General features: G+C 43.6%; 2 protein-coding genes and 1 non-coding gene across 3 annotated transcripts; 1 reads left to right on the top strand and 2 right to left on the bottom strand.

Moving 5' to 3' along the window:
- Positions 1–5,778: 5,778 nt before the first annotated feature.
- On the bottom strand, positions 5,779–25,169 carry LOC127586311 (proteasome subunit alpha type-6-like). The gene is made up of 7 exons (XM_052044157.1): positions 25,053–25,169; positions 16,402–16,496; positions 13,633–13,714; positions 13,358–13,513; positions 10,318–10,496; positions 8,977–9,071; positions 5,779–6,157 (listed from the first exon to the last, which is right to left on the bottom strand). Exons 1-7 carry the CDS (start codon positions 25,126–25,128, stop codon positions 6,100–6,102), a joined length of 741 nt encoding a protein of 246 aa, XP_051900117.1. The 5' UTR covers positions 25,129–25,169; the 3' UTR covers positions 5,779–6,099.
- A 38,030-nt stretch (positions 25,170–63,199) lies between these two features.
- LOC127586463 (U1 spliceosomal RNA) lies at positions 63,200–63,361 on the bottom strand. The gene has a single exon (XR_007958692.1). It is a non-coding gene; the product is annotated as a U1 spliceosomal RNA (small nuclear RNA).
- A 7,106-nt stretch (positions 63,362–70,467) lies between these two features.
- LOC127586294 (BTB/POZ domain-containing protein 7-like) lies at positions 70,468–127,713 on the top strand. Its single transcript, XM_052044111.1, is given in 12 exon segments — positions 70,468–70,647; positions 80,334–80,522; positions 85,646–86,710; positions 91,229–91,437; positions 99,696–99,771; positions 103,472–103,530; positions 103,532–103,633; positions 115,180–115,323; positions 119,219–119,405; positions 120,555–120,733; positions 122,847–123,215; positions 126,405–127,713. Coding segments are annotated over 11 exon segments (3,573 nt in total). The 5' UTR covers positions 70,468–70,647; positions 80,334–80,440; the 3' UTR covers positions 127,506–127,713.
- The last annotated feature ends 8,669 nt before the right edge of the window (positions 127,714–136,382 follow it).

Below are 136,382 nucleotides of genomic sequence, written 5' to 3'. Positions count from 1 at the left end.
TACCCGTACATCTTTAGAATGTGGGAGGAAACCAGAGCACCTGGAGGAAACCCACGCAGACACGGGAGAACACACAAACTCCTTACAGACAGCGACGGGAATCGAACCCCGATCACTGGTGCTGTAATAGCGTTGTGCTAACCGCTATGCTACCATGCCCTAAAAGGGGAAACAGATTGCTGTACTGTTGGCTAGCATGAACTCACAGGATTGAATGACACATTGATTCTAGTTTCATTCATTTCTCTTATTATAGTTTTTTTTTGGTTTTGTTTTCTGAATTTGCCATTTTCTTGCATGCTATGTACTTTTCTTCCTGATATGTGGATGAGTGGCTGGGTGGGATTTGGAGGAGTCGGAGAAGAGGCTGAGTGAATCAGGATTGGGTTTATTATTACTAATGTGTTGTGAAATTTGTTTTTGCAGCAGCAGTACAGTGCAAAGACATTAACAATTACTAAAAGTTACCAAAAAAAAAAGTGAAAGAGGAATAAAGAGGTTGTGTTCATGGGGTTCAGGGACTGTTCAGAAATCTGATGGTGGAGGGGAAGAAGCTGTTCCTAAAAGGTTGAGTGTGGGTCTTCAGGCTCCTGTACCATCTCCCTGATGGTAGTAATGAGTAGATGCAAAATTGACCCATTTAATCATCTCTCCCTCCCCCACCCATTCTGGTTGAGTGGTGCCACAGTAACAATCTCACATTACACCAACAAAATCAAGGAGCTAGTCATTGACTTTGGAAAGGGGAAGTTGGGAGACCATGTGTCAGTTCACATTGGTGAACCAGAGGTGAAGAAGGTCAGTAGCTACAAATTCCTGGGTGTTAACATCTAGGATGATCTGTCCTGGGCCCAACACATGGATGCAATCGTGAAGAAAGCATGCCAGCACCTCTTGAGAAGTTTAAGGAGATTTGGCATGTCACCAAGTACTCTAACAAACTTCTACAGATGCTCTGTTGAAAGGATCCTGAATGGTTGCATTGCAGCGTAGTACAGAAATTCCAACGCATAGGAACACGAGGCTGCAGAGAATAGTGGACACAGCCCGGTCCATCACGGGTACAGCCCTCCCCACCACTGACAGCATCTGTAGGAGGTGCTGCCCAAGAAGGCAGCATCTGTCATCAACGATTCCCACCATCTAGGTCATGCTCTCTTCTCGTTGCTATTGTTGGATAGGAGGTACGAAGGCCTGAAGTCCCACACCCAGGTTCAGGAACAGCTATTTTCCTACAACCATCAGGTTCTTGAACTGACCTCCACAACCCTAACCCTACCTCAGCAACGGAATGCTACAGACAAGTGCACTACTGTAGACTTGTCTTTGATTGTGTACTTTTCTTGCACAAGTTTTTGCACACTTTTTTCTCTCTCTCTTCACTGTCTTGTATAATTTATGTCCTGTGTGTTGTCTGAACCTACGTGCCTATGATGCTGCTGCAAGTTTTTCATTGTACCTGTACCTCACTGTACTTGTGCACATGACAATAAACTCGACTCATTCCCCAGACCACATGCACAGCAATAATTCACAGCACCTCCATCAACAGGAAGAATACCACCACCTCCAAGTGCTGCCTTGCCCACTATTAGGCTCTATCAGCATTCCTTCATCATCTATGGGCTGTTGCTCTGGGACCTAATCTAGTCACTGTAGTAGCACCTTCATCGCATGGAGTGTGGGGCTTCAAGAAAGCAGCCCACCCAGCATTGAGGAAGGCAAATGCTGCATAGACCCATCATTGTAAACAGGTTTGTGCAAGAGTAACGACAAATTACTCTGTAGGGCACTGCTGAGACAGCATCTGGAATATTGTTCATAGGTTTCCTACCTGAGGAAACTACTAGCAACAGAGGGGGTGCAGAAACTTTTGACCAGATTGATTCCTGAGATGGTACATTTGTTGCATGGGGGAGAAGTTAAGCAAGTTGGATGTCTGCACCCTGGAGCTGTGAGGAATAAAAGGTGACCTCATTGAATCACACAAAATTCATTCAGATTTTCAGAGGGTGGAGGTGGGGATGATGTTTTCCTTGGCTGAGGAGGGCAGAATCAAAAGTCAGTTTCATCATCGGTGTATAAAATCATGAGGGGCATAGATAGGGTGAATGTATTTTTTCCCCCAAGGATGGAGAATCAAGAACTAGAGGACATAGGTTTAAGGTGAGAGGGGAAAGATTTAATAGGAACCTGAGGGACAACTTTTTCACCCAGAACTTGACTGGTAACTGTTTTACACAAAGGGTGGTGTGTATATGGAATGAGCTGGCAGAGGAAGTGGTTGAGGCAGGTACAATCACAACTTCTAAAAGGCACTTGGACAGGAACATGGATAGGAAAGGTTTAGGTTATGAGCCAAATGCTGGCAAATGGGAGTAGCTTGGATGGGGCATGTTGGTCAGCATGGACCAGTTGGGCTGAAGGGCCTGTTACCTTACTGTATGACTCTAGAGGGTTGGCCATTCACAAGTGAGAGAAGATGTCTTCACTGGGAATGTATGAATCCTTGGAATTCTCCACCCATGAGGGCTGTGGAGGCTCAGTATATTCAAGGTGGATTATTAGATATTATGTCTATTTGGGGATCTGGGCTAGTGCAGGAAAGTGGCACTAATGTAAATGATCTTTTGGAATGGCAGAGTAGGAACAAGGGACTGAATTGTCCACCCTGAATGTGGTTTGTTTGTTCCTCAGCATCTGCGTTGATGGATGAGTGATGAATCTAGAGTCTGGCAGGTAGCCCATACCAGTGAATGAATAATAAGCAATGTTTCCTAACCGACTGGATGTGGCTCGTGTTTGAGGAGGGTACTCTGGCAACAGCCAGTACTCGACTCTGAACACTGAGAATGCAGGACTGGAAAGAATTACAGGAGCCCAAGACTATCCTCATTGCTCCACCCCTAGGCAGTGATCCTACCAGCAGTCACACTCAGCAAAGGTACTGAGGCTAATGTTAACAGCAGCACCCCCCCCCCCCCCCCCCTCTGCCAGAGAGGTACTAACTCAAGTGTGTGTTTGTGCAGTGACTGGCCTGTTGTGTGTGCCTGCTGGCATGCTGGACTAATTCATGCATGAAGCTAGAAGAGGAAGTTTCAGACCATTACATTGCTTCAGTGTTACAAGAGGCATTTCCTGAAGTATAATGTGTCCTTTCACCTCTGGGACTTTCTGCATTGGGCTGGTGGATAGTTGTCAAAACTGAGCCAGTGTTCCTGAATTCAACAATTTCAGACAATGACTCTTCTCGCCGATTACATCATCTCAGAACCCAGCTTTTGTTTCTATACTTCTGTTACTTTTCTCTTGTGCTTTGCGTCATCATCTCTTATTAGAGTCATAGAACAATACAGCACAGATACAGGCCCTTCAGTCCAAGCAGACCACAGTGCCCACCCAGCTAGTCCCAGTTTCCTGCGTTCAGCCCATATCCCTCCAAGCCCCGCCCCTCCATGTACCTATCCAAGTGCCTCTTAAGTGACACTATTGTTCCTGCCTCACCCACTTCCTTTGGCAGCTCATTCCATATATACTCACCACCCTCTGCGTGGAAAAAGTTGCCCCTCAGGTCCCTTTTTAAATCTTTCCCCTCCCACCCTAAACCCAAGCCCTTTTGTTTTGGACTCCTCTACCTTATCTATGCCTCTCATAATTTTAAACATTTTTATAAGGTTGCCCCTCATTCTCCTATGTTCCAAGCAGCAAAGACCTAGCCTGCCCTCTAGTCCTGGCAACATTCTCATCTCTTCCCAGTTAACCTCTCTCTGCCTTTTCACAGATTTTCCATCCCCTCTGCCCTTACCCTATCTCTGTTCCTCTGTAAACCCTTAGACTTCATGTGTAAACCCTTAGATGGTCAGTGTGGACTCGGTGGGCCCAAGGGCCTGTTTCCATGCTGTATGACTTTGTCATCGACCCAGGAAATTTCTCCCTCCACGAGAGCTGCCTGACCTGCTGAGTATTTCCAGCATTTCTTCGTCTTAACTGCTGAGATGGTAGCTTGCGTGCCTCTGGATCACTAGTTTCCCGGTTCGTCTGGAATTGAGGGAGAATCTCAGGATGGGGGCTGCCCACTTAATGGGGAATTTCTCAAAGGGTTATGAACCTTTGGAATTCCCTGCACCAAGGAGTTGCGGAGATAGGTCATTGACTATTCAAGACTGAGGCAGATATTTGCACTGTGGAGGAATCGATGGGAAACAGGCAAGAATGCAGGGCTGAGATCAAAGGCTTGAATCATCCATGGTTAGTGAATGGTGCAGCGGGTGTGAGGTATCATACTGCAGATGCTGGTATCTGGAGCAACACACAAAGCGTTGGAGGAACTCAGTGGGTCAGGCAGCATCTGTGGAGGGAGATGGACAGTTGAAACCTCGGGTTGAGACCCTATGGAGGGAGAAGCAATCAGTGGAATGTAAATTCCTTGGATCCTTGCTGGGATGTCAATCATCGACTCTATTTCCCTCCACAGATGCTGCCTTGACCTCCTGAGTTTCTCCAGCGTTTTGTGTGTTGCGGGAGGAATCATACTCTGTTTCCATTAAAGGGGCATTGATTCAGACATTAAACTCATCAGCTTTCTCAGCTGATGTTAAAGATACAATGTCCACTGTGAGGATTTCTGACCCTAACCCCAGTCACAGCCTTCCAAGGTGGCCCCCAGATTACTAAGCATGTCTGCAACATCTTTTAAACAAACCGATATTTAGTCTGGCTCTCTAGCGCAACCCTAACCTGAATCCGTAAAGGCAAGTGGAATTAGACTAAGGCCATGAAGAGCTGGGCCAGATCAGAGTGACAGATAGTAGTGAGGCTCGTAATCTCAGAGGGACAATTCCCTGCTGCCTTCAAACTGCCACCCTGACCGTAACTCAGTATTTATCCCCCAAGTGACCCCAAAAAAACCTAGGTGATCTGGTCATTGTCTTATTACTGGTTGTGGGAACTTGCTGTGCGCATTGTTTGCCATGTTTCCCGCAATACGTTTCAGTGGGTGTAAAGTGCTATGGTATGTCCTGGAAGACTCTCTAGAGATGGAGTTGCCCTTTACCTCCTCAGAGAGTGGGTCAGTGGGAACGTGTACCCTAGACCAATGTCGATTAACTCCTGGAATAAGGATGAATGTTTAATGCTTTAGTGTTTAAACTGAAACACTAACCAGCCCCCAGCCACCTTCCTCTGAAATGAAACACAATTTCAAAAAAACGTGGGGCATTCAATAAAGTTACCCTCAACTGCAGATCGGGAGTGCAACAGTTAAGGTAACAGTGGTCCAGTAATCCAGAGACCTGGACAAACACTTCAAGTTCCATCATAGAATCTGTGGACTTCAATTCAGTTAAGTGTATATGTGTGTGTGTTATAACTCCAGACTTACAACAATGTAGCTGACCATTGACTGTCCCCTGAGATGACCACTCGTGCACACACAAACTGCATGTGAATTAAAGAGCCTGATAAAGGGCAGGGAGAGGTCGTAGAGTCATACAGCACAGAAACAGTCCATGCAACCAGGATGCCCATCTAAGCTAGTCCCAGTGGCCTATATCCCTCTAAACCTTTCCTATCCATGTACCTGTCCAAATGTCTTTTAAACATTGTTAACATACCTGATAATTTGGGGAAGAAACTTAACTGGAAGAATGTCGAACCAACTTGCTGAGGGTACACTGCAGCCTCACTGGGTACTGGATGTCCTGAGGAAATATGAATTCGGACAGGTGCTGTACCCTTTAAAACACCTCCAATTCATCAATAGACTGTCATTGATCCCATGAACAATTTTTAATTAGCCAATAAAGCATCTTATGTTCATATTTGCGTCATTATTATTCTGAGTTTGCAGAGTATTTTACACACAGAACAATGAACTATCCCATTAAAATTACTGCATTTACGATTTCCTGGAATTTCTACGCAGTGTGTTCAAAGTGGTGTAAAAGGACCAGTGTGGGGAAACGAGGGGGAGTGCAGGAAGGAGGAATTTTTAACACCCTGTCCCACTGTTCCTTGTTGAAGTACAGGTTTTCATGGCTGGATCTTCTTGTTTGCAGAGCTGTGTTTAAATGCAGTTCCATTTTGGCCCCCCTGAGGAAGTCAGTCTCTCTCCGCAATGTCCACTAAATGCTTCTCAATCTTTGATTCACTGAGGGTCCTGTTAGGGCGAAATGCAGAAGAGGTACCTGGTTAAACTGGCATCTGGGATCCATGCAGCAAGGGTCCAACCTGTGAAACCATTCTCCTTCTGTACAAAACTAACCCTTCCCACTCTCCGTCTCATCACAAAAATCTTCCTGCTCTGGGTACAATATATAACCAGTTATAAATTCAACAGTTTGAAGAAACCTTTTCATTTCTACAGAGTGGTGGGAATGGGGAACTCGCTCCCTCAGGGAGGGGTTTGAAGGGAAACTGGATAAACGGAGGGAGAGAGGGAAATGGGGATAGGGGAGGTGGAGCAGAGGTTGGGAAGAGGCCGGTGTGGAGCATAAACACTGCACTCAAGCAGAGGGGCTGAACTGTGCTGTAACTTATATCAGAGGGAGGGCTGTACTGTCAGAGGGCACCAGTGTAGGAGTGCTGCACTGTCAGAGGGACAGGACTATGGGGGGGGACTGTTGAATGGGCTGCACTCTCAGTAATACCAACTTTCAAATAAGTTTGATTTGCCTCCCTGATCCACACATCATGTCTTTCAGAAACTGACAGAGCATGGTGTGGCAGATGGAATTAATTCAGATCAACGTCATGGACCGAAGACACTGTTCCTGTGCTGGACTGTCCTATGTTTTATAATTTGAGACAAAACTGCAACTCATTTCCTTCCTTAGCCTCTAATACTCAGGCTACTGATGAAGCCATATGGCACCTTTATAAAACTAGAGTACAAGTGGGAGAAGTTATACCACAGCCACACAATATCCCAGGTAGACAACACCTGGAGGACACAACTTCTGGGGAAGGATATAACATCCTTGATTGCAGCGTAGAGTTACCAGAATGATCCCTGGACTCCAAGGGTTAAGTTAGGAGAGATTAGAAAAACTAAGGTTGTAGGGCAGCACAGTGGCACAGCGAGTTGAGCTACTTCCTCACAGCGCCAGCGACCCAGGTTCAATCCTGACCTCCGGTGCCAACTTTGTGGGGTTTGCACGTTCTCCCTGTGACTACATGAGTTTCCTCCGGGTGCTCCAGTGTCCTCTCATGTTTCAGAGACGTGCAGGGTCGGTGTGTCAATTGGCCACTGTAAATTGCCCCCCAGTATGTGGCTGAGGGGTAGAATCTGGGGGAGTTGATGGGAGTGTGGGGAGAAGAGGCTACAGGAAACCGAGTGAGCGGATGGGACTGCTCTGTTAGCCAGCATAGATTCGATGGGCTCCTATCCTGTACAGAACATAGAATGGGTTAGGAAATATTTAATCAGCTGGCACCTTTCACAGGTATCCCTCTCAGAACTGCAGGTGGTTGCACCTGTTTCTGGGAGCCGCAATCCAAGGTGTTAACCACCTACCGAAACAATTCAAACAAATCTAGCAGAAGGTTAGACTGACAGCAAGAACGTTCAAGACAAAACAGTCGCACTAGTGGTGAGTAATATGCATACAAAGAAACTTATTTTGCAACTGGCAGGTTGTCATTTAGAATGCACCACCGTTAAATGCCAGAAGTATTTGCTTTGTCTGAGTGTCAGCCTCAAGAAGCCTTGAAGCAGGGAGGGGCCCCCAATTCTTCCTGGTTGCTGTCACGGAAAATCCCTCCACACGCAGGGGTTGGGTTGAGAATGTAACTCTCGGCTGTGGATGCTCGGGCATCGAGTCCATTCAGAGGCGAGACTCATAGATTTTTGGAAACAAATAGGATCTGGGGAAATGTTAAAAAGATGAACCCTTAACATAGAACAATTCAGGAACAGGCCCTTTGGCCCTCAATGTTTGCGCTGAACACAAAGCCAAATTAAACTAAATCTCTTCTGCCTGCGCAGGATCAGTAGTGTACGCAGGCATAGTAGTGTAGCGGTTAGCGTAACACTTTACCGCGCCAGCGACCCAGGTTCAATTCTGGCCACTATCTGTAAGGAGTTTGTACGTTCTTCCCATGTCTGCGTGGGTTTCCTCCGGTGCTCTGGTTTCCTCCCGCATTCCAAAGACGTACGGGTTAGGAAGTTGTGGGCATGCTATGTTGGCGCCGGAAGCGTGGCGACACTTGCAGGCTGCCCCCAGAACACTCTACGCAAAGATGCATTTCACTGTGTTTCAATGTACATGTGACTAATAAAGATATCTTATGATCCATATCCCTCCATTCCCTGCACATTCATGTCTAACAGCCCCTTAAACACCACAATCGTATCTGCTTCCATCACTGCTCCAGGTCCAGGCACCCTCTACTCTCTGTGTAAAAAAACCTGCCCCGCACATCTCCTTTAAACTTTCCACCCCCTCACCTTAAATGCATGTCCTCTAGTATTTGACATCTCTACCCTGGGAAAAAGATTCTAACTCTCAAACTCTTGATCTCCCAGTTCACCTCATCGTGGCCCTTGCACTTTATTTGTCTGCCTGCACTGCACTGTCTCTGTAATTGCAACACTATATTCTGCATTCTGTTTAATAATACTACCTCGATGTAATTATGTATGGCATGATCTGTCTGGATGGCATGCAAACAAAAGCTTTTCACTGTATTTAGGTACATGTGACAATAATAAACCAATACCAAAAAGGACCAGGCAAAGGATTATCCATGATCTTACTGACTGCTGAAACGGGTTTGAGGGGCCAAGTAGCCTACTCGTGCTCCTCTTTTCTGCTTAGTTTCTTATTAAGTGTGAAGGGATACAGAACCAAGGCCGATAAAGGAATTAGGAAACAGATTAACTCCGACTAAACCAAACAGTGGAACAAGATGGAGGGCAGGATGTCCTGTTTCTGTGTGGTGCTTAATTCCCAGTCTCGTTTTAAGGATTCCACAGACCTGAACTTGGGATCTTCCGAGGTGACGACACCAACTTCTATCTCTGACGCCTTGAAGTCCAGTGCCAGGACGGTGGACAAACAGGAGATTGCAAGCTGTGGGAAAGCAAAAGGAGGAAACTTAGCAGCTTCTATGAAAGATTGTTGCTGTGTTGAGACTAGAAATGATTCGGGGGTTGGGGTTGAGCCTTACAACAACTTGCATTTCTTCATATAGTGCCTTTATCATTGTAAAACATCTACCATCAAAACTGATGTTGACTCACATGAAGGGCTAATGGTCAATGAGGCAGGCTTTAAGAAGTATCTCCAAGTAGGAGAGGAGGGCAGGGAGCTGCTCACTAATCCTCAGATCCTCGTGATGCAAAGAGTGAACACTAGGGGTTTGCTTGCTGCTTCACTGCTAAGGACATAGGAAATAGGAGCAGGAGTAGGTCATTCAGCTCTTCGAGCCTGCACTGCCATTCATCAGATTGTGGCTGATCTTCCACCTCAGCGTCACATTCCTGTCCTATCCTCATATCCCTTAATTCCCTGAAAATATATCAATCTCTGCTTTGAGTGAACCTAATGACTGAAGCAACACAGCCCTCGCCCTAAACCTCCCTACTCCTTATCCCGAGACTGGAGGATCCAGATGCTTGGAACCAGCTGATTCCAGCTGCTGGGAATTGGCAGATTCCAGCTGCTGGGCAATGGCTGATTCCAGATGCTTGAAACCAGCTGATTCCAGCTACTGGGAATTGGCAGATTCCAGCTGGTGGGCACTGGCTGATTCCAGATGTTGGGCACTGACTGGGGAGGGCTTCCAGCCTTGGTCTAAGTGTCCCGTGCATAGTGGGCATTATCAGGACCTGCCTTGACTGTGATTCAGTTCCGTACCAGCACAGAACAGCTGGATGTGATTGAACACTCGGGTGAGCTACAGCCCATGGAAGAAAGCCCTGAGTTAGCTAGTGAGCACCAAGGGCATAAACCCTGCCATCTTGGGTCTACAAGATCAGGGAGAGTGGGCAGGCCTGGCATTAACCAGGGTGGATCTGCTCCCAGTTGTTCCACAACACCAAGGCCTCTGTTGGAACTCTGCCTGTGGAGTTCATCAGAATGTTCCAAGTGGCCTCCATTGTTGGCTCTTGGCCTCATCAGGCCTCAGGAAGGAGGTGGAGGGGAGGTCATGAAGTCCCAACGATTTAGATAGAGTTTTGACCCGAAACATCAACTGTTTATTTCCCTCCATAGATGCTGCCTGACCTGCTGAGTTCCTCCAGCACTCTGTGTGTGTGTGTGTGTGTGTGTGTGTGTGTGTGTGTGTGAGTGTGTGAGATGATGAAATTTAAGGTACCTCCAAGGTGGCTTTGTACGTCAAGTCTGGTTTCTTTTTCATCTTCTTTTCCAAGTAGCTGCTGGCTTCAATCTGTTTAACCCCTGCACTGGTGGCCTTGAAGCCGCAGTAGTAACCAGCGGGGTCACACTTGTACAGCTGGGGCCCACGTTCGTCATCGAAAGCCAGGAGCATCATGCCTGCAAAACAGTGAGGAAGGAGGTGGGTGGTCTCGTCATGTGATCTCCCGTCTCAAGCTGCCCTGCACTCACACATTCCCACCTACACGAACCTCTGCACCCCCTTGACCGATTGGAAACCAAAGTGTTGCCCAGTTGGGTTAATCTTTCGCTTGTTAACACCTGGTTGAGTGGTGCTGCAGTAACAACATCTCGCTCAACATCATAAAACCAAGGAACTTATCATTGTCTTCAGAAAGGGGAAGTCGGGAGACCACGTATCAGTTCTCATTAGTGGATCGGAGGTGGAGAGGGGCAGCAGTTTCAAACTCCTGGGCGCTAACATCGGGAATGACCTGTCCTGGGCCCAGCACATAGATGCAATCAAGAAGGCACACCAGCACCTCTACTTAGAAGTGTAAGGAGATTCAGGATGTCACAAAATACACTAACGAACTTCCACAGATGCACTGTGGAAAGTATTTTGACTGGTTGCATCATGGCCTGATACAGCAATTCCAACCCACAGGAATACAAGAGGCTGCAGAGAGTAGTGGACACAGCCCAGTCCATCACGAGCCCAGCCCTCCCCACCACTGACAGCATCTACAGGAGGCGCTGCCTCAAGAAGGCATCTATCATCAAGGATCCCCAACATCTGGGCCACGTCACCTTCTCACTGCTGCTGTCAGGCAGGAGGTACAAAAACCTGAAGTCCCACACCAGCAGGTTCATGAACGGCTACTTTCATAGAACATGAAAGTTCTATGAAAGCACCACGATGTTGTGCCGACTTATATAAACACCTACTCTTTCACCTAACCCTTCCCTCCCGCACAGCCCATAACCCTCCATTTTTCTTTCATCCATGTGCCTATCTAAGAGTCTTTTAAATGTCCTATTGTATCAGCCTCTGCTATCACCCTGGCAGTGCATTCCAGGCACCCACCACTCTTGTGTAAAAAACCCACCTCTGACATCTCCCCTAAACTTTCCTCCTCTGACCTTAAACTGATGTCCTCTGGTATTGGCCATTGCTGCCCTGGGGAAAAGGTGCTGGCTGTCCAACTTATGATCCTTATGATCTTATACACTTGATCTTATCAAGTTACTTCTTATCCTGTGTCTCTCCAAAGAAAAAAGCCCTAGGTTGCTCAACCTTTCCTCATAAGACATGTTCTCTAATCCAGGGAGCATCCTAGTAAATTTCCTCTGCACCCTCTCTAAGGCTTCCACATCCTTCCTATAATGAAGTGACCAGAACTGAACACAATACGAAGTGTGGTAAACCAGAGTTTTCCTACAACTATCAGGTTCTTGAACCGACCTGTACAACCCTAACTCTACCTCAGCAACGGAACATTTGCTGGGGCCCAAAACTGCTCCCAATACTCCAAATGTGGTCTGACCAATGGCTTATAAAGCCTCAGGATTACATCCTTTTATATTCTCATCCTCTCGAAATGAATGCTAACATTGCATTTGCCTTCCTTACTACCAACTCAACCTGCAAGTTAACCTTTAGGGAATCCTGCACTAGGACCCCCAAGTCCCTTTGCACCTCTGATTTCTGAATTCGCTTTCCATTTAGAAAATAGTCTACACCTTTATTGCTTCTCCCAAAGTGCAGGACCGTACACTTCCCTCTGCTCCATTCTATCTGCCACTTCTTTGCCCATTCTCCCAACCTGTCCAAGTCCTTCTGAAGAATCCCTGCTTCCTCAACACTACCTGCCCCTCCACCTATCTTTGTATCATCTGCAAACTTGGCCACAAAACCATCAATTCCATCATCCAGATCATTAACGTATAACATGAAGAGTAGCGGACCCAACACTGACCCCTGAAGAACACCACTAGTCACCGGCAGCCAACCAGAAAAGGCTCCCTTATTCCCACTCTTTGCCTTCTCCCAGTCAGCCAATCTTCTGACAATAACTTTCCTGTAATACTATGGGCTCCTATCTTATTTAGCAGCTTCATGTGCGGCACATTGTCAAAGGCCTTCCGAATATCCAAGTTAACAACATCCACTGACTTTGTCTATCCTGCCTAATACTTCCTCAAAGAATTCCAATTCCAATTCCAGAGATGTCAATAAAATCCTAACTGCTTCCCTAATTCTGCCCTGTTCCCTTCCCTGTAATGGTGATTACAGTTTGAAAATTCTTCTTTGGTTGTAAAGCACTTTGGAGGATCTGAAAAAATCACATCAATGATGTTATAGAAATGGAAGACTCTCTTTCTTCACCCTCTGCACCACACCATGGAACTTAGGTCTTCGTCTTGGACTTCTGAACTTCAGGAAGCAAAGAGGTTTGGGAATAAACTTCCAGGTTTCTAAGGCTAGGAGACAGTCTGAGACCACATTGCTTGTTGTTGGTTGGGTGATATTAAGGTCACAGAACATTGGTGGGTAGATGTTATATTGAGACCATTCGACCAGGATTGGTGGAACAGATATGAAGGGCTGAATGGTCTCTTCAAGTCCCCCCTGCAAGAAAAGGAAGAGTCAATTCATAGGATCAGGCAGCACAGAAGGGAGCTGATGGGCCCATTGTCTGTTCCAGCTCTTCTGAACACTAGAGACACAGGAGACTGCAGATGCTGGAATCTGGAGCAGCAAACAATCTACTGGAGGAACTCAGCGGGTCGAGCAGCATCTGTGGGGAAAAGGAACCGTCAATGTTTCGGATCAAAACTCCGCATTTGGCCCTGAAATGTCAACAATTCCTCTCCCCCCACAGATGCTGCTCAACCACTGAGTTCCTCCAGAGATTGTGTGTTGCCCCAGATTCCAGCATCTGCAGTCTATTGTGTCGTTATCAAACAATGTGTTTCAAATCCTAACCACTCACAACATAAAGAAGATAAGTACTCACAACATCCTAAAGGTCTCATTTCTGCATTCTGAGTGTAGACCTGCGAGATGTCTGCCATTCGCTTGCACAGCATGTCAGCCGGGATGTCATATCCATACTTGTACTTCCAATTGGCAGCCTCGTGACGAGCTCTCTGGACCTGCGACCGGCAGTCCGCTGGTTACATCAGGAGAAGAGGTTGGGGGGAATGAAAGCGTCCAAGAGAGTTGTGTTAAGCACAGTTGCCACAGCAGCGAAAGAACCGGCACGCAAACGAGTGATTAAAAAGGACTGACCTAACATGCCTGTCATCACACAGCCGATCTTGTCCGTTAGTCGGTACATGTTTGTGACGGTGCTGGGGTCAATAAGCTTATCCTGAAACGAAACAAGCATTGGCAATACGAAGGCCAGATGTCAGAAACCCAAATTCCATGCAGACACGGCTGGAAATGCCCAGTGGGTTGGGAAGTATCAATGGAGAAAGTGACCCCTCATCAGACTTTGAATGGAAGGTATTATCTGGCACTGTTACTGACAGGCTGGGTGTTTCTGTTTGTATTCTAGGAATGGCAGTGCTAGATTGAGATGATCTGATGGGGGAAGAACCTCCTCTAATATTCTCCTGAGGGAAAAGTCTGGAGCTTCCTTGCTTCTGATTTGCCCAGAACACATCAAAAGCTCAACTAAATGATGCTGTAATGTTTTGCCGTTTTGCAATTAAAAATGGATTTCTTTTCAGAGTTGAATGTGATATTAATAATTTCTGCACTGTTTTAAGTTGTGCTAAAAATTAACTGTGCCCTCCCGAGAGTGAGTCACCCTTGAGTCCCTGATGATTGTGCCATCAAAGAGGCAGAGGGTGCTGTCATACCCTGTACAATGCTCCTTTTGGAATTTTATGCGGGGTATTTTAGACCACATGGTCCTGGTGCTCAGCGCGTTTGTATAGTCTTGTGACGTCTTGGAATGAAAACAGAAAACTGCTTAGCAGGTCAGGCAGCATCTGAAGGTGGACCAGAGTTAATGTTTCAGATCAATGGCCATCCGACAGAACTGGAAAAGTGAGAAAACAAATTAGTTTAAATTCGCAGAAAAGGTGGGGGAAGGAAGAGTGGGACAAAGGGAATGTCTCTGATAGGGTGAGGCCAGGGTTGCCATGGTGATGTGCTGTCTATGAAGCCATCTGATTGACACATTAATGAGGACAACTGAAGGCATCCTGGTTTTGCCAGTGGAGTACCAGACTGCAATGCTAAGAACGCACATACATCAGTAACTTAGTCTGTTGGGCACCACTTCCTTCCCTGCAGTGAGAGGCACCATCCCCATCACCAGCCAGCCATCTCTGTCTCCTGACCTCAGAATCCCCTGGAGCTAGATTCCTGACACCAAACAGTAACATCAGCAACTAACTCCAGTTCTTTCTGGGCAGCCGAGATATTTAAAAAAATCTAATCAGGGTCCCAGTGATACATTTTGTGTACTAAGTGGCGAGACTGGTGGAGACTTGCTTCATGATGCCACACGGTGGCTAAAGCCTGCAATGACACCATGACAGTTGACATAGGAAATTGCATGAGAAAGGTTGACATACAAATTAATAATGGTAAACATTGATGACATAACTGTGACTAAAACTTTGACAGGTAAATAAAATTTCTCTTAGAAGCATAGTGACTCTATGTAATGTCAGGAGCGTTTGATGTCTCTGGGCCTGTTGAGTTCAGAAGGATGGTGGAGGGGGGGGGGATCTCATTGAAACCTACCGGATACTGAAAGGCCTGGATAGAGTGGGTGTGGAGAGGATGTTTCCATTAGTAGGAGAGTCGAGGGTCCGAGGGCACAGCTTCAGAATAAAGGGACGTCCCTTTAGAACTGAGATGAGGAGGAATTTCTTCAGCCAGGTGGTGAATCTGTGGAATTTGTTGCCACAGAGGGCTGTGGAGGCCAAGTCATTGGGTGTATTTAAGGTAGAGGTTGATAGGTTCTTGATTGGTAAGGGGGTTAAGGGTTATGGGAGAATGGGGTTAAGAAAAAAAAACAATCAGTGGAGCAGACTCAATGGGCTGAATGGCCTAATTCTGCTCCTATATCTTAAGGTCTAATGTTTTTACCAGCTTTAAAACTATTCTGACTACGCGTCCATTTTGTCAACTCTGGTCAAATTGTAGAAATAATTGGGAATTTGAAACAACAATGAGATTTTTTAAATGACATAGAAGGAGGCTATTCAGCCCATCAAGTCTATGCCAGCTCTCAGAGCACTCCCATCAATCCCATTCCACCACTCTTTCACATACCCATCAACAGCACCCTGATTCTCCTCTCACCTGCCTGCAACAGGATAATTTACTGTGGAATTTATGACACTTGAGGAGGCCATTTGGCCAGTTGTGTCTATCCCAGGGCCTTTTTAAATAGAGTCTTTACAGAATATCAGGCAGCAGAAAAGGAGGACACAGTCCGTGCACCGCAGCAGACACTTCGGGAAGTGCCTGTCACAGAGCCCAACCTAACCCCACCTTCCAACACCAGGTCCACAGCCCTGCAGCTCACAGCTCTTCAGATATGCCTACGTACTGTTTAACATGGTGAGGGTCCCTGCCTGCATCACCCCTTCGGGCAGTGAGTCCCAGACCCCCCACACCAGCCCCCTCCCCCGATGAAAAATATTTCCCTCATCTCCCCTTTCCAATGATTTTAAAACCAAGTCTCCAGGTTTTTGAGCCTTCTGCTAAAGAAATTAAGAAACAACTTCCTTCCTACTTACCTCCCTGGGGAGAGTCATCACCAACAAACACCAGGGGTTTGCCCAGAGGGGTTGGGGCAATGGGGCATAGGCACCCCAAAACTCGATAAGCCCGTTAAAGGAGTGCACGTATTTCTTTAACATTTGTCTGTTTAATGAGCTCCTCCAAACACAGCCAAACTTACACCCCCGTTGAGGGCACTACTTGAATGGAAGTTGATGTTGTGCGTGTGGAACGAAATCCCAGCGGGAGGCGACGCCATTGGTGGAGGGAGGAGCGGGGGAATGGGGAGAAGACGGGGAGAAGACTCACCACCACTTTCTTCTGCGTCACAACAACAACCGAGTCCTTCCCTCTCACAGCCACTGTGGTGAGACCACTCTGGTTGATGGCTTTGAAGGCATACTCTGAAAAGCATCGAAAGGAACATGAAGTACCTCTGGTGTGACTCACTGCATGGCAAGCTTGGTCCAAGAATCGGTACGTTTTGGGTTGCAGAGTCTCGAGTAAGTCCAGTGCAGCGCTGAGGGTGTGCAGCACTGTTGGTCATGGTGCCCCTTTGGATGAGATGTTACTGAGGCCTTGTTCTCCATCTTATGTTAAAATTAAAGGTTCTGTGGCTCTATTTCAAAGAAGAGCAGTGACTGACCTGGAGGCAATACATGACCCCCCCAATCAAAATCAAACAACACGTGCTGTGCCTGCATATTAGCCTTTGCGAATCATACATTAGGGCACCAAGATCTCTCGCAATCTCTCACCATTGTTGTTTTTAATGACCGTCACCAGTTTTTACAGATGCACCATAGAAAGCATCCCATCCGGATACATCACAGCTTGGTACGGCAACTGCTCTGCCCAAGACCGCAAGAAACTGCAGAGGGTTGTGGACACAGCCCAGCACATCATGGAAACCAGCCTCCCCTCCATGGACTCCGTCTACACTTCCTGCTGCCTCGGGAAAGCAGCCAACATAATCAAGGACCCCTCCCGCCCTAGTCGTTCTCTCTTCTCCTCCCTCCCATCGGGCAAAAGGTACAAAAGCTGGAGAACATGTACCACCAGGCTCAAGGACAGCTTCTATCCCTCTGTTATAAGACTCTTGTATGGACCTCTTAAACAATTAAGATGAATTCTTGATCTCCGAGTCCACCTTGTCGTGGCCCTTGCACCTTATTGTCTGCCTGCATTCCACTTTCTCTGTAACTGTAACACTTTATTCTGCATTCTGTATTGCTTTTCCCTTTGTACTACCTTGATGTACTTACGTATGGAATGATCTGTCTGGATAGCATGCAAAAAAAAGTTTTTCCACTGTATCTCGGTACATGTGACAATAATAAACCAATTACCAATTATTTTCCTGCTAAAAATGGACATTTTCAGATTTTCCCACATTATACCCTCTTTGCTAGATCTTTGCCCACTCACTTCACCAACTCTATCGCTCTGCAGCCTCCCTGCATCCTCCTGACAACTCACTTTCCTACCTACCTTTGTGTCATCAGCAAATTTAGCAACCACTCCTTCAATCCCTTCATGTAATTTATTTATTAAGTTGGAGGAAGTTGAGGCACCAGCACTGATTCCTGTGGCACACCACTCATCACATCTTGCAAACCATATAGAGGCCCCTTCATGCCTACTTGTTTCCTGTGAGCCTGCCGATCTTCCATCCGCGCCAGTATGTTACCTCCCACACAGTGAGTTTTACTTTCCACAATAATCTTTGATGTGGGACTTCATCAAAATGATTCTGGAAATCCAACGACAGGACATTCACCACTTCCCCTTCATCTACAGCGCTTGTTATTTCTTCAAAGAACTCCAGTAAATTGGCCAGACACAACTTCCCCTTCACATTGACTTTGCCTGATTGACTTGAATTTTTCAAAGTGCCCTGCTATAACATCTTTATTAATAGCTTGTAACATTTTCCCAATGACAGCCATCAAGGTTTTCTGCTCTCCATCTCCCTCCTTTTTTGAATAAAGGAATTACTTATGCTGGTTTCCAAAATGATGAAGAACTACATAAAAGTAAAAACCTAAGCATCTGAAGAAAGAGAAACAGAGTTGATGAATCAGGTCGATGACCTTTCAATGGAATTGGAAAGAAAAAAAAATATTGCAGAGTGAATGGGGAGGGATGGATAGGACAAATAGAATACCTGTGATGGGGTGAGGTCAGGGTTGCTCTTAGGATAAGCTGTAGATTAAGTCAACTAGTTGATAGGTTAACGGGAGTAGTTAGAGAGAGAACACAAGCAAGGGAACGTAAATTTGTGAAGTGCAGACCTGTAGCCAATGCCCAATAGGTCAGGCAGTGGTAATGGAGAGAGAAAATTTCAGCTAATACTGTTGATCAATAACCCACATTAAAACTGGCCAGGTTAGCACAGAAAAAGCGAATAATCTGAAGATGCAGAATTTAATATTCAGTCCAGAAAGTTGCAATATGCCCAAACAGAAGATGTTGTTTCTCAAGCTTATATTGAGCTTCATTGTAATAATTCAAGTCGAGTTTAGACATGTTCACTGAAGTGTGTAAGAGGATGAGCTTTACACTAAACATTAATTAGACCAAGGACTCCTACCAACCTACCTCCACGACACAACACTGCCCCAACAATAAAGGTCCTTGACAGACCCTGGAAAATATGGATAACTTTCCATATCTTGGGAAGCACTTCTCAGTGAAGACATACATCGATGATTAAATTCACCACTGCTTGCAGTGTGGCAGCATGGTCTCCGACTATCTGAGAGGGTTCGAACAGCAGTAAATGGCAGGACCCTTAAGAGCATTGATGTACAGGGGGATCTTGGGGTCCAATTCCATAGCTCCCTGAAAGTGGCAACACAAGTAAGTAAGGTATTCAAGAAGGTGTATGGCATGCTTGCCCTCATTGATTGGGTAATTGAGTACAAGAATCAGGAAGTCATGTTGCAGCTGTATAAAACTTTGGTTGGGCCGCACTTGGAGTATTGTGTGCAGTTCTAGTCGCCCCATTACAGGAAGGATGTGGAGGCTTTGGAGGTCCACCAGGATGCTGCCTGGATTAGAGAGTATTAGCTATAAGGAGAAGTTGGACAATCTTGGGTTGTTTTCTCCGGAGCAGTGGAGAGACCTGACAGAAGTTTATAAAATTATGAGAGGCATAGATAGAGTAGATAGTCACAGTGGAAGCAAGTCCTCCTAGACCCAGACGGGAACTGGTCAGGGATTTAGGATCATAGAGTCATACAGCACAGAAACAGGCCCTTTGGCCCATCCTCTGCCTAGTTCAATCTACCTGCAAGCGGACCATTTCCCTCCAAACCCCTCCCATCCATGTACCTATCCAAACTTCTCTTAAGTGTTACAATTGAATCCGCATGTGGAACTGACACAAATGGAACCCTATCACACTCTGAAATTAGGGAGTTGGTCATACAACACAAAGAGATTTCTTCAACTGAGGTGTAATGTATCTTTGGGATTCATTACACAAGAGGACTGTGGAGGTGCAGTTGCAGGGATCAATAGATTTATAGATATTAAGAGAATCAAGGGATATGAGTTTAGTGCTGGAAAGAGACTCAAAGGGAAAAGATTGGCCATGATCTTATTGACAGCATCTACAGGAGGCGCTGCCTCAAGAAGGCAACATCCATCATCAAGGATCCCCACCATCCGGGCCGTGCAATCTTCTCACAGCTACTGTCGGGCAGGAGGTACAGAAGCCTGAAGTCCCACACCACCAGGTTCAGGAACAGCTACTTTCCTACAACCACCAGGTATTGGAACCGACCTGCACAACCCTAACCCTACCTCAGCAACGGAGCACTACGGACCACCTCTTGCACTAATCTCTTGTCTCTGTGTTTTTTTGCACTAATGTCTTTTTTCGCACAGCCTTTTGTTTCTGCACTGTCTTGTATAATTTACATATAATTTATGTTCTGTGTGTTGCACCTACGTGCCTGTGATGCTGCTGCAAGCAACTTTTTCATTGTACCTGTACCTCACTGTACTGCTGCACATGACAATAAACTCGACTTGACTTATTGCATGGTGGAGCAGGCAGGAAGGGCCAAGTGGCCTACTCCTGCTTCTGTTACCTATACTAAGTCCTCTGGATTCTTCAGAACTGCGTGCCTGCTCTTTCTGTTACAAGCACCTTAAGTGTGAATTGTGTATGTTCACTCAGAACCCTGTATTTAACTTCCAGGAGCACTGCAATTTAACACATTTACTTTAAGTTATGGTCCCTCCTGTCCACAGCAGCTCAGCACTTGTAACCAAAGACTTTCCCTTCTCACCAAGGTGACAGGCATAGACCTAGGGACGGCTTCTGAGACTGGGGTAGCAACTGCTTGTTTGTCACGTGCTAAAATACACAGATTAGAGATGTCAAAGAATTACCAATAAGTAATTGAAATTAATCCCTGGTTTAACTAGTTTAATCCTAGTTAATTTTAGGTTTGATTGGTCATATTTCCTTACGAGATAGAAAGAGGCCATTTGGTCCATCAAGTACCTGATGGCTCTCAGAGCATTTCCATCAGTCCTGTCCCCATTTATCTCCCTGCAATCCATTCTCTCTCATATACCCATCAATTCCCCCTGATCTTTCTGCACTAAGGGTATCTTAAAGTTGCCAACTAAACAGCACATCTTTAGATGTGGGAGGAAACCCTCACGGTCACAGGGAGAAGGTGCAAACTCCGCACACAGACAGCGCCCGAGGTCAGGATCGAACCTGGGTCGCTGGAGGTAGCAATGCTACCTGCTATGCCACTGACCTGCCCTTTGCCACTAGGCATGTTATACCTTTGCAGAGACGGCTCACGGCTTGGTATGGCAACTGCTCTGTCCAAGGTCGCAAGAAATTGCAGAGAGTTGTGGACACAGCAAAGTCCGTCACGTAAACCAGGCTCCCCTCCATGGACTCTGTCTACACTTCTCGTTGCCTCGGGAAAGCAGCCAACCCGGACATTTTCTCTTCTCCCCCCTCCCATCGAGCAGAAGATACAAAAGCTTGAGAACACGTTCCATCAGGCTCAAGGACAGCTTCTGTCCCGCTGTTATAAGACTCTTGAGTGGACCTCTTGTACGTTAATGATGGAGTCTTGACCTCAAAAGCTACCTGGTCATGGACCTTACACCTTATTGTCTGCCTGCACTGCATTTTCTCTGTAACTGTAACACTTTATTCTGCATTCTGTTGTTGTTTTTCCCTTGTACTACCTCGATGTACTGATGTTTTGAAATGATCTGTATGGATGGCATGCAAAACTAAGTTTTTCACTGTACCTCAGTACACGTGACAATAATAAACCAATTCCAATTCCAGTTCCATTATTCTCACTGGGTGACATGTTGGATGTATTGGTGTCTGTCCAATATCTTTGCTAGTATGTCAATCCCCTACAGTGTAACCATGGATCTTCTGCTTGTCTCTGTAACTTTCTTCTCCTCTCTGAGTATCTGCATTCATCCAGTCTGGTCCTTGCACATTCCTGAATTTAATCACTGCACCTTGGGAAGCCATGCCTTCACATTTCTGGTCCCTAAGCTCTGGAGTTCTTAAATTTCTGCTTAAAACCAAAGTCTTTTACCAAGACTTTGATCACCTGCTCCTTAAGTGGCTCAGCCAACTCTTCTCTGATAATTGTGAAGCACTCTGGGACCATTTGCTAAGTTAGAGGTGCTACATAAATGCATATTGTTGTTTCATGACATGACCTGCCTCCAATCACCCAAGTATCACTGATATTTTTATAAGTAGTACATTAAATCCATAAAACTGCATTGGATACAACTCATCCTTGATCATTAGGGACTGCCTCAGAGTAACTTTAACAGTGCTTCACTTGAGATACAGTTACTGCTGTAATGTAGGAAAAGCAGATGCCTGTTTGCACACAGCAAGATTCCAGATTTTTAGATATTCGGGGAATCAAGGGGTATGGGGTTAGTGTAGCGTAGTACTGCTAAGGTTAAAGTTATAGCGCCATGGAACAGAGAACTAGGCCCTTTGGTGCCACACTGGCTGGCATTATGGTTTGGTATGGCAATTCGAATATGCAGAGGATAGGGGACTCAGCCCGATACATCACAGGGACATCCCATCATCAAAAGTATCTACGTGAAACACTGCCTCTAGAAGGCAAAATCCCTTTGACTCTCACCAACTTTTACCTATGCACCGTAGAAAGCATCCTATCTGGAGATATCACGGCTTGGTACGGCAACTGCTCTGCCCAGGACCGCAAGAAGCTGCAGAGAGTTGTGGACACAGCCCAACGCATCACAGACACCAGCCTCCCCTCCTTGGACTCTGTCTTTACCTCTCGCTGCCTTGGTGAAGCAGCCAGCACAATCAAAGACCCCACCCACCCGGGACATTCTCTCTTCCCTCCTCTTCCATCGGGTAGAAGATACAGGAGCCTGAGGGCACGTACCACCAGACTTAAGGACAGCTTCTACCCCACTGTGATAAGACTACTGAACGGTTCCCTTATACAATGAGATGGACTAATGACCTCACAATCTACCTTGTTGTGACCTTGCACCTTATTGCACTGCACTTTCTCTGTAGCTGTGACACTTTACTCTGTACTGTTACTGTTTTTACCTGTACTACATCAATGCAATCTGTACTAACTCAATGTAACTGCACTGTGTAATGAATTGACCTGTACGATTGGTTTGTAAGACCAGCTTTTCACTGTACCTCGGTACAAGTGACAATAATAAACCAATACCAATACATCCATCATCAAAGATCCCCACCATCCGGGCCATGCCACCTTTTCACAGCTCCCATCGGGCAGGAGGTACAGAAGCCTGAAGTCCCACACCACCAGGTTCAGGAACAGTTACTTCCCTTCAATCATTCAGTTCTTGAACCAACCTGCACAACCCTCAGTATAGCAACATTATGACCACTTTGATCACTTTGCACTACAATAAACTTTGTCTTTTTTGTTTTAATTGTGTTCTGTCTTGTACAATTTTGTATAAATTATGTATAATTTATACTTAATTTTTTTTCTTGTGAACGTTGTCGCTAATGCTATGTGCTGCTGCAGGTTAGTTTTTCATTTTACATACATGTACTTGTGCAGATGACAATAAACTCGACTTTGACTTGACTTGATATGTCCCTGCTGATCATCAGGTACCTATCCCAACTACTCTCATTTACCAACACTTATAGACAGAGAATGGTACAACGCAATACAGGCCATTCGGCCCACAATGTTGTGCTGACCTTTAAACCTCACCTAAGACTATCTAACCCCTTCCTCCCACATATCCCTCTATTTTAAATTCCTCCATATGCTTATCTAGCAATCTCTTGAATTTGACCCAGGCAGCGCATTCCATGCCCCAACCACTCTCTGGGTAAAAAACCTTCCTCTGATATCCTGCTTGAACTTTCCACCCATTATTTTAAAGCCTTGCCCTCTTGTATTGAGCATTGGTGCCCTGGGAAAGAGATGCTGGCTGTCCACTCTATCTATTCCTCTCAATATTTTGTACACCTCTATCATGTCTCCGCTCGTCCTCCTAGTTCCATACCCTTCTATGCCTTGGCTATTCAAGTGCTTGTCTAGATACTTCTTCCAGACAAAGGTCAGCCGTGCTCTTATTGATGAGGGGCTGAATGACTTTTGTTTCTCATTTTGCGATGTGGTAATAACCCAGACAACCTGTGTCAATGATAATGGTTTAGGGATAAGTATTAGTCCCAGAGTAACTCCTGTGCATTTCAGGATAGTGCTACTATTTGTTTTCTGTACAACCTATAAGGTAGAGTAAGCTTTTGTTAACACCTCAACACAAAACACCTCACCCTTTCCCCCAGAGTAGAAATGTCAAACACCAGAGGACATGCTTGGGGGGGGGGGGGGGGCACGTAGAGAGTGGTAGGTGCCTGGTTACCAGGTGTAGTAGTGGAAACAAGTAGTTTGGTGGAGTTTAAGAGGCCTTTAGACACATGAATATGAAGGGAATGGAGGAATGTGGATGATACACAGGAGGAGGACATTTAGTATAAATCGGCATCAAGATCAGCACAACATTGTGGGCCGAATGGCCTGTCCTGTACCGTTCTGTGTTCTCTATGTTCAAAAGGCACAAACTGTGATAGTTCAACACACACTCAGCGTTTCTCCAGATTTCCAGATTCTCCAGTTTCTCCAGATTTCCAGCATCTGCAGTCTCTTTTGTGTCTGTACGATAACTCAGCACTCCCTGCGAAGGTCAGCCAGGAATTTTGTGCTTATGTCTGGAGTGGGGCTTAAACCCACAACCTTCTAAGTCGGCAGCAAGAGTACAACCCAATAAGCCACACTTGACCAATTACAAAGCAGCTTGATAGAAAAGTCTTAAAAAAAACTGCAGTAAATCTTACGATAATTATCCTTCAGGATGTTTTCTTGGGGAAAAAAGTCCCCCTTTTTTTGGGAAGTCAGCAGTGTGTCTTCTGTAAAGAACTGTAACCTGGTGCAATATGGGGATTTCCAGCTTTGGTGGTTGCAAAGCGAAAGCAGTAAAACCCATTCAGCAAAGTCACGTAAGAGCAATAAAACTCCTGGCTTAAAAATCATTTGAATATACTTAAAGAACTTTACCTAAATGTATTAATTAGACTATTAATTTAATATATTTTGTACTAATTTTACTAAAGTTAGTCTTAGAACAATTGCAAACTTTAAAATAGCATGACACTCAAAGGTCCAATTCTGATTCAATCACTTGAATCCTTTGTCAATCAATATTGATCCCGCCCTCTCACCGCCCAATTGGAGGATACGCAGGTAGGGCATCATCTGATTGGACAGATGTGCTGTCAATCGTATCTAGAGCCATTGATTGACGTGGCGGCTTTAAGAAAGGGAACAGGGTGGCAGAGGAAGGCGCAACTTTGATGCAGAATTGCAGAGAAAAATATTTTGCAAATGACTGACCTACTTGGTAGAGTCTCCCCTCGGGCGAGAAGATGGTGATGTGACGGTCGAAGCCAGCGCTCGACCCGCGGCTCATCTTTAAAGCGACAATGGAGAAATGTTTACTTTTACTTTCAGTTTCAGTGGGACAACAAAATACCCGGAAATAAGCAGTTAGTCCTTCAAAAAAAATCAGGTTCAGCATTTGCAATAAAGATATTAAGTCCTTATCTTCCTGGGGTCTACATTCAATGATAAGGGAAAAACTGCAAATCTGAAATAGAAATAAGAAAATGGCGGGAATACTCAGCAGGCCAGGCAGCATCTGCAGAAGGTGATGAGACATTAACTCTGTCTGTCTCTCTCTCCATAGACACTGCTTGACCTGATGGGTGTTTGCAACATTTTCTGTTTTTACGTCAGTAATGAGGGGCTTTTGTGATGGACTGCTCTTGGGTTGGACACACAGGAGACTGCCGTTGCTGGAATCCGGAGCAACACACAAGATGCTGGAGGAACTCAGCGGGTTGGGCAGCATCTGTGGAGGGAAACGGACAGTCGACGTTTTGGGTTGAGGCCCTTCATCAGGACTGGTTGACTGTCTGTTTCCCTTCACAGATGCTGTCTGACCCGCTGAGTTCCTCCAGCTCTTTGTGGGGTGAAGCAGTTTAAGACAAGATTTCCAATGTAGCTGAGAAGCTTGATGACCATAGATTTGTCATAAGTGATAGAGCACCCAGAAGAAACCCACGCAGTCATAGGGAGAACATGTAAAATTCCACGCAGACAGCACCGGAGGTCAGAACTGAACCCTTGACGTTGGAGTTGGAAGCTGTACTACCCGTGATATCCTAATTCTGGGGTTCCCAGGTGCCTGATGGGTCATGTGTGCATCAGTCCTGATGCAGGTCTTCGACCTGAAATGTCGATAATTCCCTTCTCCCCACAGATCCTGCTCGACCCGCTGAATTCCTCCAGCAGATTGTTTGTTGTACATCTACATCCTTGGGCATATGGACACACTTACTGGAATTGGTTTATGGTCACATGTACCAAGGTACAGTGAAAAACTTGTCTTGCATACTGTTCATACAGATCAATTCATTGCACAGTGCATTGAGGGAGTACAAGGTAAAACAATACAGAATGCAGAATAAAGTATAACAGCTACAGAGAAAGTGCAGTGCAGGCAGACAATAAGGTGCAAGGTCACAACGAGGTAGATTGTGAGGTCAAGAGTCCATCTTACTAGGGTACCATTCAACAGTTTTATAACAGCAGGATAGAAGCTGTCCTTGAGCCTGGAGGTACGTGCTTTCAGGCTTTTGTTTCTTCTGCCTGATGGGAGGGGGAGAAGAGAGAATGTCCAGGGTGGGTGGGGTCTTTGATTATGCTGGCTGCTTTACTGATGCAGCAAGAAGTGTAGACAAAGAATCCACGGAGGGGCAGATGGTTTCTGTGCATATACTCTCAAACACACACTCACCAGCACACTCACATTCACTCTCACAGACTTTTGCAAGTTCACATTCTGGCATACAGTCTCACATGTGTGTCCATTTGTACCACAGTGACTGCTGTAGAGAGGACACTGCGGTGCACCAGGAGCTGGTGAAATTTAGCTATGATGAGAGGCCAGCCAGGCTGAGGGGAGATTTATTCAGGGTGTATAAACATATGAAGAGCCTAATTAGCATGCACAGGAAGTGTCTATTTCCCACGCAGAGAAGTCAACAACCAGGGGAAAAAAGCCTTAAGGGGACTGGAGAAGTTTTCACCCAGTGGGCGGTGGGACTTTGGAACACATTGCCGGGAAGGGTGGTGGAGGGAGAAACCCTCCTCACATTTAGGTACACAGATGTGCTGTAACCTACAAGACCAAGAGCTTTTAGTGGGATTAGTCTGAATGGCTTTCTGGTTGGCATGGATGTAATGGGCTGAATGGCCTCCTTCTCTGCTGTGATATGATTCTTACCTTCACAGTCACTTGCATGCGGCCTCACTCATTCACAGGCACATTGACTTTCCACACTCACTTCCTCAGTCACACTCAATTTCACAAACACACACACAATCACTTTCTCACAGACACACTCACCTGATGCAGGGTTTCGAGCCGAAACATCAACAATTCCGTTCCCCCCACAGATGCTGCTTGACCTGCTGAGTTCCTCCAGCAGATTGTGTGTTGCTCCAGATTCCAGCATCTGCAGTCTCCTGTGTCCCCACACACTCACCTTCTCACACACACTCACATTTTCACACACAACTCACTTTCTCTCTCTCTCTATAACACACACACACACACACACTCATATCTGCAAACTCTCACATGCACACACTCATAATGACAAACACACACCAGCATTCAAACTTGCACACAGTATAATTCTTTTTATCCAACATTACCAACAGCTCTGCATTATATGTGAATGAGAATCTAAGCCCTAGAAGACAGTTTATCAAACATCAATGACTCTCCATTAAACGAGCATTGTAAGGAATGACCTCCTGTGTCAATGTCTTGTCCTGCGGGGCCTGAGCCCATACAGGTGTCGTTATAGAGACGGCACAGGTAGCGAAGATCCTGAGCTGCAGTATTACTTTGCTGACCCAGATTCAAGGGGAATGATTAAAGTCCTTGAGTGATGCGGTTACTCACGGGAACACTTCAGACCCAGCGACACAAAGAGGAGGGGCTGATAACTGGAGGGATAGGATGTGCAGCAGGTAATCGCAGTGGGTTAGGTGTAAGGGAGGGAGAGAGAAGTGGAGGGTAGAGATGGATGAAGGGTGGGGTGGAATCACAGGACACAGAAAGGGAACCATTAGCTCACCGTCCGTACAATCACTCTCGTACACTAATCCTATGGTAACCCCATTTCATTCTCCCCACATTCCCATCAGCTCCCCGCAGATTCCACCCTTCACCTACGGATGGCAATACGGAGGGTGTGGGATGAGGATGGGATCACCAGCAGATCACAGACTCTGGCCGGCCATGGAGCTGGAGGAGTTCACAGGTCAGTGCTGGTGGTCAGTACAAAGGCAAGGATTGCCTTTACATTGGCATCCTTCACCGTCTCACGACAGCCTGCAGACAGTTTTGTTGAAGTGTAGTCACTGTTGTGATGCAGGAAATGCGGGGGGGGGGAGGGGGGGGGGGGGGCAAATTTTGCACAGCAAGATCCCACAAACACCAATGTGATAATCACCAGATAATCTATTTCGCGATGATAATTGAGAGATTAAATGCTGGCCCCAGGACACTGGGGAGAATGGCCCTGCTCTTTGAAACAGTGCCCGCAGGATCTTTTATAACTGGGCTCAGTTTAATGTAGGGAAGGGCAACATAATGGTGCCAAGGTCAATTGTGGGTGGGGGAGTTGAAGGTGGGTGTTAGGGGAAAATGAATGGGAGCAAGAAAGTATGGCAGAGATCTCCAGTGTCATCCAAGTATCAGGCCCTATAAAACAAGCTTGTGGAGACACAGGAGACTGCAGATGTTGGAATCTGGAGCAACACACAAGATGCTGGAGGAACTCAGCGGGTCAGGCAGCATCTGTGGAGGGAAATGGACACTCTGCGGTTCAGGTCAAGACCCTTCATCTGGACCACTGGCTCTCTTCCCTCTTTCAGTCCTGAGGAAGTGTCTCGACCCGAAACGTCGACTGTCCATTTCTCTCAGAGATGCAAGAGATTCTGCAGCTGCTGGAATCTGGAGCAACAAACACAAGATGCTGGAGGAACTCAGCAGGTCAGGCAGCATCTATGGAGGGAGATAAACAGCTGACGTTTGGGGTCGAGACCTTCACCATTTCCCTCCATAGATGCTGCCTGACCTGCTGAGTACCTCCAGCATCTTGTGTGTTAAGACAAGCTTGTGTTATTTTGATCTATGATTCAGCCAGGTACTGGGATAGGATGTGGGCAAATGACATTAGCGTAGATAGGCATCACAGTCAGGTGGGCTGAAAGGGTCGGTTTCTGTGCTGCACGATGCTATGATCTGATTTACCCTGAAGCTCCTGGTCCCTCCTTCATCCCTTCAGTCTATTTCCTATTGTGGAAACAGTGAATCTAGTTCAGTGAAAGCACTGTTCCACATACTGAGTCGTTCGCAGGACTGCAAGACCAGTAACCTACTTTATCAAATCTTTATCGAGAACAAGCCAGCACAGAAGGTAAGGTTCCAGCAGTCTGCTTGCATGAGAGGAATATCGATGTTTTCGGTGGGATTTGTGCCTGTGGGGCTTGGGGTTTAACTCTGTTAATGTAGAACCAAAGGAGATATTTATGAATAGGACAAGAGGAGTCTGCAAGTGATTGGGACGTCCTTTCCCCAAACAGTGACAATGGCAACAACAACTTGCATTTAGATGTTGCCTTACCAGTTAGCGCATAAAATTTGATACCGAGCTACATAGGATATTTGGGCTGATTCATCTTAAAGGCAATTTTAAGGAGAATCTTAAAGGAGAAGGTACAGAGTCACAAGCGGTGGTTAAAGCTTGGGTGAGGATCTTGGATCTTTCCTGTTGGGTTCTCGGCTGCGCATGGTTGGGAGATTAAATTTGGTGACAAGCAAGAGCCCAGAATTAGAGGAGTTTTGGGAGGCCGGAGGCAAGTACAGCGTTGGGGAGGGGTCAGACCAGGAAGGATTTCAAAACAGGGGTAAGGATTTTAAGATCAATGTGTCGCTTAACTGGAAGCCAAATTAGGTCAGTGAGCACAGAATGATGGGTGAACCATAAGATATAGGAGCGGAATTAGGCCATTCAGCCCATCAAGTCTGCTCTGCCATTCCATCATGGCTGATTTTTTTATTTTTTATTTCCTCAACCCCATTCTCCTGCATTCTCCCCGTAACCCTTAACTCACTCACCAATCAAGAACACACGGTAGTGTAGTGGTTAGCGTAACGCTTTACAGTGCCAGCGACCCAGGTTCAATTCTGGCCACTGTCTGTAAGGAGTTTGTACGTTCTCCCCGTGTCTGTGTGGGCTTCCTCCAGGTGCTCCGATTTCCTCCCACATTCCAAAGACGTACAGGTTAGGAAGTTGTAGGCATGCTATGTTGGCACCAGAAGTGTGGCGACACTTGCGGGCTGCCCCCAGAACACTCTACGCAAAAGGATGCATTTCACTGTGTGTTTCGATGTACATGTGACTAATAAAGAGATCTTATCTTATAAATCTCTGCCTTAAATTCGCCCAATGACTTGGCCTCCACGGCCCTCTGTGGCAATGAATTCCACAGATTCACCACCCTCTGGCTGAAGAAATTCCTCCTCATCTCAGTTCTAAAGGGACGCCCCTTTATTGTACCTGGTGCAAGTTAGGATTTGATAGCCTCACTTATGCGACCCTGTTTTCTGTCTCACCCCACTAACAAGAGTCAGGGCACCCCAGGGATTGTGTGTTGGTTCTATCTAGGAGTCATGGAGTCATACAGCACAGAAACAGGCCCTTCAGCCCAACCGGTCCATGCTGACCAAGATGCCCATCTAAGCCAGTCCCATTTGCCTGCATTTGACCCATATCCCTCTAAACCTTTCCTATCCATGTCTCTGTCCAAGTACCTTTTATGACAAGATGCTGCAAGATTTACCCACATTCAACCAGCAAATGTTCACGTTGATTAGCAGTGATGATTCCCATTCCAGCCTCTCCGTATCCTTCAGTTTTATCTTCCTCCTGTTCCTTATGGATGAGTTGCAATTCCACAAAAGTTAGTTGAATGGTTCAAGTGTGAATGGCACCAGGGCAGATTGTACGTGGGGAGTGCCAAATCCCTTCCTCAGTCCCTTCTTGCCTGGAGCTGTCTCACCACATGCCCCTGTATGTATCACAGGTGCTGAGGTGGAGATGATTGAGAGCTCAAGTTCCTAGGTGTCAACATCACCAATGGCTTGTCCTGATCCAACCACATAGACGCTATGGCCAAGAAAGCACACCAGCGCCTTGACTTCCTCAGAAGGCTGAAGAAATTTGGCATGTCCCTGTTGACCCTCACCAATTTTTATAGCACCCTTAAAAGCATCCTGTCCAGATGCATCCCTGCTGGGTATGGCAACTGCTCTGACCAAGACCGCAAAGGAATTGGAGAGAATTGTGGACACAGCTCAGTCCATCACGAAAATCAGCCTCCCCTCCATGTCCTATGGTAAGGCTGCACTTGGAGTATTGTGTGCAGTTCTGGTTGCCACACTATAGGAAGGATGGGGTTGTGCTGCAGAGAGTGCAGAGGAGAATCATCAGGATGTTGCCTGGATTGGAGGACTTTAGTTATGGGGAGAGATTGGATAAGGCTGGGTTTGTTTTCCCTGGAGGGAAGGAGGCTGAGGAGTGACCAGATAGAAGTGTATGCAATTATAAGAGGCATAGATGGGGTAGATAGTCATAGTCAAAAAGGTCGGCATGGATATGGTGGGCCAAAGGGCCTGCTTCTGTAATGTACAACTCTGTGATTGTCTACACTTCCCGCTGCCATGTAAAAGCAGCCAGAATAATCAAAAGAGCCCTCCCACCCCGGGTATTCTCTCTTCTCCCCTCTCCCATTGGCCAGAAGATACAAAAGCTTGAAAGCATGCACCACCTGGCTCAAGGACAGCTTCTATCCTGCTGTTAATACTCTTGAATGGGCCTCTTGTATGTTAAAGATGGACTATTGACCTCACAATCTACCTTGTCATGGCCTTGCCCCTTATTGTCTGCCTGCACTGCACTTTCTCTGTAACTGTAACACTATATTCTGCATTCTGTTATTGCTTTTCCCTTGTACTACCTCAGTGCACTGATGCGATGAAATGATCTGTATGGACGGCATGCAAAACAAAGTTTTTCCCTTTAAGATAAGATATCTTTATTAGTCACATGTACATCGAAACACACAGTGAAATCCATCATTTGTGTAGAGTGTTCTGAGGGCAGCCCGCAAGTGTTGCCACGCTTCCGGCGCCAACATAGCGTGCCCACAACTTCCTAACCCGTACGTCTTCGGAATGCGGGAGGAAACCAGAGCACTCGGAGGAAACCCACGCAGACACGGGGAGAACGTACAAACTCCTTACAGACAGCGGCCGGAACTGAACCTGGGTCGCTGGTGCTGTAATAGCGTTACGCTAACCGCTACGCTACCGTGCACCTTGCTACATGTGACAATAATAAACCAATACCAATCTGCAGCCCTCACTGGAGGTGATGTGAGGAGAGGTGGGCTGGTACCTACTGCAATCCCCCCTCATCATCCCAGACCTTGGGGAAGCCAAGGTGAATTGCAGGGATAACAATGGTTCCCTTATACCTGCACACGCCTTGCCTGAACTGGGCATGGACTGGGTAAGGCCTGTGTGCCCACGCAGAAAGGATGCATTTAGCCCGTGGGTCAGCGTGGCTTATAAGGAAAAGGAGAGGCTGGTGCCTGTAGTTTCAGAGTTTCAGTGTCTGTTGCCAGGCAACAGAAACACAGCTGGCTCCACCCAACGCTGTATCGCTGGTGGCTTTGTTTAGTGTCGCTCAGTGACGCAGACTTACGAAGAGTGAAACCCAGCCTCAGGCACTTAGTTTTATCAACCGTGGACTCCAGCCCTGTGCTGTAATACAAGGCAAACCCCAGCAACTGGCTGCATGATCCAACAAGAACAAACCTTTGTGGATCCCCTCAAGGATTGGGCAAGAGAAGGTTGGGCTGAGGACAGTGTGATCCCTTGAGTCATTGAGGGAATTGAGGGAGCAGAGGTGGGGATGGGGAATGAGAAAAGTGGCAGATAGGGTATGAGGGGGGGAGATAAGGAGACTGAGAGGTAGATGGTGAGGAAGAGATGACGGAAAAAGAGAGGGCAAAGGAGAAAGAGGAAGATTAAAAGGGGGAAGGAGTGGGGATGGAGGAAAGGGAGAGAGAAGGAAAGAGAGGGAAGGAGGAGAGAAAGAGAGAGAGAGGGGGGAAAGTTAAGGGGCTTGGGAAAGGATGAGAGGGGGGAATTGATAGCAGGCACGGTAGCGTAGCGGTTAGCGTAACGCTATTACAGCGCCAGCGACCCGGGTTCAATTCCGGCCGCTGTCTGTAAGGAGTTTGTACGTTCTCCCCGTGTCTGCGTGGGTTTCCTCCGGGTGCTCCGGTTTCCTCCCACATTCCAAAGACGTACGGGAGTTGTGGGCGTGCTATGTTGGCGCTGGAAGAGTGGCGACACTTGCGGGCTGCCCCCAGAGCATTCTTAGCAACCTAAAAAAGACGTATTTCACTGTGTGTTTCGATGCACATGTGACTAATAAAAATATCTTATCTTATCTTATCTTATAAAGAGGGAATGGAGAGGGAACTCACTGATCTGTATAGCAGCCATTGGATCATGTAAATCCTCTGAGAGGGTAAATGGCCCCTGGGTTTGCACCTCATCTGCAAGGCGTCACCTCCAACAGCGCAACACTCCTGTACTGTAGGACAATTAATAAAGGTTTAGTGCTTCAAGAAATGAAGGAGGATTTCTGGTGAATACAGAAGGAGCATTTCCTCTGGCTGAGGATAGAGGCTTGGGTTGAATATTGTGTGGAGAGTGGTTAGGATTAAAGTCTGCTTTGCAGGTTGGAACGTAGGTAAGAATGAACTGCCACAAGTGGTGGTTGAGACAAAGAGCATTGTAACCTTTTGAGATGAGGCAAGACTGGGACTTCTCGGGAAAGCAGCCAACATAATCAACCCTGCCCACCTGGACATTCTCTCTTCTCCCCCCTCCCATCGGGCAGGAAATACAGGACCCTGAGGGCACGTACCACCAGGCTCAAGGACAGCTTCTATCCCACTGTCATAAGACTATTGAACAGTCCCCTAATACGATAAGATGGACTCCTGACCTCACAATCTACCTCGTCATGGCACTTGTACCTTATTGTCTGCCTGCACTGCACTTCCTCTGTAACTGTAACACTTTATTCTGCATTCTGTTAGTGCTTTTCCCTTGTCCTGCCTCAATGTACTGACGTGATGAAATGATCTGTATGGACGGCATGCAATACATACAGTACATAAGGCAATAATAAACCAATATTGTAATATCCTCGCAGTTTTAAAGAACTGGCACAAATGGCAATGGTCCAAATGATTTTCTATAGTTCTGTAGGAAATGTCATTTCCCTAGCTTAGGACAGACGGACTCAACTGAGGAAGGCAAGCTTGATGCACATACTCGGTCAGGGTGTACTGCTCCACCGTGAAGTCTCTCCAAGGATGTCCACATTTTTCTTCGACGGGAACTTTGTGAGTCCCTCCCTCACTGCACCACTCTGTGATCTCCTCTGCTGTCTGGCTCCTCGACCATGTGCTGACTCAGACTCCGTTCCACAGCCATGTGATCTTCTCTACCCCCCCTTTTTATTTCTCACCTTACCTTTGATCCAGCTCCCGGTGGATCTGCTCTCCCCTTCTCCCCCGCACCTGCCTATCTCTATCTCCTACCTGCATCTACCTATCACCACCCTGTGCCCACCCCACCTCCCCTCTTTTGTCCACCTATCACTGCTCTGCTTTTCCTCCTATATATTGGGCTTCCCCTTTTCCTATCTTCAGTCCTGAAGAAGAGTTCTGACTGGAAACGTTGACCGCCTGCTTTCTCCACGGATGCTGCCTGGCCTGCTGAGTTCCTCCAGCATCGTCGTGTTTTTCGTCTAAATTCCAGCATCTGCAGTCCTCTGTTTCTCTTGGTCAGGGTTCATGTAAGTAAAGGAATGGGTGACCAGAAGGCATTAGGTGCAAGTCAACCCCTTCAATGTCGCAGTAAGGGAGTGCTGCATCGTCAGTAATGCTGTCCTTTGAGTGAGATTGATTAACCATGTGCATTTTAAAATGCCACAATTTCAACGAAAAGCCAGGGATTTCTCACCAATATCCTGGGGTTAATACTTGTCCTTCAATCAAAAAAAAAATCGCTTCATCGAGCACCTTCGCTCCATCCGCTGAACAGCCAGGATCTCTAGTGGCCAGCCATTTAATTCCACTTCCCATTCCCACACTGACATGTCTGTCCATGGCCTCCTCTACTGCCAAGTTGAGGCTAGATACAGATTAGAGGAGCAACACCTCATATTCCGTTTTGGGAGTCTCCAATCTGATGGCATCAACATCGATTTCTCGAACTTCCGGTAACCCCTCCCCTTCTTTTCCTCCCGCCCCCCCCCACTCCTTTGTCTTCCATTATTCCTATGGCTCCCTTGCCCCACTTTGATGACCTGCCCATCTCCTCCCTTCCCCTCCCCCATCCTTTATTCCATGGTCCACTGCCCTCTCCTACCGGATTCCTTCTTCTCCAGCCCTTAGCCTCTTCTACCTATCACCTCTCAGCTTATTACATCTTCTCCCCCACCCACCTACCTTCCCCCTCACACCTGGACTCACCTAACACTTGAACTCACCTCTCCCCTACCTGCGTGTGCTCCTTCCCCTCCCCCCACCTTCTTATTCTGTCTTCTGCCCCCTTCTGATAAAGAGTCCTGGCCTGAAACATCAACTGTTCATTTCCCTCCATGAGTTCCTTCAGCACTTTTTGTGTGTTGCTCTAGGTCATCTGGACATTACCTTATTGCAGTTTGCAGTGCCAAACACTGTAGTGTCTCCAACATACGTTGGCTGTAAAAGTGATAGCAAATAATTGGGTATTTTCCCAACAATGACACCTTAAAGGAGGAGGGAGAAGTAGAGAGGTTTGAGGTGGAGGAGGGGTGGATTTTAGGACACAGTCTTTCCAGTTTCCAATGGAGTAGTTAAATCTAGGGACAAGCAAGAGGCCAGAATTGGAGGGCTGTAAGATTATTGGGATTGGTCTATTATTGACATATGTACCAAAATGCAGTGAAAAGCTTTTGCTTGCGTGCCATCCAGACAGATCATTCCATATATAAGTACATCGAGGTAGTAAAAGGAAAACAGAATGCAGAATATAGTGTTACAGTTACAGAGAAAGTGCAGTGCAGGTAGACAATAAGGTGCAAGGGCCATGACGAGGTAAATTGGGAGATCAAGGGTTCATCCTATAGCGTGTGAGAGGTCTGTTCAAGAGTCTGATAACGGTGGGGTAGAAGCCGTCCTTGAGCCTAGTGGTACGTGCTCTCAAGGTCTTGTATTTTCTGCCCAACTGAAGTGGGGAGAAGAGAGAATGACCAGGGTAGGAGGGGTCCTTGATTATGTTGACTGCTCTCCTGAAGCAGTGGGAAGTGTAGACAGAGTCAATGGAGGCTGTCTACACTTGAAGGCTAGTTTGCTTGACAGACTGGGCTGCGTTCAACAACTCTTGGCAATTTCTTGTGGTCTTGGGCAAAGCAGTCGCCATACCAAGCTGTGATGCATCCAGATAGGATGCTTTCTGTGGAGCATCTGTGAAAATTCAGGGACATGCCAAATTTCCTTCACCTTCTGAGGAAGGAGTGGTTTTGAGTGCTTGCTTGGCCGTAGCGTCCATGTGGCTGGTTATCTATTCGAGCTCTGACAGGCCAGGGGTAAATACTGTGACGGGGTGAAGTGAGATTCAGAGGATTTGAAAAGGATTATAAACTCGAGGTGTTGCCTAACTGGAAGCTAAAGTGGGTCAGCAAGCACAGAGATGATGGGTGAACTGTACCTTCCTTTGCTGACGCCATTTTTAGTCTTGTCCACCTGACAAGAGTTGGGGTATGCGGATACTCTCTAGGAGACAAGATGCCGTAGGATTTACGCCATTCAACCAATCGGGAATAAAAAGATCAACATTTCACATGACTAAAGTTGCAGTTCCTCTTTGGGCCTCTCCCAATATTGCAGCTTTATTTTCATTCTGCCCATTATGGGGGAGTTGCAAAGGCATAAAAACCAGTCAAGTGATTCAGGAGTGAACTGTGCCAGGGAAGATGGAGATGGGGAGCATCTTAACCCACACTGACTCCATCCTTGGGCAGAGTAGTTTCACCTGCACTCTTCACTACTTGAGGAGACTTGGGTAGGGGTGGGCTACTAATAATCCCTGGATAATTCCCACCCACCAGCAGCCCACCTACAACCTCTCACCTTTGCTCAGACTAGGAGGAACCCAAGGTGAAGTGCAGGGATAGCTATGGTTCCCTCATACCTTGCACATGCCTTGCCTGAACTCAGTGAGCTGGGCACGGACTGAGTAAGGCCTGTGCGCCCACGCAGAAAGGATGCATTTAAGCCCGTGGGTCAGCGTGGTTTTTAGGGAAAAGGAGAAGCCTGGTGCCTGTAGTTTCAGAGTTTCAGTGTCTGTTGCCAGGCATCAGAAACACAGTTAGCTCCACCCAACACTGTATCGCTGGTGGCTTTGTTTAGTGTCGCTCAGTGACGCAGACTTACGAAAGTAGTGAAACCCAGCCTCAGGTACTTAGTTTTATCAACCGTGGACTCCAGCCCTGTGCTGTAATACAAGGCAAACCCCACAATCTGTGTGACCGAGCTGGGACACACTGTTGTGGATCCCCACAAGGATGAGGCAAGAGCGGGTTGGATTGAGGAAGGTGTCACGGAGGACATTCTTCCTGACAGAGTGATGGAAGGAACTGATTGTTGAGCTCAGGAAGGGGAAGGAGGTGAAACACGCGCCGGTCTATGTTGGATTGGCGGTGAAGAGGGTCAGCAGTTTTAAATTTCTGGGTGTTAATATGTCACATGACCTGTCCTGGGCCCAGCATATAGATGTAATCACTAGGAATGCGCACCAGCATCTTTACTTTCTTAGGAGGTTCGGCTTGTCACTGAACGCTCTAACGAACTTCTACAGATGTAGTGTTGAAAGTATCTTTGGTTGAATCAAGGTCTGGAATGCAATCCAAATGCGCGGAAATGTAAGAATCTGCAGACTCAGCCCAATACATCACAGGCACATCCTTCCCCACCATCGGCAGGATCTTGAGGTGCTGTCTCAAGAAGGCAAGATCTATCATCAGAGATCCCCACCATCCGGGCCGTGCCATCTTCTCGCAGCTCCCCATCGGGGCAAGAGGTACAGAAGCCTGAAGATCCCCACACCACCAGGTTCAAGAACAGCTACTTCCCTTCAACCATTTGGTTCTTGAACCAACCGGCACCAACCCTCATCACCACCTTAGTATAGTAACACTATGACCAATTTGCACTACAATGGACTTTGTTTTTTTTGTTCTATTTGTGTTCTTTCTTGTATAATTTTGTATACTTTATGTTTTCTTGTGAATGTTATGTATCTGATGCCATGTGCCTGTGATGCTGCTGCAAGTAAGTTTTTCATCGCACCTGTGCACACAATGGACTTGTGCAAATGACAATAACTTTGACTTTGACACTGAAGATGGAGAGAGTGACAGAGGGAATGACAGAGAGGAAGGTGACTACATATGAAAATATGAACTTGGATGTTAGCAGCAGTAGGCCACAGACCCTCAAACCTACTCCACCATTTAATAACATCACTGCTGATCTGAATGTAACACTACTCCGCATTCTCAACTATCTGCAGTAGCCTTTCTCCCCCTTGCTTATCAGGAATCTATCCGCCTCTGCCTTAAAAATATTCAGGATCTGTTTCCACTACTCTTTGAGGAATAAAAGTTCCAAAGATGCAACCATTTGAAAGAAAAAAGATTCACCTTATCTCTCTCTTAAATGGGTAAACTCTTATTTATAATTCTAGTTTCTCCCACAAGAGGAAACATCCTCTCCACATCCACTCTGTCAAGACCCCTCAAGATCTTATATCTTTCAATTAAGTTTGCACCGTATTATTGGAACTCCTCCATAATGCAGGAGGGTACTGTACGTGTTATTTAACTCACTCCATCCTCAATAAACAGATCAAGGTGCATTCACCTCAAGGAAATTCTTGGCATGATTGAATCTTAACAGCAGAATAATCATTATGAGAGAACGTGTCTTGGGATTATGTTTGGTTTGGAAACGTTTTGGTTTGTGGTTTGGTGACTCAGCGCGATTCCCAATTCAAAGTCTTTCCCCAGGAAAATGAAAGATCTACTGTGAAGGTGTGTTGTGTCATGATTCTATCCAATCTCTTCTCGATTGTTTCTCTAGTAAAAGTTTACCAGAAGTCTGTTGAAGGTGCTCATTGTTTCTGGGTGACGCTGAGTTACAGCAGGGGTTGTCAACAACTCTGTCTCGGTCCCGTGCTGAAGCATTCACTTGGTAATTCAGTCGACAACAATCTCTCCCTCATTGTCAGCCAAAAATGAGTTGGTCATTCACTTCTGGAAGTGGAGCAGAGTACAAACCCCTGTCTGCGTCAGTGCTGCTGAGGTGTAAACGGTTGAGAGCTTCAAGATCCTAGGTGCAAATATCACCAAAGATTTGTCCTGGTCCAGCCACACTGATGCTACGGCCAAGAAAGCACACCAGCGCCTTTACTTCCTTAGAAGGCTAAGGAAATTCGGCATGTCCCAGATGAGTCTCACCAATTTTGAGAGATGCACCATAGAAAACATTCTATCTGGATGCATCACAGCTTGGTATGGCAACTGCTCTGCCCAAGACTACAAGAAATTGGAGAGAGTTGTGAACACAGTCCAGTCCAGCATGCAATCCAGACTTGCTTCCATTAACTCTCCCTACACTTCTAGCTGCCTAGGGAAAGCAGCCAACGTAATCAAGGACCCCTCCCACCTCGGATTTTCTCTCTTCTCTCCACTCCCATCAGGCAGAAGATACAAAAGCTTGGTGGAACATGTACCATCAGGCTCAAGAACAGCTTTTATCCCACTGTTATAGGACTATTGAATGGACCTCTAATACGATAAAGATGAACTTGAACTCTCAGTCTACCTTGTCATGGCCCTTGCACTTCATTTGTCTCCCTACACTGCACTTTCTCTGTAACTGTAACACTATATCCTGTATTCTGTTTTTTTTTCCCTTTTGTACTACCTTAATATACTTATCTATGGAATGCTCTGTCTGGATGGCACACAAACAAAAGTTTTTCATGGTATCTCAGTATATCTGACAATAATAAACCAATTACCAAATAACTCAATTGAAGTCTAGCTCCTGAGTAATTTCTCAATATTAAAATTCTCACCAGTTTCCACCAATTCTCACCAGCTGCCTGGTCCTCGAGCTCAGGAACTCCCTCCCCAACCCTCTTCACCTTTAAGATGCTCCTTTAAACTGAACCAAACTTTTGGTCACTTACATTACTATCTCCTGCACTGGTGTCAAACTTTGTTTGATAATCACTCCAATCAGAGGATGTTTTGCAAAGTTAAAGGTGCTATATAATGGAAGTTATCACTGGGGCATCCAGCAGCTTTAATGAATCATTTTCATCATCTTTTGAATATTTCAAATATTTCTTTCTTCCTCTAGAGTTCATAAATAGTGAAGTGCATATTGGGATCCTGAGATTCATAAACAGAGGCACTGAGTACAAAACACTGGTTAGGCCACAACTGGGATACTGAGACAACTCTGTAAGAATGTGAAGGTCCCAAAAGCGGAGATTTACAAAATGGTTCCAGGGACGTGGGAGTTCAGCTTTGTTAGACTGTAGAAGCTGGGGTTATTTTCCTTGGAGCAAAGATGGTTGAGAGGAGGTTTGATAGAAGTGTATAAAATCATGACTGTTTCAGAGATTGTAAACTGAGAGAAGTTGTTCTTGCTAGCAGGTGGATCAAGGTCCAGGGAACACCGATTTGAAAATTGGGCAAAAGACACAAACAAAATGTGAGGAATTCCTGATTATGATTCCAGATTCTGACTCTGGGGTGGTGTAAGCAGAATCAATCAGTGCCTTCAAAAGGGAATTGGACAGGCATAGGAGAAAATTTAATCTTCAGGGCTGTGGGGAAATAGCAGAGGAATGGGATTGCTCAACTAGGATCCAGCATTGCCTCAATGGGTTGAATGGCCTCCTCTGCACCATAATAACTCTATGCATTTATTTTACTGTCCCATACTGCCACAGAAAGACATTGGCCAGATTCTGTGGTCTTGATGGTATTGGTTTGCAAAGGAATATTGTCTGGGGGAATTGTGTCTCTCATCTTCTGGTTCTACTAGAATGGACAGACAGAGGTTTCATGTCTCAACTGAAACACCGAAACCTCTCAAAACCACACAGCGGGTCTGTTGTAAGTATGTTTCTTATGAAAAATACTTTCAAGGGGACTGAAGAGCTCAGCTTACTGTGTTTGTGTAGGAGGGGGGATTCTCTCTTTGTCTGCTGAGGACATTTCAGGGGGATAAAGTGATTCAGCATGGCAATGACAACACCCCTCACTCCCACTTGGATACCACAGTCATCTAGGATTCCCCTCCCCTGTGGAAAGAGTTCTTGCCATTTAGGTCTCCATTGATAAATTATTGTAAATAATACCTCTACTGTTCAAGAGGAAGTACTTTGGTACAGAGTGGGAGGTTGGTGCAGTTAGATTGGGTTAGTCAGCACAACTTTCACCTCTGATTCAGACGGACGTAGGCTGTGGCCCTAGTGACAGATCTGACCCTGTAGGTTTGACTGACACCTCTTCTGTCATCTTGAGAGATTGCTGGACTGTTGGACGTGTTAAATTTCAGATGAGATACCTTTCTACATATGTTTTAGAGCCTATAGTTGCCTTACAAAGAAAAGCGGGGGAGTTCCCTGTGGATTTTTGGGGTAAGATATTTAACATTTAGCTAATGTGTAAAGAAGAACAGATTATCTGGTCATTATATGTACAGTGACTGCATTGTCACCAAATGCCTGAGTGGTTGAAAAGTTCTTTGAAATATCCTAATTGGACTATAGAAGTGCAAAACTTTCTTTTGGGCTAAGTTTAAGAACACATACTACCAGGCTCAAAAACAGTTTCTTTCCTGCTGATATAAGACTCTTGAACAGACCTCTCATATGCCAAAGATGAATTCTTGATCTCCCAATCTACTTCATCGTGGACCTTGCACCTTATTGTCTGCCTGCACTCTACTTTCTTTGTAACTCAGGCAGCATCTCTGGAGGGAGGTGGACAGATGATGATTCAGGTTGAGACCCTTCAGATGGTCCAGCATCTGCAGTCTCTTGTCTCTCCAATGTCAGTTGCTTTGCCTTGGTTAGTGGTGAGAATGCGTCACTATGTACTCTACTTACTTTATCCTCACCTCTCCCCTTGGAGAACAGTGGGAGGATTCACAAGCCAATTAACAGTTTGCCAGGATGCTGATACCATTGTCTTTGTTTCTTCACGTTTTTCCTGTGAGAGAAATTGTAGGCTGACAGGCCAAACAGAAAATGTTGGAAAAATTCAGTAGGTCAGACAAGTGGGTATCCCAGTTGACTATTCCTGAATTTAATTACTTCCCTGTTGTCATATGGGCCCTTCAGCCTAACTCCTCCATGCTGACCAATGGTCCCTCCTGAGCTAGTCCCATTTGCCTGCATTTGGCCCATATCTAAACCTCTCCTATCCACGAACCTGTCCAAATGTCTTTTAAATGTTGTAATTGTACCCGCTTCTCCCACTTCCTCTGGCAGCTCGTTCCATATACCCACCGCCCTCTGTGTGGAAAAGTTGCCCCTCAGGTCCCCTTTAAATCTTTCCCCTCTCACCTTAAACCCATGCCCTCTGGTTTTAGACTCCCCTACCCTGGGGAAAAGACTGTGACCATTCACCTTATTATGATTTTATAAGCCTCTGTAAGGTCACCCCTCAGCCTCTTTCACTCCAGGGAAAATAAAGTCCCAGCCTGTCCAGCCTCTGTTTATAACTCAAGCCCTCCAATCCTGGCAATATCCTTGTGAATCTTTTCTGCACCCTCTCCAGCTTAATCACACTCTTCCTAATGTATGGCGACCAATCTTTCCTCAAAGTTATTGTTTTGTATACACACAGTGACAATTTCTGCACACATTACTTTATCCTACCACAGACCCATGTCAGGTGGGGGAGAACACATTACTGTTTGAGCTGTTGGCTAGGCCTTCAGCTTCTTAAAGTCTAGAATCCTCTCCCTAAATCTCTTTACCTCTCTCTCCTAAGGTGCTCTTTGACTGAGCGTTTGGGAAGCTACCTCTCACGGCTTGGATTCTGATAACACTGCTGTGATTCATAGAAATATCCTGGATAGTAGGAAGCCATTTGGTCCATCGTGGCTAAAAACGAATTTTCGGTTAATCCCACCTCCTAGCTCTCCATCCTAAACTGTGCAGATCACTGCTCTTCAAGTGCTCATGTCGAGCAGAAGATACAAAAGCTTGAAAGCACTTACCACCAGACTCGAGGACAGTTTCTGTTACCAGAGTCTAGAACGGACCTCTCATATGCTAAAGGTGAACTCTGGGTCTCACAATCTACCTCATTGTGGCCCAGGCACTTTATTTGTTCACCTGCACTCTTTTTTCTCTGTAACTGTAATACTACCTCGATGTACTTATGTATGGCAATGAGCTGCCTGGATGGCACACAAGCTCTTCACTGTATCTCGGCACATGTCAGAATAATAAGGTAAGATAATAATAATAAGAATACTTCTTAAATGTGATGAGATTTCTGCTTCCACCACCCTTTCATGCAGTGAATTCCAGACCCTGGCTTCCTGGCTTCTCATTTAGTGAAATAATTTAGTTCAGCTCTTCTCCAATTGCTCCTTAGTTACTGACCACTCTGCTAAGAGATATATCCTTTCTGTTCCAGGGCTCTCACTATTTCATACTCCTTAGTTAAACCTACCCAAAATCTCCTCTGTTCTACACACTAGCTGTGTATAATACCCGGTGTAATCGCTTCCCCATTGGCAGCTGTGCCTCAACAGCCTAGACCCTAAGCCTTGGAGTCCCCTCCCTGAAGCTCTCCACCTCTCTTCCCTTCCTCAAGAGTAGAACTGCAGCAGCAATATTGGTTCTGCTATTCTACCTGTAATCCAGAAACCTGTGATTGATTATCCTAAATCTGTGTCCTCTAGTCACAGACCCTCCTGCCACGGGAAACTGTTTCCTCTTACCAATCAAATCCTTTCCTCAGTTTATTCAAATATTTAGGTTCTTTTTGAAGTGAAATTTAATGCACGGTAAAATGTTTTCCCGGTTCAGCCAGACTTGAGCCTCCACTGAAGCTGATTGATCTAATCTTGCCCACACCATTTTTTTAAATTCACTTACAAGACAATGGTAGCATTCATTACCCATCCTATTTGCCTTTGAGGAGTTGTGGGAGGCGTGAGTTAGGGGGTGGTAAGGAGGTGGGGGTGGAGTCTCATTCGTGAATTGCTGCAGTCCTTGCGGTGAAGACACTCTTACGCTGCTATTGGTTGGTGAGTTCCAGTATTTAGACAGAGCAACATTGAAAGAATGGTAATGTTTTCAAGTCAGGATGGTGTGTGACTTTTTACAAGCTGGAGGAACTCAGTGGGTCAGGCAGCATCTGAACAGTCCAGATGAAGGGTCTCGACCTGAAACGTTGACTGTCCATTTCCCTCCATAGATGCTGCCTGACCTGCTGAGTTCCTCCAGCTTTTTGTGTGTTGCTCCAGATTGCAGCATCTGCAGTCTCTTGTGTCTCCAGTAAAACTTGTGGAGTAGTTTGATTCTGATCAGAGGTTCTCTGAGTTCCTGAGCTGGTGTGGATGCCAGCTAATACGTTAGGCCATTACTCAAGGGAATCCTACGGTGGAATGATCTCCTGGAGGTCAGTGAGGAGATTCCCTTGAAACTGGTTTGGGCTTTTTATCTGTTTAATTCTGGCCCTCCCGAGTGGTCAGGTAGTTAGTTATATGTGGTGATATATTGTGAAGCACAATGTATCTCTGTCATGTGACGACCTGCAGACTCTTTATCTGTCTGCCATTTTACATTTATAAGCAGAATTTGTCAAAAAAATATTTTTTTATACATTTTCATTTATATAGCACTTCCTAAAACACTTAAAAGACAAGTGTAGTCACTGTTGTAAATTGCATACAGCAAGCTCCCAGATGCAACCATTTTACAATGACCAGACAATCTTGTTTTTAGTGAGGTTGACTGGAGGACAAATATTGGCCAGAACACATGCGGAGAATTGCCAGGTGTTCAGACTGGTGCCATGAGATCTTTTATGAGCACCTGAGAGCGGATGGAGGGCCTCCATTTAATATCTGAAAGATGAGGTAGAGTAACAATCGAACACAAAAAAACTCCCAATGCAGTACTGAGGAGTCTTCAGAACAGGACTTGAACCCACGACCTCTGACTCACAGGCATGTGATATCTACTGCCAGACAGAGCCTTGGTTGTACGCTCGTGCCTAGGTCTCAGCTTTGATTTGTGATTGAGTTAAGGGCTGAGGTTACTTGCTGTAGGCCCAGGCTATAACCCAAACAATCAACAGGAAATCTGCTAGCTTTCTGCTGCTGTCTCCTAAACACTTGAACCCACAACTTCTTTGTGACTTCCTGTAATCGAAAGAGTAGGCGTCAAAAGAAAAAGGGAGAGAGAAAAAAATTCTATGCACAAGTTTAAAACAATCCATTGTGAATAGGCTTTTGGAAATTCTTAAAAACTCTGTAACATTTAAGGGTTTTATTTTCCATTATACTTATAGCTGGGGCCAGTGAGGTTTTGGAAAAATAATTGAAACCTTATTTAAAAATGGACAGATGAGTCAATGGAATACGCCAACAGAAAAACCACCACTTTTTGGCTTACCTGGGTTAACAACCAGGCCGGTTGCCACGGCAACCACCCAGTATGACACATATCTTCCAGACTAATTCGGCTTCCCCATTAAACCACTGCAAACATAACACAAACCTTCAATAAAAAAAAGGCTGTAACGTTAGAAGGTATCAACAAACCACATGAGTTATCCAGGGTGTTGATGTTTACACAGCGAGATGGACTTTTGCAAGGGATTCCGTCCATTCATAGAATGGAAAGTTGCATAATTGGACAAAATTTGCTGGCAACTTCTGACCTTATTTCAATGGAATTTGGAGGGCTGAGGAGGTGAGGAGTAGTTGAAGGATTATTTGTGTATTTTTTATAAGCAAAAGCAAAACCCGAACATTAAGGGGTTATTGCCGTACTTGCCCCAGTTCCGTCTTCTGCAGTAGGGTTCCAAACTCCCCTGAGTTGGTCTGGAGTCACCAGGAATTGAAGGACGAAGCAACAAACAATCTGCTGGAGGAACTCAGTGGGTCAAGCAGCATCTGTGGGGAAAGGAATTGTCAGTGTTCTCCAGGAATTGAAGGCTATTTCCTATGCATTACTTTGTACAAAACCTGAGAGGAAACTCAATCACTCCTCCACCTGTCACCTCGCAGCCTCTGTCACTATTCCCATTCTCCCTTCCTCCATCTGCCTATCGCCCCCTCCTCAACTGGGTCCACCTATCACCTGCCATCTCTTGCTCCACCTCTTCCCATCACCTTTATATACTTGGTCTCTCCCCTCCACCTTTCAGTCCAGATAAAAGGTCTTGACCCGAAAAATCAACTGTCCATCTCCCTGCCTGATCCACTGAGTTCCTCCAGCAGTTTGTTTGTTGCTCCAGATTCCAGCGTCTGCATTCCGGTGTCTCCAATCTGAATTCTTGTTTATTAGATGGAGTAATGGGGAAAATTGTTTGACTGGGCAGAATGACTAGAGAGATGTGGTGAAAACCTACTTGCTTTTGGTTGGCTTCTCTGTAAATTCCTCCAACTTCTGCAAACCCCTTCCTGTCAAGGAACTTATTAAAACCTGCCCCTTTTTCTCTGATCCCTTGATAATGTTCTGATCTCTCACTTTTTATTTTCTGCCCCAGTGATGCATTTTGATTAACGCCTTGGTGTTAAAGGCATCACGTAATTTTGTCCTGTCAGAGGTTATGTCATGATGCAGGTGGAATAGCTCAGAAGGCAGTGAACCATCCTTGCAACAACAACACACCCTGGTCCACTCATCCCTCACCACCCACCCCCCTCTGACCCCTGGCACTTTCCCTTGCTCTTACACCTCCTCCATCCGCATTCTTCAGGGACCTAAGAAGCACTTCTAGGTGAGTCAAAGATTCATGTACACATTTTACCCACCGGATCACTCCCCCTGCCTCATCCTCTCTCTGTGATCTCCTCCAGTTCTATAACCCCCTGAGATTTTGATCATCTCTAACTTCTATTGGTTCACCAATGGCAGCCATACTATCAGCTGCTTGGGGCATAAGATCCAGAATTCCTTCCTTAAACCTCTCTGCCCCTTGTTCCTCCCTTAAAATTCTCCTTAAAACCTAACCACCTGACTAAGTGTTTTGCCATCTGCCCTAATATCTTATTATCTGATAAAATGCCAAGGGACATTTAAACATCCCAGCGCATCACAGCCTCCCCTCCTTGGACTCTGTCTTTACCTCTCGTTGTCTTGGTGAAGCAGCCGGCATAATCAAAGACCCCACCCACCCGGGACATTCTCTCTTCTCTCCTCTTCCATCGGGTAGAAGATACAGGAGCCTGAGGGCACGTACCACCAGGCTCAAGGACAGCTTCTACCCCACTGTGATAAGACTATTGAACGGTTCCCTTATACAATGAGATGGACTCTGACCTCACGATCTACCTTGTTGTGACCTTGCACCTTATTGCACTGCACTTTCTCTGTAGCTGTGACACTTTACTCTGTACTGTTATTGTTTTTACCTGTACTACATCAATGCACTCTGTACTAACTCAATGTAACTGCACTGTGTAATGAATTGACCTGTACGATCGGTATGCAAGACAAGTTTTTCACTGGACCTCGGTACAAGTGACAATAATAAACCAATACCAATACCAACCATCTGCCTTCACCACCCTCCGAATGATTCTTTCTTATTTATAAGATTCCAGTATTTGTAACCTCTGTGTTCCTGCTAACCTTGCTGACCCCACCCTCACCCCCTCCCCCACCTGGCTCCATCTGCCTTTTTCTTTGTCTGCCTCTATCTATCACCCACCTGCCTCTTGCCTCCCAACTCCACCCCTCTCCCTCCCCATCTGCCTCCATCTGCCCATCATCCTTAACCCCCTCCCGGTCCACCAATCACCTCCTGGCCCCTGTCTCACCGATCCTCCTCTTTATACCGGCTATCTTCCCACTCCACTCTCAGTCCTGTTGACCCAAAACCGACAGTTCCTTTCCCCCCACAAATGCTGCTCAACCCGCTGAGCTCCTCCAGCAGGATGTTTGTTACATTCTCTTGCAGCCTCTGGTGTCTCCGTGGTACAGCTGAACTCACAGTTCCAGCAACTCGGGTTTGATCCTGACCTCCATCTGTGTGGAATTTGCACATTCTCCCTGTGACCACATTAGTGATAACATGTTTGAATTAGAACACTCTTTCAAAGGCCAATACAGGCTCCATGGGCACAGTGCAGGCGGCAGACCTGGTTCAATCCTGACCTCAGGTGCTGTTGGTGCAGAGCTATCAGGGGTGACCTGATAGAGGTGTATAAGATGATGAGAGGCATTGATCGTGTAGCTAGTTAGAGGCTTTTTCCCAGGGCTGAACTGGTTGCCACAAGAGGACACAGGTTTAAGGTGCTGGGGAGTAGGTACAGAGGAGATGTAAGGGGTAAGTTTTTTACTCAGAGTGGTGAGTGCGTGGAATGGGCTGCCAGCAACGGTGGTGGAGGCGGATACGACAGGGTCTTTTAAGAGACTTTTGAATAGGTACATGGAGCTTAGCAAAATAGAGGGCTATGGGTAAGCCTAGTAATTTCTAAGGTAGGGACATGTTCGGCACAATTTTGTGGGCCGAAGGGCCTGAGTTGTGCTGTAGGTTTTCTATGTTTCTATGTTCTCCCTGTGACCATGTGGTTTTCCTCCGGGTGCTCCGGTTTCCACTCTCATCCCAAAGACGTGCGGGTTGGTGGGTTAACTGGCCACCGCGAACTGGCCCTAGTGTGTGGGCGAGAGACTGTGGGGAAAATAAACTGGGATTAGTGTTGGATTTGTGTAAATGAGTACTTGGTGGTCAAGTACAGATTCAGTGGGCCGAAGGGCCAACTTCCATGTTGTCTAACCCTATGAATTCTAGAACAGGTGGCAGTTCTCTTACTCTTGTATAAGCCGATTATTGCCACCAACTACAGTGGGAGGGTTGGGGTGATGGATTTTGCCACATAATGAGCATATTCAGGGAAGAGGCAAGACTTTGAGGCAGTCTGATATGACTCGCACGTATCATTTAAGGTGGTGTCAATATGTTTATTGTGATTCGAGTCCCCAAGTGAGGCAGACAGATTCAGCCACAAGAGAAGGTGCTAAAGCTGTGAAGTATAGGGTGAATGGACATGCCTCCCATCTGTGAGGTTTTGCATGACAGTGTTTGGTATGTTGGTAATTGATATGTGCCTTTCATAACTGTGTGCAGCCCAGTATAACCCTTTTGTACACCAATTGTTTATGTTGTGTAAGCATCTAGCATTATAATTTAATAACGTTAAATGTCCCTTGGCATTTTATTAGCCATTAAGAGATTAGGGCAGATGATAAAAGAGTCAAGTGGTTAGATTTTAAGGAGGTTCTTAAGGGATGAACAAGAGGTAGAGAGGTTTAGGGAAGGAATTCTGGATCTTATGCCCCAAGCAGCTGATAGTATGGCTGCCATTGGTGGACCAATAGAAGTTAGAGATGATCAAGATCTCAGAGGGTTATAGAACTGGAGGAGATCACAGAGAGAGGATGAGGGGCAAGGTCACGGAGGAGCCTGAAAACAAAGATGAAAAGTTTGAAATCAAGACTTTGCCAAATCAGGAGTCAGGGCACATCAGTGAGCACAAGGGTGACGGGTGAAAGGAACCAGGTGTGAGTTAGGATGTGGTCGGCAGACTTTTGGATAATCTCATATTTACAGAGGTTGCAAGCTGGGAGAGCAGCCAGAGGAACGCAAGTCAACTTTGCCCATGGAACATGTTGAAATTCCTGTTTGAAAATTTGAATTGACTTTATCAGATTTTTTTTAAATTTAAAAGATAAAGATGAGAAGGAACCTGTTGGTTGTCCTAAAATCCCAACTGCTTTGCAAATGTCCCTTGGGGAAGAAAACATACTGTCACAAACCCAGCCTGAGTCTATACATGACTCCTGTCCTACACAGTTGTTGTTGCCTTGTCACCGCCTCTGAAGTGGCCCAGTGAGCCAATCAGTTGTATCAATGGAAAAGTACTATCAGCAGTTCAAGGACAAGGGCCATCTCCTTAGGATTATTGAGGATGGATGTCTAAAGCCTGCATGATATCGGAATCTGAGTGTACGTTGAAGAACATTGTGTGCTGTGGTATGATTTCTAATATACTGTTGTACCAGACAGTGCTGTTGATGGTGTATTGACTATCTTCAATAAGGGATGATATGTTTGCACTTCTATTCTTTTACTTCAAGTCATAGAGTAATGCAGCAGGGAAACAGGCCCTTCAGCCCAACTCGTCCATGCTGACCAAGATGCCCATCTGAGTAATCCCACCTGCCAGCATTTGGACCATGTCCCTCTAAACCTTTCCTATTCATGTACCTGTCCAAATGTCCTTTAAATGTTGTTATTGTACCTGCCTAAACCACTTTCTCTAGCAGTTCATTCCATATATGCACCACCATCTGCATGAAGAAGTTACTTCTCTGGTCCTTTTTAAATCTTTCCCCTCTCACATTAAACCTATGCCCTTTAGTGTTTGATTCTCTTTCCCTTGGAAAAAAAGAGTCTGTGCATTCACCCTATCTATGCCCCCCCCCCCCCTGATTTTATAAGGTCACCACTCAGTCTCCTAGCTCCAAGGAATAAAGTCCTAGCCTGGCCAACTCTCCCTATAACTCCAGCCCTCAAGTCTTAACTCTTAATTTTCTTTGCACTCTTTCCAGCTTAACATGTCTTTCCTATAACAGGATAAGCAACACTCCAGCTGTGGCCTCACTAACGTCTTGTACAACTGCAACAGAGCATCCCAACTCCTATACTCAATGCCCTGACTGAATGCCCAATGACTTCTTCACCACCCTGTCTTCCCTTGATGCCACTTTCAGGGAACTTGCTTCAGTGAACAGCAACACAAAAGGGTGTGAGGACACCACACTGCTGGCCTTGCTAGCGATGGCCTCACATTGTGAATGAATAATAGAAAAGTCACCAGACAGTGGTTTGCTTCCAGAATCAAGAACTGTTGGTGGGACATTCCAGTAGGTCTACCTCACATGACCTCCAAACTCCCAACCATCTCACTCCTGTTATTGTTGCCTGATCTTAGAATATTCCAAAGTGCTTAACAGTCAACGTGGTACTTCTGTACTTCAATTCTAGCCTCTATATCATCCATGAATTTGATCACCCTACCACTGGCAGCTGAGTCCTTGTTGCCAAAGTCCAGAACTTGGGAATTCCCTTCCTAAACATCTTGAGCTAGCTACCTCTTGGGTGTTACTTTCAGATGCTCTTATAGGTTTGATCTTATCTGTAGGTCTTAACAATCTTTCTACCACCCCCTTCTCAAGACTGCACATATGAAAACACCTTTACTCGATGTGACTTGACGGGACAAAGATCGAATGTACTTTACCAAGAGTCATGCAAGTATTGAAAGAACATACGTGGATTCTCGTTTACACTACACCATAGGCACCAAGATTTCAGCAGCATATTCATCACAAAACCTTGCTTGAGAACCATGAGTCACAGTTGCCCCAGCCCCTCCACTGTTTGAGTTGCTGATTCATATTTTGCCAATTCACAAATGACACCTCCGAGTTACGTGTGACTGAAGAGGAAACCTTGTCATTTGAAGCCTTGCCTGGTATCAAAGGCCAGAAGCCAAAAGTCCCATGTGAATGGAGTAGCCTAGTCACCATATTAAGATCAGACACCGGCCCTGTCTTCTTTGGGAATCCCCCCCTAACACCGCACCACCAAAATGCAAAGACATTGGATGCATGATTGAAGTGAGGGAAAAAGGTGCAGGATATCAAGGTGGTTGAGGAGGGCAAAATAAGGCAAGGCAATACACAAAAGTGAGAAGTGTAGAGTAACAGAGCATCTTTGGAGAGTTAAGTTCCATCTGTGAAGCAACATCAAGGCAGAATTTGTCCAAGTGTGGCATCAAGCAGCTTTGGTAAAACTAAAGTCAATAGACTTTATAGGGAAGACACTCCAGTGGCTGGAGTCATACCTTGGACAAGAGGAAATTATTATGCTTGTGGAGGTCAATCAAACCAGCCCCAGGACATCACTGCAGAAGCTCATCAGGGCAATGTCCCAGACACAACCACCTTCAGCTGCCTTATCAATGAGCTCACCACCATCAGGCTCTCTTGAATCGACCCTGCACAACCCTAACCCTACCTCAGCAATGGAACACTACGGACCACCTCTTGCACTACCACGGACTTACCTCTGATTGTGTCTTTTTTTTGCACTAATGACTCGTTTTTGCACAGTCTTTTTTTTCCTCTGTCTTCACTGTCTTGTATAGTTTATGTATAATTTATATTGTGGGTGCCTGTGATGCTGCTGCAAGTAAGTTTGTCATTGTGCCTGTACCTCACTGTACTTGTGGACGTGATGATAAACTCGACTTGACTCAACTTTACCAAAAGGTGTGAAAGGGATTCTTCCTGATGATGAGACAATGTTCAATCTCATTTGCAACCCTTCATTAAGTCCATGGTCACATGCAGCAAGGTCTGGACATTAAGGCAGGTGGTAAGTACCATTTCTGTACAAGTGCCATGCAATAACTATTTGAAACAAGAGAGAGTCTATCAGTTACTCTCGGCATTTAACAGCATCACCATCATTGAGTCCTCCACTATTGTGAGAATCCCCATTGACAGACATTTAACCGAACAAGTGGCGTAAGCACTATGGCACATGACCAAATCTGAGTCTGGGCATCCTTGCTGAGTGACTCACTTCCGAATTCTCTACAGCCTTTGCACCATTTACAAGGCTCGAGACAGGAGTGCGATCGAATGCTCTCCACTTGCTGAGCAAGTGCAGCTCCAACGACACCCAAGATGCTCGACATGATACAAAGAAAGCAGCTCATTTAATTGATACTTCGTCCAGCAGGCTGTAGCACTCAGATCTACTGTGATGAATTGACTTGAGGGGTTGGTCATGGCTAGAATTAACTCCTACCTGAGCAAGGACCAGGACCCGCTGCAACTTGCCTACCATCACAACAGGTCTACAGCAGATGCAATCTCACTGACTCTTCACTTGGCTTTGGAGCACCTAGACAACAGCAATACATACGTCAGGCTGCTGTTCATCGATTACAGCTCAGTGTTCAACACCATCATCCCCTCAGTATTACTCAACAAGCTTCAAAATCTAGGCCTCTGTACCTCCCTCTACAGCTGGATCCTTGACTTCCTTATTGGATCGGTAATAACATCTCCCCATCGCTGACGATCAACACAGGCGCGCCTCAAGGATGTGTGCTTAGCCCACTGCTCTACTCTCTACACTCATGACTGTGACTAGGCACAGTTCAAACGCCATCTATAAATTTGCCGATGACACCACTGCTGTTGGCAGAATCCCAGATGTTGACGAGGAGGCGTACAGGAGTGAAATGAATCGGCTGGTTGTGTAGTGTCGCAACAACAACCTCACACTCAACGTCAGCAAGGCCAAGGAATTGATTGCGGATTCAGGAAGGGGAAGTTGGGAGAACACACTCCAGTCCTCATGGGGGGTCAGTGGTGGAAAGGGTGAGCAGCTTCAAGTTCCTGGGCATCAACATCTCAGAGGATCTATCTTGGGCCCAACACATTGATGCAATCACGAAGAAGGCACGCCAGTGGCTCTACTTCATTAGGAATTTGAGGAAATTTGGTATGTCACCAAAGACTCTTGAAAATTTTTATAGGTATACAGTGGAGAACATTGTGACTGGATGCATCACAGCCTGGTACGGAGCCTCCAAAGCACAGGATTGAAAGAGGCTGCAGAGGGTTGTAGACTCAGCCAGCTCCATCACAGGCACAACCCTCCCCACCATCGAGGACATCTTCAAGAGGCGGTGCCTCAAGAAGGTGGCATCCATCATTAAGGACCCTCACCATCCGGGACATGTCCTCCTCTCATTACTACCGTCAAAGAGGAGGTACAGGAGCCTAAAGACCCACACTCAATGTTTCAGGAACAGCTTCTTCCCCTCCGCCATCAGATTTGTGAATGGTCCATGAACCCATGAACTTTACCTTGTTATTCCTGTTTTGCACTATTTCATTTATTTATTTTTTGGTAACTTATAGTAATTTTTATGTCTTGCACTGTACTGCTGCTGCAAAACAACAAATTTCACGACATACAGTATGTCAGTGATAATAAACCTGTTTTGGATTCTGATTCTGAAACATTCAGTCCCTCCAGCACTGGCAAGTCTACTGCTAATAAGAAGGACCAGGGGAGTAAGGCACATGGGAACATCACCTTCTGCAAGTTTCACTTCACCATCCTGACCTGGAACTATATTAGTGTGCCTTCATCTTTACTGGGTCTAAGTCCTGGAACACTCTCCTGAGTGGTACAGTGGGAACACCCTTCAGAGAGTGCAGCAGCAGTAGTTCACAGTTGCAATGTAAGCAACCAATTTGCCTTTGCAAGGTCTCACACACGGCAATATGATTATGACCATATATTCTAATTTGGAAATATTGGTTGAGAGAAAAACATTGGCCCAGGACATCAGGGAGAACTCCCCTGCAGTTTATCCTCACATCTGAAAACCTCCCATCATTCAGCATTTAGGATGTTGGTCCAGATTGTGTGTTTATCTCTCACCCTTTCGGTGAGGGCCACTCAGAAGCATCCCCAGTGTAGTGGTTAAATTAGCTTGAGTTCTGGATTATTGAATCACTGATGTGAATTCAAATTGTGCCTCAGCAGCTGGATAATTTAAATATTTATATAAATTCTTTTTTTCAAAAAAAATAGTAACAGAAGCCACAAAATTGCAGATGACACAAAATTGGTGGAGTTGCAGATAGTAAGGAAGGTTGTTAAGGATATACAGATATAGATCAGTTACTGATGTGGGCAGAGAGATGGCAGATGGAGTTTAATCCGGGCAGGTGGGAGTTGTTGCACTTTGGGAGGACAAATGTAGGGGCAAAGTATATAGTTAATGGCAGGACCCTTAACAGCGTTGATGTACAGAGGGATATCCCTGAAAGAGGCAACACAAGTAGACAGGGTGGTAAAGAAGGCATACGGCACACTTGCCTTCATCGGTCGGAGCATTGATTGCAAGAGTCGAGAAGTCACGTTGCAGCTGTATAAAACTTTGATTAGGCCGCACTTGTGTTATGTGCATTTCTGGTCACCCTGTTACAGGAAGTATGTGGAGGCTTCAGAGAGTGTGCAGAAGAGGTTTACCAGGATGCTGCCTGGATTAGAAGGTATGAACAATAAGGAGAAGTTGGACAAACTTGGATTGTTTTTTCTGGGTGTCAGATGCCGAGCGGAGACCTAATAGAAGTTTATAAAATTATGAGAGGCATAGATAGACAGTCAGAATCTTTTTCCCAAAGTAGAAATGTCAAATACTAAAGGACATAGCTTTAAGATGAGAGGGGGAAAGTTTAAAGGACGGGGCAAGTTTTTACACAGAGACTGGTGGGTGCCTGGAATGCACAGCCAGCAGTGGTAGTGGAAGCAGATACGATAGCGGCATTTAAGAGGCTTTAGATAGACACATGAATATGCAGGGAGTGGAGGGATGTGGATCATGTGCAGGCTGAAGGGATTGGGTTAATTTGGCATCATGGTCAGCACAGACATTGTGGGCCAAGGGGCCTGTTCCTGTGCTGTATGGTTCGATGTTCTACTGGACTGTCAGAAAAACCCATTGGTTTATTACTGTCCCTCAGAGAAGAAAATCTGCCATCCTTACCCAGTCTGGTTTATATGTGACTATAGATCCATCAATGTTCTTGACCCCTCTGCCTCCTCAGTTCAGGGGCAATTAGGAATGGATGATAAATGCTGGCATTGTCAATGGTGTCCACACCCTGTGAATGGATGAAAAAAAATCACTGAAGAAGTGCTCCTCATTATAGGAAGGATGTGGAAGTGTTGGAAAGAGTGCAGAAGAGATATACCAGGATTCTGCCTGGTTTAGAGAGTATGTATTATGAGGAGAGACTAACGGAGCTAGGGCTTTACTCTTTGGAGGGAAGGAGGATGAGAGGAGACATGATAGAGGTATATAAAATATTAAGAGGAATAGATAAGAGTAGACAGCCAGCGCCTCTTTCCCAGGGCACCAATGCTCAATACAAGAGGGCATGGCTTTAAAGTAATAGGACGGAAGTTCAAGGGAGATATCAGTGGAAGGTTTTTTACCCAGAGGGTGGTTGGGGCATGGAATGTGCTGCCTGGGGTGGCGGTGGAGCCAGGTACATTGATCAAATTCAAGAGATTGCTAGATAAGTGTATGGAGGAATTTAAAATAGAGGGATATGTGGGAGGAAGGGGTTAGATAGTCTTAGGCGAGGTTTAAAGGTCAGCACAACAATGTGGGCCAAAGGGCCTGTATTGTGCTGTACTGTTCTATGATTCTATGATTCTCTGCCTCCATGACCAATTTGTTTCAAAATCCTTAAAGTCTTTATCTTCTTGTCTATGCACCAAAGTTGTAGATCTTTCCACTAGTGCCAGGATTGTATTAGTTCAGGCCAGTGGGATTGGCAGTCAGAAAGCCCCCCAGGACTGCAATACATGTGCTTCATCTGTAGCCCCATCAACGCATCAACCTTCTTCATTTCCAGGAATTTAAATTTATAATAACAAGTCTGCTTCGTATAATCTCTCCAAATAATATAACCCCTTGGTGCCCTGATGATATTCTGATGAATGTGGTCTACTTTCCTTCCAAGATAATATATCTATTGTATTCGCTAATGGGAGAGTCTTGAATGGGGTGACATTTACTGGATAAGGAGCAGTCACTTAAAACTGTTTAGGAATTTCTTCCTGCAGAGGTGGTGAATATTTGGAATTTTCTACCCTGGAGGATTATGGAGTGAGATTATTGGAGATATTTAAAGAGGAGGCAGATACATTTTGGAAAGATCAAAGAATTGACAGCTATGGGGAAGTGGTACAAGAGGAGTTGAGACCTGGAGCAGATCAGCCATGATCATATTGAATGGAAGGGTAGGCTAGAGGGGCCAGATGGCCTACTCTTATTCTCTTGTGCTCTTGAAGCAAGGGGAGGTTATGAACTTAATCTTATTTGTATTACCCATTTGCCTAACTCTCAGAGTAGGCCTCAAGCACACTGGCAGACATCATATGCTCTGATAAGACTGCAGAAGATAGCTGGAGTATGCAGAAACCTAGACATGTGGACATCTGGACCCAAGGGCAGACTTGCCAGTTTGTCTAGATAGCTTCGCCCCTCCCACAAGCCAAAGCAACTAGATGGTTTTTCCAACCTTTGGTCCTACAGTCAACCGTAATGTTCTCCATTATTGCACCAATGACTTAGTTCAATTCACTGACATAGGTCATTACTGATCTGAGAAATCAGATTTACCTCCAAGCCTTTGTGATTTCAATACTGTGCTCCCATCAAAACTGTCTCCAATTATTGAGAACAAACCCACGTGTTACATTGGCTATCCTACAACAAAATGGCACAGTATGAATACTTAAATGTTACTGACAGATTGCGGCCAAAGTCTCAGCATTTCTTAGAGTTTTTTTCAACATCCAAGAGTGCTGGAAATCAGGGTGACTTATCCACAATGAAAGTTATTTTTTAGAATAATTTCCTTTTCTACAGTAATCTCAATCGATTGTTCCACATCCCCCGCTGATACACCTACACTTTCACTTCCATCATCACTGCAGAAACCGAAAAAATACTTATTTCTGTCAGGTATTTATCCTCCAAGTTAAACTTAATACATGATCTCTGAGGCTTAACGTTTGTATACTGCTGCTTCAGAAAGCTGTATCTTACAGTGCTTTAGTTTTAGACATAATTTAGAGAGGATCGTGTTTGATAACATCTTGATTACTAAAGAATAACATAGCATAGAAGGAGGCCATTTTGTCCATTGTACCTGAACTGGTTCTTTGTCGAGGTATTAAATTGGACCTATTTTTCTTGCTCTTTCCACATAGCCCAGTAAAGTTTACTTCTTAGGTAAATATCCCATTGAATCTGCTTCCACTGTCCTTTTATACAGGGTATTTCAGATCACAACTCACTACATAAAAAAGCTCTCATCTCCTCGATTCTTGTTGCCTTTTGTTACCTGAAATCAACTTCCAATTAAGTTAAAGTTGGAAGAACTGTTTGTTAAGAGTAGAATTCAGCACTGGGATAGCACCATTGGTTAATCTGCAATTGATCGACAGAGATGAGAGACCATAGGAGACCACAGGGAAATACAACAACTTGCATTTATATGGCACCTTTAACAAGAAAATCTCACGATGCTTCACTGGAATGATAATGAACAGAACTTAACACCGAGCCACAAAAGGAGATAGCAGGAGGGCTGACCAAAAAATTTGTTCCGAGGTAGAGTTAAGGAGTGTCTTCAGTTAGAGTCATAGGGTCATAACGCATGGAAATAGGCCCTTCAGTCCAAGAAGTCGATGCTGACCACCAAACACCCATTTACACCAATCCTACATGAATCTATTTTATTCTTTCCACATTCCCAAAACTCCTCCTAGGATCTAGCACTCACCTACATACCAGGGCCAACTAACCTACCAACCTGCATGTCATTGGGATGTGAGAGGAAACAGGAGCACCCAGAGGAAACCCATGTAGTCACAGAGAGAACACGTAAACTCCACACATAGCACTGGAAGTCAAGATCGAATCCAGGTAACCGGGATTGTGAGACAACAGCTCTACTAGCTCTGCCACTGTGACACCTGTATGAAAGGTGTCATATTTTTATCTTCCCAATGTCTAAATTCAAGATGAGGTGAAAAAGATTTAACTCAATAAGGAGGGATACTGTGAAGCAAAGGAGGGGGAATTGCCATGCAGTCTAACCTTTGTCTTGCAAGTTCTTCTTCATCTCTCATCCAATCAGAGAGCATTTGCATTCATAAATAACAAATTACGACACTGCTTAGCACAGCTCGGAAACTTAAATGCAGATGGTATAACAAATGATGGAAAAACACATAATGTGGTTGGGAAACTTGGCACTGAACCAACAGTGTCAATGTTTTCATCTGTGGCTCAATGGACACGTCTCTTGCATCTGATTCAGAACTCTGTGGATTCACATTCCACTCCAGAGACTTGAGCACAAAATCCAGCCTGGTTCTCCTAACACAGTACTGGCAGACAGCTGAAATAAAACCTGGAATCACTGGAAACACTTAGCAGGTCAGTCAGCATCTGTCGAAAAAAGAAACAGAGTCAACATTTCAATCCTGATGAGGGGTCTTTGACCCGAAACATTAACTCTGTTTCCCTCTCCACAGATGCTGCCTGACCTGCTGTGTTTCCAGCACTTTTGTTTTTACTTCAGATTTCCAGTAGCTGCAGTATTTTTGTTTTATTTTTAAATGGTACAGTAGTATAATAAGTAAATATTAAACAGCAGTATCACAAAGTTTCCAGTGAAGTCTGTGAGCTTAAAGGGAATGTGGGAGACAAGATCCAGTGAGAAAGATGTCAAACCACTGGGATTTCCAAACAAACGGACAGCAGATTTTCAAAGTCAAAGTCAAATTTATTGTCAAATGTCGAGTTCATTGTCACATGCACAAGTACATATATACACAGGTGCAATGAAAGACTTACTTGCAGCAGCATCACAGGCACATAGCATTAGAGACACAAAATTCACAAGAAAAGCATAAATTATACAAAATTATACAAGAAAGAACACAATTAGAAAAAAAAGTGCATTGTAGTGCAAATTGGTCATAGTGTTACTATACTAAGGTGGTGATTAGGGTTGTGCCGGTTGGTTCAAGAACTGAGTGGTTGAAGGGAAGTAGCTGTTCTTGAACCTGGTGGTGTGGGACTTCAGGCTTCTGTACCTCCTGCCCGATGGTAGCTGCGGGAAGATGACATGGCCCGGATGGTGCGGTTCTTTGATGATGGATGTTGCCTTCTTGAGTCAATGCCTCATGTAGATACATTTGATGGTGGGGAGGGACGTGCCTGTGATGTATGATGGATCATCAGTGTTTTATTGTACCGGGTCACAGCTGGACTGTTGGAGGTGGTGTTTTTTCAGATGAGATTTTAAGTTGCAACCCTACCTGTTCTAACATAGAGTATAGAAGATCTAAAAACATTTCTTAACAGTGTCTGGAGGTTATAAGGAGAGACTGGATAAGCTGGGGCTTTTCTCCCTGGAGCATAGGAGGCTGAGAGGTGACCTTCTAAAGGTATATACAATGATGAGGTGTACTTTTTCCCAGGGTAGGGGAGTCTAAACCTAGAGGGCACAGATTTAAGGTGAGAGGGGAAAAATTTAAAGGGGACATGAGGGGCAAATTTTTCACATAGAGGGTGGTGTGTATGTGGAACTTATGATGCCAGAGGAACTCAGCAGGCCAGGCAGCATCCGTGGAGAAAAGCAGGCGGTCAATGTTTCGGGTCAGGACCCCTCTTCAGGACTGAAGAGAGGAAAAGGGGAAGCCCAATATATAGGAAGGAAAAGCAGAGCAGTGATGGGTGGACAAAAGAGGGGAGGCGCGGTGGGCACAGGGTGGTGATAGGTAGATGCAGGGAAGAAATAGTGATAGGCTGGTGCGGGGGAGGAGGGGAGAGCAGATCCACTGGGGGTTGGGTCAAAGGTAAGGAAAGAAAGGAAAAAAAAGTAGAAAAAAAGAGGCAAGGAAAGGGAAAGGGAAGAAGAGAAGAAGCTTTTCCTTTTTCTCCTTTTCCTACCTTCAGTCCTGAAGAAGGGTCCTGACCCGAAATGTTGACTGCCTGCTGCCTGGCCTGCTGAGTTCCTCCAGCATCATCGTGTTTTTCATCTAGATTCCAGCATCTGCAGTCCTTTGTTTCTCCTGTATGTGGAACTTGCTGCCACAGGAAGTGATAAGAGGCAAGTACAATTACATTTATAAGGCATTTGGACAGGTACATGGATAGCAAAGGTTTAGAGGCATATGGGCCAAATGCAGGCATATGGGACTAGCTCAGGTAGGCAACTTGGTCAGCATGGATGAGTTGGGCTGAAAGGTCTGTTTTTTTGCTGTGTTACTCTAAGAAGAGAAGGGGCAGTTTTCTCATGTCCTGGGCCAACATTTATCCCTCACTCCAAAACGATGAAACAGATTACCTGGTCATTATTACATTGTTATATGTGGAAAGTTATTTAGTGCAATGCTTCTCAAATTCCAACAGTGGCAACACTTCAAAAGTATTTAAAGGCTGTAAAAGCACTTAGGTATGAAAATAAAAAAAATAACCCCGCAGATGATGGAAATCTGAAAAACAGTCAGAATTTAGGTCTCGGAAAGAGAGAAAACATGTGAGTTTTAGGTAAGAAAAGAATGTGGGGGGAGGGATGGGTAGAACAAAGGAAATATCTCTGAGAGGGTGAGAGTCAAGTAGCAGTTAAGATCAGATTAAGCTTTTTTGTCTCTGTAACGTGTTGTTAATGGTAAGGGTGTGGGATATGCTCAACAGAAGAAAAGTGAAAGCGAGTCAAAATAATGACAGGCAGAAGTAGCCAGTTCTCATGCAGTCAGAAAAGAGTGTGTTACCTAAAGTTGGAGAGTTCAGTACTGAGTCTGGAAGGCTGCAATGTACCCAGGTGAAGGTGTTGTTCCTCAAGTTTGCATTGGGCCCTCGTTGTAACAGTGCAGGAAGGTACAGATTAAAGTCGAGAAGTGGGATGGTGAATTAAAGTGGCAGGTGACAGGAAGCCCAGGGTTACATCTGTGAACTGAGTGCAGGGTGCTTCGCAAAGCACTTAGGTATGTTATTTAAGGCACCATAGAAATGCAGGTCTTTCTTTTCCAAAAACTATAAACAGTTAATTTGTACTTAAAGTCCTGATGAAGGGTCCCAACCTGAAATGTCCCTTCATGGATACTGCCTGACCACTGAGTTCCTCCAGCGCCTTTGTGTGTTGCTCCAGATTTACAGCATCTGCACTCTCTTCTATCTCCACTCATACGTTAAAATGTACTTTTCTGATTGGAAGTCTGTGAACAGTGGTGTACTGTAAGGATTGGTGCTGGGACTCTTACTGATTGTGATAGATGTTGACGATTTAGATATGAATGTAAAGGGGATGATCAGTAAATTTGCAGAATCGGTTAGAACATATATAGTAAATGGTAGGGTGCTAATGAATGTTGATGAAACGTGAGGAGGGACCTTGGGGTTCAAATTAAAAGTTCCCTGGAAGTGACAACACAGGTAGATAGGGTGGTGAAGAGAGCAGGTGGCATGCTTGCCTTCATAGGTCAGGGCATAAAATATAAAGGTGGGACATTATGTTGCAACTTTCACAGAACACTGGTTAGACCACACTTGGAGTATTTGTATAGTTCTGGTCACCACACAATAGGAAGGAGGGGGGTTGCACTGGAGAGAGTGAAGAAGATTCCCCAGGATGTTGTCTGGATTGTATGAGTTTAGGTATGGGGAGAGATTGGATAGGCTGGGTTTGTCTTTCCTGAAGCAAAGGAGGCTGAGGAGTGACCTGATAGAGGTATAATAGCATAGAACACTACAGCGGAGTACAGGCCCTTTGGCCCACAATGTTGTGCCGACATTTTATCCTGCTCTAAGATCCATCTAACCCTTCCCTCCCATATAGCCCTCCATTTTTCTATCATTCATGTGGCTATCTAAGAGTCTCTTAATGTCCTAATGTATCTGCCCCTCAACCTCTGCCGGCAGTGTGTTCCACGCACCCACCACTCTCAGTGTATAAAACTTACCTCTGACATCCCCCTTATACCTTCTCCAGTCACCTTAAAATTATGCCCCTTGTGTTAGCCATTTTCACCCTGGGACAAGTCTCTGGTTGAGGACTGTTATCATCTTGTACACCTCCATGAAGTCCCCTCTCATCCTCCTTCCCTCCAAAGAGAAAAGCCTAGCTCACTCAACATATCCTCATAAGACATGCTCTCCAATCCAGGCAACGTCCTGGTAAATCTCGTCTGCACCCTCTCTAAAGCTTCCACATCCTTCCTATAATGAGGCAACCAGAAACTGAACATAAGACTCCAAGTGTGGTCCAACCAGAGTTTTATAGAGCTGCAACATTACCTTGCAGCTAAAATGCGAACGCAGTCCCCCACTACCACAAATTTTGCAGTCGAGTATCCCGCATCTGGGGACATTGCAGGTGTCAGCACACCCGAAGTGCAATAGGATAGCCTGTCCTGGGAGAACCACCTTTTTGATCATGGTTCTCTCCCCTGCCAGGTAAGTATAGAGAGGGTAGATATGATTGGTGTGTCAAAAACAAGATAGCATAGGGTTTAAGGTGAGAAGGTGGAGCTTTAAAGGGGATTTGAGGGGAAAGTTTTTCACACAGAGAATGGTTGACATCTGGAACTTGCTGCCAGAGGATGTGGTGGAGTCAGATACATTTAGCAGACATTTAGACAGACACTTGTATAGGCAAGGCATAGAAGGATACCGACTACTGCGGGCAAATGGGACTAGTGTAGATGAGAAAAAAGGTCAGCATGGACTTGCTGTATTTCTGTGCTGTACAACTCTATGACTCTATTAAGGGAGCATTTTAGTTGAGATAAGCAAAATCATTAAGGAATTTGATAGAGTAAATAAGCAGAATCTGTATCCAGTGGGTGGGGTGGAGTGTGGTTAAGTAGGTTTAACATACCTTGCAAAAGGACCAGAGAAGAAGGTTCAGAATTTTTATTTTACCAACAAGTTTAGTGATCTGGAACTCGCTGTCTGAAATTACGATGAAAGAAAAATTCAACAGTAACTTTCCAAAGAGGAACTGGATAAATAATTGAAGCAAATAAAGGGCTGTGAGAAAAGAATTGGGGGGAATGAGGCAAAACTGTATAGCTTTACCTTAGAGCCGGAACAGCACAATGTGTTATAGGATTCTGTTCTACTAATGGTTAAGAGCAAGAGACATTCTTTGAAGTAATAAAGCTTTCCACCCATAGTGGGTGACTCATACTCAAGCTGAGAGCGGCCAGCATTCATGTGTTTAATGAATTGATGCATGATGGAACAGAACTCCCAGTGTGACCACAACATTCACATGCTCTCGTGTCCTTTCATGGATTACTGCAAATCGCAGAGGTATCACAATGGGCCACTACGTTAATGATGAGCCTTTAGGAACGACTGAGGTTGTGTCACACAAATTCTTGTGAGAACCTCAGCTCTGCAGCCTGTTACGTACTTTTTGAAGTGAAGTCCCTGTTGTAATGTCGGAATATGGCAGTCGATTTGCACACTGCAAGCTCCCACGAAAGAGCAGAGGTCAGATAATCAGTTTCAGAGATATCAGTTGAGGAATCTCCTATCTGGTTGCATCACGGCTTGGTACGGCAAATGCCCTGCCCAGGAGCGCAAGAAACTGCAGAGAGTTGTGGACACAGCCCAGCGTGTCACGGAAACCAGCCTCCCCTCCTTGGACTCTTGTCTGTACCTCTCGCTGCCTTGGTGAAGCAGCCAGCATAATCAAAGACCCTACCCACCCGGGGTCATTCTCTCCTCTCTCCTTTCCCATCAGGTAGAAGATACAGGAGCCTGAGGGCACGTCCCACCAGGCTTAGGGACAGCTTCTATCCCATTATGATAAGACTACTGAACGGTTCCCTTATAAGATGAGATGGACTCTGACCTCACGATCTATCTTGTGACCTTGCACTTTATTGTCTACCTGCACTGCACTGCCTCTGTAGCTGCGACACTTTACTCTGTACTGTTATTGTTTTTACCTGTACTACCTCAATGCACTCTGTACTAACTCAATGTAACTGCACTGTGTAATGAATTGACCTGTATGATTGGTATGCAAGACAGGTTTTTCACTGTACCTCGGTACAGGTGACAATAATAAACCAATACCAATACCAATAATGTTGACCAGGGCTCCACGGAAGACAATTGTGGCTGTGGGATCCTTTAAATCTAACATAAATTTCAGAGGCACCTCTGTTCAGCATCACATCTGAGAACAGGTGCCTCCAACTGTGCTGCATTCCATCATTACTGCATCGGAAACATTGTTCTTGAATCTTGATCTTGAAGCCACAACCTTCTTACACTGAGATAATCTACTGAAGACTCCTCAAAGAGAAAGATTAATATCCAAAGGAAATAGAATATGCTACACCACTTTTATAACTTGGCCTTTGGTTTCCTTTGATGGCTGAAGTGATAGAATTATTTAGTTCTGGTTAACACTAAGTGGGGATCTTGGAGATTACGGGTTGTCGGACTTTCCCTCCTGCGGAGTAGGAAGCTGGCTTTCTGCAGTAGTGGGTGACATCTGGTGGACAGCATGCGATAGCACAGCTCTTGCCTGTCAGTCCCAGCACACCACTGGACCAGTCACACTTGTATAAAGATCGTGAGCTTCCTCTGCAATTGTGTCCAGTGATGTGGACGCAAACACAGTTCAAAGTGCATGGAAAATTCTAACTGCAGCACAGCCAAATATCCTCAAGGTCTCATTAACATATAAACAATTCAGCTCCTTGACCTGATCCACCACACAATGAGATCATGACACCACTCCAGCTCTCCGTCCTCTCCCATATCTGTTAACACTTTTGGTTAACAAATATTTCTCAATCTTAGACTTAAAATTAACAACTGATCCAGTTTCAATTGCTGTTTGTGGAAGAGAAATCCAAATATCCAGTACGTTCTGCATGTAGAGTGTTTCTCAATTACACTTTGCTGGGCTCTAATTTTTGGTTTATGCTCCCTGGTCCTAGATTCCTCAACCAGCTAAATTACTCTCTCTCACCCCCCCCCCCCCACCTCTCTCGCTTTCTCTTCCCCACCCCTCTCTTTAACATATCAGTTTCCAGTTTCTCTTAATATTTTGAAGACTTCCATCAAACCGCTCCCTATTTTCCTGAATTCCAGGGAATAAAATATTGTCTGCTTTTATCACAACTGATGATCTGGATGTTAAGGAGCATAAAGGAAGCAGTTATCAAAATATGACAGAATTTTATTTAAGGATTGAAAATGACTTAGTTCAACCTGGAAATAGCATCTTAAGTCTGAATAAGGCAAGCAATGAGGAGATGAGATGTGAGTTGGTCATGGTAGATTAGGAAACTACATTAAAAAGACTCAGTGAACAAGCAATGGCTAATATTTAAAGAATTAATACAAAGTTTACAAGTGATACATATCTCTTTAACCCAAAAAAAAGTAAAAGTGGCCTGGCTGTTTCTATTGAGAGAAGTCAAAGATAGTATTAGATCAAAGGAAAAAGTTAATAATGTTGCCAAAAAAGGCTATAAACCTGAGGATTGGGAATATTTCAGAATTTCAGAAAGGAGACAGAGCATAGAATAAGGTTCTATAATGCAGGTTAAAAAGAAATGATTAGCGAAACTTAATGTGGGTCCTTTATAGACTGAGATGGAGGAAATTACATTGGGGAATGAGGAAATGGCAGAGAAATTAAACATTTTTTTGCGCTAAATCAGCATCAAGATTGGCATAACATCGTGGTCCGAATGGCCTGTCCGGTGCTGTACTGTTCTTTGTTCTATGTTTGTCTTCATGGAAAAAGATATAGAAAACTTCCTGGAAATAGTGGAAGAAGACGGGTGTAGAGTAAATGACCAACTCAAAGGAATCAGCATTAGTAAACTCTACTCTTAGAGAAATTAGTGAGATCGAAAGATGGCAAGTTCCCAGGATCTGACAACCTGTATCCTAAGGTTATGAAAGAGAAGATTATGGAGATAGTGGATGCATTGGTTGTCACCTTTCAAAATTCCATAGATTCTAGAATGGTTCTCACAAATTGGAAGGTTGCAAAAGTAATAACGCTTTTTAAGAAAGGAGGAAGAGAGAGTGAAAACTAGAAAAATAGAACAGCCTGACATCAATAATAGGGAAAATGTTGGAACCTTTTAATATGGAAGTAGTAACAGGGCACTTGGAAAATAATAGTATTGGGCAGACCCAGCACGGATTTATGAAAGTCATGTTGGACAAAACTGTTTGAATTTTTTGAAATGGCAAACAGAACAGATAATTGCCAATCAATTGCTGTAGTGAATTTGAAATCTCAAAAGGAATTTAATAAGGTACGCACAAGAGATTACTAAACAAAATCAGAGTGCACATTATTAGGGTATATATATTGGCATAGATTGTTAATGGACAGAAATAGGAATAAATGGGGCATTTTTTGGGTTGGGTGCCACAGGGATTGATACTAGAGCTCCAGCTATGAACAATCAATGCTTTGGATGAGGGGATGAAGTGTAATATATCCAGGTTTGCAAAACTTTGTTTTGCACGCCATCTGTACAGATCATTTCATCATGTCAATACATCAAGGTAGTACAAGGGATAAGCAATAACAGAATGCAGAATAAAGTGTTTACAGTTAGAGAGGAAGTGCAGTGCAGGCAGACAATAAGGTGCAAGACCATAACGAGGTAGATTGTGAGGTCAAGAGTCCATTTTATCGTACGAGGGGACTGTTCAATAGTCTTAGAAGAGTGGGATAGAAGCTGTCCTTGAGCCTGGTGGTATGTACTTTCAGGCTTTTGTATCTTCTGTCCAATGGGAAGGGGGAGAAGAGAGAATGTCCCTACGTGAGCAGGCTATAGAGAGACTTCAGGGGGCTATATACAGGAATAGTGAATGGGCAAGATCAAAGGGTTGGCCATTCACAACAGAGATGAGAAAAAAAATTTTCACCCAAAGGAAAATGCACCTTTGGAATTCTCTTCCTTGGAAAGTTGTGGAGATTCAGGTGCTGAGTATATTGAAGACCGAGATGAACAGATTTTTAGACCTTAAGCGAATGAAGGAATATGGTGTGAATGCAGTAAGGTTAAAGATCAGCCATGATGTTATTGAATGGCAAAATAAGCCTGAGGTGCCAAATGGGTCACTGCTGTGAGTCACCCCAATGGATGTATTGTTACATTCGAACAAAGTGTGGTGTATCTTCAGATTGTCCCTGCCTCTGGATTTTTTGACTTGCTCCAAGTGAGTTCCACCAGGTGGCAGTATGGGTGGAGGCAAGAACACAGTAATAATTTCTCTTTTAGGCTTTTTGCTATGAATAGCCTGTTGGTTCTAACTAAACAAACAAACTGGGCGAATGTTCGAAGGAAAAACCCAAAATATCTGAAGCAAACTTTACATGGGAAAGGGGAAGGGATAGCCAGCAATGGGCCCAATAAGGACAAAGAAGAAGGCAATTTATAGACATAGGGATTAAAACTGTGTATTGAGGAGTCCAACCCAGCCCCAGATTAGTTCATTAACTGCTGAAGGCCTCCTTTATTCCTTTGTAATCATTTGACTATTCGAACTCTTCCTGGCCTTCCTCTGTAAACATGAGGTCATCCGGAGTTTGTTTGCCCATGTCTCAACTTGCATCATATCCCTTTAACTCATTGCATTTGTGCTTATTGTCCTAACATGGTACCAGTTTAAGCAATGCCTTGATTTGCAAATTTTCTTCCAAATCCCACCATGGTCTTTCCTCTCCCCTCTACCTGTACTTCCCAATATCACTGCAGTACTCCAGTTCTGGCCTGTTAATCCCTCAAATTTATTGCTCCAGCATTGTCTTTAATAACCACCCCCCACTCCCACCCTATGCCTCCAGGTCCCTCTGCTCCTGCACCCTTTAGTACAGCATCCTTTATTCTTTCTTACCTCCCATCAGAGGACACTGAAATAGGTGGTATCGTAGATAGAGAAGGAAGTTATCAAAAACTACAAGGGGATCTTGATCAGCTAGGCAAGTGGACCAAGGAATGGCAAATGGCATTCAATCCAGATGAGCGCAAGGTGTTACATTTTGGGAAGTCAAACCAGGGTAGGATTTTCACAGTGAATGGTAGGGCCCTGGGGAGTTGTAGAACAGAGGGACCCAGGAGTACAAGTACATAGTTCCCTGAAAGTGGCATCTGAGGTAGACAGGCTGGTGAAGAAGGCACTTGGCATGCTGGCCTTCATCAGTCAGGGCACTGAGTATAGTTGGGATGTTATGCTGCAGTTGTACAAGACATCGGTGAGGCTGCATCTGGACTATTGTGCATAGTTCTGGTCATTAAGCTGGAAAGAGCGCAAAGACTTACAAGAGTGTTGCCAGGACTCAAGGGCCTGAGTTATAGGGAGAGGTTGGTCAAGATAGGACTTTATTCCTTGTAGCTAGGAGACTGAGGGTGACCTTATAAAATCATGAGGGGCATAGATACAGAGAATGCACAGAGTCTTTTTCCCAGGGGGAGGGAATCAAAAACTAAAGGGCATAGGTTTAAGCTGAGAGGGGAAAGATTTACGAACGTGAGGGGCAACTTCTTCATGCAGAGGATGGTGGGTATAAGGAGTAAGCTGCCAGAGGATGTAGCTGAGGCAGGTACAATTTAAAAGACACATGGTCAGGAACGGTTTAAGAGGGATATGGGCCAAACACAGGGAAATGGGACTAGCTTAGATGGGAATCTTAGTCAGCATGGGCCAGTTGGGCCACAGGGCCTGTTTCCATGCTGTATTAATCTATTACTCTATCATTCTTCCTACCAAACTGCATTGCCTCTCATGTCTCCGCATTAAATTTCATCTGCCATGCATCTGCCCATTCCACCAGAATGTTCATATCCCACTCTCATCTCTGAAGCTCACAATACTGGCAAGTTTTCTGTCATCTGCAGATTTAGAAATTGTGATGTGCACTCCAAGTCCAGATCAATAATATGGATTAGAACAAAAGCAATGGTGCACACTGGCAAGGGTCTTCATTGCACCCTGGTATATATGACAACAATCTGCAGGCACAGTAGTGTCGCGGTTAGCGTAACACTATTACAGCGCCAGCGACCCGGGTTCAATTCCGGCCGCTGTCTGTAAGGAGTTTGAACGTTCTCACCCGTGTCTGCGTGGGTTTCCTCCGGGTGCTCCGGTTTCCTCCCACATTCCAAAGACGTACAGGTTAGGAAGTTGCGGGCACGCTGTGTCGGTGCCAGAAGCGTGGCGACACTTGCGGGCTGCCCCCAGAACACTCTACGCAAAAGATGCATTTCCACTGTGTGTTTCCATGTACATGTGACTAATAAAGAAATCTTATCCACCCTATGGGGAACACCACTGCTCATCTATTTACCACGCCACTCTAAGCCTTCTGTTTTTAATTCATGAATTTTAAATGGCCAGCAGAATATTCGACTGCAAGGGACCTGCCAGCTGCTCCTCACTCTATAAGAAATCCTTGCTCCAGCAGTTGGCTGGGCTTTAAGGGAGCGGGATCCGCCCCCTTGCTCATTTGATTGGCTGGCACGGGACGTCCATCAAGCCGGAGGGGGGGCCGGCTTCCGGTGTCGTCGCGCCGCCGCGGACAGAGCGAGAGCGCGCGCGCGCGAGAGCGAGCGGGTGAAGGCGACTTAAAAAAAAAGAAAAGATTGGAAAGGAAAAGCTGCCGGGTTTTTTTCTTCCTGAGCACTGATTTGTGGCGGCCGGCCGGGCCGGGAGACTGTGTGTGGAGATTGCGCGCGGAGATAACGCTCAGGTAAAACAGCGAGGCCTAATGGCTGTGGAGAAATTAATTTGTTTTTATCCCCGCACCAGCGCGGTGTAGGCGCGACTTTCACCTCTCTTCGGGGCGGATAACCGGCGTCTTTCTGTCTCCTGCCTATACTTGGAGGGTGTCCGTTTTTTTATGTATATTTGGGTTTGCCGGCGGAAAGTTGTGAATCAGGAGCGCAATCGGAGTGGAAGCCACCCCGGACCGGAAGTGGCGGAGCTGTGATTGAATGACGGGCCTGTTGGCCAATCGAGGGACAAGTTGGTCAGTCGATGACCAATGGGCGAGCGGTGGAGGCGGGCACCTTGTATGATTGACAGTCTTGTCGAGCCCTGGTATGTGTTTGTGTGTAAACACAAGTCACTGTAACGAGAAGACTGAAGGTTACCATCAGGCTGTACTTTAACTTAGTCTGCTGGATTGTTTTGCATCAACTTGCAATGTCGCGCATGAGGCTGCTGGGGATAATTTTTTTTATTGCAATACTTCAAACTTTTGAACAACAAAATAATAACTTTTAGCTAGTGTGTCAGTATCCAGAGGAGATTGGAGCCAAAGTTTTGGGTGTATATCAATGTTGATAAATTATCAGCTCTCTCTACGGAAGCCAAGAAAATTTATCATTGTCAAAAAAGGGTGGAGAGGGTAATGAGATTTTCTTTTTGCAAAATCTCAGCAGCAAGCTTATATTTAAGCGATGTACTGTGGATGCTGTGAATCTGCAATCGAAAATCTGTAATTCCCAGCTGGTCCACGTAAGGAGGTCAAATGACCTTTTGGTCAGAACTGGAAAGAGTGAGTTAAAACTTCAAGGTGCAGAAAAAGGAAGAGGGGAAAGAAAGAACAAAAGGAAGGTCTGCCTTTTAAAATAAAACAAATAAAAGGGAGGCTTTCCCTTCCCTTCTGTGCATCGTAAAAATTACTTTCTCACTTTTCCCAGTTCTGATGCAGGGTTGATGACTTGGAATTAACTCCTTGCCCTGCAGAGCAGTTCCAGCATCTTCTGCATTTACTTTGCATTCTGCCTTACCTTTTTAACTTTGTAAGAAACTCCCAAGGTGTTTTATTGGATCAGATATTAAACAAGTTTTGATGCTGGACCACATATGGATGAATTGAAATAAGTAGTATCCAGAGGACTGTGGATGTGATGATTCCAAAAGGGCTTGGGAAATTTAATTTGGGTAATTTAAATACTTGTAGAATAAACACCTGGTAATAAAGACTATGCAACTACCAGATTGTTTTAAAACTGAACCAAGTTTGCTGATTTCCTTTAGGGAAGGAAATCTGTCAGCCTTGCCCAGTTTGGCTGCACAGAATGGCATATAGGGCATTATGATTGACTCTTAACAAACTCTCCAGTTCTGGAACAGTTGGGGATGAATAATCACTTGAATTAATACATTAAAACAAAATGTAAATTTTAAGTCTGGTGGGAAAGAGAGGCAGTCAGGGTTTAGGACATTGATAGCTGAAGGGATCACTGGCATGCTGGCCTTCATCAGTCAGTGCATTGAGTATAGGAGTTGGGAAGTTGTGTTGCAGTTATACAAGATGTTGGGGAGGCTGCTCTTGGAGTATTGTGTACAGTTTTGGTCACCCTGTTAGAGGAAAGATGTTATTAAACTAGGAGGAGGAGTGGAGAAAAGATTTACCAGGATATTGCCTGGACATGAGGAGGGGGTGGCCTGAGTTACATGGGGTTGGTTTTGGCTTCAGCACTGCTCAGTAGTTCTGTCACCTGAATCAAAGGCAATTAAAGAGAATCAGACAGTACCAGTGTACAAGTCAGTCGCTCACATCGGGTCTCCGTTATACAAATAGGATATGCGAATAGATAGGGCATACATTTAGGGTGAGAGGGAGCAAGTTCAAAGGTGATGTTGCATGAACTAGGGCTTTATTCCCTGGAATGTAGGAGATTGAGGGGTGACCTGATAGAGGTATATAAGATCACGAGGGGCATGGATGCAGGTGAAAGCACATAGTCTTTTTCCCAGGGAAGGGGTGATTGAAAACAAGAGGGCATGGGTTTAAGATCAGAGGGGAGAAATTTTAAAAGGGACATCAGGTAGCTTCTTCACGAAAAAGGTTGATGTGTATTTGGAATGAGCTGCCAGAAATAGTGGATGAGGTGGGCACATTAGCAACATTTAAAAGCCATCGAGATAAGTACATGGATAGGAGGTATAGAGGGCCTTGGGCCAAACGCGGGCAGATAGGGCTAGCTCACTGGACAACGAGGTCAGCGTGGACGAGTTGGGCTGAAGGGCCTGTTTCCATGCTGTATGACTCTACAGCAGTGCTGGGGCCAAATGGAGCACATTACGTCATCTTCTACCTTTCAACCAGATTGGCCTGACTCCCCTGCGCTCTCCTGATAGGCACTGATTCTACATTTCTTGTGCAGTCTCTGTAGTATTCTGAGTTCATTGTGGTTGGTGGAGTCTTAGCATATTTGTGGAAGTACATTCATTTCTTTCCATACACGTCCCCATTTAATTGTCTGAACCCCTGGAAGACTGATCAAACACCCAAATCAACATTAAGGTTCTTATCAGTTGATGCACTCGTAAAACACACACAGCTGAATCTTGAAATACAGAATCTAGTTTCCTGAAGATCTGTTCTTTAAATTTGTGCATAAATATTTAGTGGCATTGCCTGTGTTGCTGCCATGTTCTTGGTGAACTGCCATTTTTGTCCCTCCTCTGTTCCTCTACACCTGCATGTTGGGGTGGGCGGAAAAAGCACTTTATGTGTTTAATGATTTTGCCCTTGCTGACTTTGACTGCACCCAATGTGAGTGTTGTGAACTTTGCAATGCTGCAAAATCAAAAAGTGAATGCAGGTGAAGGCCCATCATGGAAAACCATTCTCTCTCTTTGCATTCTACCATCCATCTGTGTTTTAAATGATAAACCTTGCCTTGAATCTGCGCTCCCCACTCCCTGATTCCAACTAAAAACTGGTGCTAAGGAATAGGATTGAACGTGGATAATTCAGCCCATTTAAAAACCTGTTCACTGAGGTTGTGGCTGGTCTCTGACCTCTCTTCCTTTGTCCTATATCCTTTGATACCATTGGTTTGAACTACCCACCTTGAACTTAAAATTATTAGTTGATACGGGATCATTTGGGGTTTACTGAAGAGTATTATAAACCTACAATACTTTGTGTAGAAATGTTTAATAGCTTTTTTCCTTCTTGGCCTTGTTCTAATTTTTAGGCTGTGCTTCCTCCAAAAGGTGCTATTTTAATATCTTTATAAACTTTAATTGAATCACTCTGGATGGGGCCAAGATGAGGAAAATGAATTAAGGATCATTTCTGAATGTAGATCTATGTTCTGACTTCATAGAGTTATAGAGAATAAGCAGAGAAACTGGGCCCTCTGGTCCACTGTGTCCATGTCAACCATCAACCCCCTCCACTCCCATTTACACCTCTTTATTCTCCCCACATTCTCAACCTCCAGCACTACCACCCCCTACCCAGTTCTACCACCCTCTGACACATTATGGATAATTTCTAGTTACCAATTAACCAACCCACCTACACATCTTTGGGACATGGGAGGAAACCCACATGGTTACAGGGAGAACGTGCAAACTTCATGCACTGTACTCAAGGCCAGGGTTGAACCCGGGTCTCTGGCACTGAGAGCCAGTGGCTCTACTAGTTACAATTCATCTAGTAGTTAATCATTAACATTTAAAACTCAGCAGTGATGGGACAATTTGAGGCTGTGAAATCAAGAAATTGAGGCATTTAATATAAATTGGCATCAAGATCAACACAACATCGTGGGCCGAATGGCCTGTCCAGTTCTGTTTTGTATACTTGATGTACTTAATTTGTCACTCCAAATTAATTCAACCAGCACCAATATTCAGGATAGGAATAATGACCCAAAAAAAAACTTTTAAGGTGCTTTTATCAATCTTGTTATTGGTTTGTATACAAAAATGTAAGGAAATTGTAAAATGAAATTGAACTAATATAATGAATTGAAGTGCCTTCAATGCAGTCATCCATCAATGTTGCCAAACATGGCATCATTACCACTTCAGCCTGTGTTATGTAATTCGATGATGCCTTCTCCAGATGTAGCTGATGTGGACGGGTGCAGAATTTATATAGCAGGATATTTTTCAAAGAGCAAATACAGCATAAAGATTTCCTATGTCCACTTTGTGTTGTCAGTGAAATGTTTCAAGCAACATTTATATCCAATTGTCGTTATACTTCAATGAAATTATATTAGCAGAGTGTCTTGTCTGTGTCTTGGTCCTTTCTCCACTCTCATTGTAAATGACTTTTGAGTGGAGAAGGCAGATTTCTCCCTCTCCCTCTTGTTTTTGTGTGTGTATGATAAAGCTTGCATAGCTGGGGTTAGATGAGGTGTAAAAGTGTGCACCTCCCTTCCCTGCTAGTGTGCGCTGCAATTAACCCGTGGAACATCTGCACAGTACAGATGTGTAGTTTCTTAGCCAGCTGTGGAGTCTGAGTTAGACTGCCAATTTGGGCTGTAACTCAGTAGTTTCAGTCTGACCAAAATCATTTTTGTTACAACTTGTTTGCCAGCAGTAACAAAATATTGAGGTGCATTCTGTCTCCATTTCGTTCTATGTGGCAGTGAATCCACAAGTGGCTTTAAGTAGGACTACCAAAAATATTATTTTGAGGTGAGATTTTAATTTTTGCTCTTCTATCTGGAGTTATCAGCTAGAAAACTTGATTTTTGTTAAACTGTAAAGCTAGGAAAATTGCCAGAGTTCATATTGCAGCAGACCGAAGTTGAAAAGGAACAAAATAAGAGATAAAGTAGTGACTGTGGCAGGAGGCTTCAGTGTTTAGCAACAGCCTAAGACGGCAATAGTTCTTCAGTGAGTTACAGTTTTGATGCTCTGTGGAGACTAGATGATATCCTGTCCTTGGCACAACAGGGAGGAATTAATGTATGTGGGATGATGCATTTATAGGTTAGGTGATTCATGAGAGAAATGTTAAGAATAGTGCAGGATCTTCTGAAGAAGAGAGAAACTGAATGGAGGTTAAAAGGGTGGGAGGGATTGACTCCCAAGATGACACACTATTTCCTGTTTCAGAAAAGTGATAGGAAAATGGATATAATCTCAAGTATCCTCCAAGGACAAAGTGAACTCTTGATAGCTTAGATGAGACTTTTACCTTGTCAGCCCAAGCTGAATTTAGATGTAGCTTGCAATGGGTTTGTTTGTCATCTTGATGGATTTTTGTGCTCCTCAGCTTGAAGGCTTGGTGCTAAGCAAGTGGAAAATGCAGTAGGTACCTATACTCTTCCTGATCCATTCAGCATTAACATGACTGGTGTGAGGGCACTTGACAGCTGCTGGCAGTGCAGGACAATAGGTGTGGGATGTCAAACATCACAATGGATTATTTTTTCAACATTTTTGCAATGTTGCAGTCTAGTACAAATTCTTTTAGCTACTCCTGTTGTAATGATTGGTGAATGTGACTTTCAGCTGATCCCACAGATGAGGTAGAGCAATTTGCTTTGATTTGCAGTTTGAAACTTCATGTAAAAACAAAATATTTTCTATTGTACTTAATAAGGCCAGCATTTGATGTAGTGCATTACAGGAGTTTCAGATGTCCAAAGCACACATGGGCAACATTAAACATTTTGGAAACTGTGGGAGAAAACATGACAGCCATTTTGCATACAGCAGGGTCCCACAAGTTGGGTCTACTCCAGTGTTGTTGAATATCTGATTGAAATATTAGAGCACAGGGGAATACCTTCCTCTTTGAGAGTGTCACAGGATTGCTTGTGTTCACCTGAATGTCTGGAGTCTCTATCCAGTGTCTCATTTGTTGGTAGCTCTACTGTACAGCACTCGTCAGCTTCAGTGGGGCTGACAACTTTTGTGCTCATCTCAAGTGGGGACCTGTACTAACAAGCAACTGCCTCAGGAGCCAAAGTGAGCATAACTGATACTGTACAGAAAAACTACCTTTTCAACGTCTTTATTTTATAAAAGTGGAGGGTACATACATTTCCCAGTTGTTTTTCAACTTGTAATTTCATACCAAAAATGTTGCTAGTCTAGTTAGTAGGATCCCTGGCTGAGTCAGGACACTGTCTAGACTGCTTTCCAACAACCACCCATGACCCCTCCAACCCAAAAAATTCCTTTTCCTCCGCTTCATGGATGGTCATCAGTTAGTAGTAGACAGCAGTTTAATCAAGAAATTTCTGATCACATGGTAAAGTGGTAAATAGATGACATCATAAACTTGAGAACCTGAATTTATTGAATGCCATCAAACCCCTAAAACTAAATTGCTTCCCTTTACTTGCTTGTCAATCTCTTATGCTTTTAGGTATAGTGTGTGTTGCTGTCTCCTTTAAATCATCTTGCCTTGAATATTTGTCATCTGTACAGATTAAATCTTTGTCAAGCTGTAGTGCTGTTGCTGTTTCAAAGATGTCAACAAGATTCCCAGAGTGCAGTCATCAGGCCTGATGTAAAAGTAAAGTGATGTACATTTGAATTTTTAAAAATCTCTTGTGAAACGCTGTACATTTACAGAAATTTTTCTGTCCATGTCAAAGATCATTCTGCATGAAATGAAGGCGTGGTTAGTATGCCTATCGCCTAAAAGTGGAGCATAAATAATTTGACACTGTCAGATGAGTATTGAGTAACACTTAAACAATTAACTTGACGTGTAGTTTTTTCCTATCCGCTTTTTACCAGTGTTGTACGCCAGTGACACAGTATCTAATGCTTATTGTTGAATTCATGGTTGTGGATTTATTCAATTTGGAATCGTATTTACTTGCTGGTAAGTAAAATCCAGAGCGATAACCAGTGTATTGTGGGTCATTGATTTATTATTGGATAACCTTGTCATTTGACGTATTTACTGAGTGCACACAGAGGGAAGGGCAAACAAAAGAAAATCAGTGATTGACTGAGTTTTTCAGATAGCATGTTGCTAGTACTTCATCCATGTTGGAGCTCCTGCAATTTGTCAGATGTGTAACAACTGGTGCTACTCAATCATGTGGCACAGCTTAAAATATCCTCTCTGGACACCATCTCCTTTCGCAAGGGTGAGGGTTCTGGTGTATGATTTCACTGTTCACATCATTGGAACTTTTCACACTTGGTCATTTTGCTTTCCATGAAGTTAACTGAAGCAGTAATTGGGAGAAATGGTTTCCATTGGAAGAGGGCAAATGTACAAGAGTCACTAGTGATATAGAACTATTATGATTTGGAGCACGGTACCTAAAGAGTGATAGAAGTAGTTTGAATAATATTTTTTCCAAGAAGGAATCCAAACCTTAGCAAATGCATGCAGGATTATGGCAAAAGGGCGTGGGATTAATTGAATAGCACTCTGAGACCCTGATGTATCATTCTCTGTTCTCTTACTGGGTTTTTGCCTTATGAGAATTTCAGATGTTTTTATTTTTGATTAATTGTACATAAGCTGGTTCCCAGCATTTACAGCACTGTTCAAGCCCTCTTGTCCTCTGCTGAAGATGAATAATATGCACTGGTAAATTTCCCACGGCATTCCCCATTGATGAATATGAACGTTAACAATTGACAACACTGTCAGTTCAAGAGTTGGTGGTGGGTGGGGTATATGACTGGAAGCATTGAAGTAATTTACTCAGTGTATTCAAGAGTGAAGGAAATGAAACATGACAAACTACAGAACTTCTCCAAATAAAAGACTATTCTCTCATATGAGGTGAGGATAGCTATGTACAAATAATGGCCACAAGATCAATGATGGTCATTTGTAGTGGTATTTAATTAACAATGGAATTGACCAATTACCCTTATTTTGACTAGGAATAGTATTGTCATCTAAATGCAGTTTTTTTTAGTATACACGATGCCAGTAGAATAATGAGAGACTAGAAACTTGCCCCAGAGTCTCCTTGATTCCAGATCTTGTAGCTACACTGTGACGGTTAACACAACTAGATTTATTGGGAAATAATCGTACAACAAAATGGTATGGGGGAATTACTAATCGCATTTTATAACAGAAAGCATGTAGACCACAAGTTTGTTTTTAAAGTAATGCATGTCTACTGAAGCCCTTGGCAATGCTGTGCCATGGTAATGTAATCTTACCCTAACAACTGAAAACCTGCATTTTTATTGTATGCTGGATTGTGTAGTACAGACCTCTGTTGGCAAAGAGCCAAGCCAGATGTGAAAATGGACACCTGCATGTTTAAAAAGTCCCTGATCAAAGGAATGCTTTTCGTATTCTATATTGTTGTATTTTGGTTTTTTTTTTTGTCCTTTTTTATAGCACTGGCGCCAAAGAGGTGCTGTTATAAATTAATCTTGTAAGATTCTGTGATTAAACTAGAGCACATAGCCTCTCAGCTGCAAGGTTGGGCAAAACCAGTTCTTTGCTGCTGCTTTTATCTCTTTTTAAATAGTAACAAAGGCAGTTCAGATTTGTCTGGAACACCAGACTTCTCTTGTTTGAAAGATTAGAGCTGGTGGCGTCTGAATCGCTTTAATGGCACAGGTACTGTCTCTGAATAGCTTACTGATACTGTCTGTGGGGTACTGAACTACATGGTCCTAAATGCTCTACTGTTGAGCTCTGCCCCCACTCTGGAGTTAGTTGATCCTAGTTGGATGGTGTAGAGAATGGGACTAACTAGAGGGTCGTCCAGGATTGCTTCTCCTGTTTGTTATCCTTTGTTGTTTAAAATCTGACCTCCACTATACCACCCTTGGCTTCGCATGTATTGTCTAGTTATTCTAGTAAGCCTCAGCTATGAAGTCTAACTGTTGATGCTAGGTTTCCAAGGGCCAATATCTGTAGAATTGTGCACCAGAATAAACTGCTTGCTTGAGTAGAGGGACAAAACTGGGGGACAAGTCAAGCACTTGATAATGGACAACATGAACAGATTCTGTGTTCTGGCTCTTGTTTTGAATGCTTGGAGGTCCGCTTGCTGCATAGTAAGAGTCAGATTGCCTCTAATTCCCTCACTGCATTCACCTAACCAAGGGCAAAGTATTTTTTAATTTCTGTTTGACAGAATATATGCATTTGTGGCAAATGTTTTTGCTTTGATTTAAATGCAAGATTAAATTGCTAAGTGGCAGAAGTAGTGGAAACAGTAGCTGGGCGTAGGAAGAGCCGCTTGTGGGTGGGGGGGAAGCTTTGTGATAGAAATCTATGACAATGACAGTAAAGAAAGAGCTTGCCTTAGTGTATATCCTGCATGATCATTGGTATATACCAAATTGCTCCTACAGGCAATACATTTAGTTTGAAAAGCCCTTGTATGTTGGCAATAGTGAGAGCCTAAATGTGTATAGCAGAATCCCACAAGAGATCAATGGTGACTTTGTTTTACATTGACCTTTTGTTTTGGTTGGTTGATAGCAAAATGTTAATCTGGATACCAGTTCTTAGTTGCAGTTTTATTAACAGCACAAAAATGTGCTAATTTCTTTTTACTTTAAAGAATTAAACAAAGTGTAGTGTCCAACCTTGCACTAAGTCCCACATTTCTTCAATGTTTGTGTTCTGGGCCATGCAGTTACAAAGAGTTTGAATAACATTAAAGGGCAATCATTTGGTTGTAAAGAAAATCATTAAATATTTTTTTTCCTCCTCAGGAACTGTTGTTCAGGCAGTGTAATGGTTGTCAGTAGACAGCTGAAGTTCCTTGCCTAGTGGAAGAAGACCATCTTAAAGAGATTCTTGCCATGTGTGTTCCAAGAAAATGGGTGTTAATGCTTCTACCTACCCGTACCCATCATGTCAGACGGCTGGGGTGAAAACGCATTCTTCAAATGCAGTTGGTGGTAAGAATTTTATTCTGTATCATTGGAAGAGATCAACCGTGATCTATTCTGTGCAGCATGAGTTGTTTTGTTGCTTCCAAACTATTTCTGAAACATTGGTGTTCATGGGAAGATTTTATGGTACCTTCCCGGTTTCTTAGTCAAACCAGGATTGTTCTCTTCAGGGCAGAGATCCTTTAGGATTTTGATAAATAACATGGAGAAACTGTTTCCATTGGTAGGTGGTTAAGTAACTGGGGGATATAGTTCTAAGACTTCTACCAAAGATCTAGAAGGGAAGTGAAACTTGTGAAGTAGCAAGTTTTTTTTCTGATTTGGGATTTTCAAAGGGTGATGGAAACAGACTCAGTGGTAACTTTCAAAAGGGAATTGGATAAACACCTAAACATTTTTTTTGCCTTGAAAGAGCAAGAGGGTAGAATTTGTTGACCAGCTCCTTCAAAGAGTTGCCACAGGTCAATGGACTTGCTTGATTCCAGTGTGTACAATTCAGTATCTTGTGATGTGGCAGTGAGTCAGAGGACTGCTAATCCTACATTCAATCCCTCTTTTGCTGGCTGATCTCATCTGAAATACAATTTTGCAATAATAATGTGGGGAAAGTTGGTCAATTGTCATTGTCACAGGGCAAATAATTGCAATGTTCCCTATTTATGAGCATTCTTCTTTACAATCAAGTGAGGAATTGATTTAGAGCTGGCTGTGAGTATTGCTTGGTATTAAATTATAGCATGTTGTTCAATTACTAGACTAGTAATCCAGGGGACCTGGCTAATGATTTGGTGAAGTTAGTTTAAATATTATTAGGGACTTTAATTCGACTAATTAATACAAAATCTAGAATAAAAACATGGTAGTTTCACGATGGACCTTGCTTATATTCAGTTGTTGTAAAACTCCAACAAGCCAGCTAGTGTCCCTTGGGGAATGAAATCTTCCATCCACACACAGTCTAGCCTACGTGTGATTGTAGATCCACAGCACTGGTTGACTCTTAACTGTCCTCTGAATCGCCCAATACGCCAGGCGGTCCAATAGGAATTGGGGATGGGCAGTAAATGTTGACCTTGACAATGAGTGAACAAAATAAAGCTTGTGGTGCCTGAAGAACCACATACAAATTGGTATTTGTTTCCCTTTGGTTAACTAGTTATCTCATAAGTACTTCAATGTATCAAGAAGAACTGGTGCCAGCATATTTAGGGATCACTGAAACAGCATTCAACCAAACCAATGATTAATCCCACCACAAACGTTAAGGGCAGCAGGTCTATGGCAACATCAGCTACTGGACCCACCACAAGTGGTATTTATTCCTGGCTTGGAAATGTATCACTGTTCCCTTCATTGTTGATCTATCCAAATTAGGGAACTCCCCTTCCCAATAGTACCATGAAAGTGCCCTTATCAAGAGGAACTCTAGCAGTTCAAGGTGACAAACTCATTGCCACCACCTTGAGGGTAGTTTTGGGGTGAGCAGATAACAATGCCCGCAATCCCATTAGTAAAATGAAATGAAAGGTTGAGCAATAAATGTTGGCCTAATACTGCATTCCAAGAATTAATTTTAAGTAAATAGTGTTAAAATTTTCATTATTCAGATTTTGACACTTCCATTATAACTGCAAGCATTGTTCAGAGAGAGAGAGGTTTGGTCAGTTTATAAGGAAACTACATAGTTTCTACTTTATCTCTAATCTTTCCTCCCCGCCTACTCAACTGTCAATCATAAAGCTGGTGCAGAATTCTGTGGAGGTCAAGGGGTGTAGCTGCCCGCTGACTGTGAAACCATGACCCTCCAATCAATTATCTGGACATTTTTACACTCGTTTTGGAATCCTACTGTGTGCAAATTGGCAACCATACTATTTGCATACCAACAGTGACTACTGATTAGAAGATAGTTCATTGGCTGCGGTATCTTTGAGGTACTCTGGAATGCAGTTTGTTTTGTCTTTTGCCTTGTCCATATTATGCGTAAGTGTAGATATCGAATATCATGGGGTTATTGACTCCTGTGTGAGTCCTCATCTGATGTCATCACATTGGACAGTAACCTTCATTGATTTACAGTGGTCTCACTGTATTGGTTTCAAGATGCCTTTCACACAGTTACTTTTATTTTGATGTTGTGTAGGCAAATACACAGTGGTCATTCTGCATGATTAGTGTCCCACTGAGAGCAATAACATGAATAACCAAATGTTTTCAAAAAATTTATGCGTGGTATTCAGTTTGTAACAAGACTTGATTCATCTTAACCTGAAATCTTAGTTCACCATGCTGTGCAAAGTTATCAAAGCAAAAAAAAATCTCCTTGTCATTAAAAATATTAGAAACCTTAAAGCCTGCTTTGTTTTTATGACATCTCTCTCTGATCTTTTGATGTATAATGCTGCAGCTTGTGTACTGAGAGTGTGTACATTGCCCTTTAAGTTTTGTAATGTTTTATTTTCCTGTTGGGCTTTGTGGCTTGTGAGCTTGATTTATTAGCCTATAAAATATACCTTGCGTGTGTTCCGTTTTTTTTAAGAGTCTTCTGGCATTGTGGTACCATGAGTTAATTCTTAGATCCGTTTCAAGTCCAGTTCAGACAGATGGGAGGGGTTCGTCTGGTAGAATTGAGAGTCGTACATGAGACAATTAAAACTCCCAATCTTGTTCCTTAAAAGCAGTATGATACTGCACCTTTTAATTCTACTCTAATCTCAAGCTTTGCTCAAGGGAAGCTGTAAGATGGCTAGTTTCAAATGTTTTCCTTCTTTTTAAGAAACACAAGCTATAGATGTTGCTGGAGAGAGATGTTCTGCCCAAAGCAAATTTGTGCAATTCTTAATTAGTGCCTAAATGAAAGGTTGCCAGTCTGACCCCATTCGTTGAATGAGGAATCTGGATATCGACGTGGCACCAAGTACTGTAACGATGGATTGACTGCATGCTGAAAATGAGAGTTAATTTATTGAGTGCTGAATATAGAAATTGCAGATGAAGGTTTGTCCCTATGCCAGAAACCTCAGCGTGTCTTTGATTACAAATCTTAACAGAATTGAGAGCTGTGCATGGCAGTGTGGGAGGAAACAAAGTTAGGATTCTTTCCCAGCTTTTTAAGACTGGAGAAGCTTGTGGAAGGAATCTTTTGTGTTTTTTTAAGCACAACTTCAGCTGTGGAAACTTTGAATAGTGCAAGGCTTTGAGTTTTGCTCCTTTGATTTTGAAATCCTATCAAGATATAATTCTTTTTAATTGCAGTCTTCTCCTTCTCATTTAAGATACTGATTTTTGGTGCCTTCCCCACATCTCATAAATACTTTGACTGAATCCAGATTATAATGGCACCTTAGTTTTTGGGAATGCTTTAGATGGGTATGGATACCATAGAACAGTACAGCACAATACAGGCCCTTCGGCCCACAATGTTGGGCTGACCTTTAAACCACACCTATCTAACCCCTTCCTCCCACATATCCCTCTATTTTAAATCCCTCCATATGCTTATCTAACAATCTCTTGAATTTGACCAGAGTACCTGCCTCCACCTAGTTTTGGGGAATTCTTTTGTAATCTTGTTGAGCCATACAATCCATCTAGAATTTTGTTTCTACTAACACCAAGTTCTTTTAACCCATCTTCTCCCATTCCCAAAATTTTGGTCACCCTACTATTAATGAGTGGAAAACAAACTGAGATTTTATCTCTTTCCATACCTTAAAACTATCCTTAAACTAGCTTTTTTTTGTTCATTTGACAATAGTAAAACTTTGCCTTGTAATGCTCCTGTGAAGTTCCATAGTACATGTGCCGTGTACAACAAAGATGTTGTTTCCCTCCTCAATTTTTTATCTTCCAGCCACACTCCCCAAATAGGCAACGTGAGGTTAGGGGCTGTCCTGGCAGTCGCACATTGCCACTGATGGCCTTGGAACATCCCAAAGCAATTTGCAGCCAATGAATTGCTTTTCAACTGTGGTGTAGTTGCTGTAATACAGGACTATATATACATTTTTCATTTTGCCATTGTTATATTTTGCCAGAATATTGTTCCATCCCTTGGGTTAAAAGAGGATCTCATTTATTTTGGTCCTCTGTTTTTCTTGTCAGCAGATTTGTAGATGAAGCCTCTCTGCAGAAAGTTACAGGAACCTCTTTTGATACAATGCAGATTCACCAGAACGATGCAAGAGTGCCCAGGGTTAAATTATATGAACTTGGCTTTTATTCTTGATCTGGGAATGCTGTGCATCAGTTGATGGCCCTCCCACCTCTTAAATCAGAAGGTGTGTGGATCCAACTCCTGCTCCAGAGATTGAAGCCAAGAACAGAAGAAAATAGGAGCAGAGTAGGCCACTCAAGCCTGCCCCACTATTCAACGTGATCCTGGCTGATCTGTTCCAGGCCTCTCCTCCCGTTCTGTGTCACCTCCCCATAACAGCCTATCTCTTGAGCTTTCAAAAATTTATCTATTTCCTTTAAGTATTTCAGTGATCTGATCTCCACAGCCCTCCAGGTGGTGAATTCCAGAGATTCTGCAAGAATAGGTTGATGTTCTAGAGTACTTCTAAGGGAGTGCTGTACAGTTAAAGATGCTGTCTTTTGGATTAAATACTGAACTGCGGCCTTGTTTATCCAATCGTGTGGATGTTTCTTTCAAAACAAAATCCCATTTCTGCCATTTTTAAGATATGTGAAATTTTTTCGTGGTATTCAGTATGATTACCTTTTGGTTCTTGTGTTTTTCAACATTCCTTTTCTTAAAACAATTTTTCATTCCCCAGTACTGGCACCTGGAGTCAAACAGCACAGAAACAGGGGCCCTTTGGCTCAACTGGTCCCTGCCGACCAAGATGCTCCATCCAAGCTAGTCCTATTTGCCAGTGTTTGGCCTATAACCTTCTAAACCTTACCAATCCATGGACCTGTCCAACTGTCTTTTAAACCTGCCTCGACCACTTCCTCTGGCAGCTCGTTCCGCATGTATACCACCCTTTGTGTTTATATAAAAAAATGTTGCCCCTCAAGTTCCTATTAAATCTTTCCCCTCTCACCTTTTTATCTCAATGATCACAAAGTTCATTTAACTCTGGCAACAAATAATCTAACCTGCTATTTATTTATTTCTTGGACAGACTCTCCTTCGCATCCTCAGTTTGGATGTCAACTGGATGGGAAGTTCTGCATCTCCGGGCTGGGCCAGGACAAGCGCGAGAAGAAGAAGAGCTCTAACCTTGCCTTGCTGAAGAAGAAGCTGTTCAGGCGACGCAAGTCGGCCAAGTCGGCTGACCATGCCAAGCACATGCGTGAGCTCCTGTGTGGCTGGGACGTGCGCGATGTGGGCTTGCTGGTGAAGCAGTATGAAGCTGCTTTGGCTGTGAAGGAGCTGGTGATTCAAGCGTGTGTGGCCAGGCCAGAGGCCAGCCGGTTAAATGAGGATCTGGCCAAGCTGTACCAGTTCAAATACTGTACTGATGTGGACCTGATATTCCAAGGTACATGTTTTCCTGTCCACCGTGCCATATTGGCAGCACGGTGCCCTTTCTTCAAGACCCTCCTCTTGTCTAACCTGGACCGTGCTGAGTTGGTCATGGACATCAGCACTGTTGGCATAGACATGCCAATATTGTCATCCCTTTTGCACTACTTGTACAGTGGAGAGTTTGGCGTGCGAGATTCTCAGATCAAGAACGTTGATGTCTTGGTCCGACTCAGTGAGGAGTTTGGCATGCCCAATGCCCTTCACTTTGACATCTACAGCCTCCTGGAAAGCTGCTGCTATTACGACGCAGTCCTCAGTTTCACCTCCAGCCCTGAAGTCTCTGACGGTTTTGAAGGGTGTCGCCTGGAGGGGGACTTTCGCTGTCATAAGGCCATTCTCTGTGCCCGCTCGCCGTTCTTCCGGAACCTCCTCCAGAAGCGGATTCGCAGTGGTGAGGAGACCACGGATCGGACCTTGCAGACCCCAGCCAGGATTGTTCTAAATGAAGCAATCATTCCAAAGAAATATGCAAAAGTCATTTTGCATTGCATGTATACAGACCTGGTGGACCTAGACTTGGTTCTACCATTCAGCCCATCTACAGGGAGCTTGAGAGAAGTGCAGGATGAATCAGGGAAGGATAGCGAGACTCGACTGGAAAATGCAATGGAGCTGTTCCATATAGCACTCTTCATTGAGTTTGATATGTTGGCACAAGGTAAGGAGTAAATGCTTGGGTGGGAGATTGATCTGGTGAATTCTCGCTCTGTATTGAGTGCCTACCTATGCAAGTTTTTGAAGCTGGCCAAGTTGCAAGGTTTGTTTAAAAATAAATTTTTTGGATCCTAGGCTTTATAAATAAGAAGCAAGGAAGTTTTGCTAAGCTGTTTATAAAATGCTGGTTAGGCTCCAGCTAGATATTGTGTCCACTTCTGGGCATTACACTTATTAGAAAGGATGTGCTTGGAGAGGTTGATGAGGTGATTTACTACAATGGTGCAAAATGTGAGTGGATTTTTTCTTTTTGGTTAAAGACAGACTGGAAAAGCTGGAAATATTCCCCTGTAGATCAGAGAAGGTTATGGGTGATTTGACATTCAAAATCTGGAAGATGTTTATAAATAGAAAAACTTGTTTCAAGTGCAGAATTGTCAGTAACCAGAGAGCACACATTCATGGCGTTGCCAAAAGAATTAGTGGGGCAGAGCAATTGACAGAGCAACTGTGATTATAGAATACATGCCTCTAAAATGGCAGTTGAAGAGATTCAATGTTAACTTCCACAAGGAAATTTGGTTTAAAAAAAGGGGTGGGGGGGGGGGGGTGTAATAATTGCAGGCAAATGCTTGTAGGGATTGAAGAGCTTTTTCATTGGAACATAGAAACTGGAGTAAGCCATTAGGTGAATGTTCTGCCATTCGCTAAGGTCCTGGCTGATGTTTACTGCAGTGTCCCATTACTGCACCAACCCATGTACCTCATTCCCTTAGTATCCTAAACTCTATTAACCTGTCTTGAATGTATTTACTAACTGTGCCTTCACAGTCATCATTGGCAGAAAATTCCAAAGGTTCTCTACTGTATAGATGAAGAAATTTCCTCTCATTTGAGTCCTGAGTAGCAGATGCCTAGTTTCGAGATGATGAGCTCCTAGAAATCCCAGCGAGGAGAAATCATAATGCATCTGCCCTATCTGGCACTAAGAATTTTGTATGTTTTAATGAGGTCATCGCTCATTCTTCTAAATTAGAGTTTTAGCCCAGTCTTCGTGAGCTCTATTAGATCAAATTTCACCCATCCCAGGAATCAATCTGCTGGATTTTTTTGGTTGCTTTCCCAGTACATCTTTCCTAAGGTCAGGAGAACAGATTTGTGCACCATGTTCCAGGTGTGGTCTCACCAGGGCCCTGTATAACTGAAGCAAGGCGCTACTGCTCTTGTCCTCGTCCTCTCGCAATAAAGGCCAATGGGCTGTTTCCCTTGTTCACTCTTCTTGCAAGTTAGCCTTAACTGATTTGTGTACCAAGACACCAAAGTTCCTTTGAACACCAACATCTTCCAACATTTGAAAAGTACAGTGCTTTTTTTTCCTCTCTACCAAAGTGAACGACCTCCTATTTTTCTATATTGTATTCCATGGGCCATATCCTCGCTCATTCACTTACCCTATCCATATCCCTCTGACACCCCTCTGGATCCTCTTCGTAGCCCACACTGCCACCTAGCTTTGTATCATTGGTAAACTCAGATGGATGGACCAAGTATAATATATCTAAGATACTGTTGCAGATTGGGCAATAGATGATGTTCTTGCACTGATTCCTGCAGCAGCATTCCCTTCACAGCCTCCAAACCTGACAATATCTGTGTATTCCCACTGTATTCAGTCCATGAACCAGTCTTCAGTATGCACCAGTATTTGCACTGGCCCCCTCTTTTCCCCCAATTCTACGTGCTCTCATTTTGTTTCATAACCACATCTGGTTCCCCTCATGTATTGTACCAGTTACAGCCTTGTAAAATCTGATTTCCTTTTCGAAAATCCATGTTGCCTCTGCCGAATCCTATTATTATCTTTTAAATACCTGTTGCTACTTAATAATTAGATTCTTGTATTTTCCCTAGTACTGATGTAGGGCTAATTGGTTGTTAGTTTTGTTTTTCATTTCTTCTTTCTGTATAGTTGGGTGACATTTGCTATCTTCTGATCTGTGGAGCTTGCAGAGATGATTGCCAGTGTCCATGTAGCCACCTCATTCAAAACCCGAGGGTGCAGTTCATCAGGTTCAGGGGATTTGTTAAGTTTTCAGTCCCTTTAATTGCTCTAATGCTAATTTCAAAGGCTTGATGGGCCAAATGGCCAGCCCCTTGTTTTGCATGGTTCAGTGAAGTTGTGATTTTTGCCTTTTTTATTTCCTGTAAAGCTTTTGTTTAAAAGTTTCATTTTTTTAAAATGGTGCATATGTCGTTCAAACCCAGTGGACCCTGTTTGGCTTGGATGACGAAGTCAGTAATAAAATTCTTTCATTCTGGAATATGGTTTCAAAGCCTCACTAAGGTAAATAGTTTCCATTCTTTACTTATTGTGAGCACTGTGGATTTGAGGCAATCCCAATTCAGTTTTGGTTGTGGGACGCCAAGTGCATATGAGTAATAACTGTTATTAGAAACACTTGATGCAAGTCTTGTATCTAAAATGGGAAAGAACAGATGCATTAACTTAATTGATAAACTAATGGAGGTTGTTCTAAAAGATTAGGCTGGAGGAGCAGTTATAGGAGTGAACCTAAACTACACAACCACAATCTTAAAAGGGACAAAAATGCTTGTTAAACTACATGGGTCTTTCAAAAAGTTGCAGGTACTGAAATTGATAGTAGAATTTATTACACTCATTGACTTGGAAGTCCAAATGGGTTGAGATGAGAACTAACAATAATCCATCAATGCAGTAAGTTTCCCTGACTGAAAGAGAAAGCCTAGGTTTATTCTGTGCTTTATGATGACGGGGTGGTTGCCTTCCCTAAACTTCTCTCACTCTGTGATAAGAGCTGATGTGCGATGGATAAAAGTGCTTGCTTATCAAGTCTGGTCATGTGCAAAAGTTCAAATAGAATTGTGGGCTTGTGCATGACTTTAATACTTCTTAAAAATCAATTGCATTTTATTCAAATTACCAGTGATCACTCCCGAATAGGGTTTAAACCTGATGGCTGATCATTTCACTGATGTACTTCATTATTTTCTGTACATTACCAATGTCTGTTTATGTTAAAATTTCACTTGGTTGCTTGTGCCTTAATGAATTAGAGTTAGCTGCCAAAATCTTTATCTAATCTCTTCTATGAATGCAGATTGGATTTGACTGCATCAAATATTTAAGGTGTCCCCTATCTTTCCATCAATCAGCAACTGTCCGAAATCTCCAGTTTAGTTTCTCAACATCCTTGATTTCCTTCCTCAACTATTGCTGGCTGTTCCTTTTTAGTAGCTAAGGCTTTGTGGTTTGGAAATCCCCTTACTTATTCTCTCTGCTTTCCTTTAAACCTTTTTCTTTTAATCTTTGACCTTTTACATTGCCTTTTTAAAACTCACCCCACACCACCTTTCTGTACTTTTTTAGTCACCTACCCTAATCTTTCTTTAACAGGCTTGGTATCAGTTTTTGATTGAATGTGGTCTGTGAAGTATCTTGGGTTGTAGAAACCCAAAGAAAGCTAAATGCACATTGAATGCACTTTTTTTTTGGTTATGAAGTTTATTTTATTAAGGAGTTAAGTTATTCCATTGGGCATTTTTCAGCTTTGCTATGGAATATTTGGACCTGGAATCCTAACCTTGGGAGCAGAACACTGGCCTCTGGCAGATTTGATTCCATAAAAATGTTTTATTACAACATATTTTACCTGGGCCTTGCTCAGTGCTGCCATTTATGACCATGAGAAGTAAGGGAGTTTTTTTTCATAGAGGGCAATGCAGTGGAAAGCCATGAATGAGATTATCCATGGTGTCTTGAGGTCTAAGCCCTGAGGAGGATGGGGCTTCTATTTTCACACAACATTGTCCTTCGAGGTACTTCTGCAGAAGCATATCAAATAGCATGAAAACAATTAATTTGGAATACTACTTTGTGTCATCTCCTCTCACCATCTCAATGAGGTGTGGATTCAAACGCCAGAGGTATTTTTAAGATTCATTATGAACAAAGTTTGGAATGGACCTAAAGGTGAAGCAACGAAGGTGGAAAACTCAAATTGAGAAGGAAATTGTGGCTTGCCTTAGACAGCTGAATTAAAGATACAAATATGACATGACACCTCCTTGGCATGCATATGTGGTGTGGGCAGTTGGAGGGAGGATCCCTATTGGCTGGTGATCGCTGTGGAACAATTGCAGACTATCCCACTATTTTCCTAAAAGGTGGAAACAATAGTAATGTAAAGGAAGGTGGGCAAATGGGACTTGAGTGAAATGCTCTTAAGAGTTAAAATGGGTTAGTTTTGAATGGCTTCTGTACTGCAAACCTTTTTAACAAACAATGAATGAGTTAAGAAACACTAACTGGGAAAGCCATTGGCAGGATCATAAATAGTTTTGGGAGTCAAATCGAGTGGTTCTTGATGGAGGGGGATTAGGATCTGTGATTTAAAAAGATTGGCTTGAGATTCATCTATGAAGGAGATGGTTGTTTTTTTTTGCTGCTGTTGTATTCTAATTCACTTAATTTCTTGTACAGGCTGTGAAGACCTGATTGTTGAGAGCATTACACTGGACTCGTTAGTTACTATCCTGAAGTGGAGTTCTCAACCATATGGATCCAAGTGGGTCCATCGGCAGATGCTGCATTTCCTCTGTGAGGAGTTCAGTAACATCGTTGCTTCAGACATTCTCTTTGAGCTCAGTAAGGAGCACCTGATGGCAGCCATCCAGTCGGACTACCTGCAGGTACTGGCTTCGGTCTGCAGTTAATGAGTTTCAGCTGGAACGGCTTGTGTATTTGAGGGATTTGTTAATGGAAAATGATAGGCCTGAACAGTGTTTGTTCAATTATTGATTTTTTTTCTCTACAAATCTTTGTAGATTTTGTCCTTACAAACTTGGTCCACGTCTGTGTGTTGTGTATAACAAGGTTGATCTATATTCTGGTCTTTATTGGGTACCAGAAGGTTGAAATATGGATATCATGGAAATTTATAAGTACAAATGTCTTTTTGGTCCATCATGCTTGTGCTAGCTCTTTGAAAGCTTTACCCAACTGATCCCATTTCTTTTTCCTTTCACCATGATCCCCTCCTTCCCAAGTATAATTTACAATTCCCTTTGGAACTTGCACTGCCATCAAGGCTGTTGGAGTACCATTCCAGATTGAAGCAATTTTTCTTTTCCCCTCAACCTCCCCTTTTGTTCACTTTGCTTAATTACTTTTAATCCCTGTTTCCTGGGTACCTCGCCCCACCTCTCCCACTGCAGTGGAAGTAATTTTTCTAATTCATTCTCTTGAAAGCCCTCATAACTTTCAACTTGTTGGTCAGATATTTGTGTAATGTTCTCTGCTTTAAGGAGAATAATGCCTTTAACCTCTCTAGGTACAGTGGCATGCCAAAGTTTGGGCACCCCGGTCAAAATTTCTGTTACTGTGAATAGTTTAGTGAATAGAAGATGAACTGATCTCCAAAAGCCATAAAGTTAAAGATGAAACATTCTTTTCAACATTTTAAGCAAGATTAGTATATTATTTTTGTTTTGTGCAATTTTAGAGTGAAAAAAAGGAAAGGAGCACCATGCAAAAAGTTTGGGCACTCCAAGAGTTTTGAGCTCTCAGATAACTTTTACCAAGGCCTCAGACCATTAGCTTGTTAAGGCTATGGCTTGTTCACAGTCTCGTTAGGAAAGGCCAGGTGATGCAAATTTCAAAGCTTTATAAATACCCTGACTCCTCAAACCTTGTCCCAACAATCAGCAGCCACGGGTTCCTTGAAGCAGTTGCCAAGCACTCTGAAAATTAAAATAAATGATGCCCACAAAGCAGGAGAAGGCTATAAGGAGTGTTTTCAGGTAGCCGTTTCCTTAGTTCATAATGTAATTAAGAAATGGCAGTTAACAGGAACGGTGGAGGTCAAGTTGAGGTGTGGAAGGCCAAGAAAACTTTCCCAGAGAACTGCTTGTAGGATTGCTAGAAAGGCAAATCAAAACCCCCGTTTGACTACAAAGGACGTTCAGGAAGATTTAGCAGACTCTGGAGTGGTGGTGCACTGTTCTACTGTGCAGCGACACCTGCACAGATATGACCTTCCTGGAAGAGTCATCAGAAGAAAACCTTTCCTGCGTCCTCACCACAAAATTCAGTGTCAGAAGTTTGCAAAGGAACATCTAAACAAGCCTGATGCATTTTGGAAACAGGACTTGATGAAGCCGCAATGAGCAAAGGTATGTTTGGAGAAGAAAGGGTGCAGAATTTCATGAAAAGAACACCTCTCCAACTGTTAAGCATGGGGGTGGATCGATCATGCTTTGGGCTTGTGTTGCAGCCAGTGGCACGAGGAACGTCTCTGGTAGAGGGAAAAATGAATTCAATGAAATACCAGCAAATTCTGGAAGCAAACATCACACCGTCTGTAAACAAAAAAAAAATTGAAGATGAAAAGAGGATGTCTTCTGCAACAGGATAACGATCCTAAACACACCTCAAAATCCACAAGGGACTGCCTTAAGAGGCACAAGCTGAAGGTTTTGCCATGGCCCTCACAGTCCTCCAAACTAAACATCATCGAAAATCTGTGGATAGACCTCAAAAGAGCAGTGCATGCAAGACGGCCCAAGAATCTCTCAGAACTAGAAGCCTTTTGCAAGGAAGAATGGGCGAAAATCACCCAAACAAGAATTGAAAGACTCTTAGCTGGCTACAGAAAGTGTTTACAAGCTGTGATACTTGCCATTGGGGGTGTTACTAAGTACTGACCATGCAGGGTGCCCAAACTTTTGCTTTGGGCCCTTTTCCTTTGTTGTTATTTTGAAACTGTAAAAGATGGAAATAAAAAGGTAATCTTGCTTAAAATATTAAAGAAATGTGTCATCTTTAACTTCATGCCTTTTGGAAATCAGGTCATCTTTTACTTGCTTAGCTATTCACAGTAACAGAAATTTTGACCGGGGTGCCCAAACTTTTGCATGCCACTGTAACTGCAGACTTTTATCTCTTTAAATCTTTCCTTGTACACTCCCCAAGCCTTAAGTCTTCTTGAAGAGTGTTGCCCAGAATTGAATGCAGCACTGTGGCTGACCTCTAATCCAATAATTTTAAGTGGATTTTTTAATTAATTTATTACTTCTTCTTTGCCAACTTCACCCAGGAACATTGCTGGAGTTCAAATGGAACCCAAACTGCTATTGGCCGTTGAAGGCTATTATGTGAAACTAAATGTTCAAGCTTACTTCCTGGCTCAAGGTTTGAATAAAGATCAAATACTTTTGCAGTAAATGAAAATTTAAACTACAAATGCTGGAGATTTGAAATTATATAAATCAAAAAGAAAATGCTGGAACACCCAGCAGGTCCGGCAGTATCTGTAGGAAGAGAAACAGTGTTACTGTTTTGGGTCAAGATAAGATATCTTTGTTAGTCACATGTATATAGCAACGCACAGTGAAATGCATCTTTTGCATAGAGTATTCTGGGAGCTGCCTGCAAGTGTAGTCACGCTTCCAGTTCAAACATAGCATGCCCACAATTTCCTAACCGTACGTCTTTGGAATGTGGGAGGAAACCGGAGCACCCAGAGGAAACCCACACAGACACCGGGAGAATGTACAAACTCCTTACGGACAGCGGCTGGAATTGAACCCGGGTCGCTTGTGCTGTAAAGCGTTAAGCTAACCGCTACACTACTGTGTCTGTCCTAAAGAACCTTCTTTAGAACCAGGAAAGAGGAAACTTGCACAGGCCACACCTGTCTTTTTGCGGGATATGCAGAACAGTCTTTATTTTAGTCCTACTCTGGCCTCCTCCCTTGTCCTTTTCTTTCCTATATCTTTGAAGAGTCACTGACCTGAAACATTCACTTTCTCTTTTTTCACAGATGCTACTTGACCTCAAGTGTTTCCAGCATTTTCTGTTTTTATTTCAGATGTCCTTTTGCAGCCTGGCCAACGTTTAGCTTTGTGGGCATTGAATGAAAGGCAAGCATGAAAATGTGTAGAAAAGGCAGCCTGCTTCTGCAAGAAGCCCCTCGACAGCATTGCAGCCCCTTTTGCTCAAAGCTGTCATTTGTTAAATTTAAATGTACATGCTGTCTTCAGTGGTTGCATTTTGGGAGCTATGCCAGTCAGCAATGGATTCACTCCAGGTCTGAGCACATAATGTAAGATGACATCCACTGCAACACTGGGGGAGTCCTTCAAAGTGATCCTAAAGCTAATTTGGTGATGCTGTTTTAAATCGCCCTGTTTAAAGAGCAGGTGTGTTTTTTTTCCCCAATATTTATCCAGGAAGGAGGCAAAAAGAGAACCCACAGATGCCTGAAATCCAAAATAAAAATAAAATGCAGGAAATACTCAGCAGGTCAGACAGCATCTGTGGAGAAACAATTGGAGTTAATGTTTCAGATCGGGGACCCTTCAACAGGTCTTCTATCTAGAACATTAACCACGTTTCTCTTTTCCTAGATGCTGCTTAACCTGTGCTTCCAGGACTTTGTTTTTTAATTACCATTTTTGTTTTTGGTGATTTAAATTTGTTTCATTGCTTATTGAATTGGATGAACAAAGTACTTGTCTAAATGTTATTGTTGCATTGCTACACCACCCTTGCCTGCTTTGAAGTTACTTCAGGCTGATGCATCTTATTTGTGCACAGATCTAATTAATGCAGTAACGTTACTACTGTGCTATCCTCCCCACCTTGAATTATTGGTGCAGTAACATTTCGTAGATTGAGTTTAATTGTCCAAGAATATTGCATTCTACCACAATAGTATGAGAATTTATGACATAGAACATTACAGCACAGTACAGGCCCTTTGGCCCACGATGTTGTGCCGACATTTTATCCTGCTCTGAGATTTATCTGACCCTTCTCTTCCACATAGCTGTCCATTTTTCTATCATTCATGTGCCTATCTAAGAGTCTCTTAAATGTCCCTAATGTATCTGCCTCCAGCACTTCTGACAGCAGTGCATTCCATGCACCCACCACTCTGTTTATATACGTTTTTAAAAAAAAAACTTTTGACATCCCCCATAACCTTCCTCCAAATTATGCCCCTTGTTTTAGCCATTTTCACCCTGGGGAAAAAGTCTCTAACTGTCCACTTGATCTGTGCCTCTTATCTTGTACACCTCTATCAAGTCACCTCTCATCTTCCAAGGAGAAAAGTCCTAGCTCGCTCAACCTATCCTCATAAGACATGCTCTCCAATCCTGGCAGCATCCTGGTAAATCTCCTCTGCACCCTCTCTAAAACTTCCACATCCTTTCTATAATGAGGCAACCAGAATACTCCAAATATGGTATAACCAGAGTTTTTTTTTATAGAGCTGCAACATCACCTCGCGGCTCTTGAACTCAGTACCCTGACTAATGAAGGCCAACACACCATACGCTGCCTTAACAACCCTATCAACCTGTGTGGCAATTTGAATTCTGTTTTACAATATGGCATTTAAAAAATAAGCTGGAACCAGTAATGATGAGCATGAAGCTGTTGTATTTCTGTGGTGTGTAACTGGATATCTAACTTGAAAAGTAAACGTCTCCTCCATGACTAGTCTGGCCTATATATGACTCCTGTCCCGCAATGTCTTAACTACCGTCTATTGTGTTTGAACACCAGTAACTTCTCTTCAGTTCACAAGTTAGACAGCAGGATCTTGTATTGTGCAGGGTCTGCCCTAGACTGCTGGGCAGATCAAAAGATTTTGCCTGGTGTGACTCTCTCTCTGCAATCGCGTGTCTTGGATCTGGTAGACCATATCCATTTTCACTACGTCAGCTCTTGACTTGTTGACTTGGGTGCAGAGCCTAAGTGCCTTGTGCCTTATGAAATGGACCTTTCCAGAGATGCAAAGTTAAGTCTGGCTTTGCCAGTAATAGTCACATCCTGAAAATTCATTTTGAAGCAAGGCAATTAATTAATTTACATGAGGTATAAAGTGGTTCTTGGCCTTATGGGTTTACAAATCCTCTGTGCCCTGATGCATTTTAACAGTATACAACAAATGCGTAGCAGCTCAGTCAGTGGGGGTGTGTGTGTGGAGAATGGGGGAAGAATGCCTAATTCTACAGTGAATCATTTGAACCAAAAGTTGGTTTTAAAGATATTGTTTTGAATGCCTAACTGTATTCAGCACTAACCTTTTGCAACTAAGTGTAAAATGCTGCTGTCCTAAATCATCTTGGCATATTTCTGTTTTATTGTTTGAAGCCATCTGTATTTGTCATGAACAGCTGGAATGAGGCCTAATCCAGCTCATTTGCTTTACCCCATATTTGATCTTCAAACAAAGAGAACTACATTAAATAAATGCAACAGATTGGTATATATTTAGATGCCAGGGTACAAAATCGGAAATGTTTATCAAAAATGTGGTATAAATTGAGGCCATTCATTCCGATCACTGAAGTCTTTATTTTAAAGTTGGTTCACTCTATCCATTTATTGCTAAGTGTTGACATCAGCTGCTTTCTTCTTGCTCCATTTGCAATCACCCATCAGCAGACTGACCTGCAAAGCTATTCTATTGGCAGCACCAGAGAAAACTTGCTGGATCTCTTCAGAGTGCTGTAGTATTTGGCATTCTTCTTGGCTGACAGCATCTGAAAAGTCTGCTTTGGTTTGGAGGCCCTCATCTCAGAAGCCAGAATACCCACATTAAATGTGATCGTGATAAAGGCAGCTGTAGCCAGCTTTCCTCTTTCTATCCTTCAAGATTTAGCAGAATTTGCATTGGAAAAAGATTTGAAGGAAAGATGTCTGTCTTGTAGTTTTAATTATTTTGGGGGAAATGACAATTATTGGAAGAAGTTTTTTAATCTAACCTTGTAAGAAAGATGTACAAACACGAGGGCCACGCGCTCCTTGGATTGGATTGTAAAGCTGTCTGCACCTTTCCTTCAAAACTTATCTCTTTGACATGTTTTTTTTAAACCCCATCCCCTTTTGAGCAAAAGAGTACTTTAGACTAAAGCACTGAGGGAAGAGTAGTTTAATACATTTTTTCTCTCCTAAAGTGCTGCATTTATGAAACCCTATCATTAGTTTGGAATGTTTTAATTCTAGCTGTCAAAGTGATACATTTTTGCTGAGTCTAAAGGGAGCCCAGACCCCAAGGGACACGTTTAACATTTGCCCACTCCAGCACAAAATAACCACTATTTTCGACAGACTTCTGTCTGTAGGGGTCGCTGGGTGGCAATCAGTTGCGGGATTCAGCTGTTTATTTTTCTGTAAAAGGAATTCTTCCAAAACTCAGCAAGGCTGAAGGTAGTTGAAATCCCTGTCTGAAAGGCTGGATTGTGGTGGAATTAAAGAATCTTTGAATGATGCAGCACAGAAGGAGGCTGTTCAGCCCATTGTGCCTGTGTTGGGTCTTTGAAATTTAATGTTTGAAATGGAACAGGAGGAGGCTGTTTAACCAAACAAGCCTGTTCAGTCATTCACAAAGATAATGGGTGATCTGTACCCAAGCCTTGTGGGACCCAACTGTGTTGGGTCCAGATCTGGTTAAGTGTACATTCTGAGGAATGTTTGGGTCAGGCTGTGCTACGTTGCCTGACTCAGTACTTCATCCAGGTTTAAGGTTGATGTTGGGTCAAAGAAATTGTAACTGCTCAGGCTTGCATTAGTTGTATTGGCAGTAGTGTGGTTGGGTTTTAATGTTCTGTACCCAAGTAGAGCTCTAATAAGCTGTTCCCTACTTGATATTCTCTTTTTTTCCATGCATTCTTTTTAAACCTTATGGTTAACAAAGATCTATCACCAGCAGGTTTAAAATTAACAATGACCTGGAATCCATTGTAAAATATGGAACTATCTTCCACAAATTTATTGAACTTTTGTGGAGAGTCATACAGCATGGAAACGGACCCTTCAGCCCAACTCATCCATGCCAACTGTGTTGCCCAGCTAGCTGGTCCCATCTGCCCATGTAGATGTATATCCTGACTTCACAGCTGAAAGGCCTTTTTTTTGACCTGACCTCCTAATCCTAAACTCCTTTGACCAGTAGAGGTAGTTTCTCCCCATTTACCAAGTAATTCCACTTAATATCTTGAGAGCTTCAAAAAAAAAATGACCCCTTAGTCTTTGCAATTCCTGAGAATAGAATCCTAGAAAAGATTATTGGAAACTGTCCCTTTGCCCACTGGTCTGCACCAGCAGTCAAACCGCCCATTTACACTAATCCTACATTAATTTTTTTTAATTATCCCTACATTCTCATCAAATCTACTCCGTTTCTACCACTCGCTTACGCACTAGGGGTAATTTACAGCAGCCAATTAACCTACCAACAACACATCTTTGGAATGTGGGAGGAAAAACCCATGCAGTCACCCAGATCTCTAGCAACTAAGGCAGTATATTAGGCTATGGCACTGTGCTGCCCTACAACCCTACTTTTTCTAATCTCTCCTACTTTAATCTTTGGAGTCCAGGGATCATTCTGGTAAATCTCTGCTGCAGTCACTTCAAGGATGTTGTTATCGTTCCCCAGAAGTTGTGTCCTTTAGGTGTTGTCTGCCTCGGATTTTGCATAGCTGTGGCATAACTTCTCCCAATTATACTCCAGTTTTATAAAGTAAAGGTGCCATATGGCTTCATCAGAACAATGTCTTCAGTCCGTGATGTCGATTGAAATTAATTCCATCTGCCTGCAGATGGTTAATATACCTTTATTCCCTGCCTGTTTGTATCTATATAAAGAGGTAATCATTATGGGATAAGGTGAGATTAGGCTTGGTTGTTGTTCTCATTGGTCTGTTGACATGTGACATCCTGGAGCATGCAAAGGTTGTCCATTTAGGTTGATGAACAGCATGTGACTACTTTCTGGCTTAGACTGAAGTGAAACTGAGGGTGTAAAAGTCTTAATGACTTGTGTTGTTGGAACCTTGCTTCACTTTTGGAGAAGAAGGTAGGGGGGATAACGTTGAAAAGAAATGTGTGTATGTGAAACTGATGTTGATATGGTTCTCCTCGTCCCTTGTAGGCAAGTGAACATGATATCCTGAAGGCTGTGATTAAATGGGCTGAACACCAACTGGCCAAGCGTCTGTCGGATGAAGGTGAGTTGTGTACAGGTGTATTGAGAGCAGTGGAGACTCGCTAACTACATATCTACCAGTTTACACATTCTGGCCTGGCTGGTGGCCTGCTTTTTTAGTGACTGACTCCGTCCAGTTGTCATCTAATAGATTTGGTTGATGCCTGAGCATAGTAATACTCACTGCCAGTGTTGGTTGCAAAATAAGAACACTTTTTAATGTTTTGGCTATGAATATGTCTGGATCCCCCATCCAAAGCTGCAAGTATTGGAGCACTAATTTTTGCAGCCACAAATAAATCCTTTAGTCCCAATCCTGGATGTTTTGGGCCAGAGACCACCTTGTATTCTTACTGTGTAATACTCTCTTCCACCCCAGTACAAACTTGCTCTCCTCCTGCTGTGACTGCAAAGGCCAGAATTGTCTTTATTTTTCTGTTTTCTTAAGATTTTCTGCTTGTTTCTTCCTGGATTCTTAGGGCACCTAGTGGGGGTCCCACACAAGTGTCCAACAATGCAAATTGTGCGAGGGCTGATATTATGGCCAGGGTTCTATAATGTGTGCAGCGGTAGCTGATCAGCATTTTATTTAACAATAATAAGCTGCGTGTTCATGATCTCCTTCTGATTCAGTAGGCCAACTAAGGTTGCACGTGGGACAGAAGTTGGGGGGCTATTCTCTACTGCACAATTGTGATATTTGGTAAATCTGCATGCTTTTATATAGCTGTCATCACCTACTTCCCCTTCCCCCATAACTGGTGACTGGTAAAGGGCCTTTGTAGACCCTTCCTGCAATCCCACCTGCCCCCCAACCTTGCCTTCTCTGCTCCTTTCGTTGCGTGTTTTTTTTCCCCCAAGCTTTCACTCGCCTGACTGAATCTGTATTGGTGTTAATTTTCAGCTGTATGTATGTGAGATGCCTTGTGGCATTTGCCTCCATTAGAGTGACAACATAAATCAAAACTCTTTTGTAATAGCCCCAATGTGTGATAATCTGATGATCATTAGTTGGTTTATAAAGTGTAGCCACTTAGCAGTGAAGAGCCACAGGACAAACTACACAACATTGTCTCCACTTGACACCATATCATTGTGAGTTCTTTACGTTTTTTCTTAACATCACTTGACAATCTCCCACAAATGCAAATTGACAGCCTTGAAAATAAAATCATTTGTGCACACCGTGCTCTCCCCACCCCAGCCTGTGTTGGATTTGGGGCGATGCACAGTTTTTACTTCCCTCCAACTCCCCCCTTTCTATCACATTTGGAAAGCTTAGTTAAAGTAGTGAAATAATTATGGGTGTGGGTGGCTGCTTAAAAAAAATTGTAGTCAGCTCTGGATGATTGCATATGTCAACTAGTTTGGAGCCAGATTCAGTGCATGTTGGTACTTGTCCTGCTGTGATCATAATTGTATTTATTTGTGAAGTATCAGCTTTTGAATTAACACTTTGGAGCACACACTGAGCTTGCTTGTACATGTTAATTCATTTTCATTAATATTTATCACACCTCTTGCAAAATAGTGATTCAGAACATACTTGGCTGCAGTAACTCTTGAGATTCTTCATTTTGATTTTATTGGCTGCTCTGTTTTGGATTGTGCATTTTTCTTTTCAAAGGTTTAATTAGTGCAAAGTACTGCACAAGTGAATCTCAAGATCCATACTTCATAACAACAGAGCCAGAATAATTGGTTTACAGTAAATAAACTTCCCTTTTTGCATTCTAGATTTGTGTACAACTGTTCTGTGACTCTTTTTTCTGTTTGATTTATCCCCTCCCTCCCAGTACCCTTCCCCCCATGTAACTGCAAATCTGTATTCAGATCTGATCAGAATAATGAGGGGTTGAATATTCTGTAAGCTTACATTTAATTACATTTCTTGGTGGGGAATATGGAGGAGGAAAGAAACTTGCATTTCTATAGCACTTTGTACATCCATTTCTGTTCCAAACCAATTTATAGACCGTGAATTACTTTTCAAAGTTGTTTTTGTTGCAGTGTAAGAAACAGTAGTCCACCTTTGCACAGCAAGATCCCATAGTCAGTATTGTGGTGATGACCAGATATCTACTTTGGTGAAGAATTAATATCAGCTCTACCCTTTGAAATCATGGCATAGGATCCTGTGCATCGAGACTGGGAAGCACCGGATCCTCTGCCAAGTCTCATCTGAAAGATGGTGTCTCAGGCAGGCAACACCCCTCAGTTTTGTGATGTGTCAGCAAAGATGTTGCACTTGGGTACCTCCTATCAGCCATCTGACTTGGACTTGAGAATGCTACACATTGAGCCAATGGCTGACACCCTGAAGGATTGGTAGTCATTTAAACCTTCATTTTAACGTGAAGTATTGGTATTCATTTAGACAGACACATGAATATGAAAGGAAGGGAGGGATATGGATCACGTGCAGGCAGATGGGATTAGTTTCATTGTGCATCATGGTCAGCACAGACACTGGGCTGAAGGGCCTGTTCTGGTCCTGTACTGTTCTACGTGAAAGAGAATTGTTTTAAATTTTCAAAAAAATGATGGAAACGCTCTGCAGGCTGGTAGATGCTGCCTGACCTGATGAGTATTTCCAGTTTCTTCTGGTTTGGTATCTGATTTGTAACATCTACAGCTTTTTGAGTCTTCAGTCACTAACTTGCATGAGCAGGGCAAAAGAGTGCAGAATCATGTTTCCAATAAGTAAAGTCAAATATCAGGAAATCCCACCTTTTACAAAGTGATCAATGAATTGAGAGAATTGTGAATTGACAGAACCCAAATTATTTTCAAAAACAAAGGAAAGACGTGTTTTGTGGTAATGCGTCGTTGAACCTACTCAATCCGCATAACCGAATGGAAAAGAACCTACCAAGAATCATGCAGAGCTATTAACATTGAATGGGGGGGACTTTGAACAGAAAGCACCCTTCTCTTCCCCTTCAAACTTGCTGACAGAAGCTGCTTGTATTTAATGTGTGTGTTGGTTTATAGGTAGTGTCAGTGACCAACTGAATGACTGACTGATTTGTGATGAATGTAAGTACAATAGGGGATAAGGTATGGCCTCTTGAAATTGTTCCTCTTCATTAGTTTTTACATTCTGTGGTGCAAGTACAAACAGAGAATGTATTAGATTTGCTGAGGTATGGAGACCGTAGCTTTGATTTATTCCTCTGACCACCAACTTCCTCATTGTGAAGCTTAATGAGCTCATAGCAAGATTGTTACCAATGGTACAAGCAAAAGAGGTCACTGCACCATAAACTGCTTAAAATTACATTTTATTGTGTATTTTTTAAATTGCGCAACAAATTTGAAAGCCTCTTGGTAGCTGAGTTCCCAGCACAACTGTTGAAATGTTAATCCACATGCTGACTCTTCTGTAGCCTTTTCTCCAAATTGTTTCTTTGTTCCACACTTCCTCTACCACCTACCCACTCCCAAATTCCCAATAAAACTTCAAATGCTGGGAACTCGTACAGAAAATGTTCTCTTTCTTTTGTGCCTTTTGGAATAAAGAGATCAGTTTGTCACCTCCACTGTCAGTGAAAGGCTGGGTTGTAAAAGGATGTCTGAGTATGAGGCAAAGGGGAAGAAAACGATATGGAATGTGTGGTCCTGCTTTGCTTCAACTGGTGTTTGACTTGGTCAGAAAGACATCTCAGTAGGGAAATGGCAAAACTGCTTTTGTAACTAAAACTGTTTTCTTGTGTACCCAGAGCCCAATTTATTGAATGGGACTGCACACAGTGTCAACAAACGTGGAGTGAAGAAGCGTTGATTTGGACTCGGTGCAGCTCCGTGAGATTGTCTGCGATCTGGTGCCACAACGTTCGTATTGCTCACGTCTTCCAGCGAAGAGCGAGGTCCTGTCTGATGCTGTAAGTGACCACTTGACCTAGACCACAATATTATAAACCATTGGCTCAACTGGTCTATGCCAATATTAATGCTTCGTATGTGCTTCCCATCTTCATCTTGCCCCCTCGTACAACATACACCAAGTGATACAGGTTTACAGTAATGAAACTGTCTGTTCCAACTCTTCACTGGAGGAACTAAAGCTGGCTATATACTCTTCATTCAGTTTGTTCATCTATTTTGCACTTTCCTGAATCTTGTTTTATCCTGATCAATCACTGTATTAACACTAGGATTGAACTCAAAAACTGATTCTTTATACGCGTGGTACTTCATGTACATTGCACTTCCTAACAGTACTCACATTCAACTTGTGAAAGTCGACCCGCGCTGTAATAAAGTAGACAACAACAGAACCAAGGAGCGTACAACTAGTGCTTTATTATTTAACACTGGTGGGAGTCGCTAGCAGGAGTGAGGGATACAGAGAAAAAGTAAACCATGTAACCTGAGCTCTGTACTAATCCCCACTCAAAGATTTACATGTTTGTGTCCCTCCTTTTTATACTTAATCTAAAGATGCCTACGTGCAAAGTTGCACATACTTGGGCAGTTGCTTACAACAAACTTTTAGCCAAACAAGATATGCCTTAAGCACTCCCAAGCACCTGCATATCCTGCAGTCATAACTATAGTCACACCATGGTTGAAGCAATAACAGCTGTACATTATTAACCCCTTACGTATCCAGTTATTTTACAAACTGACACAATACTGGACACTGCCTTTCTTGTTTTCATTGAGGATGTTTCTTTCTGAGAATTACGTGAATGTCAGAACAAAGGGATGGGTTTGACTTCACATTTTATGCACCTCCTATCAGTAGTGGGCTCTTCAGGTTTGGGATCTGTTATAGATCCGCATTTGTTTTAAAGTTATTCTTTAGGTTCTGTGTGCATTTGCTGATTTGCACAATAAAGGCAACAACCAGGTTTCCTTGGGTCTCCCTGGTATGCTTGTGCTCTAGACTTAAGTACCTGAATCTGGATTTGGGCTTTCCACACGTCATGGTTTCATAGAATGATACAGCACCAAAGGAAGGTCTTCACCGAGCCTCTGCCTACTCTTTCTTTAGTTAAGATATCCAATTAGAAGACGTCATCCTCATTTGGAAGGCACATCACTGGTCCTTCATTGTCACTGGGTCCTAAATCCTGGCTTACCACCCAACAGAACTGTGGTAGTACCTTCACCAGAAGGACTGCAGCAGTTCAAGAAGTTGGCTCACCAAGGGCAAAGAGGGGTTGACCAATAAATGCTGTCCTTGCCAGCAACACCCGAATCCGTAAAAGGAATAGAAATAAAAAGAGAAATAAGGATATGAGTAGGTCATTTGGTCCTTCAACTCTGTTCCACCATTCCGTACGATCAGGTTGATTCACTTGGTCTCATTCAACTGCTCTTTCCCTGTAATTCTGTCAAACTTTATTTTAGTATTTATCTAAATGTGCTTTTTGAAGGTTATTGTCTAATCTGCTTCCACTACCCTTTTAGCCAGTTCATTTCAGATCACATAACTTTTTTTCCCCACTCCATCTCTGGTTCTTTTGTCTATTCCTCATTTTGTAAATGGTAACTGAGTCTTGCCTTGATTTAAAAATAGTTTATCTATTTATTTGATTTAAAATCCCTGACAGCTTGAATTCCTCCTCCAATTTCCCCTTGTCTCCTCTGCTCTTCTCCTGGCACTCCACATACCTGAAGTTCTTCATCTCTGATGCTCTTCTCCTTCCAGTCTAAGGCAGTGTTCCAGCAATGCTGGAAATATTCAGCAGGTCAGATAGTGCCAGTGCAATGGGAAATGGATAATATTTTGGGTTGATGGCTTTCCATCAGAAGAGATTTCCAGCATCTGCAGTATTTTGCTTTGGTGCCATATTCCAGCCAAAGTCTCAGTACAACTGGATCACATTTTGTAGCTTATGCCTTGGTTAATAAAGCCAAATGCTGCATGCTTTTCAACCAGTTCTTCAGGTTTCTCTGTTCCTACACCTAGTTTAAAATTGTACTGTTTGTACTGTCAGTTCTCATTCTTTCTGCCAAAAATGTATCATTTTGCACTTCAGTGTGTAAATATTATTTGCAGTCTCTGCCTATCCACCTGAAGTCTGTTACTGTTCTTCACATTTGTTTCTGAATTTCATGTCTATGGATTTAAAATTCTATATACTCAAATCCAAGTGGTTTGGTTTAAATACTTGTTTAGTCCAGCACTGCTCCTAATGCCATGTACTGGAGGATTCCTGTAACACTTTCCTCTAATTTGGGGAAGAGAACAACCATTCACCACTATTTTCTGCATCTTCTCTAATTTTACATCAACACCATTGCTACTCTTTAAATCAGAAGGATTCTAGTTTGATAATCTAAACATAATGTTTGTGATTGCATATTTATCAAATATTTTGCTGTTAACTTGAAAAATGGGAACAGAAGACTGCCATTGACTGAAGTCATTCTGTTACTGGAGAATATAGCTAGCTTTTAAAGGGTGGGGAATAACTGTCGATGTATTCTCTTCAGCTCCATTAATAACAAGTCAGGTTGTCCTGTTGTGTTCATTATTGTTGTACTGATCCCTGATTCTCAAACTGTGTGTTGGATATATGCCAAATGTCTGAATCATCGGAGACTTTGTCCAGGATATTTCAGAAGCATGGGGCTCTGCCACGTTTGCTGATGTCAGCTGGTGCTGTAGGAGTGGTCTGTGGGAGACTGGACACCAAATTTGTAATTTGTCTGAGCAAGCATGGTTTAGGAAGGGGAGAGTTTGTTGCTGTTTCTGTTCTGAACTAATATCTAGCAACTACAGGTGAAAATGTACAAGATGAGTATTGACTGTGAGTAAAACTTAAGGGAGTTCATAGCAAAGCTTATGGCCTAAAGAGCCTGCCACCACATGCTATCTGTTGACAACACTGTTGTCCATTGAGTTGGAGGTGAGACTAAATACTACAGTAACAAGTACTTGGATTGGAGAATCCACTGCAACTTCTGAGTAAAAGCAAAGTAATTTCTATGGAAAAGGTTAGTTGAGATGAAGTTTGCAGATTAACAGGGTCGCATGTGTTTCTGATTCTCAGGTTAAGAGAATGGGTTGCAGGGGTGAGAGTGTGAGGGTGAACCTCCCCAATCCTCTGACCTGTGATGGCCACTGTCAGAATTCTTTAACTTTCCTTGTTGGCAGCATTGTCTGTAGGGGTATGAGAAATTGAGTTTGCTACTTGTCTGGGGCGGGATTAGAGGGTGAAGTATGAGGTGACCAAGGTTACCAGTGCAATTCAGTCCCATCTTAAAGTTGTATTCTTGTACATTTCTTGTTGTTATTTCCTATGCCTGCACTATAATGCAGCTGCTTGTGTTGTGCTATGATTGAGTGATCCTGTCAGTAAAAAAACTTGGGACTTAAGTCAATAGGAAGTGTATACATGGGCTCATTATAGATGTTCCCAAAATGTTTGCTCTGTTTACCAGCCATGCTTGTGTATCATGAACAACACACACATTTGTGTTCAATGCCAATTGTTCCAGTTGGCCAACTGCCTCCTCCAGTCTTCACTCCAGTTCAATGTTTGCCATTGCACAATTTTTCTTGTGTAGCCCGGAGACACATTGTATACTTCCTAAAGTTATACTTGTCAGTTCGGGGAAACTCCTGCACATCGTGGCGAGTTTGAAATGGATTAACAAAAACTTGCATTTATGCAGCACTTTTAACATTGTCGAAACATCCAAAGCATTTTACGGATTCCTTACCTCCATTAAGCTTCTACCGCAAACACCAGCATGTTATCCAACTACAGAAGCCATCACAGCATGCCCCAATTCAACTGACCTTCATATCCCTACGTTTTCCACTAGGGTAAACCTTTCCTATCTATGAACCTGTCCAAATGCCTTTTTAAATATTGTAATTGTACCTGCCTCTGCCACCTCTTCTGTCGGCTTTCCGTATACCCACCATCCTCTGTGTGGAAAAACATGTCCTGCAGATCTCCTTTGCGTCTTTCACTCTCTTTAAACCTATGCACTCTTGTTTTAGACTCCCCTTGGAAAAAGGCTGTAAATATCTACCCTATCTCTGCCCCTTATGATTTTGTAAACTCTTATCATGTCACTCCTCTGTCTCCTTCACTCCATGGAAAACTGTCTCAGCCTATCCAGTCTCCTCTTGTAACTCAACTCAAGCCCTCCAGTCCAGGCAACATTCCTGTGTTTCTTTTCTGTGCCCTCTAGCGTATTCGCCTTCTTCGTATATCATGGTGACCAGAACTGCGCACAATACTCCATGCAGGCTGATACCCAACTTGTACAACTGTAATGTGACATCCCAACTCCTGTACTCAGTGCCTTGGCTGATGAAGGCAAGCACACCACACATCATCATCATCACTCTGTCTACCTGTGTTGCCACTTTCAGGAAACTATGCATTTGTACCCCAAGGTGTCTACAGTTCATTGTATGTCCTGGCCTGGTTTAACTGCAAAATGCATCATTTCACACTTGTCTGTATTTAAATTCCATCAGCCATTCTCTGGTCCACTTTCCCAGTTGATCCAGATCCTGTTGTAACCTTGGACAACCTTCTTCACTCTTCCCTATATACCAATTTTGGTGTCATCTGCAAAGTTACTAATCGTGCCACCGATATTCTCTTATCAAATCTTTAATATATGTGACAAACAATAAAGGATCCAACTTCGATCTGTGCGGCACACCACTGGGTTTCAGGTCTCCGATCTGAAAAGCAACCTTCCACTACCACCCTCTGCCTCCTACCATCAAGCCAACTTTGATTCCAATATGCTATATCACCCTGAATCCCATGTGTTCTATCCTTCTGGACAAGCCTACCAAGCAGGACCTTGACAAAGGCCTTATTAACATCCTGGTAGGCAATGTCCACTGCCCTGCTCTCGTCAATCCTTTTAGTCCCCTCTCAAAAAAAACTGTCAAATTTGTAAGACGTGATCTCCCACAAACAAAACCATTCTCACTTTCCCTAATCACTCCTTGCCTTTCCAAATGCATCCTGCCCACAGAATCCTTTCCAGTAACTTTCCCAACACTGATGTAAGGCTCACCAATCTGTAATTCCCTGGCCTATCCTTGCAGCCCTCCTTAAATAAAGGCACAACATCAGTCGCCATCCAGTCTTTGGTACCTTCCCATTGGCTAAATCTCTGCCAGGGATCCAGCAATCTCCTCCCTTACTGCCCACAACGTCCTAGGATACAACTGGTTAGACCCCAGCAACTTAGCCACCTATTATGAGCGTCAAGACTGCCAACATCTCCTCCTTCATAATGTCAATATGCTTCATGATATCACTGTTCTCTTCCCTGAACTCACTAGCTTCTGTGTCCTTCTCCATGACAAATACAAAGTATTGATTTAAGCCCTCGCCCATCTCCTGTGGCTCCATGCGTGGATATAAGGTCCTGTTTACAAAATGTTCCATTTCAAGACAAAAGAACAAATTAGTTCTATCTCAAAAACTTGGCTGTACATCAACTTCTGTCCTGCTAATCACACATGAGGAGATTTAACATAAAATGCATAAAGCCTACTGGGAAAGCATCGGGATATTTGTAATAATACAGGTTCCCCCATCAGGAGAGACGATAGGCTTACTAAGAGCTCCTGGGTGTCTGTTGGGTTAACGATGCATCCTTCTGCACCTCCTGAGTCATCCATGAAAAGTACACTGCTACATTTTACAGTTGTGATTTGTTTTTGTTCTAAATATTATTAGGAGTTTGGTAAGATTTGTAAACTAATAGCTTTTGTCTTAATTGGATTCTGTGACTTTGCAATCAGACAACCAATTAGAAATGTTTCCCTAGATAAAATTGGTGTCCTAATCCCACTGGTACTTCCTTCTTTTCTGTGTTTGTTCATGTCCTGCTGGTTAGGGAATTGAATCAATTGATGTAAGCATAGGATGCAATTCTTATTTTGATATTAATGCAGTGTAAATTCCAAATGAGAACATCTTAAGATGTACTGTAGCCTACCTACCTCTGGAAACAGTGGATCATATGGATCCCCTGAGTATAAGAGCTTTGAGTATATTTTTCCTTTTCCATCCGTAACACAGGAATGTTGCCAACCCTCTCCCTGTTCAGCAATGCCATATTTGCGGTGCCCAGACAGTCCAACATTCCCGGGAAAATCTGAAGCATTTCTGGGACTCGGCAAAGAGGAAATGTGCCCCAGTCTGCATAGCTTAATATATTATGAAACTGGAGTATTGTTCCTATGGGACTGGTATAATCCTGTGTTTAAAGACATCAATGTTACTTTAATGTGGTAACGTTTGTTTCAAATGTGCAGTAAATGATTTATGCAAGACTTATTTTCTCTGAGAGGAACACTGGCTCTCTCCCCCAGGAACTAAATTAAGTCTGTGTGTACATTTAAACATAATGGCAGCGCACTCCAATTTCATTAGCAATTTACATTTGACTAGACTAAAGCTGAACAAGACTGTAGGATTGTTCTCTAGAATATCTGTTGCCTATCCATGATTCCCAACAGCAATGAATGCACTTAATGATTTGGGATTTTTATCCCGTGTGAACTACTTTGGAATCTTTTTTTGCTGCATTAAAAGTGCTGTACAAATGCAAGTAGTTTTGTAACTATTGTATGATAGAAACAAAAATAGGAGCAAAGTGATGGTTTCACATCTATTAACGTTATACTGTATCTGCCATGTATTTGTCCACTTGTTCAACTTGCCTTAAAACTTCTTTGCATCCTCACAATTCACAATCCCACCTAATTTGTGTCTTTGGCAAACTTAGAAATATTACAATCAGTTGCCTCCCCCAAATCATTGATAAATATTGAAAGTAGTTGGCACCCTGTGGTCCCACCTTGCCACTCTGAGAAGGTCCCATTTATTCCTATTTCTTGTCTGTCAACCAATGTTCACTCTGTCCCAGTATATTGCCCCAATCCCATATGGTTGAATTTTGCACTCTAACCTCTTTTGTGTGCAACTACTTCTTCTTCAGATGCCTTTTGCACTACATTCACAGATTCTTCCTTGTCTGTTCCACCAATTACATTCTCAAAAAAACAATCCCAGTATGTTTGTCAAACACAACTTCCCTTTCGTAAATCCATGCTAAGTTTGTCAATCGCATTGATATTTACTGCGTGTCTTTTAATCACACCCTTCATAATAGACTAGCATCTTCCCTACAACTGATGCTAAGCTAGTTCTGTTTTCTCTTTCCCTTTTTATTTAAATAATGGGGTTAGAAAAATGTAGATCTGTCGGGTGAAATATAGAAATATCTGATGAAATAATATTACTAGAATAATTTGCATTACACTTTTCTTGATGTTAAGTGGTGGTTGTTGGGTTGCAAGAATGTTTAAAGCATTTTACAGCTGAAGAATTAGTGCAGTACAGTTGTAAATTGAAAAATGCAGCAGTCAATTTGCACGCAGCAAGCTCTCAAAGAAGCAACCAGATCTATTTCAGTGGTAGTGTTTTGATGTATGTGAGGGATAAATGTTAGCTGGGACACTGGGTTGATATCTCTGGTAGGAGGGTTGTGCCAAAAGTGCAGCAATCTTAATACTACGTGGAAGTGTCAGCCTGGATTTTTGTGGTGTTTTTTTATATAGTTACTGTTGTGGCCAATATGACAACCCTTTTAACATTGCAGACTTCCAAAAAGAGCAATGCGTTAAAAGTCCCAATGAGTGGTTTTAGTGATGTTGACTGAGGGATGAACACTGGTCGAGGAGTTTGAGGCTAACTCCCTGCTCTACAGAGTCATTCCATGGAATCGTTAATATGCAGCTCTTGAGGGCATTTGGATCTCGCTTTAATGCTTAAAAGAATTCTTGCTTGGTATTGCACCAAGATTTTGCAGCCTGGATTATGTGCTCAAGTCTCTTGAACCTGTGACCACTGACAGAGTGGTGGGGCTGCTGTGAGTGATACCTAATGATGGTGTTGCAGAAGTAGCTTCTGAGGCATGTATTCCCATCCGCCAGATCTCACTGCCAAAGATGTCCTTTCATGCAGTTCAAAGAAAATTAGCAAGAGGAAAAGTAGTTCTCCAGAACACAAAATACCAGAGACAGAATGTCTCCAGTCTCCCTGTATTTACTTAACCAGCAGTGGCCTCTTAATTGACCTCTGTATGATCCCATTATTTATTTAACTTTAAATAATATGTACATTAGCTATAAATGTTATGTGTTTGACCTTATAAAAGACAGCTTCCTCTCATCTTGCATGAACAGATCCACGAGAGATTTGCTTGTTATGTGTACTGTACATCTGGTGTGCACTTCTCATCAATCATACTTCAGATGCTGTGTCATGGGACAGAAATATAAAGGAAGTGAACAGAAATTTGGAAAGTACCTTGAATTGCTTCAAGAACAGAAAATACCTTGAAGAATATCTCCTTTCTCTAAATTGACCTTGCTGAATGTGCTCGTTCAAAATGACACACGGTTGTACTGTAGATAATAGCTAAACTCTGAACTTCAACAATGGAGAGGAGTGGCTACAAGTAGAAAGTTATTTGTGTTTGATTATGTGTGTTTCCAATATTTCATTAAATACTTCTGGTAGTTGCATATCAATTTAACTTTTAAAAGCAAAAAAGAAATGCTTTGACGGAGGATGAGGGGTGACCTGATAGAGGTGTATAAGATGATGAGAGGCACTGATCATGTGGATAGTTGGAGGTTTTTTTCCCAGGGCTGAAATGGTTGCCACAAGAGGAAACAGGTTTAAGGTGCTGGGGAGTAGGTATAAAGGAGATGTCAGGGGTAAGTTTTTTTTACTCAGAGTGGTGAGTGCGTGGAATGGGCTGCCGGCAACGGTGGTGGAGGTGGATACGATAGGGTCTTTTAAGAGACTTTTGGATAGGTACATGGAGCTTAGAAAAATAGAGGGCTCTGGGTAAGCTTAGTAATCCCTAAGGTAGGGACATGTTTGGCACAGCTTTGTGGGCCAAAGGGCCTGAATTGTGCTGTAGGTTTTCTATGTTGTCTAATTTCCTGGAATGGTCTAGCAGTTTCGTACGGGACTGCTGGCATTCACTCTTGAATGTGTGCGTAGGTTTGGGCTCCCATGTGAGGAATGCACAAAAGTACAAGTCCTGAACACCTGCAGTACTGATCCTGCTAATAGGACCTCTGTACTTCAGTGTTGGACTCCTTGTAGCTTCCTGGTACCTTCACCAGGAGATCTGCTAATGTTAACCCAGTGCCCTGACTAATGTTTATCCCTTGGGGTAATTTTCCCTCTCAAACACTTTTGTTGAAAAAGATTATCTGACTTCTTCTATTATAGTTTTCTTTATGCAAGCTTGTTGTGTGGGAATTGGTTGCTACATTTTCTTTGTTAGGACCATGACTACACTGTAATTTGTGGTCGAAGCTGGCAAAAGGCCACCTATTTGAATGGAGAAGAGTGGCTACAAGTGTAAAGTCCTTTGCCTTGTTTGAGTAACTAAATTAGCTTTCTTGGTATTTCATTAAATTCTTTTAAGTATTGTTAAATATTTTTCTTTGAATATTTGGAAGCCAATGATAGTAACAAACACTTTATTTTTGGCAGTCTGCAAGTCTGAGGATGTGGCTTAACCAGCTGTCAAAACCTTTCTGTAGGCAGGGCTTGCTAATCACAATGGTTAGGTCCTGCCAATCAAGTGGGTTTCCTGGAAGAAGTTTGCATTGAGGCTCCCTCCATGTAGGAGTGGGTTTAATTGGAATGCATACATGGGCGGAAGATTTGAGTTAATGTGTGTTACATGGCATAACATTGGTTCTTTGGTAAATCTTGTACTTCTTGACCTGCTTATAGGCATGTAAGGCCAGTTAAAACTGCCCAATGCCAAATACGTTGAGTTTACTATCTATGCTGGTAGCTAAATGTCTTGCTGCCCCTTTCCTCTCTTTGACTTCCCTACTCCTAATCCATCAGGCATGTTCTGGTGGGAAAAGGATTGGCTATTTAGGAAGCTTCCTGAATGAAAATCACTGATGCTGGAGCAACTCAGCAGGCCAGGTGGCATCTGTGGAGAAAAGCAGGCAGTCAACCTTTCAGGTCAGGAACCTTCCTTGGGACTGAAGATGGGAAAAGGGGAAGCCCAATATGTAGGAGGGAAAAGCAGAGCAGTGATAGGTGGACAAAAGAGGGGAGGTGGGGTGGGCACAGGGTGGTGATAAGTAGATGCAGGTAAGAGATAGTGATGGGCAGGTGTGGGGATGGAGGTTTCAGCTTTCACCCTCTTCCTTGGGTGATTGGTGAATCTCTTAAACATGGCAAATCCTCACAAAGCTACCTCCCATAACCCAAAACTAAAGTCCAGACGGTTCTGACTGTTCCCTTTCCCACAGCTTCTATGACTGTCCCATGGGATAAACCTCTTGAGCATTAGTGAGGTTTGTATAGAGTTTGGCTACAACGCACGTTTAACTGGGGTCTGCTTTTCCACTTTCCCCTCCCCATTTGCCGATTACCCTCTCCTCACCTGCATCTTATTGCTTTCCAGTTCTTGCTCCACCCCTTCCTTTCACCTTTTTATGCTGGCTATCTCCCCTCTATCTTTCAGTCCTGATGAAGGGTCTTGACCTGAAACATAAACTAGGCATACACCATTTTCTAAATGGAGTGAATTCAGAAATTGGAGGTGCAAAGGTACTTGGAAGTCCTAGTGCAGGATTCCCTAAGGGTTAACTTGCAGGTCGAGTCAGTAGTAAGGAAGGCAAATACAACATTAGCATTCATTTTGAGAGGACTACAGTATAACAGCAAGGATGTAATGCTGAGGCTTTGTAAGGTGTTGGTCAGACCACATTTGTTTTTGGGCCCATAACCTAAGGAAGGATGTGCTGGCGTTGGAGAGGGTCCAGAGGAGGTTTATGACAATGATTCCAGCAAAGAAAGGGTTAACGGACGAGGAGCATTTGATGGCTCTGGGCCTGTACTCGCTGGAGTTTAGAAGGATTGGGGTTCTCATTTAAAACCTGCCGAATATTGAAAGGCCTGGATAGAGTGGAGTTGGAGAGGATGTTTCCAGTAGCGGGAGAGTCTAGGACCAGAGGGCGGAGCCTCAGAATAAAAGGACATCCCTTTAGAACAGAAATGAGGTGGAATTTCTTAGCCAGAGGGTGGTGAATATGGGGAACATTGCCACAGACAGTTGTGGCAGCCATTCATTAGGTATATTTAAAGCTGAGGTTGGTAGGTTCTTGATTGGTAAGGGTGTCAAAGGTTATGGGGAGAAGGCAGGGGAAAGGGGTGAGAGGGAAAAATAAATCAACCCTGATTGAATGGTGGAGCAGACTCGTTGGGCCAAATGGCCTAATTCGACTCCTATGTCTTATGTCCATTTCTCCCTTCACAGATGCTGCCTGACTCACCAGGTTCCTCCAGAATCTAATGTATTTGCTTTGTTTATTGTGTACTTGTGTTACAAAGTAGGGATGACGACAAATTATTCTTGTTTTGTGTTGCAGATGAAGAGAGCATTGATCAGCTCTCCTCCACTGGACATGCTTCCACCCCCGGAGGGAAGGAAATCCAGAGCATGGTTTTGCCTCAAGGCTTCTGGTATCGGTGCCAGACCCCGTCTGTTTACCCCATACATCGAGGAAGCCAAGGTAAGTTGACATAAAGCCACTTGATTGTTTTTTTTACCAGTTGGGGAATGCAGCAGTTTAAATCATTGCAGATCTGTACCTTTAGTGTCAACTATTCGCTGGGGTAACATTGTGGTTAAGTGTAATGTTAAAGGGGAAACAGTTTCTGTTATGTAGCCTTTTTAATGCATCCAGCCTGTGACATTAAATAAAACCCAGGGCTTGTTCCACCTCGCTTCCTTGCTTGTCAACTCTGATTTAATGCTAGCTAATTAGCAGTGGGTTTTATATGTCCTCCGGGTCAGAATTCAGTTGCACACTGATTTATTTTACTCTTTGTACACCGGATCAGTTTCTCAGGGCTCTTTTTTTAATCTGTTTGCATTCATGATTGTCTCTTCCATTCAAATCAGTTGCGCTGGTGGTTTTGCTTTTCTAAAAAAAAAGCTTGCCAAAATGAGCACCCTCCAAAGTATGCAGCAGAAAAAGTTCTTGATTTATTTAATATTAGAAATTCGTTTCCTCATCTGCTTTCAGGATTATTTTCTGCTCAGAAGAGAAGATTAAGAGGTATTCAGAATTATGTAGGATTTTGATAAGAGCAGAAAAGTCATTAACTCTTGTGTAGGCAATAATAGGCAGTGAAATAAGTGTAAGAATGATTGGCAAAAACACTGTAAAGAAGAATTTTTTCTTTAGCGACAAACTACGATTTGTAACGCAATTCACTGTCCGAAAGGGATACGCAAACTAACCTGACCGTAACTTTCAGAAAGAAATCAAATGTATACTTAAGGGAGTGGGACGTGCAGTTGTTTTTATTTTATCCATGTACCTCAGTGCTAAAACTATGGTGGCTCCTTAAATCCCACTACAACAGTACAATGAGCATTGTCCCAAATATTTTTCCCCATAGCCCATGTACTTCTCCTCAGAGGAAGATTAATGATTGCCAAAGGCTTCATTCGGTTACCTAGATCCCTCTATCTCGAATACCCTTCCTAAACCTTGTCATCTCCCTCTCAAGAACGTGAAGTTCTGGTCGCCCCATTACAGGAAGGATGTGGAAGCTTTGGAGAGGGTGCAGAAGAGGTTCACCGGGATGTTGCCTGGATTAGAGTATTAGCTATAAGGGGAGGTTGGACAGACTTTGATTGCTTTCTCTGGAGTGTTGGAGGCTGAGGGGAGACCTGATTGAAGTGTATAAAATTGAGAGGCATGGACAGGGTAGATGGTCAGAGTCTTTTCTCCCCAGGGTGGAAATCTCAAACATTAGAGGGCCTAGCTTTAATGTGAGAGGGGGAAAATTGAAAGATGAGATTTCTTTATTAGTCACATGTACATCGCAACAGTGAAATGCATCTTTTGCGTAGAGTGTTCTGGGGGCAGCCCACAAGTGTCGCCACGCTTCTGGCGCCAACATAGTATGCCCACAACTTCCTAACCCGTACATCCTTTGGAATGTGGGAGGAAACCCACGCAGACACGGAGGAACGTACAAACTCCTTACAAACAGTGGCTGGAACTGAACCCCGGTCGCTGGTGCTGTAAAAGTGTTATGTTAACCACTACACTACCGTGCCTGCACTTTAAAGGAGATTTTTGAAGCAAAGTTTTTTTTTACAGTGGTAGGTGCCTGGAACATGCTGCCAGGGGAGGTGGTGGAAGCAGATATGATGGCATTATTTGAGGCATTTAGAGTTGCAGATGAACAAGCAGGGAATGGAGGGATATAGACCACTTGCAGGCAAATGTGCAGTTTAAATTGGCATCACAGTCAGCATAGACATTGTGGGCCGAAGGGCCTATTCCTATGCTCTACTGTTCTCTCTTCTATAAGAAGTAGGAGAAAGCCATTTGGTTCTTTGTGTGCATTCTGATCTTTTATTTTAGTGCCACCTTCCTGTAATAATTCCATAGCCCTTGAATTAAGCCCTTTTAATAGTCTAAAAATTGGTTGATCTGTCATGAATATACTTAGCTATTGAAAATTTCAAGGATGCTTTGCCTGGGTGTAGAAATTTCTTCTCATCTTTGTCCTGAAATGGCCAGATCTTATTGTGACTCCCTGGTCCTGGACTCCCCAGCCAGAGGAAATATCAGCCCCGTCAAACACCTGAAGGATTTTCTGTGATAAATCCTTGTTCTTCCAAACTCCTGGAGAGTAGAGACCCAGTCTGCCTGATCCATCCATACAAGACAACCCCACTGCCCCAAGAATTAAGCTGGAAAATCTTCATTGCACTGCCTCTAGCAAGTATATTCTTCCTTTTGGGTAGGGAGACCAGACCTGTACTTGGTGTTCCAGATGCAGTCTCATAATGGAGAGAAGATGTACTCAAATCATCTTGCATTAGAGACGCGAGTAAAGGCCAACATATCACTGCTTTCCTAATTGTTTATTTTGCCCTATTTAAAGCTTGCCCTTCTATTTCTCCTTTGGGGATCCATTTTTCTTTTCATCCTTAAAGTGCCTTTCTGCTGGCTTTACTGAGTTAGGTGTGGTTTTATTGGTTCAATTTCTAGATCAGGAATTAGAAATCGAGAGGTACAGCACACAAGTGGGCTTGTTGGTCCACTGAATCAGTGCCAACCATCAAACCCTTATTTCTACACTAATCCTATCAGAATCCACTTGCCCACATCCCCAACACGTCCCCCCAGATTCTACCTCTTGCCTACACATTAGTGCCAATTAGCTTGCCAACCTGCATTTTTTTTTGGAGTGTTGTAGGAAACCAGAGTAAACCAACTTGGTCACGGGAGAACATACTAACTTCACAACTGTTGGGGATGTTTCTTTCCACAGAAGAAAGCGGGAAGAAGTTTATTGTCTCTCTGGCTTTTTAATAGTTTGCACATGTACTATCCTCACTTCTCTGGCAATCTGGGCCCTGACTTGTAAAACTAGAACAAAGTAATTAGTGATGATGATGTGCCAGTCACCCAATGAGTTGGAGGTAGGATGGAACAAGTAGCTACTCAGGAAATGGCCTATTTTAAGAGCAGAAGGAACACTGCAGTGTCTCTCGATCTTTTTTTTTAAAAGATAGTGAGTGAAGTGTGGTTAAACATTAATTTTGTGAGTGAAGTCAATCTGTTACTTACAGCAAAATGGTGGATATCACAGAGGCTGGAGTGCATCCTGGACATCAAGGACATTTCAATTCAAGCTTATTTTCAATGGTTTAAAGTTGGTTTGAAACAAAAAAAGGTGGGTGGGGGGGGGCTTCTGGATGAAGACAAAATAAATGTGGGTACTAGGCTCGTTTATTGTCATAGGCATACATAGGGTATAAATGCCATGAAAAATGGCTTTTTGCAGCACAGTACACTACAAACATAAGTTTAACACAAACATAACGACACTATCACAAGCTGAGAGAGAGAAAAAGAAATGTAGTCCAGCTAGTGTTAGGGCTTTTCAGATCGGTTCAAGAACATGATGGCAGTGGGGAGGAAGATGTGTGGGTCTTCGGGCTCCTGTACCACCTCCCTGATGGCAGCATCAAGAAGATGACATGGATGGTGGGGGTCCTGGATGCTTTGACAGAAGAATTACCCAGTTAAATCCCCTTTAGCTGGCTGCCAGATTGTCACATTATGCAACCAATATTTAAAGAATGGTAGCTGCCTCCATTATTCCTTGATGTTCCCTTGGATAAGACCTCCTTAGCAGATTCCTTCTGTCCTTACAGAAGGTACGATAGCCAGTCCTCGGCACTCTCTTCCTCTTTCCATTCCTGCAGTTTCATACACGGGTGTAAGAACAGAGTGTGATCAAAACTGTTCTCCATGATATTAATAGAGGTATCCACCACCCAAATGCCTACTTGTGAATTTAGTCTGTTTAGAAGTAGGCAAAAAACTAATACAACCTAATATTTAAGAATGAGTGTAAATTGTTTTTACTTAGATCGTGCTGGATGAACTACTGTCAGAGCAGACCAGTTTGGAAAAGGTTCGAATGAGCCGGATCTCCAGTGTTCCAGACACTCTCTACATGGTTGACTCTAGTGTAGCAGATTTTTCTCGTTTTAATTCTGGATCTCCCCAGGGATGTGATGAAAATGTTTCTGCAACTCTGCGAGATGAAGTACCTGGTAAGTTGACTAATGTTAATGATCTGTTTCCTCCCCAGAGATGTTTAGTTACTCCTGGACACTCCCACTGCAATGCCAGACATTTCGTGTATTCACTTGCTACAAAGGAGGCTATTCGGCTCCCAATAGCAATCCCAGCAGTCCTATTTCCCCCAACTTGTTCCATCTCATGTGCCCATTAACCCCTTGTTTTTGCTATTTACCTACACTAATGGGTAATTTACACCTTCCTCTTAACAGCGATAAGTCTTGGGGATGTAGGAGGAAACCGATGCACCTGGTGGAAACCCACGGCCACAGGGAGAGCGTGCAATATCCCAGGTCGGGATTGAACCCAGGTCTCTGGAACTGTAAAGCAGCAGTAGCCCCCATCTCCTATTGTCTAAAGTTCCCACACTGAGGCAGGGGTGCACCCAGGAGGGTATTGGGGAAAAATAGGTGGTCCACCACAACTGAAAGGATAAGTCCCAGAAATGTAGTTTTTTGTTATATATCTCCTTACAAAGTCATTGTTTACATCTCCACTGCTGTTTTGGAGTTCATTTTGTGATATTTTTATGACTGGTTTAAGGTTGCCCTTGTTCCTTTTGGTTTTCCTACTCCTCCACCAGTTGTGCTTCATGGCTAAAGTATGTGCCATCTATAGGTTGCCCTACAGCTCACCACGGCATGTTCGATGGCATCTCCAAAGCCTCATAACCTCACTTGTGCTCTCCACACCTCGCCTGTGACCTCCTACCACCTCAAAGGACAAGGGACCTAGGAACAGCAGCTTCTCCCAAGTTCCCTTCCAAGTTGCACACCATTCTTGGAAACGTATTGCTGATCCTGTATCTTCACTGGGTCTGAATCCTACCCAGCAGCACTGTGAATCACATTCACCATGTGGGCTACAATGGTTCACAGAAGTGGCTCACCAGCACCTTAAGGCATTTGGGGATGCTGGCCTCAGTAGCAGTGCCTGTGTTCCATGAATGAATTTCTTAAAAAAAAACTGCCGGAGACAGGAGATGTATAGAAGCTGATTGGGTTTAAAATTTCAGCGAACACTGTTAATGGTGTTTTTATTAACTAATTTAAAATTTTTCTTTCTCTTTCATCCTGTTTTATTCTCTCTCCTTTCTTTGCCTTTGGTCTCTTATCCTCTAGTGCCCCCAGTAGACGTTGCCAAGGCCATGTTTAGGCGACTCAGGGAGATTTGGCACAGTGACCAGGTACAGCGGGCATATGCTCTAAACATCGGTGCGGGGGCCGCTGTGACCCAGGCAGTCTACTTGCGTGTGGTCAGAGAGTTCGGCCTCCCTGATGCCACCACTGAATTATTGAAGGTAATCGTTTACTCTTTGGAGAAGGGTCTACAGGGGAGGATTGGAGGTGTGGGAATTGGCTTGGGGTATCTGCAAAGTGGATGAAAGGCTGGTAGTTTTATAGTGGGGTGCAATCTAATCAAGTAGGGAAAATGTTTCTTATAAAGGAGAATTGTGCAACTTGAATAACTAAAAAAACCATCAATGGTTGAAAATGTGTGGCTGCATAACTGTTGGGGTGTTCTTTCTCTTGCTGATTGTAAAGAAATACACTATATAATTGACTCCTGAGCTGGATTGTTCCAGTTTAGCAAAGTTTCTGATTAATAGTCCATTTTATTTTGTTACATCTGCTGAAGTACAATTTCATATTAAGTTCGGTGCTTTCTCTTTAAACACTTTAATTTCTTGTCCTCTTCCCCTTCGTCTGAGCACTCTGACTTAAGTCAGAGATGTCCATTGCCCTCTGCTATATCACTGGTGAATGTGAGCAGGCCACTCTTTTGTGCATATATCTAAATGGATCAAATCTGGAGCTTAATGTTGCAAGCAGAAAATTAGTACAGAAAATTGAATGTTGATAGTTTCATGATATATTTCAATACCCCTCTGCCCCAGCAAGTTGCGAAAGAGAAACGAGAAGGGCGATTTGCCAACCCACTTGGGTGCTGTCCAGGGGCAGAGCTGAAAAAAATCTACTTGGAAACGAGTTATCTGCCTGCTCTGATATCTGGTGACATCTGCCTAGTTGCATGTGGTTACATTTCAGAAGCAGGACATTTGATCCTTGTGGAAGTTCCCCAAGTCTTGTGATCTTCCTCATGGTATTAATGTCGGTCACATTCTTTCCATCTTCCCTTTGCCTGTGGGGGTTTTGAGGAACAGCAGGAAAGTGGAGAAGGCCAAGATGAGTTGGTCCGTGATCTTAACGCATGCTTGAGAAGCCACATGGCCAACTCCTATTTACCCTCTTTATTCTCTTATTCTGGCCTCCAGCACATCCCAGATTTTAACTGCCCTACCATTTAGCCCCTGTGCCTTCAGTTGCTTTGGCTCTGCATTGCCCTGAAATCCTCCTCCCAACCTGGTGTCTTACTATCACCCTGATATCCCTTTTTGTGTAGCTCAGTACAGTGGTTGGTTTCATTATGTTCCTAAAGTGCCTCAGTGTTTTGTTATGTTAAAGGCTGCATAAAATCTAAACTACAGTCCAAATGAAAATAGCAATCTATCTTTTGAGCAACTGCCTTGTGAATCTAAGCAGATGGTGATAAATACCCAGGGCACTCAGGCCTCCTGGTCCAGCTAGAAACATTATTGAATGATTTAATAAAGGAAGTAAAGCACTAAAATGGAGACTGTTTTGAGGAGGTGAACTTGGGGATGAAAGAGGGCTAACTGGAGGCACAAGAGACTGCAGATGCTGGAATCTGGAGCAACAAATAATCTGCTGGAGGAACTACTCAGCAGGTCGAGCAGCATCTGTACAGGAAAGGAATTGCCAAAGTTTTGGGTTGAAACCTTGCATCTGGATTGAGAATGGAGATGGCCGGTATAAAGAGCTGTCTTCCTTCTCCACGCTCTCCTGATGCAGGGTTTCGACCTGAAACGTAAACACTTACTTTGTCCCCCACAGATGCTGTTCGACCTGCTGAGTTCCTCCAGCAGATCATTTGTTGATAAGAAGGGCTAACTCTCTGGTTGTGGACCCCTTGCTTGAACTTTTGAAGAAAGAATTTGAAGTGTTGGCCTTGATGTAGAATAAACTTTTTTACTATCTTCTGTCTATACTTGATATTATTGGTATTGGTTTATTATTGTCACTTGTACCAAGGTACAGTGAAAAGCTTGTCTTACAAACCGATCGTACAGCTCAATTCATTACACAGTGCAGTTACAATGAGTTAGTACAGAGTGCATTGACGTAGTACAGGTAAAAACACTAACAGTGCAGAGTAAAGTGTCACAGCTACAGAGAAAGTGCAGTGCAATAAGGTGCAAGGTCACAACAAGGTAGATTGTGAGGTCATAGTCCATAAAGTATCATTTAATCATTTAGATGCTGCCTTTTAACTAAGTGATCAAAAACTCCTTCCTCTTATCATCTGATCCCTTTTTTTCTCTCCCCTGTCAGTATCCCACAGTGTATTTTCCGAATGAGCACTTGAGCATCGACAGCCCAGTTTTTGGAAAACGTCAGCCAAACTCCCGCCGGGCCACTCCTGTGAAGGAAACCAACGTCCAGAGCTTGGATCCCTTCCGGAATTTCAGCCCCCCACTTCCTCCCCCGCCCCCTCCATATCACCCTCCTCCATCTCCCCGGAGGGAACAGACACAATCCAGTGAAAAGAAAGAAGACAGTCAGCCTACCTCATGCCGTGCTTTGCGAACTAACCTGCAGCCACATTCTGCCTCTCGGACTTCGGAACAGGCAGTGCAAGCTTCCATCAGGACGGTTAATTGTGAGGAGCCCAGTGATGGTCACCTGTCACCTGACGAGCAGGTATTTGCAAGCATACACTGTGACTTGCTTCAAATGGGGCTCGGGTAGGGTGTTGGTGCTGTCCTTTGTCAGCACACTTGCATTGTGATCACTGATCTCGGCTGCAAGGACTTAGTTTGCTGCATTGATAAGTTCTGGCACTTTGTTTGTGATTGCTAGGACTTTCTTACTGTTCCACCTTTTTAATGCTAGCGGATACAACTATACAAAATGTGCCTTGGCTCTCGTCTTTCTCCTGGTTACAGTGACTCAGTTGGGGCAGCACAGTTGCATAGCTACAAGAGCCACTGCCTCAGCACCAGAGACCTGGGTTCAATCCTGACCTCAGGTGGTGTCTGCACATTCTCTCTGTGACTGCGTGGGATTCTTCTGGATGTTCTGGTTTCCTCCCATATCTCAAAGATGAGCAAGTTGATGGATTAATTGGCTACTGTGAATTAGCCCTAGTGTGTAGGCGAGTCGATGTTGGAGAAACAGCATGGAAACGGGCCCTTTGGCCCACTGTGTCCACACTGACCATCGACCGCTCATTTAGTTATCCTGTTTATTCACCCCACATTCTCATCACCAGATTCTACTGCTTACCTACATGCCCCTGACCCACACATCTTTTGGGGTGTGAAAGGAAACCGGAGCACCCAGGGAGAATGTGCAAACTCCACACAGACCGCATCCAAGGTCAGGAATGAGCCCTGGTCTCTAGCACTGTGAGGCAGTGTCTCTACTAGCTGTGTCACTGTGCCACCCTCTAGGTAGAACGTAGGGGGAGTTGTGAGGAGAATAAATAGAACATAGAACACTGCAGCACAGTACAGGCCCTTCGGCCCACAATGTTGTGCCGACATTTTATCCTGCTCTAAGATCTATCTAACCCTTCCCTCCCACATAGCCCCCTATTTTTCTATCATTCATGTGTCTATCTAAGAGTCTCTTAAATGTCCCTAATGTATCTGCCCCCACCACCTCTGCAGGCAGTGTGTTCCACACACCCACCACTCTGTGTAATAAAAAAATCACCAAACTAGCTTACCCCTGACATCCCCCCCCCCCCCACCATACCTTCCTCCAATCACATTAAAATTGTCCCCTCGTGTTAGCCATTGTCGCACTAGGAAAAAGTCTCTGAGTGTCCACTCGATCTATGCCTCTTATCATCTTGTACACCTCTATCAAGTCACCTCTCATCCTCCTCCTCTCCAAAGAGAAAAGCCCTAGCTCACTCAACCTATCTGCATGAGACGTGCTCTCCAATCCAGGCAACATCCTGGTAAATCTCCCCTGCACCCTCTCTAAAGCTTCCACATCCTTCCTATAATGAGGCAACCAGAAATGAACATAATACTCCAAGTGTGGTCTCACCAGAGTTCTATAGAGCTGCAACATCACCTCGCGGCTCTTGAACTCAATACCCCAACTAATGAAGGCCAGCACTCCACATGCTGCCTTAACAACCCTATCGACCTGTGTGGCAACCTTGAGGGATCTATGGACGTGGACCCCAAGATCCCTCTGTTCCTCCACACTGCTAAGAGTCCTGCAGTTGTTGTAAATGGGGTAGGTGAGTTTCAGTGCCGATTTGGTGAGCTGAAGGACCTGTTTCTATGCTGTATCTCTAAATGACTGCAAAAGAGATGCTGAATGTAGAACAGAAGCAGGCAGTCTGAAGGAACCCTGGTGTTATCCCTGGTCTGTGTAGAGTTTGCAGATTTGAGTGAGGGATGGCATAAGAGTGGAGTGGTGACCTGTCAGAGCTACTCTCAGTCAAAGCCCCATCCACCCTTGGTGGGTGCAAACAAAATACCATGGGACAGTCAGCACAGATTTAAGGAAAGGTTCTGCCTGACTAATGATTGAATGTTTTGAGGAGGTAATAAGGAGGATTGAAGGAAGTGTTTGATGTAATCCACTTGGATTTTTAGCTGGGCTTTTGACGAGGCTTCAGCTTGGAAATCTGGTCACAAAAAAAGCAAACCCACTGGGATCCGATGAAGAGGGACAAATTGGACACAAGTTTGCAGTGACAGGGAATGGAGGTAATGTCCACAGATGCTTAAAGGTAGCAGGACATATCAATAAGTTGATGGAAAAAGGTGGAAACTTTGCTTTCCTCTCTTAGCTGAGGCATGGAATACCAGGGAGATTATACCACACAGCATACTGGCAGAGTACGGTGGACAGTTCTGATCACCACTTTACAGGAAAGGTGTGATGGCACTGGAGAGGATGCAGAGGAACTTCACGCAGGATGTTGTCAGGAATGGGAAAATTGTAGCTATGAGGAAAGATTGGATTAAGTAGAATTATTTTCTTTGAAACTGAGGAGGCTGAGAGGAAACTTGATTCTCTAGATAGAAATAGGCTTTGCTATTTACTCTATCAGCAGAGTGCATGACAACCAGAGGGCAGAGATGTAAAGTAGTTGATAGGAGGTGATGAAAAAGTTTTCATCCAGAGGTTGCTGGAGTTCTGGAGCTCACTACAGAAATCCTCATTACATTTGAAAGGATTATAAATGTTCCTATTCATATTATAAATATGAACTCCTTTATTATAAATTTTCTGATTCAAGTCTCAGTCCAAAGTTCAATAGAGTTCCCCTGTTGCTCTAGCTAATGCCTATTGCTTGTCTGTTGCTATTAAAACATCTTTGTGATTATCTCCTAACTGTTTGCTGTCCTCAAATTTGCAACCATACTTCTCCACTTCAAGAATAACTATGTTGGATGTTCAGTGACAGAAAATGCTGCTATATAAATGCAATTGCTTGTTTGGCCACAGCATTTTAATAAATTACTATTTGATCTTCTGTTAGTCCTCTGCATGTTTACAGGTTGAAGACATTTAGACCACAACTCGTAAATATAATACTTCCTTATGTTTCCAATATAAACTCCTAAGTCCCTTTTTTTTACAATGGTGACTGCCCGTATAAATAGTCACACTGCAATTTCATCCCCTCACTAGTACTCATGATGCAATGCCTCCATGTCATGAATAGAAGCTGCTTTTCAAACCAGTTGCACTACAACTACAGTGATTTGTAATATGGTGCTTTGGTCTTCTATAATGGGGAAGTTGAATAGAATTGTGTGCAGCTGGAAGATTTTATTGCAGTGTAAAAGATGCTGATAATTCGTATAGCATGCTTTCACTTTGTCGGTAAACTTGGCTAACTGTTTGACGTTACAGGGTTCCAAAAGCTTGGTGAAGGACTTGATGCCTGACATTGCCATGGCAGCCACATCAAAGCAAAGTCTGACATCCAAAGACCCTGAGCTTTGCAAAGCTGTGTCTGAAGTAGGTCGGGATTCTGCAGAGCTCAGCACAGAGGCTCCTGAACCCCTCTGCTCCAATCGTGGAATCAGTAAGTACAGCCTAAGGAAGAAGAAGCACTCTCGGGGGCAGAAACCCCGAAGGCATGTAGACTTTTGGAACTACCCTGATTTTTATGACTTCTCTCCGGAAGATTCTTGCCAGTCATTTGTTTTGTCCCAGAAGTTGCCCAGCCCTGCCCCGTCCCCATCAAAGGGTCACACTTTCTGCCAGGATTTGAAGAATAACTCCAGGCCACCCACAGGTTTAAAGCAGCCCTATTTAAACCCAGCATCACCGTCCAAAAGGAAAGAGACCTTGAACAGTGAATCCACGGACACTCACGAGAAGCCTGACCTTAAGAGGACTTCTGTAAATCTTGACCTACCATCTACAGTAGAGGTTGTCCATTGTACTGCTGGCACAGATCTGACCCATGGTCTACCAGCTCATGAGGAAAGGCTATTTGATGTACCTCAACAATTTGGAAGGCCTGACCAGCAGCCACCTTTGGAACCAGTTGATTATAAAGCCTTTGCTGGTGGGACTTTGATGGGGACAGACTTAATCCATGGCTTGCCAGCTGAAGAACCAAAGCCCAGGCACAGGCTGGTGTCACCAGTCAAATGTTCATTTCTCACTTGTGAGCCACCGTCATCCCAGCTGAGGCAAAGGAACTCCCCCCAGACCATATTAAAACCAGACAACTTCTCGTCACCGGCAACTTCCTGTTGTGATTACCTTTACCGAAGGGGTGGCTCTGACAACACAATGACGACAGACTTAACTTCTAGTCTTCCTACCAGCCCCAGTGTCAGTGTGCCATTAATCTCCGTCATTGAGGACACACCTGGAAGACTAGCTGAGGCAAGCCACCTCTCGCCATCAAACTGTTGTATCAGCCATAGTGTGAACTCCAAGAGACAGCCAAACAAGTCTGAGGCTAGAGACTTTCCATACAAAAAGTCAGCTCTATAAATCTGGCATTTGTTATTTCCCTTCTGTTATGTTTTGCATCTTTTTCCCTTTTTTTCTCTCTGTCCTTTTTTTTCCCTCCCTCTCCCTATCCTTTGTTTCTCTCTGTCCTCTTCTCTCCCCCTCTCCCCCCTTGTCCCCCTCTCCCCCCTTGTCCCCCTCTCCCCCCTTGTCCCCCTCTCCCCCCTTGTCCCCCTCTCCCCCCTTGTCCCCCTCTCCCCCCTTGTCCCCCTCTCCCCCCTCCCCCCTTGTCCCCCCCTCCCCCCTTGTCCCCCTCTATCTTTTTTTTGTCTTTTGCTCTCTCGCTGTTATTCCTTCCAAAGGGTGCCCATTAAACAAAAAAATATGCGGTGCGATGGAAATTCTTGTGACCATGGTCAGATTTTGCCAGTTGGTGTCTCTGACTGTATTGCCTATATCCTGAGCTGTTTGGTTCAGAAGGAATATTGGTAATCTGATGAATCATTGGGGACGAGAAAGTCTGTGAGCAATGCAAACCATTATAGTGATTGGATTTGCAGTAGGGTTATCTTGCTTTGTACTTATTTTCTCCTTTTTAGTCCCATGATGGGCAGGTAGAGTGGACAGGAAGGGATGATTCAAGGGGTGAACTTGTTCTACCCAATCCAGCATCTGCACGTGAGATTATTTTGATGATAAGGTATGATTAGCATGGGCTGGATGTGGGCAGGGAGAGGAGGAGCAAAAGGTCCCATGTCCTGTGCAAGTTAAACAGGGCCAAAGCAAAGGCAACAATTGAGGAAGATTGAAAAATTTGGTAAAAGCACAAGGGAACCAAAATTTTAATTTTTTTTGGAATTGCTGGATTGCAAGAAAGTTTTTTGTTTAGTTCAGAAGTCATGACCAGGATTGCATTTTTTTGCTTCTGTTGAACTGGTGTTCTAAATGAAATGAAGCGGATAGATGTTTTTGTTGTCAGCACTTGCTTTGCATGGCAGACATTAGTGGAGCCAATTCTTGTGACTCCTAATGATCACTTGCTGCTCGCTGTGGAGACGGGGTCATGAAGTAAGACACGTCCCAAGCATAAGTCCTGTGCTGTGTGTTGTCAGATGAGCGGCATCCACTTGGAAGTGTGGACACTGCTGGATGCAGGAAGGGAGAACCCACACCTTTTCTTGTGTGCCTGCAGTGCCATACATTCTCCACCCTCACTGCCAATCAGCTTCAACCAGAGTGTGCTCACACACTTACATTTGAACCTCCTTGGAGCAAAGTAACCTCCCTTCTGGTTTGGGCTGGAGGACCCTTCTGAATCTTGACTCCCACTGGGAAGGTGAAGAACTCCAAAGGTGATCAGACTTGCTGCCTTGTCCACCCAGTAGCTGCCAGATTAGCAGTTCTACTGTGGATGAAAAGGGGGAGAAATAAGAGGAGTAAAAATCTGCAAGTCAAGGGGTTGCGTTTTTATTTCACCAACAGTATTCTGTAGCCATATGCAAGGAGCTAGGCTGGAAACGTTTTCACCAGTAAAATTGGCTTAACCAAGGTTCTACACATTTAACAACAGTATTCTGTAGCCATATGCAAGGAGCTAGGCTGGAAACGTTTTCACCAGTAAAATTATGAATTCTTTAAATCTGGAGTTTAGACAATTTAGTTTATGGAACTTTTTACTGAATCAATTACACTGTATGTAGGTCAGTGGAAAAGCTCTATCTGGAAGTGCTCATGCACCCAAACTTGTAGGTAACACAGGCTGATCAAACAATCTCTCCTGTCTCTGACATTTTGATAAGAAGGTATGATAGATCAACTGACATTAAGTTGCCTTTTCCAGGCTCTGTCTAGGTTTTTGTAGAGGTGTTAAACATCTGGGGTGAACCACTGGATTATCAATGGGTAGTGTGAGAAATTAAGGAGGAGCATCGCGAAAATGAGGCAAATTGGACTGACGATGGGGTTACTTCATTGCATGTTAGTTATGAGACCATTAATGGCACTGGAAATTCCCTCGCACCTTTATCTTGTCCCAGGTCTCATCTTCTTGAGGCTCTTTACTCATAACCTTAACTGTCTTAAGTTGCTTCTAAACTGCTTTTGAGAGGCTGTTTCTATTTAGGCATCTTGAAGTTAAAATTATGTTTTGAATATATTTTTATATGATATATCAACTGTGCATCTACAGGTTATATCACCTTTTCCTAAAACATTTAGTCTGTTTGAATCCCCAGCTCTGTTTTTTTTTACCATACTTGTTGAAGTGGTCATTGAAATCATGAATTTTTTTGTATTAATAAAAAGAAGATTTGTTTTCAAAACTCACTAGAGAGCCAGGGTTTTGTTCTGAGGCTATTTAAATAGGCATGTACCCCTGCAAAATCAGCCAAAGCTTAAGGCATAATCAGTTAACTGATTGATCTGATGCCATTGCAAGTATTGGAGGCCTGTTCTTAATTGTTCATTGTCAATCCCCTTTAACCGCTTGTATTCTGCAATTAAAAGAAAATGGGCAAGAATGTAATCATGCATGCCACTGAGGGGGTTGCCAAGATCAAAACCAGATGTGGGGTCAGCAAAGTGGTTGGATAATCACTTGAACAATGAGATTTACTTTCCTAATTCATCAATAACCTATGACCAATATCTGTGTTTAAACAGTGAAGAGCACAGGGAAAGTGGTTGGATGGTGTATTCTTCCTTCACTGGCATTTGAGGGAAGAAGAGTAATCTAATCCACTGGGATTGGATGGGTAGATATTTAAGCAACCACCCCTCCTGTCCCATTAATTTTGGGGTGTAAAACATGCATTGCGTGGATTCCCATCAGTTTCAAGTGGTTGGTTTGAGTTTGTGCCATTGACTTCTTTTCCACCTCTGAAACTTTGGGGAGAGCTCCTTCAAAAATCCATTGATTTGATCCATTGCCAGTCATTTGTTGACTTCAGTTCCCGCTGGTGCTCTGTAACTTATCCCAGTGCTGGCAATGTTCTGTTTTCCCCTCCCCTCAGGTGTTCCAATACACACAAAATTCTTAAATGCAGACTTGGACCTAGTGAGAGAGATGAGTATGTCTCCCTTTATTTTCTTACCATCCCCTGTCCACTCCAGTGTTAGCTATCTGCATAACCACCATCAGCTCACTAAATAATTGATGTGCTAGTATTACTCAACTATACTTTCAAAGCCACCAGCCTAAGTCCTTGCTCTTTGTAACTAGATCTTTGAGTAGGTTTTTTTTCCTGCTTATCTCTTTTTTTTGGCCAGGGAAGCAAAAAAACTTGTATCAGAGTTTTCTAATTGGCAGAGCCACTCTCTTTCAAAGTTGTCCCACTTGGAGTCGTTGTTTGGCCAAGACTGTACAACCTTTCCAGTGCCACATCAGTGCCGAAGATTGGCTGCATAGATGGGTAAACAAGGATATTCAGCCCATCTTAACTTGTTCAACCTTGCAGCTTGGCATTGAATTGGCTCTTCAAAGATTTTCCATCTATACATTCTCCATTATCTTACCTAGAACTTAACTTTGTTAGTGTTAAGTTCCTTGCAGAGTTAGTTCCTTGCAAGAGTGTTAAACTTGCTTGCCTTCTCCAAAATTTGCTTTCACAATGTGTGTTAGTTATTGGTTGACAGCACCAATGGTGTATCCCAGAAAGCCACACAAGGCAGCCACGTCTCTTCTGTGGTGTTTCCTGAGAGAGTCAAATACTTCTACGAGTTGGCTTAAAGCTGATGTTTGAAAAGTCTGAAAAGTTTGAAGGTGATAATGTTCTGATGGCATCCCGCTTGTGAGTCTGAATGTCATTGGTCAGGACTCCAAACTTGCGTTGGCAACAAATCCTATATCAGCATTGCAAGACGGACAGCCTTCTGCTGTTTATATGGATAACCAGCCATGTGTTGCTAGCTGGTCACATGCTGTGGCTTTGATAAGGGAAATGTGTTTTCCATTCAATGTGGCGTCTGAAACTTTTGAGTTTGAGGGAAAGCAAAAAAAAAACACATTTTGCGGCCTTTTAAATAAATGCTTGTTTAGCATTCTTGATTGAACATCAGTGATGGCGGTGTGGGATTCTTGTAGATCGTAATTGTAAACACATAACCCGTGACCTTGTGTGCCCAAGTTGATTTATTTTTCACTTTCTGATTCTAAGTGTGGGTGTGTTTTGGAACCATAACAACACGAAACCGCGTTATGTGAAGATTTAACGTTTTCAGATTAGTTGTACTTCGTGCCTCCCTCCACTCCCTGCCCCCATTCCCTTCCTCAAACTTCCCTGCAAAGTTCTGCCTTTTCCAGCAATATGCCTGAGGTAGTGAAATCAGCTGCTAGACTCATGAAAGTGGAGTGTGGGCTATAGTGTTCCCATCCTCCCAGGAGTTGTATAGGTGATGGTAGGGTTATTTTTAAGCAGAATGCCACAGTCTTGTTACTTCCAGGGAAATAGAAAGCGGGGTAATTCAGAAAATTTAAACCATCCATATATTAAAAACAGGGAAGTCACATTGATACTTCTATACAAAAAAAACTGGTCCAAACATCTCCAATATATTGGAGACAAAAGAGTCTGCAGATGCTGGAATCTGGAGCAAAACACTGGTGGAACTCAGCAGGTCAGGCAGCATCTATGGAGGGGCATGGACAGTCAACGTCCACTTGAAGGGTCTCAACCTGAAACGTCAACTGTCCATTTCCCTCCACAGATCCTGCCTGATTTGCTGAGTTCCTCCAGCATCTCGTGTATAACCAGAATATTGTTTGATTTTGGTCTCCACAGTACGGGAAGGATGTAAGGGTGTTGGAGAGGATCCAGGAAAGTTTGGAGGATGGTGCATGGAATGAAGGGCAACAGTTACAGGGATAGATCTGAGTGGCTATGATTGTTCTCTGTGAAGAAGGCTGAGGGGAGATCTGATGGAAGTATGTAAATTGATGAGGGGTCTGAACAGAGTGGAGAGTGGGAGGATGTTCCTTGTGGTGGAGGGGTCGGGGACCAGAGGTCACGTATATTTAAAAAACATTTAAAAAAGGGAAAGAGAATTAAGAGTGACAAGAGGAAAGACTTTTTAACAGTGTGTGGTCAGAAGGAATGCACACTCTCCGGATGTGGTGGAAGCAGGTTCTATTGTGGCTTTTGAGGGAGAATTGGATAGTTAAAATTTTGCAGGGCTTCATAGAAAGGACTGGATAATGTGAGGAGAATTGCTCTGGTAAAGGTATGATGGGCTGAATGGCCTCCTGTGCTGTAACCATTATGTGGGTTACTTCAGGAAGTCAATTTTTGTGTAGCCTTGCCTGTCACTTAATCCATTGACTGATGCTACTCGTAGTGTTGAGAGGGTTTGAGGAGTGATCAGAGCAAGCAGGGAAGTAGTTACTAGTTGGTGTGATTGAGCTTTAAACTGCAGTGGTGGCTCATGGCCAACTGGAAAGAACATTTTGGACTCGATGTTAGTTGTAGCATGACTTCAAGGAATGCAAGGATCTCATTCAACTACTCAAGCCTGTTCCACCATTCAATTAGATGGTGGTGAAGTTGCATTCATTGTGAGGATTGTTGCAAACTTCATTGTCTTTGGGGTTGTTTCACTTCCATGGGTGCCCTCTTTGACTCTGTAGCAGTGAGCACCACAGGAAAGTGGAGGCAGAAATTCTGAACATTTCCCCTTGCCCCTGTATCCAGCACTGCTTTCAGAGACCAAGTGACTTTAGCATTTGCCAAGGCTCAAGCCAAAGGCTCATAGGAGCCATCTGCAGAGAGGAGTATTTGAATGGGATGTGGTTTATTGATGAACTGTTAAATACCTGAGTAAGGAAGATGGCATCTGAAAATCATCAAAGCCTTAATTTTCCCCATTCCTTAAGTGTGCATTGCCAGAATCTGCAAACCATTTTGTTCCTTCTCATGCAGAGCAATCAAATGTTCTTCCTTAAACTACTGTCCACCAACTTTCAGTATTAAGCACTTAGCTGGTTTTAAATTGCCTATTTGCTTACAAGGAGCTATTTATAATTGACCCAGACTACATTAATGGTACCTTTCAACTGTGAAGGGGTTAAGGCAAAATGTTAATTGAATTCCATTGTTCACATTTTTTTTGTAAGTGCCATGCCCTTACTATTTTACTACTTTTATTAAAAAAAAGTTTACCATTTAATCTATATGTTAGTGACTGAATCCCAGCTCACATGTATGCTATATATATATATATATATATATATATATATATATATATATATATATATATATATATATATATATATATATATATATATATATATAGTCCCACCTTTGTAAATTTCCCCATGTGTATAATATGTGTTTCTTCTAAATCTATTTTTCTACAACAGTAGATGTGTCCAGTGTCAATTAGGGGAAATAACAAATTGATTATGATTTTTTCCACCCAAATAGTAAGTTATTTATGTACTATAGTTGCTTGAATCTTTCTAATGTCTCAAGGATAATAAATGTATGAAAACTCTACTGAGAGTCTGTGTGTGCCTTGTTTTGGAATGGCTGACCTCTTGTGTTGCTTACTGGATTTGTACTCTGTAGTACAGAACTCCAGCTGCTAGAGGCTGAATCTTTCTTATTAATTATAACACGGGAGGCCATCTGGTCCATGTCAGCTCCCAGGAGAGCAATTCCATCAGCCCCATTTCCCTGTTGTTATGAAACAGGTTAAGGGTCTCAGAGGCAAGGACTCTGAACAGATAAGTCTTAGAGATAAATGATGTACTTACAAAAGACAAACGTGGGGAAAGGGTCACGGGAATAACACGCACAGTTTATAGTGAGTGTGGGGAAAATCGCAACGAGGGTAAAATAGACACACAAATTCACACGCAGACACACACCAAACTAGATACAGACAATCAAGGAAAAACAATACGATACCCACCACCCCTTGACTCAGCATGGGCACGGCTATATTGCTACCAGGGATACTAACTAGAATGCTCCCACCCCTTTTAACAGTGCACACCTCACCAACAATTTCTCCAGCACCATTTCACAGTGCTCGTCCTGGAGCGAAGCAGGGTCATTCCTCGGAGACAAAAGAGCAAGAGCCGAGCACACGTGGTACTCTTTATAGTGCTGGGGGGGTCCAGCCCAGGTAACTTAAAAAGGCAAGTGGCCTGGTGCCAGCAAGGACTAATCAATCACAAAGGCCAATGGTCAGGTGTGCACTGATGGGTGGGGCGGGGCCAATCCTTGATTGGCAGTGGTGTGTCTTCTGACCAGGTAGGGGCAGTGTTGTCACGTGACAGCCACAACCCTCCACAGTACACCTGTAACCTTCTCATGCTGATCAGTTCCTCTTTTGCCTTTTTTCCTCATTTACCTACACCAGGGATAATTTACACTGTCCAATTCATCCACCAGCTTGTCTTTGGGATGTGGGGGGTGGGAAAGAAACCCACGTGTTCAGAGAGAGAATGTACAAACTCCACACAGCACTGAAGGTCTGGATCAAACCTGGGTCACTGAAGCTGTAAGGCACATCACTGCCTGCTTCAGTGCCCTGATCTTTCAGTTAGATCTTCATGTGTCCATCTCTCCAGTGAAGAGTAAGCTTTTGTGTTTGGGGCCCCAGTGTGATCCTGCATCAAACAAGGTTTTGAATCTAGTTGGGTGTCCCACTTCACCTGCCTGCTGACTTGGGAATGGGTGAGGTTTTAGGACCTTCCAGCCCGTTCGACCACCCTGCTGCCCCTGTTGATCTCAGCACCGAGGTCTCTGTCCAGGCTGAATGTCTGCTCATGGGATTAGATATTTGGTGCCCCAGTTTCACAAGGAAGCTCCTGTGGGATAGTTTTACTTTGCTAATCCTGATCTGTTGCAAGTATCAATCATGGCCAAACCTCATGTGTAGACAGACATGGTTTAAATCAATTGGAAGTTCCCCTTCTGCACAGTTTGTTTCCAAACCCCCAGCTAGTACCTTGGCCTTGACACCTTTCCTCTGTAATGTCAGTCATCCTAGCACCCCCTGATCTTGCCATCTCCCACTCTGGCACCTCCCCAGTTTTATCCCTTGGGCAGGTGGGCTAGAAAAACTGTAACAGCCTGTAGAACAGGGAGAGTATTGCTATGGAAGAGGGAATTCTTGTTTGAAGATTCTTAGCCATCTCATTTAAAAATTGGGGTGAGAATTTTCATATTGGGTTGTTGCTCAATGTAAATTGGATTATTATTGTTGCATGTACCAAGGGACGGTGAAAAATCTTTTTTGCATGCCATCCATACAGATTTCATCACAGTGCTTTGAGGTAGTACAAGGGAAAAGCAATAACCGAAAGCAGAGTAAGGTGTTACAGTTGCAGAGAAAGTACAGGCAGGCAATAAGGTGCAAGGCCACAACAAGGTAGATTGTGAGGTCAAGAGTCCACCTTGCCATACTAGGGGACCATTCAACAGTCATAACAGCGGGATAGAAGCTGTCCTCAAGTCTGGTGGTACGTGCTTTAGGCTCTTGTATCTTCTGCCCGATGGGAGGGGGGAGAAGAGAGAGTGTCTGGGGTAGGTGGGGTCTTTGATTATGCTGGCTGCCAAGGTAAGTCAGCAAACGTGGGGACCGTAGCACGTGGATGGTACAGGGGCGCAGAGGTTAGTACTGCTACCTCTCAGCTTCAGGGGCCAGGTCTGATCTGACATCGGGTGCTGTCTGTGTGGAGTCTGCATGTTCTCACTTCGACCACATCCCACAAATGGGTTGGTAAGGGAACTGGCTACTGTAATCTAACCTTTGGGGTAGTTAGTTGGCAATGGGGCTGAATAGCTGTTTTTGCCATAATAAATGAGTAACAAAGCTGGATGAGTTAGGGTGTGAGCAGACTAGTTCTGGGTGACCTCAGACAGGACCTCTGAAAGATGGTATCCCAAACAATGCAGCACTCCCTCGGTACCAGAT

Source organism: Pristis pectinata, chromosome 35, assembly GCF_009764475.1.
Source record: "Pristis pectinata isolate sPriPec2 chromosome 35, sPriPec2.1.pri, whole genome shotgun sequence".
Taxonomy (NCBI): Eukaryota; Metazoa; Chordata; class Chondrichthyes; order Rhinopristiformes; family Pristidae; genus Pristis; species Pristis pectinata.
This window is presented reverse-complemented; position numbering and strand designations above follow the sequence as displayed.

Bases quoted from the DNA above. Each gene is read 5' to 3' on its own strand.
- LOC127586311 (XM_052044157.1), bottom strand. From the start codon at position 25,128: ATGAGCCGCGGGTCGAGCGCTGGCTTCGACCGTCACATCACCATCTTC. The intron at 10,497-13,357 runs GTGAGTACTTAT...ACTGTTTTGCAG, and splicing joins AATGAGACCTTTAGGATGTT to GCATGATGCTCCTGGCTTTC. The intron at 6,158-8,976 runs GTCTGTGGAATC...TCGCCCTAACAG, and splicing joins TCGGAAGATCCCAAGTTCAG to GACCCTCAGTGAATCAAAGA.